Source organism: Alligator mississippiensis, chromosome 13 (genome assembly GCF_030867095.1).
Source record: "Alligator mississippiensis isolate rAllMis1 chromosome 13, rAllMis1, whole genome shotgun sequence".
NCBI classification, from domain to species: Eukaryota; Metazoa; Chordata; order Crocodylia; family Alligatoridae; genus Alligator; species Alligator mississippiensis.
The window spans coordinates 57,598,426-57,714,458 of NC_081836.1; the positions used below are offsets into that span (position 1 = coordinate 57,598,426).

A 116,033-nucleotide genomic window follows, 5' to 3' on the forward strand; every position below is an offset into this window, starting at 1 on the left:
TACGGGACTTTCTGCTCCCTAGAGTGACCACGCTAATAGCTTCCATTCAAATGACCCCATTCAAGGCTGGGGGGGGGGAGGGGGGGGTAACCTATTGTAGTGAGCCTTGAGAGGCTGAGCCTTGAAGAAAGCGTCTTAATTTTGCTTTTTAACTCACAGCTTCCGTGAGATCGGCCGTTAGCAAGCACATGGGACAGTGCCGTGGCACCCGGTCCCTGTAATCTTGGAGATACTGCTGGCTGACAGGCCTTCATTTCTGAGACTCGTTATTCACCTTACTGTACTACTTTTAACTCTCAAGTGTAAATCCCTGCCCTCTACACCATCTTGATACAACCGTGCCGTTGTATTTGGCCAGCCCAGACAGACCCATTCCCTGCGCAGGGGTGGGATCCCTCCCTAAGTGTTGCCCCGTTTGGCGGGTAAATGGTGTCAGCCGTCCTGGTGCCATAGTGGCCACGAATATTTACAAGCAACGAGGGTGGCTGTCACTGCATCCCGTCCGCCTTGGCCTTTCCAAGCGGTGGCCTCTGGGCTGCACACGTTACCGTTAGCAATGGGGGAGACAGGCCTGGCTTTAACCATCGTGTTTCCCAAACCCACTATCTTCCAGCCTTGCTACCTTCCCAGTGGGAAGAGGGGTGGTCCAGCTGGCAGAGGTTAGGGATGGGGGGTAGGGGGGTGTAACCAAGAGCTTGCAGGGCTTGCAGGGGTTGAAGGGTTGCAGTAGAAGCAAGAGGACACGTCACGCTTGCGTCCTTCACTTGCAGCATCAGGTCGGGGCCGTTGTAAGGAGTCCCGGAGCTGATGCAGTTGGGCTCTAGCACGACAAGTAGTGAAACCCTGCTTGGAAGCCACCCAGCCTCTGTGGGACGCGCTGCGAGGATCCACAGCCTGGCTTGTGCCTCTCCTGCCCGTGACGTGCTCCCACCCTGCCTTTCCAGCTGGCCTCTGTCCCTCTCCACCTGCCATCTCAGACGTCCCGAGGACGTCACTTCTACCGTCAGCTCTGCGAAGAGAGCCTGTGGCAACTATTTCCACTTCCTCCTGTCTGCGCTCTACCTACGTCCATACTTCACATTAAATCAACATAGCCTTTTGGCTAAAGATAGCCACCCTCATCCTCGTCATAACACTGAGGCTTGCCCCCGCCGGCGCCTTCCAAAACCTCTTGCTGGATCCTGCTATCTGCACAACAAGGACAAACTTCAGGGCTTGGCTGCTCGTGAACACCCACGCTTGCTGGGTTTGTGTGTCTGCGGAGAGGGAAGAACAGAGCAAGGGAAGAGAGAGCCTGGGTGTCCCCTGATGGCTGTGCCTTGACCTGCAAGGCATCGGACGCCCGGCATGAAGCACAAAGCGTCAGGAGCTGGTTACTGAGAATAAAGTGCAAAGAGGTGATAAGAGCAAACTGCTCTGGAAGTGTCCTGGGAGGGAAGCCCCTCTCTCTAGCCCCTAAAAGTGCTTGGCTGGAAAGGAGCGTGCAGTTCCCCTGCTGCGGGTGTTCTCCTCCTCTGGGTGGGGGAGCTCTGGCGTGATCCACCGGCGTCCCAAGAGATGCAGCTGGAGAAGCGAGACACGGCCGAGTCCAAGGCGCCACCTGTACCATCGAGAACGGCCCCCGCTGCGATCGGCCTTTCGTTTCCAAGGGCTCTTGTAGCGCGCCGGTGCATTTCGGGAGCATCAAGCGGGGTACGGGGAAGAGACCAGCTAAGTGCATCGTGAGATCCCACCGCCCCTCGGCTCCAGCTGTAGGGCCGGACCTAGTGCCGGACTGGCCTGAGCCTGGCGTGGCCGAGAGCACGCGCACCCCACGCGCTCGGACACCTAATACTTTATATACAACGAACATTCCCGGAAGAAGCACTTCATACATCCTTTAAATAACTCTGACAATAGTGTTCTGTCTCCTATCTACAGGTTTCAAACACGGTACCGATGCTATGAAAATATAGCAAACATACAAAAATATATACATTAAAAACCCCGTATAAATTACTTACAATAATACATAAGGCCAAACAGCAGCGGGGACGTGAACGCAGGCCGGGGGGTGGGCTCTGCCAGGGAAGGTTTGCTGATGTTCTGCACCACTTGGCGCAGCTGGGAAGAATTTGGGGGAAGGATGGGGCTGGCCGGGACCGGCACGTGGGTGTTGCCTGGTCCTGGCAGGAGAAGGGGCCGTGAGCTGCCTGCACGACGTAGGAAGCAGAGCCCAGCTGCTGCTCTACGCCGTGGCCTGCGGTTTAAGCTGGAGGGGTGGGAGAGAGTCGGAGCAGGGAGCCCGACCGTCGTCCCGTCTCAGACGGAGGCAGACGGTCAAGCAAATTGTGCTTGCTTTCCACCGGAGAGGAGCTCCTGCCTTCCCCTCGCGCTTCTGGTTGCTGAATGGAGCCTCTTGGCCTCCTTGCTAAGGGAGGGTCTGGGCTTGGCTCGCTGGCACCCAGGCCCGGGCAGAGGTTGTTTCAGCTGCGGGGCGGAGGGGAGAGGGCTGCGTTCACATCACCCGTTTGCTCGTTCAGCTTACGATTTAAAAAAAAAAATACTGCTTTCGTGATATATTATCCCGTTCTTGTTAAGGTCGCGTGTGTCGTCAGCCAAGGAAAGCATTGTTTAAAGTGCTGGGCAGTACATACGAAAAAGTAAACCGAAAAAATACATATACTTATGTCAATACATTCCTTCAACGACCAAACCAAGCCATCGACGCAACGCGCCCCCCCAAGCCCAGCCGCCGGGCGCGGGGGACGCCGGCGGGGCAGGGTGACCGCAGCGAAGCCAGCGCTCCGGTACCCGTCTCGCTAAGGGACCGATCGAACGAGTCCCCTGGTTGAGCTGGTGCCGTTACCACCTCCACAACGGGCTGGTTTCCATGGGCGGCAGCGTAATGCGGATTTTGTTGGAATTCAGCTTTTTTTTTCCCTCTCTCTCTTTTTTTTTTTTTTTTTAATATCAAATGTCATTAAATACAAATAACATGAATTTCTGGAGGATAAATTCAGCCGATACTGGAAGTTAAGTGATGATGCTGGTGTTAAATACTGTCTATGCATATAAAGTGGGATTAAATATCCTCTTGGAAACTGGTAGCTTTCCTCCACTGTGTGTCTGGTCGGGGAATTCCAGAAGTCAGTAAAAAAACAACCCAAAACAACAACAAATGCTTAAACGTAGCGGGGAGCGCGGCTCCTCTCGCCCCACTTTGGCACAGCCAGTTGAGAACGGGAAGTCCCCTGGAGCCGGCCCTGGCACCAATTCTTGGTAAAGCATCTTAAAAATAATCGGCCTGCCTCGGGTTGAATCCACGTGCTTTGTTTGTGGTTCGGAAACCTGTGCTTTTTGGGTTGATACCATCCGAATCGGAGCTCTTCTCCGCTCTGCTTAGTACCGGCTGCAACGAAGCGAGAGCCTCGCGGCTGCTCGCGCCGCATCTGGGCGAAGACGGGACCCGCTGAGGACGATCCCCAAGGACGCCGTCGCTCGGGAAGCAGGAAACCACGTGCTCGAAGCTGCCTGGCTGGACGATGCCCCGTGGCAGTACCCGCGTGCCCCGATCCTCGCGCTGCAAGCTGGCGCTGAGCTCAGGCAGGGCGCATTAGGCTCCCCTACGGTGCCGGTCTCCCGAGGGTCCCGGCTCGGACCCCAAACGCTGGCGGCTCTCCACGCCGCGAGGATCTCCCTGCCCTCCACCAGGCAGCACCGTGACGTGTCCCCTCGGCGATGCTGCGTGGTCCCGTTACTTCACGCTGGGGTGGACCTTGTTCTTTGCCCGGAGGGGCCTCTTCTTCACGGCTGGCGCCAGGGTGCCGTAGCCTTTGTGCGGGGACGCCACGCCGATGCCCCGGCTGGCTCGAACGAGCCGGCTGGGCACGGCGCCCGGGCCGTCCTGCGGGGCGCCGGGGGACCGGGAGGGCAGCGGGAAATCCACGTCCGAGGCGTTCTCGCCCTGCTCCAGCCCGCCGCAGCCCGGGGCGCACGGGACAGCCTGGGTCCCGCGCAGGCGCCGCGTCCTGGCCCGGCGGCTCTGCGTGCCCTCCAGCTGGTGCTCGATGCGGTACACGTCCTCCGTCACTTGGTTCACGCGGTCGAACTGGGCCAGCAGCATCTCGAAGAGGGAGAGGAGGCGCCGGAGGTCGGCGTCCACCTCCAGGCTGTCCCTGGCGCTCAGCACCAGGCTGAGCCCGTCCAGCTGGCTGGAGGAGGTGGAGGCCCGGGAGCTGTCCGAGGCGGCGCTGGGGGTCGGGCCCCGGAAGGACTTGGAGTCGCTGGAGGAGCGCGAGGGCAATGGCTCCATCCCCTCGAATCGCACCTTGTGCCGGAACTGGAAAGGAAAGCGAGGGGTTGCAGCCGGCCCATGTGGACCCTCGCGTCCCCGCACCGGGGACGGAGCTGGGGGGTGGGTGCTACCTGGGACCCTGGCCAGCCTGGCGGAGGGTCACGTGCCCTCGTCCTGGTGGCAAGCGGTCCTACGTGCTAAATCCCAGGCTGGGCAACCCCGCAGAGAGGAGCCGGCCATCTCCGGGCCTGCCCCAGCCCCTCCCAGAAAACCCCGTGCGCCCTTGCACCGTGCCCACAGGGGGAAGGGGAGCCCGGGCGAGCCGCACTCACTTCCTTGGCTTTGCTGAAGCCCATCCACATCTTGAGCCTGCGGACGAAGAGCTCCACCATCTCGTAGTCCTGCGGCTCGAAGGCCGGCCGGTACAGCTCGAAGTGCATCTCCCGGTAGCGGTGGAGGAGCACGGCGGCGAAGAGCCGCAGCACCACCCACAGCTCCAGCACCACGTAGCTGGCGCAGAACAAGCCGTGCCAGCCCGAGGGCTCGGGCGGGCTGGGACGCAGGGTCGCGCTGCCCCGGACCAGGGCGAAGAGGAGCAGGAGGCTGCTGCCGAAGCTGCGGAAGGACTCGGAGCAGGAGGAGAAGAGCTGCGAGGGAACGGGCGGCGAGCAGTGAGATGGGGGCTGTCCCTGGGGGTCGGCCTGGAGGCACCTGCCTTCCAGGACCCTGGCTGACGATGCCAGTGGGGGACCAGGCTTTGGGGCACCTCCTGTCCTCACTGAGGATGCTTACCAGGAAGCCGAGCTGGGCGTACGCCAGGGCGAGGATGCCAAACGCCAGCCCCGCTGCGGCCAGCTCCTTCGCGGACTTCTGCAGCGTCTTGCCGAACACGGACCACTGCCGCACGAAGCGCAGCTGCTGGGCGGCCTGCGGGCGAGCAAGAGGAGCGCGGTTCGTACGCCGCCTCGCACGTCCCCGCTCTGGGATTCTGCTGCCACTTCTGTCACCGACGTCACGACAGCGGGACGTGCCCGTTGCCGAACCGAGCCGGCGGCCTTACCTTGATGGTCAGCAGGAAGAGGAGGGAGGCGGCCAGGCTGCTGAAGACGCTGTTGAGGAAGGCCACCTGGTAGAAGCTGGTGAAGCCCCTGCGGTTCTTCAGGTACTTGGCCCACTGCTGGTCGGCGATGGTGGCCTGGCTCAGGTGCACCACCACGGAGCAGGTGGTCAGCAGGATGAGCAGCCACTGGGCGTAGCTCCCCAGCCGGACGAAGTAAGCCCGGCCTTCCTTCTTGATGGCCAGGGACTCGGAGACCACGAAGTACACGACAAACATCATGAGGAAGACCTAGGCGGGGGAGAGGGAGGCGCTTGGAGCAAGGCCGCTCTTGGCAAGCACGCCGGCCACCGGAGACCTCCTCACGTAGCAGCCCGGAGCAGGATGATCTGCCTGCACGTGGCACGGCCTTGCACCCTGCGCCCTTCTCCCGCTGCTGGCGCTTGGCACCCCTCCCTCCCTCCTGGGACTGCACTGAGCTCCCAGGCAAACGGGAGAGCGGGAAGCAATGCAAGGCTCATCCTCTCGCTGCATCCCCCAGCGATCCCAGCACTGGACTGACCATCATGACGAGCTGCAGCGTGACTCCCCCGCTGAGCCGCCGCAGCGGGAAGGGCTGGATGTTGACGGCCGTCACCGCGTGCCCCGCCACGGGGAACTCCAGCCGCAGGGTGATGGCCACGTGCAGGTCCACGCCGGGGTTGTACTGCGTCAGCTCCACAAAGACCGCTCGGCTCCTGGGAGAGCAGAGGGGTCAGGGCACGGGGACAAGTGCGGGCTCTGTCTTCGGTGCCCCCACGTTCGTAGGGTCCCGGGAGCTGCTAGAGCAGCCCAGGCCTTGCATCTGTCTTGCTTAGGATGATGCTTTTCTAGTTCAGCCCCAAGCAGCACCTCCCTCCTGGGGCTGGATGGGTAGGTTGGCTTGAGAGGGGAGTCTCAGCGTAAGGCTCCTCCTTCCCCTTTCCCTCATCTGCGACCCCCGCAGCCTAACCCTAACCCTGCCGACCCCAGCCACCACGCACCCCACACGTGGTGCCCCGGAGCGTGGCTTACATGTTGTCGATCCAGCCGTGGTGCTGAAGAAAGTCCAGGCGGGCCCTGCTGTCCTCCAAGGTGGTGCCCAGCTCCTGGGTGTAACCTCCGCTGTCGTAGACAGAGAAGTAGCCCCAGTACCAGACCCTGCAAGGGAAGGGTGGCCAAGCGGTGAGTTTGCAGGGAGGGCTGCCAGAGAGCTCGACCCCCCAGGACAGGAGCAGCCCCTGATGTCTGTGCAAGAGCAAACCCTGATCCAACACCCGAGGGCTACGCCCCGCACCCCCATCTCCCTGCAGAGCCGGGCTCCACTTGCTCCTAACTCACGCCAAGAGTTAGAAAACCTCTAGGCTTTGCACGCCACCAACTCTGCTGGAGTCGAGGGACAGCACCTGGCTTGGCTGACGTGACAGCTGGAGACCGAGGGATCCCCCCAAATTGTCTGCAAGAACCCGGCCATGGGGTGCACTTTGTGGACGGAGCAGACACCGTGCCTCCCTGCCCTTACCCAGCCAGGTCGGGCGGTGAGTAGGACCACGTGGCTGTCCGGTTCCCAGGCCCGCTGTCCCAGCCCACGGTGTGATCGCTGGCATCGAAACTGCCAGAGCGGTACATGCATCTCTTCCTCACCGCCGCTGTGTCTGTGCCACTGAGGAACTCCTGAATGGGGTCCAGGCATTTGTCTGGAAGAGACGGTGCAGCGTGAGCCCGGGGCTTGGCACGACCCGGGACAACCACCCCGCCACGTGGTGGTGATGGCGGTTTCTTCCCCATCGTCTTCCTCGAGTCAAACCCGCCTTCTGCTCCCATCCTCGCCGCTTAGCCCTTTACCAGCATTTATGAGTAAATATGGCATTTAGACTGCCAGTGCGAGCCCCATCTTTGGGGCCCTGTGGCTCGTCAGGAAGGACCTGCTACAGCAGCCTCCGAAGCCACGAGCTGGGAGGAAGTCTGGGATGCTCGGAGATGGGAGATGTCATTTATCTAGGGGCACCGGGGCATTGGCCCCCCCCAAATGACCGGGGCATTGTCCCCCCCCCAAATGACCGGGGCATTGTCCCCCCCAGATGACAGCGCCAGGCAGTGGGACCCGACCGAAAAGCCTCCTTGTCCAGTTTCAGAGTTCCCTGTGCTGCGGCATGAGCTATGTGGGGCAGGAGATGGGACAGCGCGGATGGGGCTTGTCCCCACGTACCTTCCTGCGAGCGGAGCTGGCGCAGCCGCGGCACCCCCAGCGTCAGGCTGTGGCTCTCCCGGCCCGACTGGTTGTTGTAGAGATACGGCAACAGCACCTGGGACATCCAGACCCAGAACTCGTCGGACCTGCGCACGCGGGGACGGGAACAGAGAGGGAAAACCCGTAGGGTGGATGCAATATGTGGTGTCGCCCTGCAGCCCGGTGCGCCCGCTTGGAAGAGCCGCCTGCCTTTCCGATGCCCGTACAAAAGGGACGAGCGCTGGAGAGGTGATCTCTGCGGCCTCTGAGCACAGCTGAGAGTTATCACCGAGGTCACGGGACTCTGCTCATTAGGGGGGCAAAGGCCCAAGGGGGGCGAGTCAGCCCAGACAGTGCTGGCTGGACCCTGTCAGGCCTGTCTCATAGATGTTCACCAGGGAAAGGACCCGCTGGACCCTCCCGTGGGTCTGACAACAGGAGAGGGAATAAAGAGGCATCCAGGATACGGGAGAAGGGACAGTCTCTGTCCGGCCATGTGACGTGGGCCATGGCAGAGCCCTTCCCCTTCGAGGCGAAGGAGCTGGGGCAGATCCACCTGCCCTGAAACGTCCAATTCAGGACAGCCCAGGGGGAGAAGTCCGCTCGGCGATATCCAGCATGAAACCCCTGCCCAAGGCTGCATGGGACACAGTCCGCACCGCACGCCGCCGTTACCTCTTAATGCAGAGGAAGTCCTCGCTGCCCAGCTGCTGCTTGATGGAGCTCTGCAGCAGGAAGGCCTGGCTGTTGCGGGACGCGTCGCCGTAGCTGGTGAGCAGGTTTACCAGCAGGAAGAGCATGTAGATGAGGAAGTTCTGGGGAGCAGAGGTGCGGGGTCAAGCTGAACGGCGTGGGGACAGCCTTCCCCCAACTAGGCTGACCCAGGTCCTGTTCCCGTGGGGTGACGGTGGCAGGACCCCTCCTTGGCTCCACTGCAGCAGGATCGGGCCCTGCCCATGGGTCTTCCTCCCATATGGGAAGCAGCTTCTCAACGAAGCCCAGGCCCAGGATGCGGGAGCTGCTACGGATAGCGCAGCACCCACCCCTGGCTTCCCTACATCAGCCAGGGCAGCCTCTCCTTTGTTAGGGGTGCCGCTCTTCAAAGCGACGTTGCTCTGCTAGAAATAACTTCCTTTCCTTTCTTTTAAAGCTGGGGCATTAGCACGCACGGGTTTGCACCGAATGGGCAGCCCTTTCTGGACGCTGAGCTGGGAGGGGGCACGCGGACGGGTCTGCGAGGCGCTCCCCAGTGCCCGTGTGCAGTAGCTGCTCTCCGCAGCGAGGAGGGAGCGCTCCCATCTCCTCCGCGGCACTTCACACGGAGCAGCGCAGGTCCTTGGGTGGGCTCTGGGGGTGCCCTGGAGCCCAGCACGGTGCAGGGAGTGTCTGGGGCCCTTTGGAGGGGCCTGGGAGCCAGCCCTGGGCTGCACGGGGGGTCAGCAGACAGCCAGCCTCGCCAGCTCTTACCTTCAGCATCTTGTGCAGCAGCTTGACCTTCCTGGCCTCCTCCTTGGCCTGGAAAAGGGCAAAGCCCTGAGGAGGCCTCACCTTGTTGATCTTCTCCGAGACGTGCTCCACAAACGGGTTCTCCACCAAGGTGTCGTCCTCCTCCGGGTGCAGGCGCTTGGCGACCAGCGAGAAGTAGAGGGCTTCCACCAGCACCTGCCACGGAGGACACGGCACATCAGCCGTCTGTGGTGTCGCTGGTCCTGGACCTCTGGACATCCCCCCTCCCCTCCCCTCCCAGCAGGTGGGAGTCTGAGCTGTGTTCTCATCTTTTCAAGGCTTTAGCAGAGGAAGGGGAATCCACTTGGCTCGGACCCTTGCACCTCCACACCTGCAGACCTCCGCAGGCATGTGGCGAGCACCGAAACTCAGCTCAGCCTTGAAATGGGTGGACTAATCCAAAGGACAAGCCTCTGCATCGGTGGTTCTCCTGTGCTGGGCTCCAGGGCACCCCCAGGGAACGATTAGATAGGTCCCACCCCATTTAATAGAGGCAACAGATGGAGGAAGTGTGCAATGCAGTGTGCAGTGCATGTCCTCCTTCATTGTGGAGGAAGCGTGCAATGCAGTGTGCAGTGCAATGTAGTGTCCTCCTTCATCGTGGAAGATGTGTGCAATGCAGTGTGCAGTGCAAGTCCTTCATTGTGGAGGAAGCGTGCAATGCAGTGTGCAGTGTAAGTCCTCCATTGTGGAGGAAGCATGCAATTCAGTGTGCAGTGCAAGTCCTTCATCGTGGAGGAAGCGTGCAATGCAGTGTGCAGTGCAATGTAGTGTCCTCCTTCATCGTGGAAGATGTGTGCAATGCAATACATGCAGACAGGTACACGCACAGCCCCAGGTTCCTGTCTAGCTTTCAGGGGTGGGTACTGATTGCCCCGCGACGTTCAGCCTTTTGAGAGAGGTGGGGAAGGAGCAACACACGCGTGCACACAGGCTTGCCCTCTCTCTGCTCTCACCTTGAGAGGTTCCCAGATCAAGAAGGAGGCCAGGAAGCTGAATATCCCTGAGATGAGCCACATGAGAGCGACGCTGGAGGTGAAGCCCAAGCCGATCCACACGGAGACCCCGAAGCAGGCGGCGACGAGGAGGAGGCTGATGGCGTGAGCCAGGTACGAGCACCAGGAGGGCAGCAGGCGTTTCTGGAACGCACGGTCTGTGGCTGCGGGGAGCAAAGCACGTGACCAGCGGAGAACAGTCGCCCCGGGCACCCCAGACACCTGAGCAGGCAGCAGCAGTCTGGCACATCTCCCACTAGCTATAGGAGTGCATGCACCTATATTACAGTCATTGCTCAAATGCAGCTGCCCCCAGGTAGGAGGCGGCATCACCAGATTGCAGTGTCGTGTGCGTGTGTGCACGCATGCAAGAGCGGGGCTTGTCTGCCCAAGACCCTGGGACAAATCTAACTAGAGTCCCAGACAGATAGTGCTGCGGGTGTCACTCGAAGCCTGGGTGGCCCTGTCCACTCGGGCAGCGTGGAGGGCCTGCCGAGCTGTCCAGCATCTCAGTGCGTATGTCCCCAGGAGCCTTGGCCTTTCCTGCTTGCTGCTGAGACCTCCAGGATGGGGTGGCTTGCATGGTCTGCTCAGACATGGATCCTTCCCCTCCACCCCTTGGGATTAAATAACCGTGCCGAACAAATAGGCCGGTAGTGCAGTGAGCAAGATGAGCTGCTTGTCTCGTGGGCGATCGTGTTTCCAGCCTTATGGGGGCCAGACCGATTAGCTCACGGTCATCCTGGAACCAGGATAGGAGCAGCGAGGGGTGGGTTTGTTGCAATGCCTTGGAGCAAGACGTGCAGTGCTAGGGCTTCAGCTGGGAAGGTTTTGGAGGATTTGGATGGGATCCGGGGATGAAAAGACAAGCGAGCGTGAAATGGTAGGAGGTGGGGATATACCCCGTGTGTCCCTCTCTGCCCCTGGCCACCTGCGTGTCTGTCTACCTGCCCTTCCTATCCTTTCTGGCTGCAGGATTTCTCCCTCACCGGCTGCAGGGAGGACACCCGCCGCGCTGGCCGCTGGCAGCAGAGAGGGCCTGGCCACCCGCGTACCTGTCCATATAGGCTTGGCCGACCTGCTCACTTCCCTGGGAGGAGGTGCCACGCTCTGCCCTTTCTCATTCAGCTTCTGCAGCACGATGGTCTCGGTCTTCTCCCCAAACACGCTGGATCTACCCCGGAAAAGCAATGACATCAGCAAACGACGGGGTCTCGTTAGCAGGGGTTTGCCTTCAGGCACAGGGCGTGAGGGCAGCATGCCAGGCTCAGCCCCACCGCCTCCCCGCGTACTCACAGCCCTGAGATCAGGTCGGTCTCGGCTCTGCCGTAGTGCCCCACGTCCTGGGAGTGGGAGATGCCGCTGGCTCCATCGGCGAGGATCTGCCGGATCAGGTCTTCGTCTGGGGGAACAGATGGGCCCTTAGGGGAGCAGTGGGACCGCAAGGTCCGGGTCCCGTGGAGGACGGGGTAGAGACCCTGTCTCCCACATCCCGCTCGGGCAAAGGCATGAAGAGGGGAAGGTGCTGTTCTCCCCCGGTGCCCCATGCACGGGGATCTGCATTTCCCTGGGGGCACCGCTGGTTTCTATGCAGCAGCTCCTGATCCACGGCAGTGGGAAGGGGCCGGCTGGTGGGTGCTCCTGTTGGGAAAAGCTAAGCCCTCCTCCGCCATCTGCACCGCAGCCTCCCCCAGACGGGCTGGAGGGCAAGGAGCAGGAGCACGATGGTGGGCGTCTCCCCCAGGCTGCAGCAAGGGGTGCCAGGGACCTTCCCCCCCACCCTGTGTGGTCTCTGCATGTGTCTGTCGCTGCTCTGGGAGCAAGTCCTAGCCCCAAAAGCCCCGGTGCTAAGGCTCGCTGCCAACAAGTCTATTCCCAGCGCCAGCAGGGTCAAGCGCTGGCCCGGTCCAGGCTGGGCTGCTTGCACACTCACCGGAGGCAGAGATGTATCTGGCCTGGCCCTGGTGCAAGCCCAGCGACAAGCCGTCCTCCGCCGCCAGCGGTGTCTCGAGGCCCAGGTGGCGGCTCGTCCGGCCGCGCTTCAGCTTCTGGATGGTGTTGCCCATGATGGAGGGGTCGCTGAGGAGGTCCGGCCAGGTGAGCAGGGCCTCGCTGGAGGGCCACTGGATCAGGCTACGGGAGAGGAAGCAGAGCCGCGTGGGTCCGAGCACGAGCTGCTTGGAAAAGACGTCGGCAGAAACTCCTCGCCCCCCACCCGCGGAAACGACCCGGCTAGGAGAGCCCCCAGCCCAGCAGCGCCCCTCGTTATCCGGCGCCCAGCGCCCCAAAAGGCTCCGCGGTGCCTCGTCTGCAGCTGAGGGGTCTCGAGGGCGACAGAGACCCGCTGCCTCGCGCTCACCTTTTTGAGTCGTCCGGGAGCAGGTCGGTTTTGGTTTGCTCGGAAACGGCCTGCGGGGAGAAACAGAAGGAGCTCCAGCCCCGCGGCGCTGGCCGGTTCTGGGTCCGATCCCAGCGGGCGGATGCCGCCAGGTCAGGATGGGGCTCAGGCAGGGGGTGGACCAGATGAGACCTCTGCAGCTCCCTCCCAGGGTTTCTATGAGGTCCTGCCTGGCTCTGTCCCTGCACCCCAGTCGTTTTCTGCTCGGCTCGGGGCGGGGGGAGCGACACGGCGGCGCCCGCTTACCTCGGCCCGCAGCCCGGGGAAGGTGAGGAAGGAGCTCTCCAGGAGCGAGGAGTCCAGGTAGTTATCGATCTCCAGGGACTGCTGGTCCGAGTGCGTCAGCGTGTGGCTGACGGACGCCTGCACGACGGGGGGAGCTTGAAGGTGCTCGAAGGGGCTCCACTGCATCCCCAGCTCCTACCTATGCAGCACCCCAGGTCCTAACTGCTCCCTCCCGCGGGACCGGCTGCCCTGGCTTACACGGGCGTGGGAAATCGGGGCCAGCTGGGCACCCACATGCCTTTAGGCGCTTGGGCTACGCCAGCACCGTGCAGAGCCTCCGAAGGGACAGGTGTTTGGTAGCAGGGCTCATCAGAGCTGCCGAGGAGGGGCCAGGTCATTGCTATAAGAGCCTTGGGAAGCTGCTTGGTGCAACCTTTGGTAAGCCACGGTGCTCGGGCAAGGCTGGCAGCCCCCGCCGAGACCTGGGCAGCTGCAGGCAGGCGGTGAGCACCAGCCTGGGGGGCCGAGCGGTTTGCAGCATTGCAATGTCTTTGCAGCGTTGAGTCCAGCCCTTGGCGAGTTCTGCGTGTGCAATAAAACCAGGCCCCGCAGGAAGAGACCTGGGGCCTGGTGTGAGTGCCTCCCGGGCTGGGCAGCCAGAGAAGCAGGGATGTGGGTCTAGCTCCTGGGGAAGCTCGTTCTGGACTTGCAGACAGACAAGACTCAGGGCTGCAATTTATAGGGTCGCTAAGTATTTAGGGAGCCTTGCTGTAGGGTGGACGCTGCGTCTCCCATCCGTGGTGCTGCTCGTGGCAGGAACGCCGTCCAGCATGACAGACCCCGGCCCTGTCTAAACGCACCGGGGATCGGCGCAAACCAGCCAGCCATTTCCACCCCCGCCAAGCTCACTTTACCTTGCTACGAGCCATCCTGAAGAGGAACAAAATGACCAGGTAGAGCGGGTAGATGACCACGCTGGACACCAGCCCGACAGCCAGCGTGTCCACGCTGACCGGGATCAGGCTGGAAACAGCCACGTTACTGAAGACGGCGGAGAGAGAAAGGCGAGGGGGTCAGAGCTGACCTTGCCAGCACACGGCCTTGCCCTCATCTGTGTTTCAACCACCCCGGGGGTTTTCCTTCAGTCTAAGACGGGGAAGAGGGGGTGATGCCTTGGGATGCAAAACCCAGCTATTGCTGGCTGCGTTTGCCACTCAATTTTTTTCTTTTCTACTGGCAGATTCCCTTGAAAAGAGTTCACTCTGCTCAGCCCCTCCCAGTGCCCTCCTTTCAGGGGGATTTATGACTTAGTCTCTCAACTGGCTATAAAAGGACTCTGAGACCCCCAAGCTGCAGGACGAAGCAGTGCCAGGGCGTTTGCAATGCCCTCCCGTGAGCCTGGCGCCTCCGCAGCTGATGCCGGGGGTCCCCACGGTGCCTGCTCCATCCTGTGACACTTGGTTTCTGAGCGTGCTGGACTCCCGCAGGGTCCTTGTCACTGGTTGGTGATGGTGAGGGTAGAGGCAGGTGTGAAACATGGGTGCAGGGGGGAAATGGAGGTGGGAGCTGAGGCTGGGGAGCAGGGATCTGGCTCTCCTGCGGTCCCCTGCCTTTACGCTGACGGAGCTGATGGGGAGAGGGCCACCGCGTGAGCAAGCCCCACGTGCCGTGCAGCCCGCGTGATTGCCCCTGCAGCTGCCACGGAGCCGGGGGGAGCCGCACCGAGGCACCGGATCGCCGCACGGCGGCACGGCCCACCTGAGATGGACGTCTCCCACGACGCCGTACCACACGGCGTTGGCGCAGAGGAAGAGGAAGACGAGGCCGGAGCAGCAGGTGGCCCGCTGGACCCGGGTGAAGCGGCTGCGCGGGGGCCGGTCCCACATGGACAGCCAGACGTGCTTCTCGAAGAAACCCCGCTGCAGCTCGGCCACGAAGATCCGGGAGAAGCTCTGCAGCTCGTTCTCGCCTGCGCACGGAGCAGCCGCCTGAGAAACGCCGGCCAGGTCCACGCCACCCAGCCAGGGCCGGGGCTGCCCCTGACCTGTGCCGGCTCCGGGGCACGGGACGGGCACCAAGGAGCGGCTCGTCCCTTAGCCGGGGACCGTGCGCCCTCCCAGACCCCCGTGCGAGCAGCCAAGCACTCACTGGCGGCGTAAACCTCCTTCTCCACCATGCCGTCGTTCTCCTCGCTCTCCACCGACAGCCAGTCGTTCACCAGGAAGAAGTAGCTCTTGCTGCTCTGCAGGTCCCGCACGATGATGTGCTGCAGATACCAGGAGGGGCTGAGCCCTAAAAACCGGGGAACAAAGAGAGGCGCCTCGTGGCAGACATCCCCTCCGCGTGCGGGCAGGAGGGCGGGGGTCATTGCGCAGAATTGGCACCCGCAGGGATGGGCAGGCGGGGGGACAGCGAGCTCCGCAGCACCCCTGCCAACCTCCCCTGCCGTGGTGCGTTGGGCAGGGCCAGGGGCTCGGGTCTGTCTCTGCTCGAGGCTTTTCAGTGCCCCCAGACCAGCCCGGTTCCCCGAGGCGTGCGGGTCGGCGGCAGCCTGGCCCCGCGGCAGGTCTGCAGCCCAGAGCAGCAGAAGCCTTGCAAGATGGCAAGCTCTGCCCCCGTGCAAACACCTCCCCGTCTCGCGGGCCGGAGGCTGCCCTGCCCTCACCTTTGTTGTCGTGCCAGACGCGGATCTTCCAGACGCTGCCCAGGCTGCGCTCGGTGGCGATCTGGAAGACGTCGAGGCCGTTGCGGTGGAACGTGTTCTCCCCGTCCAGGTGCCTGTGGCCGCTCTTGTTGTCCGCGCCGTACAGCGTGATCCCCACGTGGGCCGTCGTGCCTGGTGGGAAGCAGTTGGAAGCTCGGTGACGGGGGGTCCCGTCCACTGCAGGGTCCGTCCTGCCCCTCCCGCCCGCGACCGAACGAAACGGCCCGTGGAGGGGCCACGCGACGGCTCGCAGGCAATGAGCGTGCCTCTCTACAGCGCTTCCCCTAGGCCTCCCCACACCCACAGACAGTGTTACGCCCAGCTCGGAAAGGGCAGCCGGTGGACAGGGGTGCGTGTTTTCTTTCCCGATGGGATGGGATGGGATCTCCCGTTCTCGCTTGCTGGCACCCTGCCGGGATGAGATGTTTGCTCTGGATGTCCTTGCAGGACGGCTTGTTTGCTCTGACTCTGATACCCGCTGCCAGACGCTTCCTCTCCCACCTGGTCCACCCAGGTGTGCCCCAGACCTGCTCCCAGCGCAGGAGCCTGTTCCCAGGGATGACCGAGAAGGGCCTCGAGAGCCGGGAGATGCTCACGCCGCGCTCCCAGGTAGCATCTGCTCCGGTTTCAAAGCCCGGGGAAGACATTTCTGGCATTGGCGGCTGCAATCCCAGCCCCACGGCTGAAAGCGCAGCTCGCTGCTCAGATGCATTTGGGAACCGGACCAGACCTAAGCGATCATCGCGCTGGCAATGTGCATGACGGCCTCGCCGTCCCATAACAGGGAAGCACAAAGCTCTTTCCCGGGAAATGGGGGAAGTGAGGGGAAAAATGGAAAGCTGCATCTCGTCTCTGGAGACAGGAGGGAGGTGGCCGTGTGTGATGCGGCGTTCGCCGGCCAACGGGCGCGGGGGCACGGAGACTCATCCCGCAGACCCCCGCGGGTTACCGTAAAGCAACGCCTGCTCCAGACTCACCTGATCCCCTGCCCCAGCCGGTCTTCACCAGGATCTCGTACTTATACTGCCCGTTCTTCCCGCAGAAGGGGATCACCCCCACCCGGTTAACGTCGATGAGGTCCAGCTTGTGCACGATGAGGGCGGCCACGGAGTACGTCACGAAGCAGACCGCGCAGGTCAGCAGCACGATGTAGTTGAGGCCCGGGCCGGGTGCCTGAGCGGGAGGGAACAGGGTGAGAGATGCTCTCCCCACCCGCGGGGCCGTGGCTCGCTCTGGGGGTCTCCCTGCCTCGGGGTCTGCAGCCACTGCGGGGCACAACTAGTGCCTTCGGGGTGTCCACACGCTGGGATATGCAGCTCCGTGCAGGTGGCTCGTTGCCTGTATGCTACCTGCTCTGCAGTGAGCTTCCCGTGGCTACGTGCTTTGCTGCTGTTCACTTCCATGCCAGAGACCCCTAAACCCCTCGGGAAGCACTGAGCGCTGGCCAGGAGGGGAGGGCAACCACACGCCCCAGCAGTCAGCAAAGATACTGCCCCAGCTTCAAGCAGCCGCGTACATGTACGGGGTAAGGCAAAATGCAACCAGGATTTGACCACCCCCCGACGAGCACTGGCTCGGAAAGGCTATTCGCTGCCTGCAGGCGGGCAGGCGTCAGGATCTGGGCATGCACCTCCTGCAAGAGGGTGCAACCAGACGACACCTGCCCGGGCTGATGCAGGGGGAGACCCACCAGCCTTGGCTCTCCTATCCACGCGCTGACCGGGGCTGCTCTTGCTTAGCTCGTGATATGCAATGGCAACTTGTTTTTTGCAGGGAGCTCTTCTCACTCACAGGAAATATGAACCGGACGGAGTTTGGGGGAACGAACAGGCTGGCTCCGAAAGCCGTCAGGTGCTGGGTGAGGCACACCGCCTGGTCCGGCCTGGTGTCCTCCAGGGGGACGATGCCCTCCGTCTTCCACCTCCTCTCCTGCTCGCAGAAGTACTGGCACAAGGAGGTGTACAGGCCCAGCGTCACCTCCACCGCGGACCAGCTGAAGTGGTTCGTGATGTTGAGGTAGTAATCCTTGGTGGTGTCGTCGGTGCTAAAACGGAGAAGGGAAAAGCATGGCGCTGCAAAGCGGTAGCACCAGTCTCCGCCTGGAGCAACCTTGTCTGGAAACCCTCGGACGCTGCTAGTTATTATTTATTAATTGGGTGCATTACCCTAGTCCTGATTACCCTACGCCAGGACCAAGGGAGCTAGACCCACTACATATCTAGCACTTTCTCCTCTCTTTTTAAGGTCAGTTATCAGACTCGCCCAGCTCTTCCCCAAACGTTAACCATGTACCCAGTTTCCCTGGCCACTTCCACAGACTGCTATGATTCCTGGCCCAGGGGAAGATGTCCTCATTAGCATCATTAATCAATGGCAGTCTCATTACCAGAAGCTAGAGGGGCCATGCTACCTTGCTCAACGATGGCTCCATCGTGGCCAGACCCACTCCCAACCCACCGGACCCTCTTCTCCGACAACACCGCAGCGGGGTTCGCAGGCAGCGAGAGACGTCCCCTCCTGCAGCCGTCTCAGGACGGGTTTTAGCAGCGAACGTTGCATTAATGATTGCCACGATGGGAAAGAAAGCTGAGAGCCAAATGCCCCATGGCCCAGTGACACCCCCATTTAGCAGACCCCAGGGCAGGTGTGCGCTGGACTGCTGCACAGGTGAGCAGAGCAGGAGGTTGGGCATCCCCTTCTGCACATGGGGCCAGAAATGAGCCATGCAGAGGCAAGGGGGCTTTACTGGAGGTTGAAGCACTAGGATTAAAATGGGACTACCCCCCTGGCCTGCTGGGCTCTGCCAGACGGCGCAGTGGGGTCTGTGCTGAGCAAGTCCCAGGTCTGCCGCAGCCCAGGGAAACTCCAAGACTGGGCCCTTTAAAAACAGGCCTTCTGGGAAGTGTAGTTCCCTGGGGGTGAGCCGGCCGGGCAGGTGAGTCAGGTCACTGGGTCTATAAGGCAAGGCTGGAGCGTAGCCAGTCAAGGGAACAGGTGAGCTTGGGACCTGCTCGATAGCTGTGCCCGAGACAGCGGGATCGAGCTCCCCGGTGGGAGGTCAGACTGGGAAAAGCTGGGAAGGTGGAAGGGAAGGACCTGGCTGGTTCATTGCTCGCACTGCTCTGCCCCAGGTGGGAAACAGCCTCCAGGCTGCAACCAAGCAGTGCAAAGGGAGACCGTGGCCATGGATTTGCAAACGAGGTAAGCCGTCGGGGCGGGCAGGGGTCTGCAAATGGTGGAGACTGGAGGAAGCAATGCAGGAGGAGGAGGAGGCACGCTCTCGGAGGACGTGGGGTAGCTCCGGTAGCTCGGGTGCATCTTGCAAAGCCCAGCAAGCCTCATGCTCCTGCGCATAAGCTGCTCTGCTAGCTGGGCCCCGCTCCTTGCTTGCTCCAGGTACACCGGTGCCCATCCTACTGCATGCACCTCCTGCAAGGACGGTCTGGCTGCACTCGGCCAGGATGCCGGCTAGGGACACAACCATGCTGCCGGGCAGGTTTGCTAAGGGAATGAGCCCTGCTCAGTCCTAAGAGCTGCTCCAGGCTGTGGCCCTTGCATGCGGGGTGGCATCTTACACGGGGGAGATGAAGAAGGTGTACTGCTTGTGGTCCTTTCTGGCCAGGGCCTCCAGGCCGATCTTCTTGGCGGCGCTGCAGTTGTGCTCGCTGGGCGCGGGCGCATCGTGGAGGTAGGCTGCGACGAATGGCTCTGGCTCACTCGAGAGGTAGCGGTCTGGGCAGCACGGGGAAGAGAAGGGGCAGGGTGTTACCGAGCGGGCTCGGGCCCAGAGCCCTTCCTGGCTGATGCTGCAGGCTGGCAGGCAACCAGGAGCAGCGGGAACCTGCTGTAAGGCAATTGTCAGGGCTCGTGGGGTCCCTTGGTGGTGTCCCGTCAAGGGACAGCTGCTCATTCACAGCAGGCTCGGGCCCATGCTCTGGTGAGCAGGAGAGGATGGGCTTTAGGGAACGTGCCACCCACCTCTGGGCCACCCTCAGCTCCAGAAAACGGGAGCCATGTCCACCCCTGGGGACGTGGTCACGGGTGCCTCGTGAACCCACACGGGTCCCATTTGGGGGGCAACACGCAGAAGGAGAGAAGGCACAGGCAGAAGCAACACGGCTGCCTTAGCATGGTGCGGGGCATGCACAGAGACAGCAACGTTGCTTCCACGCTGGGAGGTAGCGTGTCTGCCATGCCGTGCTCCCCAGCACAGCAATCACAGCTTGGTAAAGCATCCCCCTTGCACGGTGGAAAAGGCCCCGTGTCTGTCCTGTTAGATGTGCCCGTGGAGCGGTCCTTACGGGCAGCATCCACCCTCTCCTCCTCTCCCCACCCTTCGGGGACAAGCAACACCGAGAGCTGGCGCTGTCCCGGGCCGCTCTGTACCTACCGTTTAAGATGCGGTAAGTCAGCTGGAAGTGCAGCCCTGCTTCGCGGTGGTTGTTCTCCGTTGTAACCACGAGGTTGACCGAAGTCCTTTCCGGGATGACCTCCGTGCCGGCAGAGATATTCATTGCCTCGGTGTTGTTGGAGACCATCACGGTGATGGCTTTCTCGGAGTCCAGGCTCCCAATAGGAATCTGGGTCCCGTTGTTAGTTTGAAACTCCATGGAGGCCACTTCCGTGGACACGGTGTAGTTGCTGATGTAGCCGAAGGGGAAGGGATTGGAGTCCACCCGGAACATGACTTGGATGACGTCGGTCAGGTCGGAGAAGGTGGTGTTGAAGGCCTGGGGGATGGAGAACTGGCAGTCGGGCGTGTTTTCATAGCAGAGCAAGTTGAAGGGGTCAGACCTCTTGCCTTTGGCCACGATTTCTCCTCCCGCCAGCTCGAGGGGCTCCTCATTCAGCACCCGGGACTTCATCAGGATGCGCATGAGGCTGGAGGACAGGCTGTAGGCTTTGGAAGCCACCAGGACGTGGTGGTGATCATTGAACAACTCCTGGGGCTTCAGCTCCGGTGACGCCGCGTTGACGAGGTGTATCAAGTCCCCTGTCCGGTGAAAGCACAAATGGAGAAGCGGTGACTACCACGGTCCAGAGCACAACCGGCTCCTTCCCAAAGCGAGGAAGAAAGGGCTGCCCTTTGGGGCTCAGCAGGGCACACCTGACCTGGCACAGGGATTGCTCTGCAAAAATACCGCACCTCCTCTTGCCCCCTTGATCTGTCCTGTGCTGCAGCCAAGAGCTAAAGCTGCCAGGGCCTGAAGTGGGTTTGTTTCCCTTTCGTGGAAGGGGTGAGACGCGCGGACGGGGAAAAACAGACCAACAGAAGCCCCCAACCTCCCGAGAGTAGCTGTGTTAGGGCGCGGGGAGCCAGCACCTGCACGGGCACATCTGCACGGGGTGCCCAGTGCATCTGTCACACTAGACTGCGCTGCCAATTTTATATCCCATCCCCAGGTATAAACCAGGATGACACTGAGGGGGTAAACTGAGCAGTGCAGGGAAGATGTGGGGGGCACCTGCATATTCTGGATGCAGCTGTGAAATCCCCCAGGCCTGGCTAACGGGGTGTCAAGGTGCTGGGTTCGGTGCAGGCCCATCTCCTTGATGAAACACTAGCTGCCGTGTGCTTCTCTAGCCTGGCGCTTTCCTCGCTGCCTCCTAGACTCTGCAGGGGCAATCACCTCCCACCAAATCCACCGCCGCTGGGGCCGGGGAAGCGGGACGCACCTGTGATGTTGAGGATGTTGTCTGCGATGGCGGTCGGCGTCATGGTGCCCTGGGTGGTCTCTCCCTGGAGGATCGCCATCATGCTCTCCAGCTTGTTCAAGGTCCTCGTCAGGCAGGACCTGCAGACAAACTCCTTGCTCGCCACCTGCAACGGGAAGCACTGGCTGAGCCCACTTGTGCAGATCTGCCTTCTCCTTGCCACTGTCTGCACTGTATAGATTAACCAACGTATGGGGCGCGTGCGCGTTTGTATGTGCATGTGCATGTGCAAGCACACGTTTTGGTGGACTGGATCTCACTTCATGAGTCGCTGTAGTGAGCTTCAGACTATGAAAGCTGCTGTCTGTTTATAAAGTGCAAATCTACCCTCTACTTGACTTCAGACGAATGCAGCAAACTGCGTCTCTCTCAACGTTATTTATCGCGCCCCCGACACCCTGCGTCGCCATCCATCCACCCGCTGCAGGGGGGAGGCAGCGGCACGACGGTCCTACCTAATAGCCGAAGGCTTGGGAGCCCTGTGGCTCCTGCCCGTGGGGCCCACGCTGCCTCCGCCCAGCACAGGGCTTGCAGGGCTGTTGCATGCCCTCCACAGTGACCGCGCAGAGGGCTGCAGCAGGCTGCGATGGCGCAGTGGTCTGCGTCTCCGTGCCCCAGCAAGGGAGACCCTTGCGCCCGCCGTCAAACCGGAGCGTGGCACGCTTCTCTGAATCTGCAGCTGCGATGGGGTGGGGGCAACCGGGACAGCGATGACTGCTCCTCGAGGGATGCTCATCACGTACCAGGTGACGGAGAGAACCGATCTCTACCCGGCACCTTCCCCGTGAGCCTTGAGCGCTGCTTGCAAAGGCGCGTTGCTGACGGGCTCTCCAAAGCAAGAGCTCTCTGGCTTTTTCTTCGTGTGGGGAGTAAGTCGACCGCCTCCCAGCAGTTTGCAAACCCCAGTTGCTACTGGGCGGAGGCCGTGTTTGGAAAGACCTCTTAACCACAGCCCTTTTTTATCCCCCAAGGGAAAATTTTTGCATCTGAGCTCAGAGCGAAGCCACGTGCATCTGCAGCAGCACCCACGGCTAACCTTCCCCGGGCCTCCTGACAGCAGGACTCGGTCTCCTCTGCCTGCTGGGTGGAGGGGAGGTACGGGCCAGCTCTGCGGCTGTCGGCCTTTGCCACGCTCGGTTTTCGTCTGATGCAACAGCAGCGTTGGCTGGAGCGCGGCTCCCAGAATGAGGGGCACCGCTGCAGCCCCCTTCGATCTCCCCAGGAGCCTCCTGTGCTCCTTCACTTGTGCCAGGAGACTCCAGGAGCTCCTTGTTGGCTCTCTCTGCGGGGTCCCACCGCCTACCCACCTCTCAGGTGCCTCGGTTTCTGTCAGCAAGGTTATTTGGGTAGATGCAATATCTCTAAATAGTCAGAAAAAAGTTCTTTGCAAGCGTTCGGGCACAAACGCCCTTCATCGAGCATGAGGAGATTCTGCTGCATAACGCAGCGGTATCTCCTACGGCAATAGCCTGGCTTTGCTCTTGGAGAGGGACTAAGGTAGGGAACGTGTCTGCACGGCAGAGGTGCCCAAGCCAGCACGGGTAGCAGACGCAGAAGAGCTGCGTTAGCTCCGCGGCAGGGCGAAGCCACCAGACGCAGCAATGCCACGTCCCACGCTGGAGCGAGCTGGGGGATCCGCTTGGTCTCTGTGCCACGGGGATGTCCAGCCCGTTCCCCCTCATGCACCCGGGGCAGCGGGGTCTCCTTGGTCTTCTCTGCGCTGTTTGAAGCCAGCCAAAAGCAGCCGGTGTTGCTCCCGCACCGCTTTCAACAGGAGCAGGATTGGACCGTTGCTGGGTCTGCCTCCAGCACCCGAGTCCATCCCAGGCCCGTGGGCAGGGAGATGCCACCCCGTGGCCACCTTCCCTTCCAAACCGAGCCGTGCTGTGCCAAGAAAACGGCGTCCTCGACCTGCCGGAGCCCCCCGGGCAGAAGGGAGCAGTTGGCAGCACACGTGGAAGCTGTTAATGGGGCCCAGCTTGGATTTTCTCTCTCTCTCCTTTTTTTAATCACCCCAGGACTCAGCTGGGATTCACCATGTGCTTGGGGACAGATGGCAAAACAGCTTCCAAGGGGCTGCCAGCCGCCCAGCGCTTTGATGTGCGCGTTATTGGGGAGGAGGCTTGTCTGCGCCCTGGGGAGCTTGCTGTCTGCGTTGGCCAACTCCAGACGGCCAAGAGCGATGGGGGTGAGGAGAGGAAAGGAGTTGTGGGGTGGGGGGCAAGGAGCTAGCTGCGAACTAAACCCAGCATGCACAGGCTTTCTACTCGAAAAGGCATGTGCACCCCCCGGCAAGGGAAATTCTCTGCAGAAAAGTATCAGATGTGACCTTTTTTTTTCCCTGTCCACTTGGGAGAATCAAAGGGGAATTTCTTCTTTGATGGGACACACAGTCATCTGGTTGGGAAACGGCAATGCCTTCCCCATTTCCAGCTGTTTGGGAAGTTCATGCCTTGCAAGCCGCCGTGGCGGTTCTGGCTCATGGCCAGGACTCCCGCAATGCCAGCTTTTCCCCGGGGCCGGGCCGTGTTCCCAGCCGGCCGTATGAGGTGGATGTCAGGTGCTGGGGTGCCGAGCCTTGCAGGGGCAGCGTGGCGGGGGTGTTTCCAGTGCAAGCTGCCAGAGGAAATGCAGGTGGGTGCTGGACGTAGCATAGAGGCGAGTACGGAGGAGAGGAGCCGCGGGGACCGGGACTGCTCGTACAGCCGGGGGAGCCGACAGGCTGACCGCCAGAAGACAAGCATGCTCACGAATGTATTTTAATGATCTTGGCCACAGCAGAGCATTGGCCCCGGTGGTCCCCTGCTTGACCTGTGGCAGGTTTGGGTGTCACGTCTTGAGGGGTCACCGTGTAGCTTTGCTAAGAGGTTGGACACTGGGTTTGTCTGGGCTGGTTTGGACAGGGCTGGTCCTGCCCTAGGCAGGGGGTCGGACTAGATGTGACCTGATGGAGGAGAGGAAAATGGGACCTGCAGTTAGGGATGGATGGATGGAGACGCACGCTGCCTAACAAGGCCGACACATGAGAGCTGTGCTGCCCGCTGGGTGAAGCCGAAGGAGGCACGGACATCTGCGTGTCCCTGCCTACCTCCCAGCTGCAGCCAGGGTCCCGCGGGGCTGCGCGTTCGCCTACCGTGCACTGAGCCAGGGCTGCCGAGATCTGCTGGATGTCATCCACTGTGTTCACGCTCAGGGAGATGAGGGTCTCGGTGATGTTGGTGCGGGTCCAGATCCGCAGCGCTCGCTCGTGGCTGGCCTCGGCTTCCGAGTACAGTGCGTGCTCGTACTGCGGGGCACAGGACCGGGGGCAGGGATCAGGCTCTTGCAACACTTCCCGAAAGCAGTGGCCCAAAGGGCTCCTTTAGTGGTCCACAGCTGCAGCTTGCATGTATAACATGGGCCTCTCCATAGCTAGGCACCAAGAGGAGTGCCAGCATGCTGAGCAGGATGCCCTGGGAGGGGCACGTGAACCCTCTCCAGGGCTTGGGGACTGTCCTGTCCCATGCAACTTGGGCTGGACCTATTCGAGGGCCAGCTCAGATGCTTCTGCCCACTGTGCTCCCAAAGAACAGCCCAAGGATGGAGTTCAGAGGCTCTTCTTTCCTCCTCTCATCCTGAGCCTGAGATGGCCAAGAGAGAGGGACTTCCTGAATGCTGAAAGGGTCCCGGGATGGGATAACGCTCCTCTTGGGGAAGATGCACTAACACCCCGGGAGCTGAGCACCTCTGGCCAGCTGCTGACTATGTGGCAGGCCTGAGCCGTGCCATAGCCACGAGCGACAATGAGCTCACAGCAGGGGATGGGGTCACGCCGCCACGAACGGGAGATCGCGGGATGTATTTTGCGTGCGGAGGTGTAGGGCGCGAGCGCTGGCAGCTGGGTCAGGGAGGTCTCACGGGCATCAACTTGGGGTATAAGAAGCTAGAGGAAGATGCCACTTCCGCAGGAAGAGTATAGGGACCGGCAGCTCCAGGTGGGCGCTTGGGCTATGCTTTGCGTGTGCAAGCCTAGCGTGCAAGCCTGCTTTCTGAGGCCCTGCTTTACCTCGTTCAGGATGGTGATGAGGGCCAAGGAGTACTCGATGACTTGCTGCGGGTCCCCCTGTTTCACCAAGCCCTGGAGCACCGTGTCGGTCCGATTGCAGAGCCACCGAGAGAGGCTCTGGTGTCCGTCCGGCAGGGTCGGCAGGGTGATGGTCATGGAGCTGCCGAGGGAAGAAAATGGGTGTCACTGGCTGCTCTTAGACCCAAGACCCACTGGATATTTCAGGGAAGAGGCCAACTTCCACCCTGACGTGAGACACAGGGTACATGTGACGCAGGGAGGATGGTCTGGATTAACTTGTTTCGTGCTTTTAGCTGACTCCTGGCAGGTCTAAGAGCTACCCAGGAGCGAGACTTGATCCTCCACGACGTGAGGAGCACTGGCAACCCCGACTTAGCACCGCTGGCCCCTTGTGACAAAGGATTAATGCCTGGGTGACTCAAGGCCACGGAGGTTTGACCGCTGCTGAATGAAAAGGACATTGCAAGACTGCAGGGAGCCGAGCCGGTGGCTCCCGGGACCCCAACCCAGCAGCCGGCCTGCCCGAGGGGATGCAACCCTTCCTCCCCTGCTGCCACCGCCTCCCTTTCGAGCTCCTTGGATGCTGGGGCAAAGCAGGACACGGCTAACACGTGCAGCGCAAGGCGGGGGCTCTCGAGACACGCGGCCAGGCTTCCTCTACCCCACGGGCTCTCGCAGGCACCCGCTCATCGTGATGCAGCCCCGATCTGCGGCAGGGTCTGGAGCAGCTTCCCCTGCTTTGATTTATTGACCGGGAAGCCTGTTGCTTTTAACAAGGCTACGCAACCGCCCACAAACATGACCGGGGATTCGGGTCCATAAATTGGGACGGGCGGCTGTGGAAGCAGCGAGTCCGGGGAGAGACGCCACACAGTTGTTTCTAATGAAGCGATTGCCTTCAGGCTTTAAGGGGCCAGTGGCAGTGTCTGTTAAGTGGGAATTAAAAGAGAAGGGTTTTTCAGGGCTCTGGGGGGCAGCTCCTAAATGCTGCGTGTTGGACCCTGTTCGCTGGGGCAGGGAACCCGAGTGAAATGAGCCTCGTGACGTGCGTGGCCCTTTGAAACCCTTCGCTGCTCCAGCGACCACCGGGAAGCAAAGCCACCCCGCTTGACCCGCGTCCTGGAGAGACCCCGGGCAGGACTGGGCTGCGGTGTCCAGCACCGAGCCCGCCGTGCGGGTGTGGGACGCGGGGACCTTACCGGTTGAGGGCGACCGCGGTGGCTCCCAGCTGGTCCTGCACAAGCACCGAAACGTGCACGAGGAAGCTGCTGGCCTGGAAGCCAGGGGGGAGGAAGGCGCTGTGCTCGGAGTGGCTGCCTTTGTACACGCAGAACTGCTCGCAGTGTCCCGCTTTGCAGCGCGTGGCCAGGAGGATGTACACCAGAGGGGCCTCTTCATCCTCCGTGTCTCTCCAGTCTGCAAGATGAGCATGGGGGCGATGGAAGAGGGGCCGGAGAGCAGCCCTCCGCACCGCGCCTGGAGCTGCAGCTACTGTCCCGACGGCGAAGAGCGAGCATTTAACGCCCTCCGTTTCATGCTCCCGTGTGCTGCTCGGAGCATGCTTTGTGGTCTATCACCCGTGCCCCTTGAATTGCCCTGCCCCATCCGCAGGCAGCTCGGGGGTAGGTAGGGCAGGATGGTCTCATCCCTCCCATTGACCAACATCCTTCCTCCCAAAGCATCCTTATCAAGGACCGCTCATCGTAGGGATGGTACAGCTCCCGAGCAGGGAGTGGCAACACCAAGCTCTGCCCTTCATCTGTTCCCTTAGGGGTTTTCTGACTCAGAGTCAGGGCCTGTATCCCCTGGGGAGGTCCTAGAGAAATCGGGGCAGCTCCACAGGGCAAGGTTACCCTGTCTGGGCTGCAAAATAAACGGCGCGATGCTGCTGGGCTGCAGGATTATTCCCTGGGCACAACCTGGTGTCAGACCAAGGGTTCGGTGGGGTCAGGATGCGTCTCCTGGGCTATGGTGCCGTGGCATAAATGGTGACCGCTGCTGGTGCTCAGCCCCAGGCCCCCGTGTCTCGTGTCCAGTACAAATATCACCAATAGCCGAAACCCCCTCCATGCCTGCAGCATCGGGTTTCAGGATTTGTTCCTGGGAGGTCAACAACCTCCTTCTGATTTCACTCCCGCGACTTCAGCGGCCGCCATCGCAAGGGCCACGCGAGAGAGGAACCAATTCGTCACCTCTCTGCAATTCCCAGCATTTGTGTGTAATAAAGCATTAATCCCTAATGCTAATCATGTGGGGAAATAGCAATTTCAGAGGCACTTAGTCCTTGGCCCAGGGCTGTGCTCTGTCAGCCAGCCAGGCTTTTCCAAATGTTGGGCTGGATATTTTTGTCTCGGTGACGGCTGGAGAAATAGCTCCCAAGCAGCTAGAGCGAGAGCACGGAGGCCACATTTTCAAAGGAGCCTTGTCCTCCTGGGTGGCTGCCGCGGTCCACGACCGCAGCCAGGTGGAGGGGCCTGGAAATGATTTACGCCCGCCAGCGGGGTAGACGGGCACTGAGCTCCCCCAGACAGGTTTGAAGAAGGTGGGTTTTGGAAAGCAGCACGCTGCGGACGCACAGTCGCGCAGGGCTGGAGGTTTGGGGTGCGTGAAGCTAAGACCTGAGCCTGCCCCATGCAAAGGCGCGTTGCAAACGGACCCCAGCGGCCTTGTGGGGGGCTCTGCCGGAAGAAAAAAGAGGGGGTCGCTGGCTTGCTCTCACCTTTGCACTCAAAGTGCACCTTCGCCATCAGCGCCTCGAGCGGTTTGTGCGGAAACAGCCGGCAGGTCCCTCCGAAGGGCGGGCGGTTCGGGAGCAGGTCGATGGAGGCATAGCCTTCCTCCCCCGTCGTGAGGTCGGTGATGTGCAGGGTGAAGGTGTACCCCTCCCCATCCTTCAGCACCCCTTGCCGCAGCACCAGGTTCATGCCCGCGTTGCCGGTGGAGGTCGTGCGCTTGTCCAGCACGAGGGACTTGTTCTTGAAGCTCTGCGCTGCCCACCTCTGCGGGGAAGAAGAGGGAGAAGCTCTGGGTGGAAGGTTTTCACACAGCATCTGTGAATACCAAGCGAGTCCCGGGGGCAGCGGCTGCCAGCTTTGCAGCTGATAACTCGCAGCCGTTCTCGCGCGTGAGAACTGGACGGCTTCCCGAGCGGCTGGTGGGAATATCTGTGCGGCGGGCTCGGATCTCATCTCGGGGATGACATCACCCCCCGGCAGGATCATTCATCACGTGCGAGTCGATCCAGCGGCCGCGCGGCCTCCCCCGGATGCCACGGGCGATTGCGTCTCGCACGTTTGCACGATGCACGACCGCGGAAAGCAAAGTTGTTGGCTCCCAGGGGACAGAGCCTGGCGCTTGCAATGGGGCTCTTGCTGACACTGTTAGCTGCGGCCGGCCTGGGCTGGCCCTGTAGCATGGGACTAGGAGGGGGGAGAGGGGTGAAGAGAACGGACTGTGGCATGAAGGCCACGTAGCAGAGAGGAAAAATCCCACTGAAACCTGTAGGAAAGGGCACAGCTCTGGTGAGCAGGTGGCATGGGATCACTGTGCCGTGACATTGTTAGCAGGGCTGCTGCGGGCACGGCCGGGAAGGCTCCCGCAGCTGCTGCAGCCAGCGGCTAGTTGCACGGGAGCTGCAGCGAGCTCGGGGCCTTGCATGGCATGGGGCACGTGCCCCCACCCACGTGACTACAGGTGGTGACTGAGGCATTGCCCCGTGGAAACCAGTCCTCTTCCAGGGTTGCAATGGAAGTCAAATCCTCCCCAAGTGCCCAGTGGGACCCAGCCTTGTGCCCTTTCCTTCCCCCTAGCACCTATTCCTTCGCCGGCCGGCCTCCCCCGGCCCCAGCAGCGAGAGCCCCTGCCCGTACCCCGAGCTTGGAGTCGTTCTGGCAGTTCTGGCAGGTCCCCTCCAGGTAGATGTAGGAGCTCTTGCTGACTTCGTAGACGGACTGGGCTTTGCAGGACACGCACTCCAGGGAGACGATGGGCACGCCGCCCTTCTTGATTAGCACCTGCAAAGAAAGCAGGAGACGCCTGTTTAGTGCTTGGGTTGGTCTCGGGCGGGCAGCTGCTACTGGGCTTGCAAATGCCTTGATCCCTAGCTGTGCGACCTTGCCTGTCTCCCATGCAGAGTGATTAACACCAGACATGTATGTGATTTATGCCTGCGCGCTTCCCCGAGAGCGTAGGCCTTGCACTGGCCCTTCTCAGTGCAGCTACCTAGACACGATGCTGCTGGGATCCCTGGGAACCCACAGCATCAAGCCGGGCTAGTCGGGATAGTCTGTTTTGCCGGGTACAGTTGCTTCAGAGGCCAAGTTGGGCCCCACTTGTACGTCACTAAGTGCACGGGACGCTGAGCCAAGGGTTTTTGCAAAACGGGGTATCCTTTCAATTCTGTTGCTGTTCGTATTGGCCCCGTTGAGATTTCGGAGGCAAGGGGAAGGTCTGATCCTAGCCCAGATGAAGCATCCAGCATGCACCTGCCCTTGGGAACTCCTCCTGGATGCTCTTCTTGACCTTTACTTGTAGTTGCAAAACCCCCGCCGTAGTGAAACTGGTGTGATTCTGCAGGACTGTGGGTCTCTGCCCTGGGCCGGTGCCCGTAGGTCTGCTGCACCGGGGAATGCAGTGACATGCCCAGTGCCGCTCCTGGGCCTCAGTGTTGGGCGCCAGGACCCGGCCCTCAGCCTCCGCAGCTCTGCTGAGTGCCTTCCTTGCAAAAAGGGCAAAAGAGTCTGCATTGCAAAGATCTTTCTACATCTTTGAAAGAAACCAGGGATGGGAAGGGGAGCTGGACTAGCAGCTCCTGCCGTGCATCCCATGCCTGCGCTCTGCAGAGCAAGACGTGCAGCTTTTCCATCTCGCTCTCATCTCAACATCTCCTCCAGCACCTCATCTCATCCTAGACCCCCTCACCTCTCTGAGGTGCCCCTGCTACCAAGCACACTGCAGGTTACGTGCTTGCAAACCGCGGGTCTTTCAGCTGTGCTGGCGATTGTGACATTAGCTCTGCTAATCCCCTATGAAGCGGTGCGGTCTGGAGAGCGACAGCGCCCGGTGCCCTGGTGCAATGAATATTGGGAACGTAAGGAAAGGCAGGAATAACAAGTGCTGAATATGGCAGGCGGCTGGAGGAGAGTTTCCACGGAGCTGAGCGGAGAGCACTGATGCTTTGTTCATTCCTACAACATGTGCAAACTTCCTCGGACACTGGAGCCATTGTTTTGTGCTCACGCATGGCAACGAGATAGTACAGAATGTCCTTGAAAGACTCTCAATTTAAGGTTTTTTCCCTCCCCCTTATCCTCTGGGTTTGGTTTGAAAATCCAGGCCGTAAGACTTTCCACTCTCAGCCCGACTACGGCTCTGATTGCCAAGCGCACCAGGATGAATGTCTCTGACATAAGCCATGAGCGCTGCCGGCCTGCAGAAGCATTTGGTGTTGGGTTAAATCTGACAAACAACATGCGCTTGGGGACTCTCCCTTTTCTTTTTGTAAATAAATGGGGGAAAGGGCAGGGCTTAGCAACAGCGAAAGCCAGCGCGGGCTGCCGGAAAGCTCGCGGAAATCGGGGAAGGGCTCGGTGCTCTGGAGTGCAAGCAGGGCTGGGGCTGGGCGACGGGCTGGTGGGCTGCTAGAGCCGTGGGCTCCAGCCAACACTCCTAACTCTGATTACTCATTTAAATAGGAGCGGGTCGTTAGCATGCGTAGGCAGGGAGACAGTGGGAGCTTAATGAAAGACTTATGGGAGGAAACGAACCCAACGGCTGGCAGACGCTGCCAGATGTGCTGCCCTCGGGATGTCTGCAGGATGCGTGCTCCTGTAAGGGTCATGCCCAGGGCTTTGGGGGCATCCCAGGCAGGTAATACCCTCTTCTGCCCTTGCAAGGGTTGTGTCCAGGGCATTGGGGGCATCTCAGGCAGGTAATACCCTCTTTTGCCCTTGCAAGGGTCGTGCCCAGGGCACTGAGGGCATCCCAGGCAGGTAATACCCTCTTTTGCCCTTGCAAGGGTCATGCCCAGGGCATTGGGGGCATCCCAGGCAGGTAGTACCCTCTTCTGCCCTTCCAAGGGTCATGCCCAGGGCATTGCAGGCATCCCAGGCAGGTAATACCCTCTTCTGCCCTTGCAAGGGTCGTGCCCAGGGCTTTGGGGGCATCCCAGGCAGGTAATACCCTCTTTTGCCCTTGCAAGGGTCGTGCCCAGGGCATTGGGGGCATCCCATGCAGGTAATACCCTCTTTTGCCCTTGCAAGGGTCATGCCCAGGGCATTGGGGGCATCCCAGGCAGGTAATACCCTCTTCTGCCCTTCCAAGGGTCATGCCCAGGGCATTGCGGGCATCCCAGGCAGGTAATACCCTCTTCTGCCCTTGCAAGGGTTGTGCCCAGGGCATTGGGGGCCTTCCAGGTAGGTAATACCCTCTTTTGCCCTTGCAAGGGTTGTGCCCAGGGCACTGAGGGCATTCCAGGCAGGTAATACCCTCTTTTGCCCTTGCAAGGGTCGTGCCCAGGGCTTTGGGGGCATCCCATGCAGGTAATACCCTCTTTTGCCCTTGCAAGGGTCGTGCCCAGGGCTTTGGGGGCATCCCATGCAGGTAATACCCTCTTTTGCCCTTGCAAGGTTCGTGCCCAGGTCTTTGGGGGCATCCCAAGCAGGTAATACCCTCTTCTGCCCTTGCAAGGGTTGTGCCCAGGGCATTGGGGGCCGTCCAGGTAGGTAATACCCTCTTTTGCCCTTGCAAGGGTCGTGCCCAGGTCATTGGGGGCCGTCCAGGCAGGTAATACCCTCTTTTGCCCTTGCAAGGGTCGTGCCCAGGGCTTTGGGGGCATCCCATGCAGGTAATACCTTCTTTTGCCCTTGCAAGGTTCATGCCCAGGGCACTGGGGGCATCCCATGCAGGTAATACCCTCTTCTGCCCTTGCAAGGGTTGTGCCCAGGGCATTGGGGGCCGTCCAGGTAGGTAATACCCTCTTTTGCCCTTGCAAGGGTCGTGCCCAGGGCATTGGGGGCCGTCCAGGCAGGTAATACCCTCTTTTGCCCTTGCAAGGGTCGTGCCCAGGGCACTGAGGGCATCCCAACGTCCCTTGGAAAGAGGAGCAGGACCTGCAGGCTCTCTAGTGCCCCGCCATGGGCGCGTAAGCAGAGGGAAGCGGGGGGCTCGAGGCGGTACGTACGGTCTGATTGGTGGCCTCGGGACTCATCCCCTCCTTCGAGACTGTGAGATCGAACGTATACTCCACATTTGCTTCCAACGTGGCTTTGGAAATGGTGACGGTTCCTTCCAGGGCACTGAAATTCAGAGAGCACCCTGCAGCCGAGCTCTGCTTGCAAGGAGAAAAGAACTTTCAATCCCTCCTTCGAACTGATGCGCATCGTATCAGTCTGCAGGCGGTACAGGCAGCTTCACGCGCAAGCTGTTATTGCTAGAAATGACCTCTTTTGGCTTCACTGCTGGGTGCTGGAGAGCCCGGGGTGGGGGTGAACTACCCGCTGTGGTGTTCAGCCAGTTAGCAAATGCTCTTGAAATACCTAGGTTTTGGCTGGCCTCCAGATCCTTGTACTATTGCAATGACACCCTTTGGGAATGTTGCTCCAGACACATCTGAATGCTTTATATTAATACCAAGCCTGAGCCACATGCTCTATACCCTTTGCCCTGAAAAAGCAGCAAGTGCAGAATAAAAGGGCTTTCCTTAATCTACTAGACGGTTCACACCAACAAGGCAATGGTACTGGTACAACATTTCCAACTGGTACCAAGACAATGGTACAACATTTTGCCAGGAGCATCTGATGGGTAGGGCTGAGCCTGGTTAGATGGGTGGCTACATCTAGTGGTGACTTGGGCTTTCCTTTGAAAGCCTCACTTTTTGCTCCTGCAGAACTGAAAGGCTTTTAATAAACTTTCCTGGGAGCAGGATCTGAACATAAGTCACACATCTGGCCTGCCAGACTGCAAACTGGCGCCAGTCTTTGCCACTCCTTCGGACAGTGAAGGAAGCGGATGCACTGCAAAAGGGGCCCGACGAGAAGGCCGTGGGGGTCAGAGCCCCTCTACTCAGTGGGGCAGAGGAAGAGGAAGAGCAGGCAGGCACCGCTTGCCATCTGCATGTGATTTCAGACAGCCCGGTGCCAGGCTTCCCTCCTCGCCTTAACGCTGCAGAGAGCTGCTCACAAAATCCTTCCTCTGCCCCATTGCAGCTCAGCTACAAAGACACGCCGGTGCACGGGCATATAGATACCACGAAACCCTGCACATCACCTGGGGTGCCCGGTGCTCCCACAGCGCAAATCCCTTGCCCGGACTCTTCAGTATGGGTTTCTTACCTTAGAGGAAGAGGCGCAGGACCACTGGTAATGCAGCGGGGTCTGTTCGCTGTCGTCCAAGTTAGGGTCGTAGGATTTCTCGCCATCCAGGATGAGATCCTGGGTGTTGGACCACACGCGGTAAGATCCCCCATCGATGATTGGGACCAGTTTGCTCGGTATGACGGTCACGTTGGCGAAGATGCTCTTGGACAGCGGGGTGTCCCCGAAGGAGACGATGAAGACGAAGCAGTAGTGCCCGACTTTCAGAGCCAGCTTGGGGATGACCAGCTGGGGCCTGTTCACGTCCACGCCGGGCAGGCGGATCTGGCTGGCCTCGCCGAGGTGCCGGCAGCTGGGCGCTCGGTAAATCTCCCACAGGTACTCCGTCTGGTACTTGATGCAGCCGCGGAGGTCGATCTGGGCCTCCAGGTAGCTCCTCTGGGATCGCTTCATGACCACCTGCGGAGGCAGCGCCAGCTCCACCTCCGGCTCCTCGCACTCCAGGACCCGCACGGTGACCGTGACCTGCGCTATGAAGAAGCTAACGAGGTTGGTGGCGTTCACCTGCACCAGGAAGTCCCCGGGGCTCAGGTAGGAGTAGTTGGCGGCCGCCACCTCGGTTACCCGGGCGGGGGAGCCGTCGCCGAAACTCCACCAAAACACGACCTGCCTCGCGCTCGGCACCACGGAGGCTTCGAACACCGCCGTCCTGTTCACAAAGGAGCTGCTGGGACGAAGGGTGACCTGGATGATCTGGTCCTGGACCTGGATGACTCTGGTGAGGTTCACGCTCCCCAAGCCGTTAAAAGCGCTGAGGTGTATTTCGAGCAAGCCGGCGGCCGCGGGAGTGTAGGGGACGCTGTCGCCTGCCGAAGTGGCCACGTAGCGGCGCGTGTCCGTCTGCAAGGAGAACTGCCAGGAGTATCCCACCTGGGAGCCGCGTCCCACCTGGGCGGTGAAGCGCTGCTCCGTTCCCGTCGGGATGCCCGGCTCGCAGCAGTGCAGCAGCCTCAGGTCGCGGATGGCGTCCAGGACCGAGATCAGCACGTGGGTGTGGGCGCTGCTGACTTGGTTCTGCACCGTCGCCGTCACCAGGTAGTCGCCGATGTTGGTGAAGGCGTGGGTGTACTTGGAGCCGTTGAGCACCACGGAGTAGTCTCTGCTGATGCTCACCATGTAGGTCACGGACGAGCCGGAGATCATGTTGATCACGAACGAGACCTCTTCTCCCGGCTCCACCACCTTCTTGCTCACAAAGAGCTCCAGCCCTCGGACTTCGTCTTGCACCGTGATGTTCCTGCTGACCACCAGCCAGCTGACGTCGTTGGACGCGTTGAGGAAGACCGAGAAGGTGCCGGCCACGGGGAACGGCATGGGCACCATCTGGCCGTTTATCGTGCTGTTGTCCAGCTCCCACAGCCACGTCACGTTGGTCCCCTTTTGCAATTTGCCATCGAAGACCACCGTGCAGCCTGATGCGATGTAGTCCAGCTTCGGCGTCTCAATCCTCAGCCCCACGACGGGCTCCTGTACAAAGACCAGAATCGTTGCATTCGTGGCACCAAGCTTGTTTTCGGCCCTGATGGTGACCTCTACAGCTCCCGGGCTTTGGAAGGAGTGCACGACGAAGGGCTCGACGGTCCGAGGAGAGAAACCATCCCCCAGGTGCCAAAAGTAGGCGACGCCAGTGCCGCTGGTGATGCTAGTGCTTATGTTCACGGTGGTGTTGACAGCCGTGGGATTGGGGAAAGCAGACGGCTTCAGAAGGCCAATGCTTTCAATGAACTCCACCGTCCTGTTCACGGCTGCGCTTCCCAGCATGTTGGTGGCTTTCAGGTGGATGGTGTAGTTCCCGGCTTCCAGGATGCTCAAAGAGAAAGTCTTCCCGCCGAACGTCTGCATGGGGCAGCCGTCCCTCAGGGCAGCCCAGCTGTACGAGATGTTCGTCCCCTCTCTCACCACGGCCTGCAAGTGCAACGTTTTGTTGGTTGGGAAGAAGGCATCCTCCACAAGGTCGCCGCTGGCGATCTGCAGGCCTTTGATTTGCTCCAGGACGAAGACGTAGATGCTGTCCTGCAGGGAGCTGATCTCGTTCTCTGCCGTCACGATGACGTTGAAGGTCCCCACGGACCGGAAGGTGTAGGAGATGGTGGAGGAGCCTTGGATGGGCGTGCAGTAATCGCACAGGATCCAGGAGTGCCGGACGGCACGGCCCGCTAGGAGTATGGCCACAAAGCTCACGGAGCCATTCAGCGGCACCACGGTCCTGCTGGCGTTGATGGTGAGCCCCTGGAGCCGCCTTTTCACGGTGACGTTGACCCGCGTCTCGTTGAAGCTCACGTTGTTCCAGCCCGTCATGCTGACGGCGTAGCTGCCGGTGGTGTTGTAGGTGTGGGTGACGGCCTGTCCGCGCTGGCTGCTGCCATCGCCAAAGTCCCAGCGATAGCTCACCTTGGTCCCATTCGCGCTGGCAGAGAACAGGTAGATCTGGTTTAGCTCCAAAACCCGGGTCCCGTTATACTCGATCTTGGCTACCCCGACCGGCTCTTGGACTTCCACAAAGGCCGTGTCGTTGTTGAACGAGACGTTGTTGGAGACGGTTACAGTGACCAGGTAGATCCCCGTGCTCTTGTAGGAGTAGCTGACCTCAGTGCCGCTGGACCTGGTGGACTCGTTGGTCCCGAAATCCCAGCGGTACCTGTACTGGTACAAGGGCACGGCGCTGACCTGGAACCAGCTCTCCTCGCCCAGTCTCGCGAACTGCTTGGGGGGCAAGAGCGTGACGTTGATGATCTCGGGCTCCACGCACACGCTAGTGAAGTAGTGCGCCTTGTTCGCGCTGCTTGAGAGGACCAGGGAGAGGGGGAAGATGCCGCTGCGGGTGAAGTTGTGCATGACCGTGGGGTCCCCGTAGACGGTGACGTTGGATGAGCCATCTCCAAAGGTCCAGTCGAAGACGTAGTCGTCGGGGTTCCCCGAGACGTAGGCAGTGATCTGCACGTCTGGGTGCTCCAGGATGCACGAGGAAGGCTCGATTTTGAGCACCTCCAGGACAAAGATTCGGAGAGGCACCGACTGAGAAACGGAGCTGACGGGATTGGCCGCGGTCACGTTCACGGTGCAGTTGATGTCCTTCTCGTAGATATGTTCTACCGCTGGCAAGGGGCCCTGCTGAACGGTCCCGTCCCCCATGTCAAATATCCAGGTGATATTGTCCCCCGCCTCCACCGAGGCGTTGATTGTGATGGACATGCCTACCTCCACGGCCTCCTCGAAGGAAACGTGCAGCCCCGCTATCTCCTCGAACACCCGGTAAAGTCTGAATGTCTCCACGCTGCTCACGGTGTTGTTGGCTTTCAGGCTCACGTTGTAGACCCCCTTGGTTTGGTAGCTGTGGACAGCTGTCGGCTGGCTCTCCGTCAGCAGCGAGGAGCCATCGCCAAAGTCCCAGGTGTACAGGACGCCGTAGGGAGAGGGCACGGGGTAAGCTGTGAAGTTGACGGGCCGGTTCACGGCCAGGACGTCCGTGTCGGTGTCTACCTTCACGTCGATTAGGTACACGTGGACGTAAACCGGGATCTGGTGCGTGAGGTTCTCAAATGGGTTGGACGCTAAAACCACCAAGGTGTACTCGCCTGCATGCGGAGAGAGCAGAGGTGTTTGTGAACCCACAAGAGGCTTTAAAAAGTGCTGCCACGGCCTCCTGGAAAATGCAAAACGCTTTCCAGTGAGACGGCGTCCTGCTTTTATACCTGCCCGGCGTTTCTCTCCCTTTCCTCTTGCGCCTGACGGGAACTGGAGGCAGGTTGTGCATGCGTCCACCCGTTCTGCAGGCGGCCTGACAATCCCACACCTTTATCGGCTTCTATCTATCCACACCATAGCTACGGGGCGATTGGGGCTGTTTCTTTCTTGAGCAGGGGGTTGCACTAGATGTCACCTCCTGAGCTCCCTTCCCACCCTCATTCTTTTATGAATCTATGACTCTGTTTTCAAGCATGGGGTAGACCCATGCTGGAACCAGCGACCCTGGTGGAAACAAGTTCCCGTGGTCACAGACGATCTCTGCTTGTTCAATCGGGATGCCCCTTTGCACCACTTGTTTCTATGTTTTATTATTGCCCCGTACTGGGACAGACTGCTCAGGAGACGGCCTAACCGCTGCAGACCTCTGAGTTAATCTCTCGTGGGCGGCGCTTGGGAACGTCTTGCAGCCCTTGGCACTGAAACCTCCAAGCAACGAAAAAGAAAGCACTTCTTTTCCCCCAGGAGACCGGACAGGACTTACCTGGCTCCTCATAGGTGTGTGATGCACTCTGCTCGATCACCACCTCGTGAACGCTGGGGTCAGGAATGAGGAAGGACCCATTATAGGGAGGTTTAAATTGGTACGTCTCATGGGTGCCATCACCAAAGTCCCACCTGGAAAGAGACACAGGCCATGAGCCAGGCAGCGCGCTGGCCTTGGTGCCACGCTGCTCGGGTTTCTTCCCCAGCCTTTCTTGGACACGCTCCATTTAACCATCCCTGTTAAAACCTTCCTGTTTTAAACACTGGGCAACAAAAATACCAGTCGGTCTGAAATGCACCCAAGCCAGTGGATTCCCATCTCGATTCCCAGGAGGTGACTCCTCTCCTAGGTGCACGAGGAATGAAGAGTCAGACCCCGACGAAGCACCCCATGCTGAAATCCTGACCTGCTTCAGCTCCTAGCGAGGGCAACGGGGGTTTTCCTCGAGTAAGCACGAGGAAAAGAACAAGCCAGCCCCCAAAAACTGGGCAAAACCAATGGGCCCGAAAGTGAGGAATGCACCGAAAAATCCCACCCAGCGAACCGGCGCCTCTGGGGAACTTGCCCAGGACTCACACAAAGGCGGCATCCACGGCCGTGTCGATCACGACGCTGGCGGTCAGCTCCACCGTCGCGTTCTGCGGGAGCACCGCCGGGATCCCGGACACGCTCAGGTTCTTCATCTTGTTCATCTTCTCCACCGTGACGTTGTAGTCGACCGTGACGTTGCTGACGTGATTGGAGGCGGTGAGCTGCGAGGGACAAACAGAGCCGCTGTCGGGGCAGGCGTGTGAACCGCACCACGGTGCCGGGCAAGGGGCTGGGCTTCGGCGTGCGAAAGAGCCGTGGGGGACCGTTCCCGGAGCAGGGGCACCCTCACCCGGGGTCGGCAACCTCCTCTCCCGGCAGCTGCGCCCTTTCGGCTCCGAACAGCATGGAAACCCGGACGAGCAAGGGAGCCGCGGGAGAGGCCGGGGCTTACCGAGAGCTTGTACACGGCCGCGCTCTGGTAGATCACGTTGAAGACCACGTTGTAAAAGGTGAAGGACGGTTTATCGTCCACCGTCCACCGGAAGGTCACATCTGACCCGGCCTCCAACATGGGCACATAGCTCTGCCAACAACAGGAGGGCGCGTGACTCGGGGGCTAGCGAAAGGCCCGCACAGCGCTTCCCGGGGTGCTTTGGGAGAACAGACTTGTGCCGGGAGTGACTCGCAGCAGGGACAGGAGAGGCTCTAATGTCCTCTGGGCGCTGCTTTGTAGCTAAAGTATTTTTGGAAGGAGGGGAATTCAGTTTATGATCCAAATGCAAAGCAACCCATGGGTCTTGCCTGCAGCCCTCAACCCCTCCGTCATGTTATTTCCGCTACCCCACTCGCCAGACGCCTTTTCCTCTTTGCTGCTGTCGGGCCCACCAGATCTGCAGGTCTCTAGGAACAGAGAAGGCTGCAACTGAACTCCAACTAGCTTCGAGTAGCAAGGACAATTTTTCAGATATGTGGGGAGCCGGAGGAAAAGTAAGGGCAACACTGGACCCCTGCTGAACCAGATGGGACAACTACTGCCCAGGAAAAAGCCAACCTATTAAATGGGCACTTTGCGTCAGTCTTTCATCAATCCCACAGGATGCCCATGCCCACTACGGGACAGGGAGGTCCGGGTGAGGGAGATCCCTTGCTCTCCATCAATGCTAACCTTGTGAAGGAACACCTTGAGAGGCTGGACACCTTCAAGTCAGCCGGCCCTGACAATCTGCACCCCAGGGTGCTCGAGGAGCTGGTATCCCATGATCACCTCTTGGCGAAAATGGCCAATTGTGGCCTCGGGTCCACCACGACCCCGACTGGGAACTGGCTCCGTGGTCAGACCCAGAGGGTGGTTGATGGAAATCAATTGTCGTGGTGCGCTGTGACCAGTGGGGTCCCCCAGGGCTCTGTCCTGGGACCCATACTGTTCAACATCTTCATCAGTGATGTGGACACTGGTGTCAGAAGCGGACTGGCCAAGTTCACCGATGACACCAAACTTTGGGGCAAAGCATCCACACCTGAGGACAGGAGGGCAATCCAGGCTGACCTGGACAGGCTCAGCAAATGGACGGATGAGAACCTGATGGTGTTTAACACCAAAAAAATGCAAGGAGGAAAACCCACCTTGGGAGGAAAACCCGCAGCATCCTTATAGGCTCGGCAGTGCTGCGCTGGCTAGCACTACAGAAGAAAGGGACTTGGGGGTCATCATTGGCCACGAGATGAACATGAGCCTTCAGTGCGATGCTGCGGCAAGTAAAGCGACCAAAACGCTGGCTTGCATCCATAGATGCTTCTCAAGCAAATCCCAGGACGTCATTCTCCCCCTGTACTCGGCCTTGGTGAGGCCGCAGCTGGAGTACTGCGTCCAGTTTTGGGCTCCACAATTCAAAAAGGATGTGGAGAAGCTTGAGAGAGTCCAGAGAAGAGCCACGCGCATGATCAGAGGTCAGGGAAGCAGACCCTACGATGACAGGCTGAGAGCCCTGGGGCTCTTTAGCCTGGAAATGCGCAGGCTCAGGGGTGACCTGATGGCCACCTACAAGTTTATCAGGGGTGACCACCAGTATCTGGGGAACGTCTGTTCACCAGAGCGCCCCAAGGGATGACGAGGTTGAACAGTCATAAACTACTACAAGACCGTTTCAGGCTGGACATAAGGAAGAATTTCTTTCCTGTCCGAGCCCCCAAGGTCTGGAACAGCCTGCCACCGGAGGTGGTTCAAGCACCTACATTGAACACCTTCAAGAGAAAATGGGATGCTTGTCTTGCTGGGATCCTGTGACCCCAGCTGACGTCCTGCCCCTGGGGCAGAGGGCTGGACTCGATGATCTCCCGAGGTCCCTTCCAGCCCGAATGTCTGTGACATCTATGACATCTGTGAAATCTATGAAGACGCTCCAAGAGACTACTGGAGGGGAGAGGGGCAAGGCTGTGTCTGCTGCCTAGGCTTCTTTGCAAGGTCGTTTCCAAGTGTTGTTTTTTTATTCTTACCCCAAAATCAGTTGGCATTTTCAAAGGGCGTCCCAACAGGCAAAGAGAACCGGGGACTCGACACTGCTGGAATCCCAATGCACGTCTGCTAGGACAACCTACCTCTCGAGCCCCGTGTGCAGCTTTCGAGACAGCCCAGAGGACAGACAAGGGCAGACGACCCAGAGGACAGATGGAGGGCACAAACCAGCATCCTTTCTGCCGCACGCAGACGAGGATGTCAATGGAGCCCTTGACGGATCCAACAGGTAGCTACCAAGCAGCCGTTCCTCGACCGCTGCTGGGGCAGTTACCGCTGCTGGGGCAGTTTCTAACTTGGCAATGGGGAGGGAGGGACGCGCACCAAGGACCGAAGACACCAGAAGGGTCACCGGGCCCAACCGCGAGGCGCGAACGTTGTTGTGACTCACCACCCGCGTGTTGAGCAAGACTCTGCTCTCCGGGTCCGGGGTGGCCCGAAGCCCTCGAATGGGCTCCTCCACTTTGACGCTGATGGTGATGTTCTGGGCGCTCGCCGCGTTCTCTGCAACGAGCACCAGCATGTTCACGCCGTCCCCGAGGCCGCCGAGCCCGACCACCGAGAACCAGGTGTCGTTGGTGTCTCTGGCGCAGTCTGTGGTCGGCGGCACCACGGCGGGCGGGCATGCCCCTTCGAAGGGGAAGCTCCAGTTCCCACCCAGCCAGCTGGCTGTGGCGTTCACCCCGGAGGAGATCTTCACCACCAGCGAGGAGTGGTTCGTCGGCACGTAGACTATGCCTCCTTGAGCCGGCGGGTAGATGACGCGCAGGCCCGTCACCGGGGAAATGACCCAGAAACTGCAAGATAAGTTGGCACTGAAGACCCCGTTGTCCACGGTGGCTTTCACGGTGTAGCGGCCTCGATGCTCCAGCCCCGGGTTGGGTTGGCCGAGCATAGGCACGACCTGCTCGGCGGCGTAGAGGACCCTGAGAGAGCACACGGTGTCGTTCTGCCAGCTGGCGCGGGTGAGGCTGGCAGGCAGGTGGGGCGACCAGTCGGAAGAGTTGGTGCTTAGGTAGCGGTGTCTGTACGGAGAAGTCCCGCTGGGCTGGCACTGGAGGAACAAGCCCGGACCGGCGTCATGCTGGAGGCTAAAGACGTCCTTAGACCTCACCAAGGTGCTTTCATCGCCGAACAAGACCTGGGAAGGTAGGAAATGCTTTAGAGCCAGCGGCTTAAATGCTCAGCAGCCCGTGCTGGCCTCTTCTTTGGGCAGGGGAAGAAGTTTGCCAACATAATGACCGCGGCCAACGTAACACCAAGCACTTTCCTAACACGCCGCCCTTTGCCAAGAGGAGTTGTGTGGTCCGTGCTAAGGTGGACACCAGTTCTATGCTAGGGTGTCGCTTCCTTTTTCAATGACCCTGTAAAATCCCGCGCAAAGCTTTCAACCCTGACCCCTCTGCCCATGTCGTTGCTGCAACAAGTTACTGGGAGAGGTTTTGTGGTTATATGGCGAGAGGAGGGAGGCTCCTGGGGTCTGTGCTACGTTCTGCTATTTATTCATGGTGTTATCTCGGGCAAGACCCTTAGCTTCACCGTGCCTCAGTTTCCCTGTTGGTAGGATGGGAATGGCACCTGAAGCAGGTTGGGGCCCACAGTGCCCAAGGGGAATCGCCCTACCCACAGGTTGGCCACGTGCATTAACAGCCACTCACCAGATACTGAGTCGCGGTGCCGGCGGGTACAGCGAACAGGAACTCTCTGAGGAGTTCGTAGCGGAGCGGGCCGCCGTCGTGCCCAGGAGCGGCGGGGGCAGTCGTGGCGGTGAGATTGTCGGCACACTCTGTTGTGTTGCAGCCACTGCTTTGTGACACACACGTATTAGTCAAGTGACACCACTGGAAACCAGCAGGACATTCAAGTAGTGTCCAGTTCCCATTGTCCTGAGAAGTGTTGAATGGCTGCGCAGCACTCGCTTCCTCTTCGTAACCTGTGAGCAGGCAAGAGAGCAAACCCGTCGGTTCAGGCCACCACTGGCACGGCCTTGAGCTTGGGCTATTGCACACGGGAGGGAAGCAACGGATGAAAAGCCAGTGGATGAACTGCCTGCCAAACAGTGAGTTACTTAAATGACAAAAATCCACGTTTCAGGGATGTACTCGGTAGCCGCGTTCGTCTGAGACAAAAAGAAATGCAAAGAACTAGAACTCTTGGTTCAGAAACGCTACCTTTTATTAGACCCACTATTATTATTCCCACTTGGTCTAGTAAAAGGTAGCATTTCCGAACCAAGGGTTTTAGATTTTTGCATTTGTTAAATGACAAATGTACATTTTTGCTGGACAAGGGTTTCACTTGGCTAAACCGAACCAACCGGCGCTGAGCAGAGGGGGAGTGCATCCAGATCCCTGCACGCGGCAACCTGGCTGGTGCCGGGCCAGAAACGACGTCTCTCCTTTAACTTGCATGATTCCCTGCGCAAGCAAGCGGTGAAATCGTTGTCTTCCACGTGGGAGACACGGATATAACTACAGCCATCGAGACACCAAATGTCTGGACTCGGTCTGCCCCTTGGATTCGGTCTCAATGGTCTGAAGGGGGGACGGAAAGTCTGGGCAGCCTCCGCTCCTCCGTACTCCTTCCTAGGCAGATGTGCCGAGGGTCCTGGCGACCTCTCACACATACACTAAACCTTCCCGGGATACTTGCAACCAAGCTACCAGCTGTCGTGCATGCACGGCTTTCGCTGTCTGCAATACGTGTTATCAAACAAAACCCCTCAATCCCCAGCAAATCGAGATTTTTCTCGTGCTTCACTGGGTAATAAAATATTTCAGGCCAGGGCATTGTGCTATGGGAGAAGAGACTGACCTATTTCCATGGAAAACTGCATCAAGGTACAAAGATCATTAAGAAAGCAAGAGAGTCCTTTTTCCAAAAGAAACGGAGCAGTTTTTGAGCTAAACCAGACCTATTTCCAAGCGAAAGCTGGCTCATTTCTTGAGCAGGGCTGGCCTGGACGCTGAAAACACATTAATTGATTTTTTGCTCGTTAGTGTTTCAATGCCAAAAATACTTTTAAAAAGCCCGCAGGCGGCGTGGCCGTAGCAAGCTGCCTGCAGCGGTCCCTGTCACTGGTCACTGCTTACGCTCTCTCAGTGGTACAGAGGTGCCTGGAAAAGGCCTCATCCATCCATCCCTCCTCCACCAAAATGACAAGGATGATCTGTGGTCGTGTTTCGTGGTCAGGAAGTTTTCTCCTGTGACGCTATGGACTGCAATTCACTCTGACACAACCCTGCTGCCATCCCCGGGGAAAACACCAAGGGGTTGAACTCATTTCTCCACAAGCTCCTCTGCTCCGGCCCTCCTTTATCCTCCAGGACACGTGGCAAAACTAAAGGAAAACTTTGCCAGGATTATCCCTGTCCCCCTACGTCACCCGTGGTTGTCTCGTGGTCATGCCAGGGCTGACTGCAGCTTTGCTAAGTGCTGGACAACGGATTTGTCTGGGATGGTTTGCATGGGGTTGGACTAGATGTGACCTCCAGAGGTCCCTTCCTGCCCCAGTTCTCTAGGGTGCTGTGGCTGCAATTGCCAGCCCCCCTCACACCCCATGGAGAGGTGGTGAAAGTGGGGACAACTTCCAGACTTTGGTGGGACAGCCGCGGTGACTGTGCCATCAGCTTTGCATCTGGGCTTCTACTTTGCAGCACCTCTCTCCTACCGGCAAGCTCGCCCGGAGCCGTCCCAGCCTGAGCGAGCACGAGCCTTACAGACACCTCTTGTCTGCACAGAGCCGACGGGGAGGAGGGCAGGCGCGGAGCAGGCAGCATCTCGGCCGTGCCCAGCTCTGCTGGGAGATTTAAAGACTGGTTTGACACCAGAGCAGGGTTGACGGTAGTCTTATGTAGAGTTTAAATTATGGATTATATAGGATGGGTTGGGTAGGAATGATCCTGCCTCGGCGCTGCACTAGGTGACGTCTGGAGGTCCCTTCCAGCCACACTTCTCGATGAATCTGTGGAGCAGTTCCTCTGCCGGGCTTGTGACCTGTTCAGCTCTCAAAAGACCATGCCAGACTTGTTCGGGAGCAGGGGAAGCATCTGTTCGATTCCCACCTGCCCGTGAAGCTCGGCGGGGATCGATCAGAGCATGCCAGCGGCACAGGAGCCCGGAGGCAGAAAGCCCCAGCCACGGGGGAAAGATGGTTTTTTGCTGAGTACCACTCTAACTCCAACACCCACCACACATCTTGGGGAAAGGGCATCTGGGTTAAAGAGGTGACCCTCGAATCTACATGCTGGAGCCTAAGAGGCTTGCGCGGAGACAGCCCCGGGATGTCGCTCCAGCCCAACCAGGGAGGGGAACACTTCAGGCTGGCGATTCCTCCAGAGGGAAAAAAAAATGCTTAAAGTCGTTCTGAAGAAAAGACCCCTGGGGCAGTGCTTTAAGCCCCCCGTTACACCCAAACCTAGTCGGGGAGGGAGGGGGGATGAGACGCTACCTTCTCCGCCGGCCGGTCTGTGCACCTGAAGCCTCACTTGAGCAGGCTGCTGCAGCTCTTGAGTCACAAACTCAAAGGCCGTTAAAAATCCCTCGTGCTCAAACTCCCAAGTGGGGAACATCAGCATCTGGAAAACAAAACCCCGGGGCATCACACGGCTGCCCCTGGGCAGGGCCAGCGCCGAGAGGCCGGGGCGCGCGCCCGCCTTACCTCCACCGCGTCCCGCGGGGCCGAGAGCGAATCTTCCCTGGTCACGTTCCTCATGGGCGCGTGCGTGTCGAACGCCGGGTTGCCCACGTAAAAGTTGTCGGCGTTTAAGAGAATCCCTGCGGATGAAGGAGGCGTTGCGTGACGCCGGGGAGATGCAGGAAACCCAGTAAGGCAGAGCAAAAGCACGCCGCGGCTCACGGCAGCAACGCCCGGAGCAGGGGGATTATAAAGTGCATCTTGGATGAGCTGCATTCACGTGACACCTCCATCTCGTAGGAGAGGCAGCTGCTCTTGTGCTTCGTTTTCCACCCCCACCACCTCTCCTTCCCGTCCTGTGTCTGGGGCTTGCTCCTCGGGTGAACAGACCCCCCTCGCACACCTGCAGAAACTTGGCCGAGGCCGCCTGGTTTCCCTCAAAAGCAGAAGCCAGCTCGAGCTGCTCCAAACCAGGCTGGTTTTTAAGGGCTGAAGGTACCAGCAGCTGTTGGTGCCACATCCCCTGGGGTCCATCATCTCTTGTCTTTCCCCCTTACCTGTATCACCTCCCATCATTGCTCTCCGTCTCCCTGTCATGCCTTGTGCGTCCTCCCATCCCCATCTGCCTTCCTCGTTTGCCTTTAGGGATGGGGAATTTGTCTCCTGGCCAGTCTGTTCGGGCTATGGGGAAGGAGAGGGGTCCCCCAGGTGCAGTCTGTCCTGGCCAGGTGGCTTCCCCCTCAATAGATTCTGCCCCAAGTCATTCAGATGGAGCAAACATTTGCACCTCCAGCCCTTGGGCTGCACCGAGCGGAGATAAATCAGCTAACTGCAATGCCCGCAAAGATGGGAGGAGGTGACCCAGCTCACTGGAAGGCAAGGTAAGCTCAGGCACCTGAGTCCTTGGCATCCTGTGGGCACTGTCTCCTCTCACCCAGAGAGCGGGCACGGGAGAGTTCATGTCCATTAAAATGGGGACATGTTTGCACTATTGGGAGAAGAGGTTGAGGTTACTCCTGACCTTCTCCGCGCGGGAGATGCTACTTAACACCCTTCAACCTCAACTTAACTGCTCCGATCCCAGCCCAGATCTCCCCTCCACATCTTTTCCTTTTCTAGCAAATCCCTCAGTGGGCGACACGCAAGGGAAATTTGGGGGAGCTGAAGCAATATTGCTCATGATGATCAGGCAAAGCATAAGACAGACTCCACCAGCTTATGCATGGCCTGATCATCATGAGCAATATTGCTTCAGCTCCCCCAAATTTCCCTTGCATGTCGTCCCTGGTGGGTAGAGGACTGGGTTGCTGCACAAGCAGCCCAAATAGGAAAAGGACAAATACTACAGTAATTCGGGCACTGGTTTTAATGCCTGTCTCCAGCGTCCCCGCAGAGGGCCGTTACATACGGGGACTGTGCACTTCCAACCCTGCTGCCTTGCACAGACCCGATCGGCTGTATGCAACCAGTGCTCGGTGTTTCTACCCATGCTCCCAAACCAGCCCTTTCTCAAACCTCGTGGGGGGCGGTAAAGCAGAGTGAGAAGCCATCTGCATCTGCCCATCCCGCGGTCTCTACCCTTTTACTGCCCAATCGAAGTTTCCAGCTTCCATCCAGCAAAGACGACGATTACCAGGGGGGTGAAGGAAGGCCCTTCCCTCCCCTTCCCCCTGGACTGACTCACGCCAGGATGTGAAAAGCCCACGTGCTTCCAGCAGAACCCACCTTCCGGCTTGTATTGGCACACGTAGCTGTGCTTGGCCATGCACAGGTCGGTGTTGCACTGGCCCGTCGGGCCCATGCGGACGCAGTGGTCGGCGTTGGAGGGATGGGGCTCCCCGGGCAGCCAGTTCTGACAGCTCTCCAGATTGAAGCCTTCGCCACGCTGCTGTGCTCCGGCGCTTGCGAAATCGTTGAATCCGATCCAGACGTCCAAGCTCCTACAGAAATAACCCAGAAAATAAGTCGAGCTAGGCTCCGTCAGGAAATCACAAGCACGAGGACAATCTGGGACCGATGCCATCTCTGGTTCTCAATGAAAATAAGAACCAGAACAACAGCCGCTTCCACCCGGGGGTCTCGGACCCCTTTTAATGACGACCTGATGGCAACGCTCCTCTCCTTCCACCACCGGGATCCAGTTCTTTAATGGCAAATCTCATTGCAGCCTGCTAGTCGGTTAAAGCTACTGTCCAGAAAGCGCCCTGCCTGCGGGACAGAGCTGGGGCCCTGTTGATTCAACAGCCCAGGAAGGTCGGGAAGCATTGCCTTTAGTAATACACTATAGTCTAGCGATCCCATAGCTCCTACGACCCACAGTTCAGCACAGGGAGGTGCTAGGCGGCTTGCTACGATGACGTGCACAGCACACCTGATAAGCAAACCAACCCCAAGAGATGGAAGGAAGACCCACGGTGTCCAAAGGAAGGAAAGGTGCCGGAGCTGCGGTGGTTTGCAAAACTGATTCAAATTGTCCTTGGCTCTTCCTGTCCCCTCCTCTCCGAACAGTGTCGTTCACAACCCAGTCCGGCCTGGGAACGCCGCACCCACGGTCAGCACCCGGGCACCCATCCGTGCCGAGACAGATGTAGGGACCGGCACGTTTTAACACTGCAATGTCGAGGGCAGGAGCGGCGGGTTCAGAAGTGGCAAAGAGGGGTTGAACCCCGGTTACCTGGCGAGGCTGCCCCAGGCCCAACTCAAACGCATGTTGAAATGATACCCTGGCACACCTGCATTACCTTATGATACCCTGTATTACCTTAACCCCTGCCCTTTAGCTCTGAAACGACTCAATGTCAAAGGCGCAAGGGTTGTTGCGGCTGATTTCTTTTACTAGACCAACTGCACGGCCGGGATAGACCCCAACCAGCTTTGGGGCATCACAGAGCCCTTCCCTGGGGCTCTCAAGCGGTGTAAGGCCACGCCGCGTTTTCAGATGGATCTGTCTCTTCAACAAACCGAGCTCTTTGCCTCCGGGGACTTCTGAAGAAACCCGGCTGCCACGAGCCCTGCGCTGCAGGTGGCAATAGCAGCAGGGCAGAGCTGAATGCAAGGCAGGACGGGGCCCTGAGGGTCTCCTGCAAGTCAAGGAGTGGGACTGCATAATTCGCCCCTGAAACATCGCAACATCTGGAGTCGGAAACGGCAGGCTCTCGGCACCAGCACATCAAAGCCTCTTGGGGCAGGAAGCGAAGCACGCCACGTACAGAGGAAGCTGCTCGGATCGTTTTAAGCAAGTGGACTGTGACTTCCCAATTAGGAAACTGGCTGAGCCTCAAGGCTGATGTGCGGAAAGCAATGGCAGGGCTTTAACAGCCACAAGAGGCTTTTCTCTCTCGCCCCCAAGATGCTGCTTAAGCCTGGACGCTGGTTCCCTGCGCCCGCGGGGGAAGCCGTAGCCTGGCACGTCCCGCAGCCTTTGGCCCCCTCTCCAAGTTGCGCTCCAGCCCCTCTCCGCTTTCCGGTGAGAGCAGCCACGCTCGGAGGATGGCACGGCAGCTTTGCAGAAAGCAGACGGAGGAGATAATTGGTGTCTCTCGCTCCGTGCCAGACGGGATGATTAATGAGGTCACGTTGAAAAGGGACGACCAAAATAACTGCTTTGTGAATCAGTAGCTTTCATGACAAATAAGATTAAAAAATAAATAAGTGCGGTGTTCAGCTCCCGAACCGCTGGGAGAGGTTTGGGAGAGCGGGCGGTAAAACCCGATGGAGTTTTTCCTTTTCAGATTCCAGCTATGACCTAATGGCAAGTCCTCAAAGAGACAGGCAGAGACGCTAGCAGAGTTGTTCCCTGCCTCTTGGCTCCAGGGACTTGAAAGGAGCAAGCGCCGGATTCAATTCTCCCTTGACCAAAGTAAGATCTCGTCCGCACCTTACGAGAGCGGCAGCATTGCTAGACAGCTACAGAAGGACCTGACTTGGCGGAGTGAAACCCCGGGAGGTTCGGACGAAGTGTGTAGGTCATGATGGACCGGTTTGGGGAGGGACCCGGTCCAGGGCACAGTGAAGGGTCTCGGAGGGAGGATGAGCAGCCAGAGCGGGTCCAAGGGCCGTGCACTTAAAGCAAGCAGGTTTCTGCGCCGGTCGCTTCCCGGGAAGCTGCATGTTGCAGCCCAGCTCACGTGGGCTTTATCACCAGGGAAATCGCCTCCTGGAGCTGTCTCATTCATGTTTATCTGAATGGATTAATGAAAGGAGCCGGACGGGGAACGGCGAGCCGCAGCAGCTGGGAAGTCGGCTCGCTCCTTCCCAGGCCTGATGATTTCACCGCCCCTGCAGCCTGTCAACCGCCCCGCACGCAACCCGTGATAAATCAGCGCGCCCAGTGACCCTTTGGCTCGGACGGGCTCCTCCGGCCCGGCCATGCCAGGGACCACATGTGCGCGATCTCGGGACGAATCCCCGGGCGAGGGGAACGGAGCAGGAAAACAAGCTTGGGAGAAGGGGCGCCGGGCCCAGCGCAGGCTACGTCACACGCAGCTGTGCGGCTCGTGGGCTGGCTGGGACGTGTTTATCAAGAAGCCCCTGCCAGCATCTGCATCTGCAAGCTGACCAGTGCGGCCAGTCCCCTTGAAAGGCATCCCTGCCATTTGCCCCCTTAGGTGGCTGACTGCACGAGGGGCATTTATCGGGTGGGTTTAATCCCCGGTTGTCTGGTTAGCGAGCCCTGGCATTGGGATAGGATGGATGCCATCACAATCTGACACGTATCTGTTCTCAAGAGGGCTGAGAGCGAGCGGAGGGGACGACGTGGCTGAGACCCTGCAACCCAAGCACCTACCTTCCTTGTCACTGAGGCTCCCAAAGCCCTTTGCTAGCACCGGTGAAATGCAGCCACCTCTGGGGTGGGGCAGCAGCCATCGGTACACAAGCTTAGAGGGGAATTTTGCAGGCAGAAGCGCCTCGAATGACCTCTGATGAGCCCTGAGGTCTGTCTCGAGCACCCAACCCGCAGCAAAGGAGACTCAAACGCCGCCTCCGCCCCCTGCAAACTCAGCAGGCACTCGCGCCTCGCAGCCAGGGATGTGGCCATGCCCCTCTGCCCACTGAGGACCTCCCGCCTTTGCCCCACACGCAGCCCGGGGCATCGGGCTCCTCCCAACTGAGTGCAGCCTGCCCTCTCCGGGGCTCGCGTGCCGGATGCTGGGCTTCCCACCACTGCCGACACAGCCTGCTGCAGGGCTCTGCTTCTCCGCAGCCGTCCCCTACCTGCAAGCATGTGCGGAGGCTGGCAGCGGGGTCAGCAATGCCCTGCAAAACCTCGCTTGGCTGCTGATCCCCGTTGAGCACAGAGGACCGGACACTTTGCAGGAGAGGGAGATGAAATGCCCGGCCCTCTGAGCTGGGACTCTGCCATCTGCCCCCCAGTCCCGCTCACCTGATGACCCGGGAGACCAAGAAGCTCTGGATCTCGGGAGTGCTCACAAAGGCCAGCTCGCCGCTGCCGTGCTCCTGGCATTGCTGCTGGGCCTCCAGCCACTCGGCCTTCTCCACCACCAGCCGGTAGCAATAGCCATTGCCAGGGAAGACCAAGCCGTCCGAGGGGCACATGGGGTGAACCGCTGCGAAAGAAAAACCGGAGCGTGAACAGGTTTCCATAGACATGCCCAGGGCTCCCTGTGCTGGAAGGGCTTTGGAAGCAAGGGATGTAGAGGGACCTCCCAGCCAAGCCTGGCCTCGTCCCCTCCGCCGGCTCACCTTTGCCCAGCTCCTCGGACTCTGCAGTGATGCTGTACGCTGCCGACAGGCCGGTGCCGCCCCTGTTCCTGATCCTCAGGTCCAGGCTCTCGCTCGTCCTGACCAGCGAAGGACACTGCAGCTCCACTTCGTCCGGGGGAGCCACCACCTCGACCTCCGTCTGCACGGAGCTGACCCTGCTGCCCACGAGGAGGGTGGCGGTGACGTTGTACCGCCCAGGCAGCGCGTACTTGTGGAGAGCGGCATGCCTGGTGGTGCTGAAGACCCCCGACAGGTCCCCGAAGTCCCACCGTAAAGTGCTGACGGCAGCTGGCACGCTGAGGTGGAAGGCCACGGCACGGTGAAGGCTGGACGGCCGGCGGTGCCCCGTGAAGGAGGCTTGCAGCCGTGCCGGGAAGATGGAGGGAACGAGCGCCGGGCTGCGGCAGGCCGGCTCGGGCGCAGGCTCGGTGCAAAAGGACCAGCAGGCAGAGGAGGTGTTTGGCTGGAGGGCGGCACCGCACAGGCACCAGCCCTGGTCGCTGAAGCCGCCGTAGTCCTGGTCCTCCGCGTAGCACAGGGCACTGCAGGCTTCCTCGGTGAGGTTTTCGCGGCGGCCGGGCATGAAGAGGACGACGGCGTCCGCCTCCCCCGTGCGGTTGTCGATCACGCATGCCAGGTACTCGGCGTCTGGAGGGGAGAGACCGGAGGACTCAGCTGCAAGCGGATCAGGCAAAAGCAGAGCTTTGAGCCCCAAAACACTGCACCGCACCCCTGCGAAGGGGACGGGAGCGGCAGGAGGGGGCTCCTGGGCTGAGCTGTCCTACCTGGCAAGCCTGTCCCCCGTCAGGGGGCTTTCCTGCCCCTTTAGACGAGTGGGGATGGGAACACGCGGCTGCAAGCCCAGGGCTGGCTCAGCAGTGACGGGATGCAGAGCTGCTCCCTGGGCGCGGAGCTGGTCGGTCTGAGCCCCTGCACGTCTGTGCGGCTGGGGCACGGGTGTGCGAGACACCCTGGCTGTCTCCCTGCCTGGCCTGGTGCACGCTGCTCCCTCGTGCCTCCCGTTTCCAAGTGAAAAGCCCACACGTGCAAGGTAGTGGAGGGGGTGGAGAAGATGCCTACACCCCTGTGCCCTGCTCTCCCGTGTCCTCTGGTGCAGCTGGGACCTCCCTCGGTTGTCACTGACTGTGCAAGGCAGCACGTGGGACCACATGCATACTGCACACAGGTACATGGCTGCACGTAGGCATGTGAGTAAGGGTGCACACGCACGCACACACAAAATACACATGGAGGAGCACGGGGGCAGAGACATACTCGTATGTGCACCAGCACTGGCGCATGTGCGCACACACAATACACACATGCAGGCTCACACAGACGTGCACACACTGGTACCAACAGGGTCTCTCCCGCTTGAGTTTTCCATCCTCCGACCTGCCTAAGAGGGGTGGATTTTTTCGGCCACAAACACGTGCTCCCTTCGCAGCGTACACAGCCGCAGCCCAGCTGGGACTTCCTTGCCTCGCGTCCAGGCCTGCCCACGCAATCCAGGCATGTTTTGCTGCTCTGTTTCTAACTGTTGCTACAACACGTCCCCCCAAACATCTCGACAGCGCTGTCCTTCCGTGAGCTTTCCCTGACCGCCTCCCTCTGAAACCACGCTAGAGCCATTGAGACGCGCCACCACTGATGCAGAAATACCGGGGGCAAGACCCAGGCTAAGACTGTAGATGTCTGGAGAAGTACCTTGGACTTTTTTCCCCTGCCATATCAGCCTGATTACTTTCTGTATGCCCCATGTAATCAGTGGTAATCAGGAGTCATTGCTGGCATTTCCTAAAGCCATTCAACAACTTCCCCTTGACTTAAAGATGTCATTAAACTCCACCAGGCCCGCTACACTGCAGTTTCCATAGTAACTAGCATATTTTTAAAAAAAGTTTTAAAAAAAGAAATATAGACTTAGATAAAGAGGGTGGAAGGGAGCTCAGGAGGTCACGTCTAGTCCAACCCCTGCTCCAAGCAGGACCAGCCCCAGCTACATCATCCCAGCCAAGCCTTTGTGTGCCCAGGTCTTAAATATCTCCAAGGATGGAGAGTCCAGCACTTCTCTGGGGAGCCTGCTCCAGTGTTTCACCACCCTCCTGGTGAAAGTTTTTCCTAATATCCAACCTCAACTTCCCTTGCTGCAGCTTGAGCCCATTGCTCCTTCTGCCATCTGCCCCCACTGAGCCCAGCCCAGCTCCATCCTCTTTGCAGCCCCCCGGCAGGGAGGTGAAGGCTGCTGTTCAATCCCCCTCGGTCTTCTCTTCTCCAGACTCAATCAGCCCAGTTCCCTCAGCCTCGCCTCACCAGACCTGTCCCCCAGGCCCACACCAGTTTTACTGCCCTTGGCTGGACTCTCTCCAATGTGTCCACATTGTGGGGGGCCCAAAACTGGACACGAGACTCCAGATGTAGCCTATGTGCATCAGTGCCTTAATACCTGTAGTCCATTCAGTCCTGAACCTCTCTGTTGATGTCAACTGGGAAACTGGTCTTACTAACATATCTACTGGGAGCTTGGCTCAGCTTCACCAAGGACCCATCTGATGAGACTGGCAAGTCGTTGCATGGGCTGGGTTGGCGCTCGTGTCTCAAGGCCGGGAAGGGTCCACCACTGAGCATGATCATTTGCAGCGGCTTCGCCACCACTGCGAGCCAGAGCCCTTCCTTACCACAAGTCACGTTGGTGAATGAAATGTTGAAAAGAGAAAGGTTGGCCACTTCAGGAGGATGGGCACATTTTGTCTCGGCCGCCTGGATCACTTTAACTTTTCTTTCTTCCGCCCAGCGGGGCAGCCATGAAAGTTTGCAGTCGCAAAGAAACGGATTCAGACTTAAGTTTCTATAAGAGAGGGATTACAGGGAGATTATGCATTAACTTGACAACGGGAAGCATGCGATAAGTGTTCATTACACCAACGTACGGGTCCCCTCTGTTGCCATCTGCACCGCTCCAGCACGATGCCTCATAAAAAAATCGCTAGGGGAGTTAAAGAATGGAGAATCAAGCGGTGATTAACAGGATTTTTCTAAAGGCTGGAATTAGACAAGCGCTGCAAGCACTTTTTGCACGCCACCAATAATTGGTGCAATTAGGAGTAAATTACAGGCATAATCTTATATTCAAAATAGCCTGCCATTTAACATCGGTTGGGTGCAGGGGCGACCTCTGTAGCGGAGGGAGACTTTTTGCACCAAAAACAAAAAAGAAATCTAAAGGAACAAAACGGGCCTGTCAGAAAAGAAATGCAAACTCAGTGGCAATCTTTCCCTCTGACAGTTTAATGAAAAGATGGAAACTTTAATTGCTGTCAAGCCCAGCCTAAATTACAGCCTTTGGCTGTCAGCTGCAAACAGGACTGAGCAGGGAAAGATGTTTGTGCAACCAGCGCCGGCTGTGCTGCCCACAGGATTTGAACCCGGGACTCGAGGTACAAGCGTGGGTCGCTGTGCCCGGCACTGAGAGGGCGAGTTGCTTTGCTCTTCGAGGAGCAAACGCATTGATTTCTAGACCCACGGCCCAGCGCCTCCCTAGGAGACGGAGCCACGTGCTCCGAGTATAGGTTTACTCTCAAACCCTGAGGGTCGAGCCCGGTGTGGGTGAATATTGAGCTGAAAAATTATTCTTGCTCCTTTGCATACTCCCTTTTGAGAGCATAATGGGAAACAATCACGGCACTCTAGTCTCACGGTCTGTTTGTGCGGGCTCACACGAGAGCGACTGTAAACGGGAGGTTTTCATCCCTGGGACTGATCTGACTCGGGGTAAATGTTTGCCGAAACACCTCAAGGATTGAGGCACTTCGGTCCGAGGCTTTTGGGTCCCGGGTCGGTGCCCTTTCCTGCAGACCATCCTCCTTACTGAAGCTGGGCAAAGCCTCCCCACCCCCAGCAAAACTCCCCCCACCCTCCCCAAGTCTCGGGGTTGCACGCTCTCCTTCAAATGAGGATGCCAGCATTGAATGAGATGCTTTGTGCTGTCCCCAGATCCCCGAGCAGGCGGAGGAGCAGGTGGAGGCATGGGAAGGGCGGTCTCGGACACCGCGGCATGCAGGGGGTGGAAGAGCCAGAACTTACATTTCAGTTAAATTAAATAAATTATCAAATATTCCATCTTCTAATGTAGAAATCTGGTTGTGGCTTATATCTCTGCAATACAAGGAGAAGGGGAAAGTAAGGTTTCATGAGAACGTGCAGCGATTGCAAGAAAGCCCCGCTGTGCTGGAGAGTGCAAGGCCACCCCAGGGCACTGGCTAGCGGAGGGCTGGGCTCGGGGAATGGGTTCTGCCTTCAGCAATGTTTGGTTATTCACACAGTCCTCCCTAGAGCCCAGCTCCTCCTTCTGCTCTTAGGAGCCGAGAGACCCAAGACATGACTAGCAAGGAGCTGCCCCTTAGGGCCCTGGGCAGCCTGTGCTGCAAGGAGGATGCCCCTTTAAGGCTGGGATTTTTCTGCAAGAGGCAGTCTCCAGGTGAGGTGGGTGATTGGGGTGGGTGTGTGACTCCAGCAGAGAAGCCAAACCTGCTATAAAAGAGGCAACTTTCTGCTGGCAAGAGAGAGCTTATGGATGGGCTATGGAGGAGGGAAGCTGGGCTGGCGTGGCGTGGCAAGAGGCTTGGGTGGGGAAAGGCTGATGTGGAAGAGCTGCTCAGGTGGGGTGGGAAGAAACCCGGAGACAATGTGTGTGCACCCTGGTGAGAGTACACAGTTAGCAGGGGCTTGAGGCTAGGGAGAGGCTGGAGCCTCACATGAGAGCCAGGGAGCATGCACCCCCCAAGAGGAGAGAGCGAGGGTCCTGCACCGAGGGCTGAAGGACTAGCCGAACCTCCGAGGAGCTAAGAGCCGGCTCCGAGCCCCACACAGGTGCTTTGGAAGGGGAGGCCGCTACCTTCTGGTTGCAGCACTGCCAGTCCACAGACAGCCCTGGCCAAGGGGAAACCGAGGCAGAGAGCACCCAAAGACTGAGCCCACCATCTCGCTCTGGGGCTGCTGGCTTGGCTCGTGCAGACAATAGCCCTGGGGTGCCCGGTGTTGGGGCAAAAGAGGTGCAAGGACCCATGAGCCATCCTGCCCTCGGCGTCTGCGATGGGGTGGCGGGGAAGGCAGCCTGGCCGCCGTGTCTCTGCAGGAGCTGGGTGTCAGGCTCCTTTCCTAGCAGGCAGCGAGAGGCTACCAGGTGGTTGCCATTCTGGGTTACCTCGCCGGTGCAATCGGCTGCAGCTGGGGTGGAGCCGCCTGGCTAACCACCTCCCTCCCCTGGGCTTGCAGGGCTTGCAAAAGCCCTTGATTTAGACAGCAGGGTCTTAAAGCCCTTTGACACAGCTGTCCTCAGGGCCTTTTCTGTGCCCGCCTTGGCTACACGGGATTGCAGTTTGAGTCCGATGCGCTGCCTGATATCTGTGCGAAGGACGTGAACCCCGGGCACGGGAGCCTGGGATGAGGGAGTGACTTGCCAGACAGGGAAAAAGGGATTTTAGATCATGGCTCATGCATGCCTTCAGTTTGCCATGAGACGAAAAGGGTGCGACATGTACTTACAGTTTTGCCAGGGAAGTCAGGCTTTCGAACATCTGAGCGTCTAAACTGCTGATTTTGTTATTGGAAAGATCCCTAGAGAAAGGAAAACACAGGCAGCTTGTTATCATTCACGTTCATTTTGTCCTTCTTCCATCACCCAGGCTTAGAGGAGACGCTGTCTCCAAACCCATCCAGGCTCCAGACAGAAAGTCAGCTCTTGGTGCATTAAAACAGAACAATTTTCCCAGCCAAGAAAAACACCTTTCCCAGATATAAAGCATTCGCTGCTCCAAGCTTTGCTTCTATACGCATAGGAATTAGGCTTATGGCTCCATACATGCAACCCTGCAAAATGTCTTTAAAGTGAAATAATGACAGACACGACCAACTTCTTGCTAGTTCTGAGGCACAGGCTTTAACCAGAAAAAACCAAGGGAGGCCTGAGAGAGGCCTCCAAGAAATAATTAATTTAAGAAATAATTGTGACTGAAGCTGTTATTAGCTCATAAGCAGAATTTTTTCGTGGTGGGACCTTCCAGCCGTGTTGCTGGTGCCAAAGCGCTGGTTATTAATTACTGGAGTGACACGTTCAGCTTTTCAAATTAAAAAATACCTGTGATAAAAGGCAGAGCTGAGGGGGAGCAAGAACCAAGAACCTGACTTTGTAAAGCACTGGGGGGGGTTGAGGAATTCATTATGCAAAGGATCCCTATAAAATCACCATTTAAAATCCTTCCCCACGATACCAATAATTTCAGCTTGGCTGAGCTCCAAGTCATGTTTAAACTTCCTTCCATTCGGAAATGCCACTCAACCAGGCCCGTGAGAGTCAGGCTCCTATAGCTCTTCCTCGTCCTGGATCCGGGTGGCTCCTCCACCCCTGCAAAAACCCCCAACTTTTTTCCAGCAACATAGAGGACACACGCTGGCCTAAGCCCTCCGGTGTGGGCCCGCTGTACCGCTCTGAAATCCCGGAGATGCCACTTCATCCTGCAGCTTCCACCCTGAAGAGCATCTCCTGTCCTCTCCCGCTGCCTCCTCCCTGCTTTCCCCCCGCAACAAAGGACCGTTGCCTTGCTCGGTCCCAAATAACCGGCAGAAAAACTGCTTGTGGCTCCAGAGGTGTTGCTTTAGGGAGTTTGGAGCAGGGTCTCTGCCCCGATCTTATTACACGGGGGACTTCTCCAAGCCAACAGCACGTTCAGATGCCATTTTGAGCACCCTGTTAATGAGAACATGAATCGAGCAAAATAGGAAACAAGTGCAACACAGGAGGAAGCCAGCTAGGCTGTTTGCAAAGCAACGTGCATTTTTTTTTTGCACCTAAGCTAGCTGAATAGCAAAAATGAAGCCTCTTTCATGCAGCGCTCCCAGGCAGACATGTGGGCGATGCACGGAGGAGGAGGTATTCAACTCCCAGGCATCGAGGTTACCTCCAAAATCATTTCCATCTCCTGCTTGCAAGGCAAAAGTATTAGACAGCTATGGGTTGGGATCACAGCTGCTGCCACCGAGATGGACTGTGTCCCCTCCCCAGGCAGACGGCTCTTCCAGATCTCTAGTCTGGATGTGCCTCGCGTCTCAGCTTTGCACCTACGTCTCCGCTCAGCCTACAACTGCGGTGGCACCGTGCATCTCAGCCTGCGCTTCAGCACAGCGAGGATGCTGTTGCATCAGCGATAAAGACATTTAGCTTCTGAAGTTTTGCAAAGCCTGCTAGGGACAGACAGTCCGGTGCGAGTTGGGAAAGGGAAGGCTTATGGGAAAACCGCCTGTTTGCTGCTGGAAAGCCCAAACCAGCAGCTTCAAGCGGTAAGAACGGCCAGTTGTCCCCCGATGAAGAAGACGGACTTAAATATCATGAGAGGGTGAGGGCTGGGCGATGCATGGTCCCCTGTGCCTAGGGAGAAGGTGCCTTCGCTGGTCCCCCGAGACAAGCAGGATTTCTCCCGGGGCCTGCGCCAAGAGCACCGAGGAGCTGCACGGGCAGGGCGGGGAGGCTGGAAACCAAACTCAGCTACCGCAGCACATCGAAAGCCCCAGCCCGGCCTGCTGCAAGCCCTGCACCGAGGGTTCGTCATCCCAGGCTTGCCTACCTGCAGGGATATACGAAAGGCTGGCAAATGAACTTGATAATGAAACTTTAAAAACTAACTGAACTAAACTTTAAAAATGGGTTCTCACACTGGGGTCGGGCATGAGGGGCACTGGGCTGGGACGGACCACACGCGTTCAGAAACGGGTCCTGGTACAAAAAAAGGTGGAGGACCGCTGTCCTGGTGCAGGCAGAAAGGCAGCCCCAGGGCTCAGGGGATACCCAGCCTGCCCGGTATTTGTTTTTTTGCACCGACTGGCTGTAAAAGGCAGACGATGGGTACCGCGTTAAGGCACTCGAATACCTGCGGAGGCTCCCGGCACTGCAGACGCAGGCCTTAAACACGGCGCGGTTATCCTGACGCGGCCCTCCCAGAACGCGCCGCCCGGGGCCCCTAGCACTCGGCTGTTTAAACGCCGCCGGCTTATCCCCGAGCCGGGCGAGCGGGAGGCTGGCTGCCTGCCACCCCGGCACTTTCCCCAACGCCCTCCCAGACTATCCAGTTGATTTCCCTTTGGCCCCCAGCCAAGCCCATTGCTCGCGCTGGAGATCCCCCCTCGCCCCCACCGAGCCGCTTGCTGCTACTGGACACCTCCAGCAGAAGACAGCCAGACGAGTGGGGATTTTGGTGCATAAACACTGCATACCTCCGAGGAAGCCGGGGGCTGTCAGCGGGCCAGGTCTTTAGCGAGCCGCGCGTACCTTGGGCGAGGGTGCGCGCACGGCGGGGAAGTCATTTCCTTGCAATAACAAGGAGGCACCTAGAGCAGGTCTCTCTGACTTCTCCCCTCCAAGGTGTCTGGAAAGAGCCGGGCAAGGCCTCCGACCCGGGGCTGAGGGCAGCTCTGACGTCTCGTGCGTGTGCGTTGACCCCGCAGAGGACGGAGATCCCCCCCACCCCGATCGCGCTGATTTGCCGCTGCAACGACAGGCTCTGGGGCGCGTGCATCGCAGCCAAGGAGCGTTGCAGAGGGCCGAGGAGCAGCGTTATCCCCCGCCACGTGCCCTCCTCCATCCCAGCCCGACTTGAACCTGGGGCCTCTGCTGTTTGCACTGGCCGACCCATTTGGAGGCGGCATCAAGCCTCCAAGCCGAAGCCCGGTGTCATTGTCCCAACCCCGTCAAGGGAGCGTGCAGAGGATGCTCCTCTCCCGACAGCAGCGGTCCGGGCTGGCCTTGCCCGCGGGGGCTGTCTGGCACACCGAGGTGATGGAGCCCAAGGGGTCCGTGCACCCGGCTGGGTTGTTCCCCCTGGAAGTTGCCTAACCTGCATCTCTCCCAGTGGGTTGAGGGCGTCCTTGGAGCCATCCCCTGCACCCAGCGGGGTCAGCACGTGGCTTTCGACCCGTGCGTTTCCCCAACCCGATTGGTGCCCCATGCATGGGTGTCTCACCAAAATATAACCTTGCACCCAACGCCCCTCCAGCCCGCTGAGCCCAGCAGGCTACGAGAGCCACGGCAGGAAGGAATGATCCATGCCCTTCAAGGGGCATCGCCTGCTTGGAGGGGCTGGCAAGGGAAACCAGGGCCCGGTTCCCAGCCTGCTCAGAGAACTTCTCCACTCACTGATGTGATAACGACCCCAGGACGGCTCCTAAAAACAGCTGGTTTGGGGACTACCCTGCAGCACTGGCCGTAGAGGTGCAAGACCCTCCCGTAGGAAGGCTTTTATCTTCTCCATGAGCTACTGCTAGAGGGCAACCCCATGGCACTGCTTCCCCGAGCCAGCAGCCCAGCGGGTCTCTCCTCCGCAATGCCAGGGACAGGAGGGCAGGGTGATACCGGGGGACGAGGGCAGATGAGATCAGCTGCAGCACCACCTACGCGCCGGGTCACTCCCGGTCACGTCCGCGCGGCCCATCGCCTTTTCCCACTGCTCCCTCTCCGACTCGGCTCGCACGGAAAATAAGATCCCGCCCGCCTGGCACGGCCAGGCTGCAGGATGAAAAACCAGATGTCAGGAAAGAGCGGCTGAGCCCCCAGCCCCGAGCACAGGCTGCAGGACAGGAGCGGCGCGTGGCCTCCTGGTGCCACGAGCTGCCACGATGCTGTTTTCCCGTCCCGCCGGAGGAAACGCGGACCGGGTTCAAAGCCCAGCAGGAGCCGGGGGGGAAACAAGGCTCCTCTTTGAGAGCGCAGGCCGCCGCGCTCGCTCATAAACACGCAGAGGAGGGAGGTCGGCGGGCGAGCGGATGGCCGAGGGCACTGGGAAAGCAGGGCATTGTTGCCGTGTCTGCCTCAGTTGCCCCGGCTGTAAAATGGACAAAGGAGCAATTTGAGTTTGGCATGGCACGTGCAGCCCCCAAGCAAAGAGAGACCCGTGCGGCTAGAGCCGAGCCCTCTTCCCCTGGCAGCGGGTGCGCATAGTGACTGGGAGAAGCAGGATGGTTTGGAGGGAGGGGGCCAGGTCCCTACGACCTTGGGCAAGACCCTCAATTGCTCTGTGCCTCAATTTCCCACACCATACCCTGCTCATGGGGGATTGCAAGATGCCCAGATGCTCTGAGCACTGCCGCCACGGGGCCCGCGCGGCTCCAGGAGGTGGGACGAGGGGTCCCTGCACCAGAACCCGTTTGCCCTTGTGCCCTCTAGTCGTCCCGGGAGCCGAACGAGACAGAAACCAGCTCCCTCCCCGCGCGGGGTTTGGTGCCAGCTGCTTGCTTTGCTCATGCACCAAAGTCCGGCCAGGCAGAGGCTCTGCAGGGGTAATGGCGCGCGGTCCGTGCAGCCATTGCGTTGACTTCTGCCGTGTGTGTGTGTGTGTGTGTGTGTGTGTGTGTGTGAGTCCAAGGAACACATAATGTTAAACAGAGTATAGCCACGTCTCCCTGCCAAGCCTGATGTCATGCTCCCATTATGTCATTCCCGGCCTATTCTGCCTTCGTTTCATGGGGAAGAAGGGGAGGGGGGAGAAAGCGCAGCCTTGGCTCGCTCCTTCCCCGGGCCCATTTGGTGCGTGGAGCGTGGCCAGAACGGTAATGGGAAAAGCATCTACAGACAGAGCCGTGTCTGCACCGCGAGGAGGCGGCCGGAGGGCTGCAGCGTCCCGGGGCCGAGGCGCTTGGGGCCGTCACCTGGGAGCAGAAACTGGGACTCACGGAGCTCAGCAGAGTCCTGAAAGCTTTGGGGAGGGGGTGGTGTGCGTGTGCACGTGCATGTGAGTGTGCACCCTCCTTCAGAGGGTGTGAAGGGGATCTGTCACCCAACCAGCTGTTCTGGCCTGCTCCATGTGTCCACACATGTGCACACACACCCCCATGTACACACACGTGCACACAGATGCAACCGAACCCTGTGGCCGGAGCAGCGTGAACCACCTCGGCAAGGCCTGGGCAGAGGGGTGGGCAATGCCCGCGAGATCGGCATCACTGCAGAGCAAGGAAAATAATGGAGGGAGGAAATGGGGAGGCGCGGGAGGGTGGGGGTCAGGGAGGACAGCAATCCGAGCCCCCCACCCCGTGTGTGGGGTCCTGTGCTGGGAGCTGCACTGATGCACCCGGGCCCTGCAACCTCTGCCCTCCCACCCCTCGTAGTCTCCATTTGCCAGCCAGGGAAGGGTGACATGAATTTAATTTGCTTGCTTAAGTCAGGGGAGACGGGCCAAGTGACACCTCACGGCATTGCGGCGGGGGGCTGGCAAAGCGAGGAGAAAACCCCAGGACTCCTGACGCTTGGTCCCTTGCTCCCTTAGGTCACATTCCCTCCCAGTGCCGGCTGCACCTACACAGTTACACTGCCCCCGGCGGGGTGAGGGCCCGAGGAGGAGGGGCGGCGGGGCAGGAGGGAGCAGGGAACGGTCCCTGGCAGTGAAATGACGGGGCAGCAGGTTGCACGCAGGCAAAAGGGAGACGTGTTTTCCACGGTGCATCGTTACCAGGTGGGAGTCGCTGCGTCAGGACACTGCGGAGGCCAGCGGGCTGGGACAGGGGTGAGACGGATGGAGGACGGCACTAGCCAGGGAAGGGCAGGGTCTGACCGGTGGGCTGCACTACCCGTGCCCTGCCTTCACTACAGCATCCGCCCCTTGGTGCTGCGGGGAATGATGCTGGGCAGGACATGACCCCGCGGGACGGCTCCGATGCTCTTGTTCACCGGCACAACACGTCCCGAGACGCGCCGAGGAGGAACGCTGCCCGCGGGCGCGGGGAGGGCAGGCGTCGCGGGGGAACGAGGCTGCGCGCTGATGCAGCCCTGCTTCCCTAATGGCCTTTCCAGAGAACGGGGCTTGCGGGGGGGAAAAAGAAACCGAGGTGTTTTTTGCAAGCGGAGCCAGGAAAATATGGTTTTAGCTGACTCGGTGCCTTTTTTCTGGCTTGCACCTCTCCTCGGACGCAGGGAGAAAGCAGTGGCACTTGGAGGGCAGCGGCCGTGGTAATTAAAAGGAAGCCCCTGCTCAGAGCTGGGGCAGCAGTGGCTCCCAACCAGGGGGCTGGGGCACCCTGGGGTGCCTTGGGATCCTTTTGAGGGTGCTGTGGGGTGCCAGGCAGTGTCAGCACTGCGAGGTGTGAAACAGGATTCACAAGACAAATCCAGAGGATTACGTGCCGTGGGCTTTCTGAGCGCTTTGCAACGGGAGACTTGCTCTAGCATTGTGCTGTAGCCCAGGAATGAGTGAGAACTAAGAGCCGGCATTTTCCAAGCGGGGCTTGAGTTTGATGAGAGGTGCCCAGGGTCTAAAAAGGTTGAGAACCACCTGCCTAGAGATGCACACTGGACGCAGGGATGCACGGCATAGTCCGGGGCCCGGCGGCGGAGCACGGGACCGAACTGGACCCTGGGGAGCATTTACACGACGCCTGGGATTTTCCACTTAACGTCCTGGTTTAAGTGCATAAATCCTGCTTATGTCAAGGCAGAGAACATGACACCCCAGGCCTGGCCCTGTCCTCTATGTGGGGGTGAAGTTCCCCCACTTCTGCCCTCAGCCTTTGTATAAGCTCGTTGTGCACTGCTGAACTGCTGCATGTCACCCCAGAGGTGGTCGCATTTTCCTCTGCTGACTGGCACTTGAAAACTGGGGGTCCGAGCTCTGGCCCCAGGTTTAGTTCTTGTGCAGGGACCTGCCCAAGAAGACCGAAAAGCTATCCTGCTCGAGGAATGCTTCTTCCAAGGGAAAAGCAAAGCTCTCGGGATGAAAAGCAGAGGCCAAGCCGGAGCCGTCTCTGCGGCGCTGCACGCTCCGTACTCTCCCAGCACCTGTCAGTGCGAGACTGGAAGAAACCCGCCACATCGCTGCGGGGAGCTGTTACCCCCGAGATGAGGAAGGGCTGGGTCCGATGACAGCTCTGGGCTCAGAGTGCCATTCCCAGCTCCGCCACAGACTCCCCGTGTCCCCATGGGCAAGTCACTTAATCCCTCAGTCGGACCTCTGGAAAACAGCGATAATGTTCCTTCCTTTCTCCTTCCTCCGGACGGGGCAGTCTGCCGGGGTGCGAGCAGGACCGACGGCCCTGCTGATGGGAAACAAGGGCCAACAGGGAAGGGCAATGTGCCCCTTCCCGCCGCAGGGACACATTGGCACCGGGATGCCACAAAACCTGCTCCTGAGATGGCTTGCTCTGCCCGGCAGCTCCTGGCACCCATCTGCTTCCAGGTGGGAGCTGTCTGAAGCGCGTCGGAGCTTGCAGGGGCAGCCAGGAGCCTCCCTCCAGCCACAGACGACTCCTCAGACTTTCCCAAATATGGTGAGGAGAAGGTCCGAGCGGCCCCGGCCCCGCTCGAGGGGGACGTGTGACCTCATGGAGCGACGTCACGTCCTGGCAAGGCCCGCTCCCGGCGGTGGCATCATGCGATCCGTCCTCCCCTCCCTGCTCGGGCGGGCTGGGTGGGCGCTCCCAGGAGCTGGAGAGATGCTCGCTGCTGCGGGACCCGCGGCACAGCTGGCTTTTCAGGCTATTTTTAGACAGTGGCTGACCTCACCCTCTGGTTCCCAACGTTTAAACATCGGAAGAAAATGCAACCGGGCGCTGGTGACTCATGCAGGGCCTCGTGCCTCCGAGGAGGTCACTGGGATTCATGCGAATGGCCTCAATGCCTGGAGGAGCAGGGTGGAGGGCTGGGGGTGCCCCGCTCGGGACAATTTCCCACCCCGTTGCCAACCGTCTGGCCCCTCGTGCAGCCCAAACCGTGGGCCCGGTCCAGGGCTCATCTTGCCCTGGGCACGTGCATCTATCAAGGTGACCCTGCCGGTAAAAAGCAAGAGAGACCTATGCCCGTAGCAGCGGGCAGGCTGGCCCATGTGCCCCGAACTGCCAGCTTGACTCCTTGTTTGTAAATCCCGTTAAAAACGACGGCGGGGAGGGCCTCCGAGTCTGCAGTACCAGCAACCCGAACATTTCAACAGCGCTAGCAGCCGCCTGCAAACAAGCGGGTCGGGGACTGCAGCCAGATACATGTCAGCCTTGCAAATATGCCGTTGTTCCATGGAAAGTTTGCAAAGAAACCGAAGATGCATCAAAACAAAGTGTCTTCTCAGCACACGTGGCACAAGCAAAAGCAGGGGCGGGGGTGCGGAGAGGGATGGCGCGGAGGAAAGGAGTCAGGCGGCGGCGCCGTGAAACCGGCCTTCTTCCGTGCAGGTCTCCACCTCTCTCCCCAAATAGTTCCCCTTGGGCGCGTCTACACGTGCGCATTCACTGCTCAGTAACCGAAATGACTGCGCAGTACGGGCGCCCATCTACACGTGCACGCCCATAGTGCGCAGTAAATGTGGCGACTTACACCGACTGGAGTGTAAATTCGATACCTGTATCACGCAGGTAAATTTACGCCTGATTAGTTACTGCGCAGCCATGCACATGTCGATGCCTTCCTGCGCAGTAGCACTGTGTGTGTGGGCTGGCTTGGGACTAACTTTCCTCCCCCAAGTCGGTCCACACACAGTGTTAATGGACTTGAATGCCTGCACGTGTAGACGCTGACCTATTCCCGCTTACTGCGCAGTAACTTATTGTGCAGTAAATTTAAGCCGGCATAAACGCACGTGTAGACATGTCCCTTTGGGAGAACACCCCACAGTATCACATGCAAAAAAGTTCTCTTCTCCTGGGGCCAGAGTGTGCTATCTCTTGTTACTTTATTGGATCCTTCTGGCCACCTTGGGAGCTGCACAGCTCCGAAATTGCATGACGTCTTCCTTGGCTGACAACGAACTGTCTGCAACGTGTACGTCTCTGCGCAAAGCTTTGGCTACAGGGGCATCTTCTAGGCTCCAGAAGCAAGCAAGGTCCCTGGGGAGAAATAACACGGACTGTCTTCCCCAATACCAGGGGCACAGATGTGCATTGCGAATGAGAGGCACCGACAGTGTTGTTCTGGATGGAAGAAGCTCCAAGCATATTTAAATGATATAAAAAACGCACCCGTCAGCTGAGCTGGAAGAAGCTGGAGCCAGAAGATGAAGAAAGATCACAGTAAATCTTCTCAGAAAGCATGCAGGAGTTGGCAAACCCTGCCATGTGATATGATATAAATATTTGCATAGTCTGTTATCTTAGAAACCTCTCAGGACGCCCGTGCTTCGTTTCGCTGAGGGCGGAGGAAGACGGGTTAGATAGCGATATGCAGCCAGGAGAACTTTGAAGCGTGAAAGGCTGCAGTTGCCCTGATCTGAGATCGTCCAAAATGCTAAATTAAATTAGCCGACTTTAAAACCAGTGGGGTCTAGTTCACTTTGAGTTACAGACGGCAGACAGATGGGAGCGCGGCCGACTGCAAAATGCCGAGGTGGGAACATGTCAGAGGTCACTTCTGCAAACGGCTTGGCTCTGGGAAACCAGTCGGCTTAGCCGGTCGTGCAGCCTGCCGTTAACAGCATTTAACATCGTCGTCACAACATCTGACCAAGCGAGCGTCCACCCACAGAAGCTTGCGATCTCTCTTATGGTCGCATCTACACGTGCGCTAACACGCTTTCACTAATTGCGCCTACGTTTGATACCTGCATGTGCAGGTATCAAATTTAAGTGCAATTAGCCTAAATTTTGCCATTTTTAACGTGCACTAAGGGCACACATGTGTAGGCGTGTGCCCTTAATGCGCATTAAATTAAGTGAATGCGCATCGATGCATCTCATGTAGACGTGTCCCATATATCTTAGTTAATTCGTCTGTAGAGGTGCACATCTACGCTGCCTTGTCTAGAAAGGTGCAGGATTTACGACAGAGCAAAACCACATCCACAAAGCAGCGAGCTGACACCTTTCCTAGGGGTTCACGAAGGGCTGAGACGTTGCTAATAATGGCAAATGCTAGCAAAATAGCCTGCTCGTAACGGAGAGAACTGATTCGAAAACACAGGGAGGAGGCAAAATACAGCCGTGCTTGCACTGGGAACGGGGTACCCGACCCTCACGTACCCAAAGGACATCCTAAACTACCGTGTAGTTGTGTCAAGAGGTTTCAAATGGGTATAAGTACAACGTACTCCCATCTTGGGACTCTGTACACAGCCAGAGGGGTGGAAAGGAGCCCTAGGCTGCAGGAAAAGCCAGCCCAGAGTACTGGTTTTGTGCCAATTTATTCGTCGGCCCTTCTGCGCCCCGCGCGTCGCCTGGACAGCATGCGATCAGCTCCAGCATCCCAAACCTGCAGCAGCCCAGCCCTGGCACCTGGTAGCAGAGGATCTGCTTTGCCTTTACTTCTGTTAGTGCTTTACAGTCTCAGCAGGCTTCGAAGCCCGGTCTGATGTCCTATCCATCGCACATAGGACAGAAGGCGCTGGCTTTGCAGCCCAAGCCCCATCTCAGTCCCTCTCACCCACCCTCCTGGGGGGTTCAGGAGGAATTTATTTAACCTTTAGCAAACGGCAGCTGGGCACGTGGGGCTTTCCCTCTGCAAGGCATGGCTGCGATCCTGCCTCGGGCTGCCAGCGACCAAGAAGGATACCGTGCAGTGCAGATGTGACACTTGTGCGCACTGCGCTGCTCGGAGGACAGGAGGCTTTGGCCTTCGCGGGGGTTGGGACGGGACTCAAACAGACTCGAGCCAACGGCACGCTGCTCCATGCAAGCGGCGGGGCTGAGGATAAACAGAGCTTGCCCCCCACTCCTTTCAAATCCAGGCAGAAGAAACCCTTGCCGCGTGCGCCGGTCAGTGCCCGGCCAAACCACGGTCCGGCTTTCGTTTTCCTTGAAGTCATGATGTTATGTTTGCTCCCCGTGGTCTCGTATGCGACGGGCAGGTTCTCCAGATGTTCGAAAACCCTCGGGCCTGCTCGGTGCATTAGCCAGTTCGGGATGGGCTAAGCAAGCAAAGCTAGTAACCCTTTTCATTCCCCCCTTCCTTTGCAGATCCGCTTCCCCTGCCAACGGGGAGCGATGAGGACGATCACAGATAGTAAGAGGCTCTTGTCATCGTCTTGTCTGGCTCCTTGCACGGCGCAGGTTGTAGCACTGCCATGAATGAGGCCGAGCCAAGCGCTGGAGCTCCAGACCAGCGTTTCTAGCGCATCTAGCCTTGATTTCCCAGTTTCCAGAGACGGAGAATCCACCGCTTCAAATCTCCCAGCTGCGCTTGCTAAGCTGCTTAAGTGCATGAATAGCCTCCCTGCTAAAGCTCGGTGCCTGGTTTGGGGCTGAACTGAGCCTCACCAGCCAGCTCTAGGATCCTTGGCCCTTCACCTGCTCAAGCGAAGAGCTGGTGGTCATCCCCGCGGCGGCGCTCAGAAACCCCCATCAACCTTCACCTTCCTTTGCTGAAAGGGACGGATGGAGTGCCTCACCTCCGTCACCCTCGAGCACTTTTCCAGTCCTTTAACCTTTCTGGTGGATCTTTTCTGGGTTCCTTCCGCAGTTGCAACGTCCTTCTGGAAGACGAGCACCAACACTGGGCACCACGTCCCAGTAGCCACCACACTGATCCCAGTACAAGCACAACATTGCCCGCTCAATGTGCCCTTGCTTGCCCATCTGAGGAGCACAGTCACCCATCGTGTTGCACGGGGAGTTCAAGTTCACCTGCAAGCCCCAAGCGGTTTTCAGCGACGCATCCTGCAGGCAGGGCTTGCATTCCTGGCCCCCGGATGTGCAACCCGAAATAAAGTGAAGATGCATGGAAATGCGTGCGGGCTACTTGCACCCAGCTCACCAAGCAACTGGGAGTGCTCAGCCTCTGCCTTCAGCTGTGATTGATTGTGTACGGATAAAAAACCTATTATCTAGGGGACCCTATTTGCAGTGCACCTGCTGGAAGGCAACTGCCACGCATAATTACATTTCAGAATTTATAATTGCTTTTTGAGACCTATCATTAAGCCAGCAACTAATCCCTTTAATGCATGCCATGTTGATTTTGTATAACTCGCGTTCCTTAATTAAAATGTTATGAGGTGCCAAGTCAAATATCTTCCGGAAGTTTATTACAGCAACGTTGTCACCTTCATCCGCCAAACTTGTAACTGCATCAAAGACAATATCGAGACAGCTTAACACGACCAAACCAAGGTTGACTTGTCTTCATTCTGCTCCTCCTCTAAATCTGTATCAGTCAAGTGCCTACCCCTGCTGTCATCATTTGGCCTGGGTTTGATAGCAGATGACAGGCCTATAATTATCCAGATTCTCCCCATTTGGCCTTTGGGATACTTGCACATTACCTTTCTTTTAGCCCTCTGAACCATTCCAGGGATTACTGAAAACCGACATTAATAACACACTGAGCCCCTCGGCCAACTCTTTCGACATTCTTGGGGACAAGTTATTATCCGGACCTGCTGATTTAAAAATGTCTCACTATAGTAGTTGTTGCTTAATATCATTCTTAATTACTGGTGGAAAGGGAAGTATTGCATTACCTTCATATGAGAAGAACGTGCCTTTTTCCTGAATACAAAACAGAACCATTTACTGCAAACTTCTGATCTACCGACCGTTTTCCCATCTCGGTCTAATGATAAACCGATGCTATGGTTAGCATCCTTTTTGTTCCCAAAATGACAGAGGGCCCCGTATTGCCCTCAGCGCTGCTTTCTATAGACCTTTTGCTTCCCTTCTCCAGCTCCTCCAATTCCAAACTTCTGATTTATATTTTTGCTATTAACTTCCTCCTATTACCACTGGTCATTATTCATTTTTTTTAATTCATTTTAATTTTGTAACTGCTTTCGCTCCCTGTCTCAGCGAGGCAGGGGACATCAAAGGCAGGTCTGGGGTGTTGATCATACCCGGCCTGTGCAAAAAGAACAAAATATCCCCGTGGCAAAAACAACCCCAACATCCCAAATGAGCCTTTCCCTAGAGAGACCCCAAACCTGCTTTGAAGTGAGTCACTTCGAGGCTGGCTCCAAGCAGTAGCTTGCCTTTTGTTGCCCCCTGACTTTTTTAAATATCCCTCTGGTGCCTTCCAGCGTTGCTAAAGGAATTGCAAACTATGTAGGCAAAGAGGGGGCGACCCTGGGAGGGGAGCTCTGCAGCCGTCAAGGTTTAAATCAGTTGAAGCAAGATCACTCCAAGCTGCAGGGCTGTGCCGCGGCCCGCCGGGGAAGGCGAGACTTTCCCCACCTCGTTGCAGATGTGAATGCAGCTGTGCAAAAGGCACAAGGGCTCGAGGTGGTGGGGAGCGGAGGGTGGCGTGGGGGAAGGATTCCTACAGCATTAGCAACTTGCTGGTGCAGCAGATCCGGGTCTGAGCTTCCCTGGGGCCGGCCCTGAGACAGAGCTGCCGGGCTGATCCCTGGCATTAGAGACACGACTGAACCGGAGAGTCCCAGGCAGGAAGGATGGGGCAACCTCTCCGGTCCCCAAGCCCAACCCGGCCTCCAGTCTCCCAGGGGAGAGGGCTCACGTCCCCCTGCGGGGACAGACCGCTCTCCACACACATGGACCTCAGTGCTCTCCATCTCCAGCCCAAATCTCCCCTTATTCCTTCATCCCCTGATCAAATGAGGGAGGAGACTGGACAGACAGCTTGCTGGGATCAGTATTCCTGCCCAGAGCAGGGGGTTGGGCGCAATGATCTTTCGAGGTCTCTTCATTTCTATGCTTTCTAGACAGGCCTGTTCCTTCCAGCAACACTCCTGCCTTACGCCGCCGGCGGTACAGCGCCTCTCCTAAGCCATCGCCCGGCTCCCGCCTCCCAGCCGACGCCAAAGCCGCGGCGTTCTGCGGCTCTGGCGGAGACGCCGGGCTTCGCGCGGGGCTGGGAGCGCCCTTCCCGGCAGCCCTGCCGGGCTCGGCGTGCGGGCGCTTGTTTGGGATTTTGTGAATAGGGCCGTTGAGCACGTTGAGTCGCCCCAGAAGGGCTGATGTGCTGCAGCGGATTGGCCGGCGAGTCCCCGAAGGAAACATCTGCACATTCCAGACACATTTTGTAACGGGAGTGAAACCCATCCTTGAAGTGAAATTTTACAGCCTCCCCGGCGCAACATAACGAGCGCTGGCAGGCAGCAGTGGAAAAGTAATGTTTAAAATATTATTACAGGGAAGCCTCTGCCAGAGCCTCAAATTAATCATTAGAATGTGTCTTCGGAGCGGCGCGGGGCGTTATGTAACATCCAGCCACCTCCGGCTTCGAGAGAGGCTCCTCTCGCACGGGACTGAAGGGCTCTCGGCCGATCCAGCACCGCTCCCGATCGCCCCTGCGCACGGAGGCACGGCCCGGGAGGAACGTGCACCCCCCTGGATCAGGTCCGGTTTGGGCGATTTTGGCCAATGTTTCATGCAGCTGCACTTTCTCTCTTCTCGAAGGAACAAAAATCCCAGGGAGAGGCAGGGGGAAGGGCTCAGATTCCCACTGCGAGCACCTCGGATAAGAAGGGTGGACGCCGCTCGCCCCAGCAATGCCAGAGCCGGGCTGCAGGCTTCCTGAGTTCACGCGGCCAGAGCCTTGCACCGTGGTCCCACCCCTGAGCAGACGTCCTGATAAAACGCCCCTTTCGTTCACCAGCACGCATCGCACGTGTCCTGAGCGTCTTCTCCTGAGGATAGCCCTCGGCTTGTTTGCAAAGCCCGTTTCCTTCCCTTCCCGGCTCACTCCCACGCTCCGCAGATCCTTGCGCCTTGAGAGAGTCTCCCCCCGAAACGAGATACGGAGCGACGTTTTGCCCCCAGCTGCAATTTCACGTCCATCGGACACAGAAACAGTCGGATCTCCGGCTGTTGCTGCAAATGCCTAAATGTGCGATTCATTAAGAGCCCGGGCAGCAGGTCTACAGGCGTTGCTGCACTGGCGAAATCTAATGCGTTTGGAGATACCGTCTAATGACGAAGGTAGCACCGAGGGCACCCAAGCCAAGGGTGCAGATCTAGGATTGAGCCGCGGTGCTTTCTCCATCTTTCTCGTGTAAAATCATATTAAAAATTTGACAAAGGAAGCGTGCCCACTTATGCTGGTCATGAACTTGAACCCCCCTGCTCTTGGCCAAGTCTAGCAGGGCTCTCTCACCAGTGTAAGCCACCGTTGAGGAACATGTGTCCTTGAAGGGAGGATGGCTCTTCTCACCCATCTCCCACCTCATTTAAAAAAGCCCAGACCCCCTTGTCCTTTTTCAAGACAAGCCCTAGCCTCAGGCCACTAAACTCCTTGCTACAGCCAAGCAGCTGGTGTGTGGTCGTCCCTACCCGTAAGGCCATTTGTCATCCTCACCCTGTCTGCTTCCTTCTTCCCCCCGCTGTCTCGTGGTATGGAGACTTTTTGGGAAGAAGACTGGCTTCTTGTTCTGCCCCCGTCACGACGCCAGCGTTGCACATGGATCCCACAATGAGACCCCAGCGCATCACCAAAACCTGGCGGCACACCCAGAATAGAAATGCGAAGCAAGGACACCTCTGGCCCAAGCGATGGGTCCGAGACGGGAGGACTGGAAGGCAGGGCTCCTCTATCCCAGCTCTGCTCTTGAACCAGGAGCCCAGGCTAAGGGGGAAGAAAGCCATCTAGGCACAGCCCTTCCCTTTCATGCACTCGGTGACGTGACCTCCCCTGCGCTGTGGCTGCTCGGCCCAGAAGCCTCTTTAGCACTGGGAACCGCAGTGGAGGCTGAAGCACCTTCCCTCTAAAGACAAAAGCAGCCAGAATCCAGGCCGGAGCCTCTGGATCAGGATGCTTGCATTTCTGGCACTGACAACCTGTGCGGCAGGGCACGAGGAAGCATCTCAGAAGCAAGCATGAGAAAGCATCTCCAGTCCTTATCCCCCCACCAGCATTTGCCAAGGAAGGCTGCTGACCGCGTCATGGCAAAGGGGTTGGCTGGTACGGGGCCCCCGGCCTGCACGTGCGTGATACTGCAATGTTGCAAATCTGCACAGCATGCTTCCTTTGCCCCCCATGCTGGAGTGCTTCTTGCTGCTCCGTGCACCCCATTCATCCCTGCTAGTCCCTGCAGTCTTCTTTATCGCACCCCCTCGATGCAGGGAGCCCCAAGCTGGCATTTGCTAGCTGCACAGGTCACTTCCGCCACGCGCTGACTGCCTTTAGCTCCTGTCTGCAGTCGGCAAAGGCTGAGAAAGCTCTGTACCTGGCAGGATCAGGCCCGTGGTGAAGCCTCCTGGGCGGAAAGCAGCCTTGAAAGCATTTGCAGACCCCCCCACCCTGTCAAGTAAAAGCACTGGCTGAACCTGACCCTGAACCAGTCCCTCCTGGGTATGTGAACTTGATCTGTAGAGATGAGTTAGATGCCACAAGAAGAAAGATTAGGATTAGGTTTAGGGGAAACCAGGAGAAAAATTGTTAGGATGCCAGGTACTGAATGGGATACAGACCCTGTCAGAGGAAAAGGAAGTGAGGCAGAGATTTTTCTTTCATACTGGGGAGACAGTGCAAAAGGGCAAGCCTAGGGCTGCTAGCACGTGACAGCTATCCAGTAGCCAAGGCAATGTGAGTTTAGGGTGCTTCGTTGGAGTTCCCACCAGACAGACGTGCAACCCTGGCCAAGCAGAGCTCTTCCTCCCGACAGTGCAAGGGGAAATGGAGACAGGACTCCCCTCTGCACGAGGATGCTCCTCCACCCTGGCAGCGACGGGACGAGGCTGGTTCTGCGGCTGAGCCTGCCTGGATCCCCTGCGGTGGGCCGAGGGCTTCAGCCCGTTGCTGCCAGATGTGGCAATGCGGTCCCCCAGGCATGGCATGAAAGGTCTCGAGCCCCATCCCGGGGTAGGTGAGAAAAGCCGGTTCCTTTAAACACAGTCCCCGCAGCCTTCTCAGGGTCCTGGGCTTGCTGACCCAACCTCCATCACCCTCCTGCTGATGGTCCATCCCGTTTCCCTGCTCACCAAGGACACGCTGCATTTGCCCATGCTTCCTTCGTCTGATGGGGCCAGGCCCCTTCCAGCTTGCAAAGCCTCCTGGCAGAAAACCGCCAAGGGGAAGAGGAGCAGGAAGCACGGGGGATCTAGCGCGAAGCCCTGCGATGGGCCAGGCTCAGCCCTGGGGCGGAAAGCTTTACAGCAGGGCGATGCCACCTGTGCTGCAAGGTGCCAGGGGCTGCACAGCCCCGCTAGCGCGTCAGCGGTCATGGGGGGAAAGGGGTCTCCATGGGGGGGATACGACCCTCGTGGGTTAATGGGGAGTTGCATATCCGTGCTACCCGTGGCTTGGAAAGCACCAGGTCCTGATAGGAGAGAGCCAAGAGTTTTAACATGATCTGCCTGGGAAGAATAACGGGCTGCGAGCATGCCAAATATCAGCGCTGATAAATCCAGAGCGGAGCAGGCCAGCGAGCGTCTGGGGACGGGGGTGGAGAGGGGCGGGCAGGTCCCTGGGAAGGGCTCTGGCAGCGCAGACCGGCAGTCATCCGCTGACCCTCCAAACCGCGCCGCTGACCCCAAGATAGCCTGCTCCACTGCCCCTCCGCCCCGGCTGTCCCCCCGGGCCCTCTGCCCAGAAACGCCTCGCCCCTCGCTCGGCCACTGACCCCAGACAGCATCTGTGCTGCCCCCCCGGGGACCCTGCGGTCACCTCTTGCTCCGTGCCGTGGGCAGGACGGGGCTGGGCCTGAGCAGGATGGAGCATACTCCTCTTCACAAGCTGGATTCCCACCTTAGCAGGTCCTCGGCGGCCTCGGCGTTGACAGCGGGTATAGAAACACTGGCCCCAGGACCGGGGGCTTTGAGCACCTACAATGGCGCACACCGTAGTGATGCTCGCACGCCATCCCCTTGGGGACCCCTGCTCCCGAGCCCCCCGACATTTGCTACGATGCCGCCACGGAGGCTTGAGTGGCGAGGGATGGGAATCCCCCTCTTCTCCTCCGAGGGGGGAGCTCTGCAAACTGCCTGCTCCGTGCCCTTTCCCCTCCCCAAATTCACCAGCCCACCAAGATCCCGCAGCTCTGAGCCCTTCGCCGGCGGATCAAGAGGATTGTTTCGTGCACGGGAGATGCCAAAGCCCGCGAGAGAGCGTCTTGGGGAAAGGTCACGACGACGTCCTGGTTCTTTCCCACTTGGACTGAAACCTGTAACCCATCCTTTTATCATCCGAACACGGATTAATCCTCCTCGGGGCAAAAAGAAAATAGCCTTGTAGCTAATCTTCTTAATGATTTAATACCTGGGAGCCCGGCGGGGAGATAGCCCTCCTGATCCGGTTAGGAGCTGTCACGCTAAACAGCTTACTATACCAGAGTATCCTATGGTGGATTTCTTTTTTTTCTTTTTTTAAACAGAGCCGATTTCTCCCGAGACTTGGTGGTTTTCTCTTTTTTTCCTTTGGTTCGTTAAAGACCTTCTAAATGCCTGTCTGGGGGATTCCAATAAGTCCTGGCACAGATTCTCCAAATAGTAGCAAAGCTAAACAGGGTACGGCTGTTATTGTAGTGATCATTTATTGCCAGCATAAATACACAGAACAGACCATTCAACCTTTTACAGCAGGAAAGTCATGGACAGATGATGATTCACAACCCGTGTTTCTCTTCCCCCCCACCCCCCACCCTCCGGTCCCACTCCTTTTTTTAATTATTCTTCATTTCTGGCAAATCTCCCCTCCCTGCGGCTTTTCAAATGCATTTTGTTTTCTGATTCACTCACGGTTTTAGCAAGAACCGTGACGAAGGACAGGCACGGGGGAGCTGCAGAGCCTTGCACACGCTGTGCACCAGCCTTGCACACGCTGTGCACCAGCCTTGCACATGCTGTGCACAGACAGGGGTGCAAAGCAGTCAGTCCCTCTGCCCCAAGGAGACCAGCACGAGGCGTGTGAACTGCTTAGGAGTGCAACAGGGCACTGCCCAGCTCACGGCGAGTGACTCTCGCGCATGCGACGCTTTTCTGGGCACTTTTACACGTGAATCCAATGGGGGTTTCTCTCCCGGATCAATATGTATAGGGAGGTCCATCTGTGGGCTTAAATTGCTGTCCAAAGCCAAGACAGAGCTCCGCGGGAGTTGGCATTAAAGTTTGAAGGGGTGAGCTCTGCCCTCAGCGGTTTGCGCACAGCCTCCGCTGCCTCGTTTCATCCAAAAGCAGCAGAGACGGCCATGGTACAGGGTATGCAGCGGGACCCAGGAGGGATCGGCAAGCACCGAGAGACCCACATATGCTGCCAGAGAGACTGGCACTGGTGCCCCTTTGGCTGCAAAAGCCTCAGGAGGAAGCTTCACACTTCGCTTCGGGCCCTGCCATCTCCTCGCAACTCTCCAGAAAGCCTGAGCTGGCAAGCTGCATCCTTACCATGCTGGAAGGAAAGCAGAGGGCGGGCTGCTCACGTGGCCTTGGGTGGTACCCACGTGGCATTACAGCCTGCCGGCTCGGGCTGAAAGAGAGGGAAGGGTTAAAAGGCAGAAGTGCTTGCAAGGCCCTGGAAATGCAAAGGAAAGCTCCCTGGCAATGAGGAAGGAGCGGATGGGTCTGCGCGTCTCCCAAGCCCGGGCTGCGTCAATACAGCATCCGCGCCCCACTCTGGGGGGGCTTGTAGGGAAGTGCCCTGGGCGTTTATCAGCCCCCCGGGACGAGACCTCGAGGCTGGCTGGAGGGACCGGATGTCTGCCCAGGCTCTCTGGGAGCACGATGTCCTCCTCTCCCCAGATTGACGGGAGATGCTTGGACCAGCCTAACCATCGGGCGTCTTCGGTTAAGTCGTCTCCCTGCCAAAGCTAAAAATGACGTGGTGGCAAAACCGCAGCTCGAGCCAGGCCAGGGAAATAACAGAGTCCTTCCCCGGATAATAACAGCAACTTGTGTTTCCATAGTGCCGCTCGGCCTCACCCCTCCGAGAGGCCGCGGCACACTCGGCTGCGCTCACCGCGCTTATGTAACCCGCCACGAGCGCCGCTCCACGGCACACACCAGCATCCCACGCCCGCTCGAGACGGCCCTGCTGCTCTGCTCAAATCGAAGCAAGATGTTCGGAGCCGCCGTGCCAGGTCCTGACTCCCTTCATCGCCAGCCCGGCCGGTGCAAGCCAAAAGCCAAGCCAGCCCGGTGCCCACGGCGTCTGAGATGCTCTTTGCAAAGCTGCCTAATGAACGATGCTCTTTTAACGATCAGGTGGATGCTCTCCACAAACCATGTCTGCACAGAGGGGCAGAAAGCAGCTTGCTGTTGTTATGGCACGATAACATCTCTTATGTTAGAAATGCTGTCTTGCTAGATTATAAACCCATTGAGTTTCTGTTACTCTGGACAAAGATCAAGGGGCTTCCCGTCATGAGCTGGCCCCGCCGCGTCCTTGCATTAGAGCCGTTCTGCTTGCCCAGTCGCTCCAGTGAGACACATCTATTGCCTCTGCAGCCTGCTCTCCCCTCTGGGAGGGCTGTCTGAGAGCAGAGGGATTGCTCCTTTCCAACATTTTCCACGCCGCCCTGCCAAGAGAGCTGTGCGCGCTGCCTGCCATGTCTGGCGTGGCAGCAGAGCCCTCTCCTCTGCGCACACACACCGGGGAGACCCGCGCCAGGGCTGCCGGCTGCCGCCAGGAGCTTGGCAAAGCTCTGCTCTGCCTCCAGCCAGCCCAGCAGAAACACTGGGGGGTGATGGGCCGGATGGACCCCGACTTCTCTGCACCTGGGGTCCCCCTCCCAAAGCTCCCCACGGCACACACAGGCTTACGGCAGGATGAAGCAAACAGCCGAGGCGATTTGCTATAAGCGGCGCACAAAAGTGCTCGCGCCCCATCAGCACCCCGGGTTGTAAGCGAGACGGGGGTGAGCTGAGGCTGCGTTACAGCCCTCTGGATGGGAAGGATCTCTCTGCAGCCCGTTGCCCCTTGCCGTGATGCCATCTGGGCCAGCCTTCCACACACCCTCCGTCCCCAGGCAGGCAGAGGTATCAGGCCCAGATCCTACACGATTTGAAGTGCCTTGCAACTCTGGGTTAAACTGGGGTGTTGCTCCATGCTGGGGCCAGGCAGGGTCCATCCCCACCAGCTTCCAGCGCTGCTGAGCCGGGACGGGGAGGGCAAGCAGGAGCCATCAGACACGAAACGTGGGCTGGTCTATTTGCGGCAGGGGAGAACGTGCCAGGCGAGCACGCGAGTCAGAGGAGAGAGGCGGCAGCCGCGGGCATCGCGGTCCAGCCGTTGCCCCCAGCCCGGAGGGTGTGCATCCGCCCCGCTGCCCGGGAGCAAACGGCACAGCCAGGCAGGCTTCCCTGCAGGGACCGGCCTCACTCCCACAGCAGCCAGCTCTTCCTCCCGGATGCCAGGCTGCATCCAAGGGGGGAAGCAGCCCGGGGGGCTGCAGCGGAGCAAGGCGAAAGCCCGGCAGACCTCACCAACGAGATGGGTCATGCTGCAGCCGTCTCCCCGAGGAAGGAGCCTTTCCAAGCAGACCCTACCCGGCCCCCAAGGGCAGGCTGGGCCCTCCCGTCTGCTCCCAGCGAGGACAGCAGCGTTTCACCGCACGTCTTCTCGTCTATGATAGTTTTATGTCTATCCGTTATGACTCTGCTGTGCGTGTTTGGCCATCGGGCCTTGCAAATTCGCAAGGAGCATCGGGGGCTTTTATAAAAAAGGACTTTCCTGTTGTGCACAAGCATAAAGCGATAAAACAGGAACGCTGTCCGGTGGGGCGCAGCCCAGCCCCCCTCCGGCCTGGCTCGGCTGCAGGTGCCACGGGCTCGGCCTCAGCCAGGCCCCGGGGTGGAGGATCAGGCGCCAGCTCCGGACGTCCGCTATGTTATGGGCTGGAGCTGGATCCCCTCAAGGTGTTTAACGGCACGGCGTAATTGCGGACACGCTAGGCGGCGTGACTCACTCCCACCGGGCCATTTCTCACTCCTGCTGGGCTTGTTTTGGCTCCGGGTTGCATTGGAGCAGGGAGCGGACCAAAGCGGGGCGGCAGCCCCACCGGCGAGCGATGCCCGTGGAGCGGCGCTGAGCGTGTGCGCAGGAGGATGGGGACCTGCAGGCTGCCTGTGGCTCTCGGGGGGAAGCAGAGACAAGCCTAACGCCCTGCCCGCGTCACACTCGACCCCGGCGTCTCCTGCGTGAAAGCCGTTTGGAGAGACGAGCGAGAAGGCAGAGGCGGAGGGTGGAAGGGCAGCGATGGGGAGGAGGCACTCCTCGGCACCCGTGTGACCACGAGCGGGTTTTTGTCTTTTAACAATTCTCATTCCTCGTGGGCAAGACAAAGAGAGCGAGGGAGACAGCCGCGGGCAGAGACGCAGCCAGCGCCGGACTGACGTCATCCCCTCTGCAACCAGCGCTCCCCTCCCCGGGGACGAGGCCTTGGCAATCGCCGGGCACGGAGCGGCAGCACACGGCCGCTTTCCAACTGATCCGCGGGACTCTCCCGCTTTCTCTCCTTTCCCTGCTTGCCAGGCTGTGGCTTCGTCTCGCTGCTGGAGACAAATTGGACCGGGCACATCACTGACGGCATGGAAAGGAGCGGCAGAGACTTCTTGAGGCCGGCAACCGCAGAGCAGCTGCCAGTAGACCCTCCCAACGCCTGGGCCGCCGCGCGAGGATGCTGGAGACAGGCAGCACATTCATTCGAACCGGGCTCGGGCTGGTGCGTCCCCGACGGGAGGAGGTGGCTGCCGGGCAGGACAGGAGCTGCAGGGAATGTCCTCGCCTCCTGGGTCCGACCCGATGCTCTTCAGAGCGGCTAAGCACCAAGGTTGTGGTGCCCACCTTGCAGCAACACAACTGCAAACCCCGAGAGCCTGAAGCCAGGACCTGGGGGCGTCCTCTCATCCGCCCCCAGAAGGCAGCTGCTGTCAGCACGTGCCCGGTGCCACTCAAGCACTTCAGCTCGGCCCTGCCGCTTGGCACGTGCTCAGGGATGCTCCAAAGCAGCTCTACCACGATGCTCCTGGGAGCAGGAGTGTGCGGGCACGGCAGTGCTCTCGGACCCAGCACCAAGGCAGTGCCCGCCAGAGCCAAACCCCAGCTTTTCAGGCCCCAGAAACACACACGGGGAAGCAGCTGACGGCTCAGCCCTTTGTGTTCTCGGCCCGTCCAACTCCTGCCCCCTGCAAAAACAGGGCCAGGAGGCTCAGCAGTCGAATTGGAGGGCGTCTGTCTCAGATCAGTGTCCAGCACGCTGCGAGATGCCCCCATCCACTCCGCCGGCCGTTCAGGTGCTGCCTGGGGAACCGTCAGCGAGGCAAGAGGGGTGGCAGTTTCGGACTGGAAGGGACAGACTGCATCTGCAGCCGGGTGGTGTCCATTAGATGGGCACAGCCATCAGATGGCCACACCTGTTTGTCCACGTGCATTAGATGGACATACCTGTGAGGGCGGCTGATGCCAGCAGACACGAATGGATCCACAAAATGGATAGAGGGGTGGGGGGCAGAGAGCTGCAGCTGGACAGGCCAGAATCAGGCCCTGCCTAATGAACTATCGCAGCAGACTTGCAAGGCCTGGATGTAAGTCGTGGTAAAGGCATTCTCCCATTTTAGAGGTGGGGAAGCTGAGGCTGAATAGGGGAAGGGACTTGCGTGACATCGCCCAGCGATGTGGGGTCCCAGGCTGGTGCAGAAACGGGCCAAAATCTGCCGCTGTGCCCCAAACATCTTCACCTGGAGCCAGAGCTGGTTTGCACAGGACGTTACAGGGGTGTGGAGAGAGGTGTAGACTCAAATCCTTGAACCCAAGCCAAGCTCCGTCTGAACCCATGTCTGGTCCAGACACTGCTGAGATATCCGCCCTCCGCGGGGTCGAAGTTTCACAAGACCCAGCTGGTCACGTGGGGAACCAGGTGTGTGGCCCTATGAGGTTTTGGTCCCGATGTATCTGAGCTCAAACCAAGCGCTGACTTGGTCTCACACCTGGAAGCCCGTCTACACTGGAACAAGCTACCCAGAGAGGTGGTGGACTCTCCATCCTTGGAGGTGTTGAAGCCCCGGGTAGACAAAACCCTGGCTGGGATGATGTAGTTGGGGCTGGTCCTGCTTGGAGCAGGGGTTGGACTGGATGTGACCTCCTGAGCTCCCCGCCAACCTGATCAGCAGCAAAGCCTGGCTCTCAGCACCCCCTCGCTGGCCCACTTGTGCCTGGGAGACTCACCTGGCCACAACATGGTCTCAGCTTTGCTACTGCTTGATATTGGGTGACTGCTTCCCTTCAAAGCCCCAGCTCCCGGAGTCCTGTGATCCCATGAGACCCTCCATTCCCATTGCTTTCAGGAGTGAGAAGCCTGAGCACGTGACCCAAATGTGACCTAATGGCTCAGAAACCAGAGGCCAATAAAAATACCTCGTGTCTTTATTACTGTTTTTTCCAAACGGCATGATTCTGGGGAACGGGCTGACATCAGACTGCCGAATATTTTGGAGGGTAGGACCGCACAGTCTTTTAAGCAACCATATTCTCTCCATCGTGCTCGTTAAGACCAGCCCTCCCTCAATGGCTTTAGGTACTAATGATGCCTCTGGATGCTGAAAGAGAAACATCAGTCCTTGAGCTTGGATCTTGGCAGAGAAATGGCCTTTAATTCTTCTCGTCAGCCATCGCTGCTCGGATGCTCTTGTGAGCAAGTGCAGCCAGGTTTCCAGGGACAGGAGTGGTCTCATCAGCCCGAGAAGATCGCTCCAGCACCTTCTCCTACACAGGGGTCACAGCCTAAAGGAAGCCCCCGACCCAGCAATGGACCGCAAGCCCCACGCCACCCAGGCTATGACTTGTTCAGTTCCAAAACAGGAGCCGTAGATGCGAGCGAGGGGTAGACGCATCCCGTCTGGTGGCCAAAGCCAGCGCTCACCTGCTTTTCTAGCAGCACGCAGCTGGGGAGAGCTGGTCACTACGGAGTCCAATGAATGATTAACTCGCCTCGACATATTAACCATTGCTCTCCGCTCTCTCCCGCCGTGCAGCGCGCCAGGCCCTATTTCCGGGTGGTGCCGTCACGCCAACATCTGATATCACGTCGGCGCTGCCGGCAGGACGGTCAAGTGCTGGGGACAGCCGTGGGTCTGAGCCAGGTGCCCATTAAGATGCAGTAATGATTAATCCACTGCTCCAGCCCCAGGAGTTAATGATGAAATGCTGCTCCTCTGGTCACAGCGAATACGCCTCTGCTAGGCCTGCGTCCCAGAAGTCAGCACAGACTTTTCTTAGTGTAAGGAACATCAGTGCAGCTTCAATCCGGTGTGGGCAGAGCCCTGCACCGCCCAGGGTGAGGGTCTGAGCTGCAAGGCAGGATGGATGGGCTTCACTTATTGCTACTCAGACACAGAGAGATCGGGTTATTTAGGGTGGTGCTGGGTGCAGGACGGGGCCACGGTCTGCACACCCGGGGACGTCTGCCAGTCTGCACGCCCGGGGACATCGCTGCATGCCGTGCCTGGGAAAGCAGGTCCTATTCAGCACAATCGGTGCACAAGCGGGTGCCTCCATCTGCTTGCAGCAGACGTCGTCTCCGCAGGGCAGCATCCGACACTCCTAACGCCACGGCTGCTTGTCTGGCGCTTGCGGACTGTGTGGCGAGGGATTAGGGCACGCTGCCGCTTTCTGTAACGGGGCTTGGATCTGCCAGGCAGGTGCCTGCGTGCTGCGTGTTAGCCAAACGTCGCGCATCTGAGCGGGAGTGCCCCGGGGAGGTTTTTCCTTCCCAAATGTCTGTGTGCAATGGCTGAGATGTGTTTGCTGGAAGCTTTTCGGTACCAGCCTCCCAGCCGGGGGTTGGATGTGTGGCTCTGCCCTCGGACAGGCGTTCCTATCTTCTGTTTCCAGCTCAGCATCCTACACAGATGGCAATGGCCATCAGGCATGGAAACAGAGGGAGAAAGAGTGCACGGGAGGCAAAGAGCTCTGCAGGTGTGAGTGAAGGGTAGACGGCTTTGTTGTGCCCTCACTGAGCGTATCGGGACAGGTGCAATCCGCCTCGCAGGGCAGAGGCCTCATGCTGCCCGCTCTCCACGCGTCCCACTCACAAACCGTCCGTCTTGGGCAACCCGTGTTGGCATCCCATTCAAGACGAGCTCCGTCCGCAGGCTGCAGACGTGTTTCCTTTCCCCGTTCTTCCTAACGAACCACAATAAAGCAGAAACAATGAGGGTTGAAGAGGGATGAAATGCAGCAGCAGGCCTGGTTGCCTCCTCCACGGGGAGCCGCGCAGAACTAGCCCTTGGAGCCTGAGCTGAATCCACAGACAAAGGATCCTTGGGATCATCTGGTTGAAGACAGGCTGCTGCTCTCAGAGGAGCAAACGCTGGGGTAACTTAGCTGAGACCCGGGAAGTTACTAGACACCACTTGCCCAGGTGAGCAACCTGAGCGCACAGAGCCCAGCGACTCTGCCAGCTTCACGTGCAAATCCTGGGGAGCCCATTTCAGTGCGGACACACGTGTATGAGAGAGATGCAGTTAGCCGGGTTCGGCTGAAGTCAGGAAGATTTGCACCTGATAGCCTAACCAAAGACGCATACATATTGCATTGTGTATGTTAGCTAGTTGGACGTGGTACTGGAGTCCTGCGTCCACTTTTGGGCCCCCTATTATAAAAAGGATGTGGACAAGTTGGAGGGAGTCCAGTGGAAGGCAAAGAAAATGCTTGGGGGCTGGGGGACAGGACTGGTGAGAAGAGGCTGAGGGAACCGGGCTGATTGAGTCTGGAGAAGAGAAGACCGAGGGGGATTGAATAGCAGCCTTCACCTCCCTGCCGGGGGCTGCAAGGAGGATGGAGCTGGGCTGGTCTCAGTGGGGGCAGGTGGCAGGACAAGGAGCAATGGGCTCCGGTGGCAGCAAGGGAGGTTTAGGTTGGATATTAGAAGAAACTTTCTCACGAGGAGGATGGTGAAGCCCTGGAACAAGCTACCCAGAGAGGTGGTGGACTCTCCATCCTTGGAAGTTTTGAAGACCCGGCTGGGATGATGTCGTTGGGGCTGGTCCTGCTTGGAGCAGGGGGTCGGACTACATGTGACCTCCTGAGGTCCCTTCCCACCTGAATTTTCTCTGATTCTTGGTGCTAATAGCAGAAGCGCTCTTGCCTTCGGGCGCAGCACGGGCTCTTTTCTGCAGCAGGGTGCTGGGCACCGTGGTGGGAGGTGCCACCCCTCCGATGGGATGCTCTGTGTAGGATCATGACCCTGGGCCAGGCCCCTTCGGGGAACTGGACTCTGATTGTTTTTAGAGACTTGTGAAGCAACTCCTGCCCTGCCCCGTGCAGCAGGAGCTGCAAATCCGTGCCGCCCATAAAGGCTGCTGCCTTCACATTTTCCCTCCGGAGGAGTGCAATCACGTTCCCACACTCGGACAGGAACCTTTGATCCTCCCAGATTTAATGCATCACTTATGAAACTCAGGCCGACGTCCCTCCGCCGGGTTCGGTGGGTCTCAGCGCGCCGTCGCCTCCTGTCCGTGGGGACGGGAAGGCTCGTGCCTTTCTCAGGGCCTGGAAGCACAGAGGAGGGAGGCGGTCGAAAGGACTCCCCCACCAGCCGTTTATGTAACAGTCCCTTTGCAGAAAACCACGGCGGTAGCAACGGCGAGCCGCTCTCCACAACAGCTTTTGCAGAGGGCTGGGATGGCGCCAGGACATTTCCAAATGGAAACTGTTCTCCCTGGGAATCGTTTCACCACGCTGCAGCCATTGCAAGTCTCCTTGTTTCAGGGACCCAATGAAGCAGGGTGGGGGTTGGGGTTGGGGGGCCATCGCGAGCCGCGCCGGCGCTGGAAGCACGCGGGTGCACGGAGAACCACGAGACAGCGCCGGTGAGAGGGGCGCTGCGCCGGCGCTGGCGGGATCTGAACGGCGAGGCTGCCTGGGCTCAGATTGTCTGCCTATCTGTTCGGGTGCTTTCAGGCAGGGCTGGTCCGTCTGTCCCAGGCCCGGCACGTGCTACCTGCAGTGTGACATGCCAAATGGCCACGCGTGACCTCCCTTCCCTTAGTCAAGCTCTGATTTTAAAGACAATAAAAGCCTCTCGTTTCTGCCCTGCCTTCAGACGCCACGTCCCAGGGGGATGTGCACCCTGTCACACGCAAGCGGGTGTTTCTCAAGTGCGTTAGGAGCCACAAACTCTGGTTTCAAAGAAAGCGGCACAGGTCACTCGCCCCATCCGCACCCAACAGCCCCGCCAGAGTTTGGGGGCAGAAAGGGGCGCAACGCAGGGCCGCGTAGCATCCTTCCTATGCAGCCTAGCACCGGGGTCCTGCTGCTGCAGAGGCAGAGCCCGAGCGCGTTAGCAGCCAGGCAGGCACTGAAACATCTGTTTTATTTAAGCTGCACTCAGGAAGGCGACGCTGGATCCCGCCCTCAAACGCAAGCAGCCCAGCGAGCAGAGAAGCACCAAAATAGCCGCGGCGCTGTTCCTGCTGCACGAAAATAGGACAAAAAAAAAAAAGCACTCGCTGGCTCCGCCGGCTCCGAGAGGGGCCCACGAGTCCACGTCACTGCAGCAACTCCTGCTGCGTCCCCGCCGGCCAGCCCAGCGCGCCGCGGCTCTCGAGATGCAGGACATCGTGTTCCCATCACCTCGGCGCTGCGACGCCCCATCCGGCTCCGCTCGCGGGTCGCAGCCATGCTCCTGGAAGGAGCCGCTGGGCAGATGCCTTTAACCAACCTCCTCTACAGCAAAAACCCGCATGCCGCGGGGTCCCATTCACTCCACCCCTTTCCGGGGTGTGGCTTGAACGGAACGGAGCAACTGGCCAACATAAGAATCCAGCTCAAACTTTCCCAGGCTTGGCTGCTCCTCTAGTTTCTCCCCTAGGACAGCTCGGCCCACACCCTAGATCCCCTCTTTGACAACCGCTCCCACTGCCAAGGGGGGAGGAGGTGGGTAATGAACCATTTGCCTCCGCACAACTCAGTTAACCCCTTCCCAGCATGGCTGACCTCTTCCACCCGGGCAGGGGGAGCGCTTTATGCACCCCCAGCACGCATCCTTCAGCCCCCGGACAGCAGGTGCAAGCTGCTGCGTTCGCAGCCTGCTGCAGAGGATGCTGTTATCCCCTCCGTGGCTGCTCGGGGCCACCCCACCCCAACCTGAGCCCTGCAAAGGGCAGGCCTGGAGCAGCAGCCAGACGCATCCCCGTCACCACTGCAACTCCATCCCGTCACAGGACAAGGAGCAATGGGCTCAAGTTGCAGCAAGGGAAGTTGAGGTTAGATGGCAGGAAAAACTTTCTCGTAGCAAAGCACTGGACGAGGTTACCTAGAGAGGTTGAGGCATCTCCATCCTTGGAGGTTTTGAAGACCTGGCCCAACAAAGCCTTGTCTGGGATGATGTAGTTGGGGCTGGTCCTGCTTGGAGCAGGGGGTTGGACTGGATGTGACCTCCTGAGCTCCCTTCCACCCTGAATTTTCTGCAAGTCGAAGATTCATGGCATGTGCCTGCTGCCGGGAGCCCTGGGTCTCATCGGGGCTGCCTGCTCCTGCCTGGGTCTAAGCAGAAACAAAGCCAGCCCCTTGCTATCCGTGACGCTCCAGGTGCAGGGAAACTGGGTGGTGGAGCAGGAAGGTGCCAGTGGGTGATGGCAGAGTCCGGCCCCAATGCCTCGGTGTTGGTCTGTGTGTCGATGTCAGGATTCCCACGAAACGGCAGTGAGGACACGAGCCCGCACCAGTGTGAACATGGACGTGCTCCTGCCATACAGAACAGCCTCGGCGGGCCGGGGGTTTCTGCACCCGCTCTCGGCGTTACCCGCTCCAGGACCTCAGCCTGCAGACTCCAGACTAGGGAGGTGTCCAGGAGGTTCCCCAAATACAAAACTGTTCCTGAAAGCAAGGCTGGCTGATAACTGATGGACGACCCTACCTGGAAGGAGCAGAGCAGAGCACGGTGGCCGAGCCCAGTCTCGCCTGGGTAGGAAGAGAGCTGCAAAGTACGGCCCTGGGTTTCAGCGCCTGGCACCCTGCAGCGTGCAAGGATCTGCTCAGCAGATTGCGACAATAATGCCGAGTAGTCCAGGCTCCCGTTTGATCCCACGTGCACGCACGCAAGTGCGACCACTTGGTGTGCAGGCTGTTCCTGTTCCCATTCAGGGCTCCATGTTGCCCAGCCAGATGTTCCCAGCCTTCCTTGGCATGGCAAATGCTTTTGTTTAAAGCACATGGTGAGAACAGGAAAGATTAAGGCAATTTTCTACAGTGCCTTTCATCTCCAGAGGGTCCCAAAACTGCTGCTCCGGTCCTGCGATCGCCTCCGCTCAGACGCGTTCTTTGCCACCTGCGGGGACCCTGTCCCGCCCCGACAGGGCTGGTCCCGTTCTCATGTAGCTGCATCACACCTCGTGGAAGTGGAGGTTACTCTCATCTCGGGCCGGGCTCCAGGGAGGAACGACAGCTGGATTTCCTGGCAGTGGGATTGTTAGCTACTGCAAAATCAAGAGCTTCATTATTTCCCCCCCATCTTTGTGCAAAGAACAGTATGGGCACAATCCCGTCCCCTACAACGCTACGCCCTGCTGTGCCTGGGGGCTTTCCCCGGGACCTCGCTCTGGGAGCCCGGGCTGCTTCTAGGATAGGGTGAGCTCAGCCCCCGAGCTGTCCCGTCTTCTCTGTCCATGCAGTCCAGTCCTCACAGGGTTAAGAGGCAGCTTGGGAGGAGAATCGCCCGACTTCTGCAAATCTTGGGGTTTTAGTTGCTTCTATTTTTCAAGCCAGTTGCATGACTTTAAAATGATCTGGTGCAAACTTGGGGAAGGGACTGAAACCCTGGGGCCTGGTCGTGCAATCGCGCTGCTGATGCCCGAGTTGCTGGCCACGACACTTCTATGGATGTCAGTGGACACGGGAGTTTTTATCCTGTACCCTCTGAAAGACCAGCGGCCCCTGAGTGCGGGGCGTCTCTTCCTCACAGGGATGCTTGCTGAAGCGAAATGCTCGGACAGCGCACCTCTGCTCCTGCCCCTGCTTCTCCTTCAGTCCTTTTCCCCTTCAACTGCGACCCGAGCTCTGCTTTGGGACATGCAGTGGAAAGAAAAGAGCAGGGCCCAAGTGAAAATGAACTGGACTGAGAAGCTTACTACAGAAATTAAAGAAGGACGAGACAAACGCAGTGCAGAAACCATGGGCAGGGAGGGAGGAAGGATGCAGGACAAGATACAACCGGGATTTCCATTAAACTCATTTGTTCACCCCGTGCCCGGGTGTGCCCTGGGTAAGAGCAAGCCTGACCGCACAAACCCAGCTTGCCTTACGCCCAAGGAGGCTTCCTGCAGGCCGGTGGGCCTCAGTGGGCAGGCAGGATTGGGCCCGTGCCCTTATTTCAGCAGGCAAAGGGGAAAAAGGAAGACCCATCTCCAAGGAAGGAAGTAAATGGGGGGGAGACCACCCGCAGCAGGGGAAGGGGAAGACTTGAAAACGCCCATGTGAAAGCAGGACTAACACAGACACGGGGACCGAGCAAAGACCCGCCACTTGTTGGCGTTAACGGGACACAGCAGCAGGTCCCTGCAATCTCAATGGCTAGCAATGCAGGGGCACTTCAGGAAAAATCTTATTTTCTTTAAACACAAGCCTCGACAAGGCCTGGAGATCACAGGCGACGTCCCACAGATGGATTTTTTTAGGGGGAGAGTTAATTTCTTGATCCGAACAAAAGGCGCCATCCATGAGGTCCAGATGCAGAGTCCTGACCAAACAGGGTTGAAAGAGACCTCAAGAGGTGGAGGCCAACCCCTCGCTCGGGCAGGATCAGCCCCGTCTAGCCCATCCCAGGCCAGTGTTTGCCTTGCTGCACACCTGAAATCTTCCAACAACTGCAAAAGCCAAAAGGGTAACCTGCTCCAGTGCTGCACCGCCTTAAAGGGTTCGAGTTGTTTTAACCGAAATCTCCCTTGCTGCAATTTAAGCCCATCTGGCCAACGGGATACTTTGGGTCTAATCCTGCAACTGGATACTTAGGGTCTGATCCTGTATCACAGACATTTGGGACCTGAATGGGGAGCATGGATGGGTTTCTAGACAGCAGAGCCTTTGTCCTGCCCAGCTGAGATGTGTAGCTGCCGCTTCTGCGTTTGCCACCTCTGGTCTGATCTGCAAAATGGGGTTGCAATGAATTACCGAGCACAAACCCTTAAAAGGCCACTCCGGAGACAGCTTAGCAGGCAAGATGCCTCGATATTGCTCCTGGTTCTTCTGCACAACCACTTGGCCAGTTCTGCAAGCAGACATGCGCAACACTTTGTCACGTCCGCTCCCCGATACACAGTGTCCTCAGTGACTGTGTTTGTGTTACTGAAATGCTGAACACTAGCAGCCGAAAAAGCCCCAAATTAGACTTCAAAATGAAAAAGGATAACCACCGAAAAGAGGGCTGTACCTGGAACGGGTCTGGAACAGCTGGAAACAGGGCCGTAAACAATGCCGTCCAGCTGTGGGGAGCGATCGCCTCCAGCCGCACAGGCACTAGTGACGCTCCCTGCTAGGGGTTAATAGCACCATCTACATCCCCACCTTGCTCACTGCATTAATTAACTCAGGCTATATTGGGCTCAAAAACACAGTTTATTCTGTCCTTGCAACCTCGAGAGTGAATGTGTTTGCACTGAGTCCTCTCTGGCCCTCGACTTGTGCCCTCGCTCATAAAAGTTTTTTGAACACGAGATCCTGGGCCTGCAGCGCGGGTGGAGATGAGGACTCTTACTGGAGAAAGACTCCCACTTTTTTTAGGAGCTGAAGCGGAGATATTTAGGATCTGCGGGCTGGCGGCTTGCTGCTGTTTTTCCCTTTAATTGGATTTTAGTTTTCATTCTCTTTCGGACACCTTCGAGCCCGGAATAAGGGGGTTTTCTTTATTTCTGTTTCAAGACACAAATGCTGTCTCATGGAGACCTGCTGTAAATGGCAGAGGCTTGCAAATAAATGGGTGAGAAAATAAATGTGACAAAACACATGCTCTGCTCTTGCAAAATATATTTATCCTGACACGGTTTGCTGAGCTCAAGTTGTTTGCTAGGCTGCCCGTTGGCAGAGGTGACCCAGACAACAGGCACCGCAGTCCCCCCAAAATAACGTGGCGATAGACCGTACTCAGCACCCAATCCTGGCCCGATTTTGCACAGTTACCCTACTCACCTAAGCAGTCTTATGGGCGCTAAAGGACTGAGTGTGCAAAGTGCTGAGTGTGCAAAGTGAGCGTGTTCACAGGATGGAGCTGTTTGTAAGTGCTACGAGTCCCTGCTAGCGTTCTGGTGCTGTCTCTGCTGCAAACTAACACCACCTTTTTGGACCCCCCTGAAAAATGTCAGGATTGTGGAAGGGAAAAGAAGTGACGTTTCCACAGTACGTGCGTTTTATACAAACGGATACTAATCCTGTGTCAAAAGTCACCAAAAGTGTCCAGAAGTGTTGGAAATCAACTACCTCACCAAGTCCCCACCGACCGCAGCACAAAGGGGTGAAGGAAACCCGCAGGAGCGCGCTTTAAGGTCGTCTGAAAACACTTTTCCAATCGGTGCGAGCGCAGACCTGCCAGAACCGACGCCTTAAACGCGACACGTTTCAAGCGCACACTCAGACTGGAGCGTGCTTCGCCTTTCCTTTTAAATCTCAATTAGGCGTGTCTGCAGAACAGCGTCAGTGCCCCTGCAAGCCACATTTCCTGATGTCCTGTTCAACAGAGCAGGCCCCCGCTTTCATCTAGGTATGCAGACTGGATGTCTGGCAGGGCTGGTTTTTTCCCCCTTGATTTCTTTTGGATGTGGCATTCCCTTTGTGTTCACAGCAACCGCTCCGTCAACGCTGGCAACTCCGAACGCGAAAATGCAGGGCTGTTCTGCTCGATACCGGAGGAATTTGTTCCGTAGACTTTGAATCTAGAGCTCCCCATACGTAATCGCATTTTCCTTCAGCGGAGCAATTACCACGCGCCCGACCGCAGACCCGGCCGAGTTCGCTGCACGGCGTGTATCATCCCTTTTGGTGTTAATACTGTGCCCAACATCACTGCTTTCATAAAAGGCCATTTTCATTTGGTCTCAAGTTATCCATAGAGCTCTGACGCTTTTATTACAATATGCTCCCTCGAGCAAATGTGCAAGCGTAAGTAGCTGAATATTAAGACCACCTGCTTTATGAGTCGGGATTCAATAAAAGGAACGTCAGACTGGGGAGGCTGTATATGTGGTCTAGTTTCCCTCCCTCCTAGCTTGTGGATGTGCAAATATAGGGGGTCAAACATATATCCTGAGAGCCACCCGTAGGCAAGTATATCTCCTGCTCCCAAGAGACACAGAGTAGCAAGCTTGCTACATGGTTTATTTACATGGCTACACTGTACATCCCAATGCGGATCCGGGAGCTATAGGGCACAAACATCTGGGCAGGCAAAACAGGAAAAGTGCATCTTTTCATAGCCTTCATGGCGCACGCTGGACGACCGGTCCAATTATGACAACTCCTTACCGGAGCAACGCTATGCGTGCAAACCGTCCTTCTCAACAAGTGTCCAAACACATCTTGCTTATTCATCCATGAAGGAGAATTTGATAATAACACCATGAAGTCTCAGTCGCCTGACTCCAGAAGAAGTCTTCCTGCAGGTTGGGGGGTTTATCTAGCTGGCCCTTAGCGTGCAACTTGGATTTGCAATGACATCAGAACGGCCCACCCAACTCCTCACCTCCACACCCAGCGTAAACAGTTACCAGCAACACTACCGCTCCGGATAAAGCCACTGCAATAAGCCAAAACCTTTCCAAAAACCAGACCAGAGGTTCCCGGGATGCTCCCTGTTCCCACCGCTCTCCTTGCAAGGGTTTTTCAAGATCCTCGCGCAGCCAGGTCCGGCTGTAGTCTGGAGGAACGCTAAGCTTGCAGGGCCTCCACCAGGAATGTCTAGCTCCAAACATACGCAGTCTGGGCAACCAAACTGATCTCACCCAACTAAGGAATTTTTGCAAAAGCCTTTGCTTAGGTTTTTGTAAGAACATTAAAAACTCAGCCACCAGCACAAGGCTCGGCTACGGCCTTTGCAGCAACCGGCGCAAGGCTAGGCTAAGTCTCCTTTCAAAGGTCACAAAACATCTCGTTCTCCAACTTGTATCTCCCTACACAAACACTGAATACTCCGGTATTTTCCTCTAGGAAAGTACCGAGAACGCCCCAGTCTCAACTTCAGGGAAAAACACCGGCCCTCTCCATCTGGCCCCCACATTAGGGAGCTGGAGCTGAGCTCAGCATCTCCAAGGGCGTTGTGGAAGGTCCGATTCGAACGGGATTGTCAAGCTTTGGAAACGCGGGCGTTTGCCTCACTGCTGCGTCCGTCGCGGGCAGGCAACCGGAGGTGTTCCAGCTGCGCGGGGAACGGCTCTCGGGAGCTTTAAGTTTGCTTTTGGGCCTGAATCACTTTGTCTCCTGAAGTGCAGAAAAGCTTTCCCCTCAAGTGACGGACCCGGGGCGACCACATGCCAGCTACAAGACAGAAGAGCAGTTCTCGCAGCTCGACCCTAGCCTGGCTCCCAAATCAGGGACTTGGCTTGGTGGACCCGTGGTAGACGGGTCGTTGCGTCTCTAGACACCCTGAGTGCGCACAGCTGAGATGTCCCTGGACCTCAGGGACATCTCGGGAGTTTCTCTGCACACCCCCGAGGCCGGAGGGATAAGGAAGAGTTTGCAAAGAACATCACCCGCCCTACAAGTGCCCACGGCTCAGCACGGGCAGGAGGCTTGGCAGGGCCATGAGATGCCACAGACCAGGGCTCACGGGGGAAAGGCCCTTCTGCAAGGCAGGGGCACAAGGGCACCTCACTGGCCCCTGCCCGGGCAAAGCTGCCTCCCCTCGCCCTGGGCTGGGCCCGGCCTCCGTTCCTGCCCTGCACCGCTGCCCTCCTGCTGCAGGACAGGGCTGGAGGGTGCCTGGGACCCAGTGCTGGGGCAACACAGCGGGCTGCCCGGGGGCACCCCCCAGCCAGGGCAGGGTAGGGCAGGGGGTCTTTGACAGCCCCCAGCAGCCTCCTGCCCGTGTGTGAGCACAGAAGGGGAGAGGACATCTCCCAGCCCTGTGCACCCTGGTGCACCCCAGCTCCATGTCCCCAGCCTTGTGCACCCTGGCTCTGTGTGCCCCATCCCTATGCACCCTAGTACACCCCAGCTCTGTGCCCCCCCAGCCCTGTGCACCCCCATGCGCCCCAGCTCCATGTGCCCCAGTGTGTCCTGGCTCCGTGGCCCCCATCCCCATGCACCCTAATACATCCTAGCTCTGTGTCCCCATCCCCATGCACCCTAGTACACCCCAGCTCCATGTCCCCATCCCCATGCACCCTAGTGCACCCCAGCTCCGTATCCTCATCCCCGTACACCCTAGTGCACCCCAGCTCCGTGTCCCCATCCCCGTGCACCCTAGTACACCCCAGCTCCGTGTCCCCATCCCCGTGCACCCTAGTACACCCCAGCTCCATGTCCCCATCCCCATGCACCCTAGTGCATCTCAGCTCCGTGTCCTCATCCCCATGCACCCTAGTACACCCCAGCTCCGTGTCCCCATCCCCGTGCACCCTAGTACACCCCAGCTCCATGTCCCCATCCCCATGCACCCTAGTGCACCTCAGCTCCGTATCCTCATCCCCGTACACCCTAGTGCACCCCAGCTCCGTGTCCCCATCCCCGTGCACCCTAGTACACCCCAGCTCCATGTCTCCATCCCCATGCACCCCAGCTCCATGTCCCCATTCCCATGCACCCTAGTGCATCTCAGCTCCGTGTCCTCATCCCCATGCACCCTAGTACACCCCAGCTCCGTGTCCCCATCCCCGTGCACCCTAGTACACCCCAGCTCCATGTCCCCATCCCCATGCACCCTAGTGCATCTCAGCTCCGTATCCTCATCCCCGTACACCCTAGTACACCCCAGCTCCATGTCCCCATCCCCATGCACCCTAGTGCACCCCAGCTCCGTATCCTCATCCCCGTGCACCCTAGTACACCCCAGCTCCATGTCCCCATCCCCGTGCACCCTAGTACACTCCAGCTCCATGTCCCCATCCCCATGCACCCTAGTACACTCCAGCTCCATGTCCCCATCCCCGTGCACCCTAGTACACCCCAGCTCCATGTTCCCATCCCCATGCACCCTAGTACACTCCAGCTCCATGTCCCCATCCCCATGCACCCTACTGCACTCCAGCTCCGTGTCCCCATCCCCGTGCACCCTAGTACTTCTCAGCTCCGTGCCCCCATCCCCATACACCCCAGTACGTCCCACCTCTGTGCCCCCATCCCTGTGCACCTTAGTACACCCCAGCTCCGTGCCCCATGCCCGTGCCCCCTAGTACACCCGAGGTCCATGTCCCCATCCCCGTGCCCCGCAGGACCGCGGCGCCGGGCGGGCCGTACTCACAGCGCGGCGGCGGGCGCGGGGCCGCGGGCGGGCGGGGGCTGGCGCAGGCCGCGGGACGAGCAGTTGAGCAGGCAGGAGCCGGCGGCGCAGGAGCGGGCGCAGGCCCCGGTGGCGGTGGCGGTGGCGGCGGTGGCGGTGGCCCGGGCCGGGCGGGCGGCGGCCAGGAGCAGCAGCGGCAGCAGCGGGAGGAGGCGGCGGCAGAGCGGGCTCCAGGCGGGGCGCGGGGCTGCCGTGGGGCCATTTCCCAAAGGCATCGCTCACTGCGGGCACGGCATGGCCTCGGCCCCGGCCCGCCCGGCCCGGCCCGCTCGGCTCGGCTCGGCTCGCTCCTGCCCCTGCCTGCCCCGTGCTGCGCGGCGCCGCGGGCCCGGGACGCTGCAGCTCCGCCCGCCCCGCGCCGCCCCCGCCCGCCAGCCTGCTCCGCCCGCCCCGCGCCGCTCCAGCTCCAGCTCCAGCTCCCGGCCGCTGCCCCTTCCTGCTCCGGCCAGGACCGGCCCGGCCTCCGCCCCCGGGCCGAGCTCCCTGCTGCGCCGCGGCGACGGCCAGACAGTCCGCGTCCGGCCTCGACCAGCCCGTCCCATCGCCCGCGGCCGGGCAGCACCCTGCGGCGCCGGGGCCCCGGGGCCAGCTGTGCCCGCTCACATGCAGCGCACCCCCCGGAGCACCCCACTTATACGCACGCACGCACACACGCTCTGAGCACCCCGGTCACACGCATGCACACACACTGAGCACCCCGGTCACATGCATGCACACACACTCTGAGCACCCCGGTCACATGCACGCACACACACTGAGCACCCTGGTCACATGCATGCACACACCCCGGTCACATGCATGCACACATGCTCTGAGCACCCCGGTCACATGCATGCACACACACTGAGCACCCCGGTCACATGCATGCACACACGTTCTGAGCATCCCGGTCACATGCACACACACACGCTCTGAGCACCCCAGTCACATGCACGCACACACGCTCTGAGCACCCCGGTCACATGCACGCACACACACTCTGAGCACCCTGGTCACATGCATGCACACATGCTGTGAGCACCCCAGGGAGCTGAGCTGCCCTCCTGCCCCTGCATGCCGGGGTTCACGTTCTCCTCAGCTCTCAGAGCGCTAAAGCGAACCCGTCCCCATCAGTGACATGGTTGCAAGGCCTGAATTACATGGGCCCAGATCCCAGACAGCTCACCTACCTCCTCTTTCAGCACCTGAGCTTTCCCACTTGCCCTTTTGGGTCTAATTCGATTTAATTTGCTATTTAAGCCTAGCACGTCAAGGACTGCTGCCAGGCCAGGTCCCAGCCAGAGGCTCAGACCAACCAAATAAGGAAGGGTTTCCCCGTCCCCCAGTCCGGACTGGGGGTTTGTTATCCTGGCTGAATCAGGGCCACATGAAGCCCATTGTCTGTTTCTAGCGGGAAGAGGGAGCTACCAGCCAAAGTGAGGAGACTTGTGGGGCTGCCCTTCTTGCTCAGTGCCTGAGCGCTTGGTTTGCAAGCAGGAAAACTTGGGCAGCGTCCAGGGCTTTCTCACCATACCCAGCAAATACGGGTGTTTGTAGGGCTGAAAGAGGGGTGAGCCCATGGCACCGGACCGCAAGCAGAAAAAGGAGCTGTGGGCATCTCAGACGGTGCCGGCGCTGGTGCAGAGAGCGCTGTGCAAGGTGGGCACAGACAGCAGCAGGGAGCTTGCAGGCAGGTCTGACCTGAAGCAGGCGGAAGGGGGAGTCTCGAGAGACGCAGGCCCAGCGTGTTCATTTGCAGACCCAAGGTCAAGTCCAAACGTGCCCCAGCAGGAAGGGACTGCTCTAGACCGGGGGTCTGGTTCAGCATCTCACCAGAGAGGCAGCCCTGGAAAGGGGTGAAGCCAGGGGAGGGAAGGTGAGGCTGAGCTGGGAAGGGAGAAGGAGGTGGGAGCAGCAGTTAGAGACCCAAACAGCCTCCAAATCAGCCTTGGTTTGAGGCCAGCTTCTGCTCAGGAACCAGCCGCCCATCTCTGGCCCTGCACGCGCAGCCACAAAGCTCTCCTGAAGGCTGGACCTGGGGTTGCTGGCTAGGACAGGGCTCGTAGCCCCCGCAGGGGTCCTGCCAGCCCCACGCAGGCACGGGCCAGCCTGAGCTTTGCTGCAGGCTCCCAGTGAGGTGGGTGCAGCTCTCCCGCGATTGCAGCGCAAGCCCCCGCTCTGCGAAGCTTGCTCAGGGGGTTTTGACTAAATAAGGCCTGCAGGCTCCAGTCTGCGATCTTTGTTGATGAGATTCCAGGGATTTTTGCTATCCTCCACAATGTCTGGCCCTTCCTAAGCAGCAACGCTTCACGGCGAAGCCCCCGTGGTTGCAAGTCACTGGAGCAGTGGGTCAGTGCTGGGCCCAGAGCGTTCCCGGGGAAGTTGGCCGGGGTGTGCTGGTGCTTGGGGTTCAGCACACGGCGCCTGGACAGAGCACGTCCGGTCAGCAAAGCCTTGGATGGGGATTCACCTGAGGGACCCTCCTCATCCCCCCGGGAGGCAGCACGGAGGATGTGCCTGGCAGCTTTCAACTGAAAGCCCCGACAAAAGTAGGGCTGGGAGGCTGGGGAGATGCAGGTGCAAGCAGCAGGGAGACGAGACAGTGTTCAGGGTGGGATTGGGGTGTTGGGGGGTGAATTCAGGGGCTCCAGGCTTTGCCTTTCACCACAGCTAACCTCACCCGCTGTGGGGGTGATGTGCCACAACTGACCCGGACAGCAGGTTTGTCGTGCATGTGCCGTGACTTTTACCCCCGGCCTGGGCAGAACCGATGCTGTCCTTGAAGCATCAGCTCCCAGAGTCAGGTGAGTGTGTCGGGATCCCAGATTTCCCTAGAAAAGAGGGTTTCCAGCCCCTCCTCCACGTGGGAGGAAAAAAGCTGCACGTTCAAACCTTCAAAACTGCAACCGGATGGCGAAGAAAGACGAGCTCTACATGTGCCTAGGTCTGACCTCGCGATGCTCTTCGAGCACGGGCAGCTCCTGTGTTTGCAGCCCTGGATATGCAGTCAATATTGCGTGTGCATTCACTTAGCCCTGTATATCTGTATACTAGAGGTGTCACTCCTGTATGCCTCTGTTAGCCCTCTCCTCTGCTTGCTAGGCTGCCTGCTCCGTGGTGCTGAATCCCTTGGTCCAGCAAAGCATCCAAGCACCTACTCAGCTACCTCTGAGCATGCGTGTTGCGCCGTGGACGCTGCTAGAGCAATGTCAGTCCTCGTCCACCACGTCCAGAGCACTGTGGAAGCATTAGAAAATCTCATGGCATCTAGTTTCCCTCCTTGGCAGGGTTTTTGTGTCTGTGCGAGCTGCATTTGTGAAAACATCCGTGCTTTTTGGGCTGGAAATCCCCCCCGAAAGACACAGCATCCCTTGCTCGATGAATTAGGCCAGAAATAGCGCCGTGTTTACTACTTTCTGAGTTGATTGCGAAACATTTATTTCTGCTTTCCCCAGTTGTAAATATTTCTTTTTTTTCTCTAACCCTCTGGCATTAACATTCACATCCGCTACAAATTCGGCTTTCAGATAACAGCAAGGAAAATCTATCCATCCATCTGTCCACCCATGCATCCGTTCATCCATCCATCAATCCCCCCATCCATCCATCCATCCATCCATCCATCCATCCATCCAGCTGGAGATTTGAGTGTAATCAACAGCGTCAATCATTCCTGTGACCGAGCAAATGAAGACCCGATGGGGTTGTACTTCCCACCCCCAAACGGTAGAACGGACAAGCTGTTTGGAGGACTAAACAAAGACATCATGGGTGGGCTGGGAAACCGTGCAGTGAGTCTTGATAACGCTGCGAGAGGACGCGTGGTTTGCATTGACTCATGCCTGATCTAGCAGGAAGGTCTCGTCACTGGGATGCATTGTGCAATGCAAACTGCACACGGCCACGGAGGACGTCGTTAGATCCAGGACTGTCTCCACAGGGGGATTCGTCTGCATCTCACCCGTGGTGCATGAGTTGCACATTTCTCAAACGCGGTTTACATGAAATCAAAAAGAAATACAAGAAATCAGCTGAGCAGACATGCGTTTCTGCCCGGCCCACTGCCCTGCCTTAGAGATGCCTTAGAGACCCCACCATTGATTGCCCACCGTCTAGGCTGTAGGCAGGCATAATAATGTATCACGGGGGATACGACGTCACATAACAAGCTGGAGAACGTGGTGGTTGAGCTGGAGCATCCAGAGCCCGAGACCCGGGCTGCAGATGGACGTAACACTTGCCCTGCGACAGCGCGACTCTTACTGCTACAGGCCCCCATAGCCATCCACATGCAGCAAAAACCTGGTTCAGAGATGATCCCTCTTATTAGCCCAACTGAGAAATTGCAAAGAAAAAAAAAGCTTTTCCTGCAAGCTTTCAGGCTCACACACCCTTTGTCCGGCTCAGGGAAAGTTAAAGATGGTAAAAAGTCCCCATATGTAGGAAATATCCAGCCTCTGCTTCCTCTGTGCAAAAATGAAGTGCATTTCCTATATGCAAGATCTTTTTACCATCTTTAACTTTCCCTGAGCCTGATGAAAGGTGTGTGAGCCCAAAAGCTTGCAGAAAAAGGTTAAAAAGCCCTTTTTTCCCCAATTTCTCAGTTGATCTAATAAAAAGTATCATCTCTAAACCAAGAGTTCTAGATTTTTGCATTTCTTTTTGTCTCGGACCAACACAGCTGCCAAATCCATCCGCAAAACCCAGGTTCATTCACTGCTCAAGTGACCGCCATTTAGCTCAATGGCATCGCTATGGGAATGAGAGGTCAGACCCCAAGACTCCCAGGCAAGCACCCTAAGCACTAGGCTACAGCACCACTCCTGTCTGCTCTCCCGAAGACCCTTTAATCCCCATGTGTGCAGTGATCCCAGTGGGTGGAGGGTGCTTTAACCTCCGGCTGCTGTACCCAGAGGGCACCACGCGTCCTCGTCCCCTTTCGGTCCCTGGGAGGAGCAGAGGAATCCCATCCGCAGGCTTCCAAGGGACCTGGAAGATCCCAGCCCCACTGTTCATTTTTCCCTCTCCACAGTTTCCCGTGGTTTTGCATTACCGTGTATTGCATCTCGCCCCTTCCCCATGAGATGAAATCACAGGGTCCCTCTGAGCAGATGTCTCTTGTTTTAGAGGGAGAGAGGGAGCCCTGCTCTGGCTTTCGAAGGGAGCCTGCAGGTGCCTGCCTTGCAGAGTGGGTCTGGGCTCTGGACCCCAGGTAAGGGAGGTGCCGCAGAGCCAGAGATGGAAGAGACACCCCTGTCCTGAGTCTTCTCCTTGGCAGGTGCCTCTGGACCCCGTCCTGGGGTACCCAGTCTCCCCAGGCACTGCAGAAGGCCCAGCACCCCCAATAAGTGGGCACTGCATCTCTCACTCTGACTGCACCTTTTCCCCACTTTAGGTCCAGGCCGTCAAGCCCGCCCCGAACATTGCAGCTCAGCTGGAGCCCAGAGCTCCCTGTTTCCCACCCCCCAGCACACAGACTCACCCCATCAGTGTTGGCAGGTGAGGGCTTATGACACACAGTAGGGTGGTTTGGCTTCCACCCCACAGAAGGCAGCCACGGACTTGCCCTGCCGGTTCGTGCTATGCATGTTGCCGAAACCATTTCGCCGGCACTCCACGCCGTCCTCCATTAGCAACGAATGCCTCGACAGAGGGCAATTTGCCCTGAATTCAATACCCCATCGATCACCACTGCAGAGAGATGAAATGCAAAACACCATCGCTTTTATTGCCTGCACAACGCACATTTTATGCATCACCCTTCCCAGGCTTGGAGAGGGGGGATATCTGAGGAGGGACGCGTGGCTGGAAATTTCCAATACTGCTTTTATCACAGGCCTCGGGGTATTTGTTGGTAAAAGCTGGACTCCACTTACTAGGCAGGAAGGTTTGCGCTTTTTGAACAACGGTCCCTGGCTATCGTGGCTGCAGGGGAAGCGGCAATGTGCAGCTCTTAAATGTTTCCATCATCAGGGGCAGATGAAAGCGGGCGGCGTATGTGGTGTTTTTAAAAGCAAATGCCTTTTAACTCCATCGATTTCTGGAGGGGACGGTTTGAGTCATGATTTTTGTTTTTTGGCAATAGGCAATACTGAGGCTTTGATCCAAAGGGAACCAAGAAACCTAGCTCCTGCCTGCCCTCTCCCTGCAACCAGGCAGAAAGCAGGGCTGCCGGGGTGTGACGGGGCCTGCTGAGGTGGCTCTTCGGGCAGGGTCGCCAGCGTGGCTGGTGGGCTTTTTGGGGACTGTCTTCCCCCAAAAGGAGATAAGGGGGCAAATAACTGCCAGGTTGGGAAGCATCCCGCGTGGTGCTGCCGGAGTGGCCGCAGCTGTCTCCCTCTCCTGTCTCTTCTGGCTGCAGGATGGAAACGAGCCCTGGACAAAGTCACCGAACCAGCGTTTGTCTCGTTCCCTGATCCATTTGCTTGGAGCAACCTTGTCTTGCTGGAGAAACGGAGCCTGGCGCTCTCCCATCAGCTCTGCCCCACGGCGGCCTGCGTACCCGGGTGCATTCAGCGCATCCCCGGGCTCAGGGTTGGGACCGAGTCGGCGGGGCAGCCCCAGACCGAACATGATTAGCTGCTGCTGCTTAAGGGGCCTGAAGGGCTGTGCCATCCTGGCCCTGGGCCATCACTCCCCTTTGCATCTTTACAGAGCACTTTAGCTCTGGCAGCGCTGCAGGCAATGAGTGTGAGCCTCTGCGTGCACGCACGGCAGGACCTGCCGTGGACGTGTCGATGCCCCTCCATGCTTTTTCTTCCTTGCAACAGCAGTGTTGGAAGGCGACCAGCTGGCAGGGAGCAGGAGCTCGTTCTGCTGGTCCGTCTCCTGGGCCGAGGCGCTGCTAGCTGGCTTTATTTTGAAGTTCCTATAAATACAGTGGTCACGGTGGGCCAGGAAATCGTCGTCTCTCCCCAGTCCGTGCGCTGGGACGAAGCATCCATATTTCACGCCGTCACACCGCACAGCAAGCAGGGCAGGAGGTGAAGAGCTCCCCATGCAGCGGGCATGGTGCGGGGAGGGGATGCCATCGAGTGGGCTAAAATTAAGCAAGGCTACCCGGGTTGACAGCCCCGGGGCAGCTGCAGAGTGCATTGTGTGCGTGTGCCCTAAGGCCTACCAAGGCCTCCTCTGAGCAACCTGCAGGGGCACGGATTCATAAGGGAAGTCTGGCTCCTGGACTGACAAGGTGAGGGATCTGCCTGGAGCTGTACCCGTGTCTTTGGCTACAAACTGACATTGCATTTGTCCAGGGGTAAACCATTTTATCCTGGGACAAAGTGAGATTGTTCAGACGTCCATGTCTGTTGTCCCCGGCTAAATCCTAAGAAGGATTTATCACGGGATAAGGAGGACTAATGATTTATCCTGGGGCATGGCAAAGTGCATCTGAACAGTTATCCTGGGGCTGCATCATCAAATCCGTGGCAGAAAAGCAGCGGTGTTGCTCAGCCCCTCACTGCAACCTGATGAGAAGGGTGACATGTGTGCACGCTTGTATTTCTGTTCCGGACAGATGTGGGCACAACGTGTCCAGGGATAAATGCCACGTGTGGTCCTAAAAGAAATGCAAAAAGCTAGAACTCTGGGTTCAGAGATGATACCTTTGATTAGACCAGCTGAGGAAGTGCCAAACAATTATCTTTGTCTGCAAGCTTTCGGGCTTGCACACCCTTCCTCAGGCTCAGGGAAAGTTAAAGGTGGTAAAAAGTCCCCATAGGTAGGAAATAAACTTCATTTTTGTACAGAGGAAGCTGAAGCTGGAAATCTCTTCCTCTGGGGCGTTCCTAGACTTTTTAAGCCTGAGATGGTGGAGAGCGAAGGGTCGACTGCTGCAGGTGCTCCGCGGGTGGGAATCGGTGGAGCTCCGCTGGGCACCGAAGACCTGCTGCAAAGTCGTCTCTACCGAGATGTCCCGTCCTTTTTGCTGGCAAACTCCCCGAGGGCGAAGCTGGCTTGTGAGCCATGGAGAAGAAGAATGGCATTGCCTGTGCAGGCAGAGACGGTCTATTCCTCCCAGCAGCGTGGCATGCGGCGATGCCCAGCCTGAGCGAAGGTGCCAACACCTGGCCTGGTTTAAGGATGATTTCTGTGTGGACTGGAACCGGTGCAACGTGTGTTGGTTGATGATGATGAGGACAGCCCCGACAGCGCAGACATGGCAAGGCCTGGGGACGGGACAGAGCCCTCACCCATCAATCAGCCAAGGGGCCTCATGCTGCTCTGCCCTCGTGGTGCTCAGCAGAACCAGCTCTGCACTGGAGGGGACCGGGAAGGCCGGAGGGACCCCAGCTGGGGCATTTCCCGCAGCGTGAAGGAGAGATGGCATTTGAGAACAACCGTGGGAGTCGGTATTTTTTATTTTCCCAGAGCAGAGCAGTTCTGTGCCTTCCTCTCCTTCGACGCTGGGTCTCCATTTTCAACCAAGCGGTTATTTTTGCATTAAAAACAGTGATTTGTCATTGTCTTCACTTGAAAAGCTGCTTCGGCTTCATCAGAGCTGGGGCTGCTTTTATGGAGCGGTAGAAAAACATTCCCTGTACGCAGTGCTCCCAGCTGGGTTTGCCCTCAGCCTTGCAGCAAAGTTTTACGTCCTGCTTTGCACACTTGGTGTCCTCTGATGGATGCCATCTCCCCAGGCCTGCCCCGCCGTGTTAGTACAGCCTGCTACAGCATTGCTGCCCTGTGTCCAGCCAGACACAGGACTAGGACATGGGCAGTGGGTGCTGGACACGAAGTCCGTGCCAGGGGAAGCAGCAGCTGGATGCATCTCTGGAACAGCAATTCAGTAAAACATTGGAAGAAGCGACCCAGAGAGGTTGGGGAACCTCCATCCCTGGAGGTTTTTAAGACCTGGGTAGACAAATCCTTGGCTGGAATGATGTAGTTGGGGCTGGTCCTGCTTGGAGCAGGGGTTGGACTAGATGTGACCTCCTGAGCTCCCTTCAACCTGAATTTTCTATGATTGTATGGGTGGATCTAGGATGTTGAACAGAGGGGTGCAGTCGATGGGGCACATCACATAATAGCACAACACTCCAGTTACTAGAAGCTTTCCTAATATCCTAGGGAGTTAGTGCTATGTTATTCAGTTGAAGATTGAAGCAAACACAAATCTAGCTATTGGAATGTGCGCTAATTTGCTAGATTATATATAACGCGATAAAAACACAACACGCCAGGCAAAACATAGTCAAAATAGTCAAAAAATATTGTGTCATCAGTCCTGCAATCGTTCGAGTTAAATGTATGTCTCTCATTCAGATTTATAAAACACAGTCTAGCCTTCTTGAGCATCTTGACAGTGCCTCCAAAACTTCACTGTCAGTCATTTCTGCACCTGAGTTAATATTCCCACACTAGCGCTGGAGCTAAAAGCAGTCTGCAGGGCAGTGAAATAGAGGAGAGGCCGTATCAGGAAGGACTTAGGGACAACACTGCAGAGGAAAGGATATTTGAATGGTGGAGCATCAAGGCCATTAAAAAGAAGAGAGGGTCGTTCACACCTGTGAAGTGGAGAGAGATTAGCAGGAATGGGGGTGGGGGCACCCATTTGCTTTGCTGGGGCAGGAGGGGAGGTTTCCAGCAACACCTGCAGGGAGAAATGCATAAAAGGCTGGGAAATATTTACTTGTAAAACCCCAGAGGGACACACAAGCTGGAGCAGAACCCAAAGCAGCTTTGCACTCATTTATCAAAGCCAATTCACCACGAGGTCGGTGGCATCTCGAATCCTGTGTGACTCTGGGGCTAAGCAGGCAGTTAATGAACTGTCCCGCAAACTTCCCAACAATTTGTTGCTGCGCTTGGGAGGGTTTTGCCAATAGGAAGCATTAGACCTGCCCTGCACAACCTTAACGAGGGCTGTGCAAACCCCCAGCATCATCTTCAAACTCTTGGACTCTTCATTAAATGAAATGAGGCCATCTGCCAGCCATCCCACTCCAGCGGGAGGGTGCCACTCGGTGAGCAGGAAAAGGAGGAGCGATTGATCTCCAGGCTCATAAATATTGTTAGGAGAGGAGCTGCCAGCACCTAATCAGTGACCTGTCACCAGTAATTTGGCCGGCGCGCTGATGAATCACTGAGCGAGCTGAGCACTTCGATACCGGGTCTCCCCCATCACTCATCCCTTTGCCACTTCAAAGGGTGGCAGAGAAGCAGTGCAGATGACGGTGGGCGTGCGCCTTACTGTGCCGGTTTCTGGGCCTGGTGCTGGCAGGAGTCGCCAGCAGAGCAGGGCTTTGCAGTGCCCTGGAGCCTTCCTCTACCGGGCCCCAGCCCGCACGGCATATAAGCACCCACACTGCACAGGGGTGCTCGACGCGCCCTTCACGGGACTTTCACCCTCACCCCAGCCGCCGGCCTGGGCTCTGAAGCATCATCTCCACCCCTTCATCAGCGCTCGCTCTCTCTTTTTAGCATCATGCTTGATTTTGCAGGGTCCCAAAGCCCAGCACGCTGCAGCTTTCTGGCAGGTCCCTGCTCAGCCCTGGAAGTCTTGATTCTGCAAAGCCCGCACTCGACTTTAAACACATGCTGTGCCGAGCGGCACCATAATCTCTGAGCCAAGCAGCTGTCCCCGTCTTCACACTCGCTCCCCCTCCAGGGCTCCGAGCACGGCCGCATCGCCCTCCAGCCCGCCTTGGTGCCTGCTCTGTCTTCTTGAGATTGGATGCCAGACCTGCGGTGAAGTAGATTAGTTCTCACCGACTTGCCTGGTATTATTCTCTCTCCAATTCTTTATACATCTCTGGCTGGTTTTTTCCCTTACTGTCTCAGGGCATTAAAAGCTGTCTGCGCTGAGCTCTTTGCAGTGATTCATAGTTGTTTTTTCCCCTGAGTGGCTCTCAGTTACTTCAAGCCAGTCTCATCCCTATTTTTATAGCTCAGGTCTGCACAGGAAGGTTAGCTCAGTGGTCGGCTTGCCAGCCGGAGACTTGAGCAACCCTGGCTTGACGGCCTCTGCCGCAGACTGTCTGGGAGACCCTGGGGTCTGCGTGTGCCTCGGTTTCCCACCTGCACAATGGGGATAATAGCCCTGGCCTACTGCAAAGGGAAGGTCAAGCTACTTCTTCTGCAAAGGGAAGGTCAAGCTAGTAAGGGATGTGGGGTGCCTAGATTTTTTTTTTTTTTGGTAAAATATATATATATACACACACAAACACACAGCTTTTAGTCACTGAACATTGCCTCCTTAACCCGCCATAGGAACCTGTGCCCAGAAGCTATAGTAGTCTGCGTCTCAGTGGTTACCAGGTTATAATGTCCATGATTTTGGTGCTGCTCTTCAACCCGAGACTCTTCCCGGGGAGGCGAGGAGGCCACGTGTTTATTCTCACGTTGCTCCGAGCCGAGCCCAGCCGCGCAGCGTAGAGCATTGCAATGCACCGCGTATCCTGGACCTGCCTCCGGGCCTTGCAGCTGGGAAGCTGAATATCATTTTTCCACTCCCCCGGCCCATATGGGAAAGGACACGGCTTAAAGGGCTCGAGGATCTGCGACTCCAAAGCTCTTCCTCGTAGGGCACCAGGCGGCTGCCCAGCTCAGCGAAGCAGGGGCGGGTTGGAATAAAGCAGGTCGGGAAGCTCCAGGCAGGAGAGCTTTTATGCACCGGCTCCTGGCTTGATGAAATCTGCCTTATTTTGGCCTGGGAAAGGAGTCGGCAGCCTCAGCCAAATCCAGGCCTTGTCTCCATCAGGCACGGCTAAGAGAGAGAACAAGGAGCAGGGGGCGGGGGACCTGGCCGGGGTGCTCGTGCCGGGGCACCTTGCACCGTGATGTCTCGCCCATGAGAGGCTGCCTTAAAACATGGTGAGACTGCGTAGGAACACCCCTGAGTCTTCAAAAACAAAACGGGAGTGATTTGAACCTGGGAGGGCTGTTTGCAGCTTCCTAGGGCATGCATACCATACCTGTCCTTCCCTGGCTCGGGGGTGCTGGCTGTAGCCGTGCTGGTCTAAGCCAGGTCCTTTCCTGGCTCTGACACTGCACTGCTGGATGCTCCTGGGCAATCCTCGTGACCTCTCTGCTCAGTTTGCTGAGCTATAAGGCAGATGTAGGCCTGCCGTACGTGCCTTGTGGGGTGCTGTGAAGGTTAAGAGACACATCCTTTGCTTGGTATCACAGCAGGAGGTCCCAGCCGAAATCACGGCCTCCGTGTGCTAGGTGCTGTACGTGCACAGTGAGACAGCACGCAGCCCAAGCAGACAAGGCAAATCATTGAGGGGTGAAGGACAAGTTGTTGTGCCCATTTCACCCTGAAGAAGTGAGCCAGAGATAGAAGGGACTTGCCTAAGGTGACTCCGTGAATCGGTGGCAGGGAGGGGAATGGACCTCCCCACTCTCTAGCCTCTCAGTGCTTGAACTTCTTCCAGACCTCCTCCAAGTGCTGTTGCTGGAAGGTGCCCCCACAGACCCGATCCTGCTGGGTGCTGTGTTAGCTATTCGGGTCCAGGAACGATGCCTCTGGCACACGTTGCTGATCACCGGGAGTGGGGCTCGGTGATGCTCTACGAGTGATCTCTAGCAGCGATGCATGAGCCTTGGCAGCCGTCTGGTGCAAACCTTTCTGGCCCTCTGGGGTGAACAGCAGGAGAAAGAGCCTGGCACAGCCTCCGTTAAGGGGCCTGTGTTTGGAAACAGGCTCTCCTGGGGACGTTGAAGGCCTGGAGGTATCAGTCCTAAGGCGGCAGAACTAGCTCCCACAGCAAAGCATGTTGCAATCAGCCACTTCTAATTAAGTGCTGAGTGGATAAAACTGTTTATCTCTGACCCTGGTTTTAACGCGGAAGCTCAATGACCCCTCAGCCCGGCAGCTCCAACGACGGTGGAGTTGCTCAGCTGTTCTTGCAGAGAGCTGATGCATCCCCACGCTTGGCACAGCCCAGCAGCTGGTCTGGCAGGCGACTGTCGCGGAGCTGCAGATCGATCCGTGGCATCTGCCTTTGCTTGCAGGAGCACCCTCCCCTTGCGGTGCCAGGCACCTATGTACCAGGGTGCCAGGTGGGCGGAGGAGATGGCAGCGTAGGGTCCTGGATCGACCTGCAAGGCCTTGCAGCTGTGTGGTGCTGCCAGGGAAGGGGCGAGACCACAGTACCGCCAGGGAGGGCACAGTACTGACAGAGGGGGAAACTGAGGCAGGCCTGGTGGCTCTTCCCCTTCCCCTGTCGGGGGGATCGGCATTGTGGTCTCCCTCCCTCCCTGACGTTTCCACAGTCAGGCTGCATGGCCCCCCCACGTGCCTGATGACTAGCCGGGGATGGCAGATGGAGACAGATGCCTCATGGGTCCCTGGGGACACATTAATGATGAAGAGCTAGACCCAAATCTTCCCCCGATCTATAACCCCATGCAGGCAAGAGACAAATGTGATGGAGGCGGGAGGCGCCAGCCTGCAGCCTGGGCATTCGGGGCAGGAGATGCAACCCCCCGCAGGGAGCCGAGCCAGGCAGTCATTTCCAGCCGGTCCCCGGACTCACGACATGGTAGTTAATGAGCAGCAGCAGGTGCGGCGCTAGCAGGGCAGCAAACAGGACTGCGTATCCCAGGCTCTGGGCTGCAGATGGATGGCACAAGCCATCCCGTGCCCAGGGGCTGGGGGGTCTGTCCTCTCACTTATGGTCAGTCAGCTGCGACTCTTCTCTCGCCCATGCCAGGGTCAGTTCAGAGCGACTCCTCCTCTGAAGCCAGGGAAGGGAAGGGAGAAACAGGCTCCTGGGGCTTGTCTATAGCTGCATGAAAGGTCTGACTTAGAGGAGAGAAATCCTGTCAAGGAGCCGGACCGGCGCCTACGACCCCAGTGCGGCAGTCTGCCAATGAAGAAGTACCCATGGGCGATTTGAGCTTGCACCCATGCAAGGGGAATACTGATCAGCCAGAGGGGAAAAGCAAAGCAAAGGGAAGGAGGAGAGCAGGGCAGGGCACAGGTAGCAGAGCCCGCTGCCTTTATCCCCACCAGCCACCTGCATCAGCTGAGCCGCGGGGTGGGTTGGGCCATGGCCTAGCTCACGAGGAGGATGAGCTCTGCAGCTCCAGGCTAAGGTGGCAGGAGCAGCAGAGGCCCAGCAACACCCGACATCCCTTCGCTAGCCAGAAGGAGACACACTGCTGCTTTTCAAGTGGATTTTGCCTTGCAAATTTGTTCTGGCTCCATATCAAAGGCTTAGCAAGAGTCTGCACTCACGGAGCCGCTAGCTTCCTCCGTCCTTCGGACCTGTGCTCCAGGGAGAGGACGACAGATGTCATTCAGGAGCTCAAAGGAGCAAGTGGCGGCTGTCCTATGCGACACGTGATAGAAAGAAACCCAGATGCCCAAGCTCTGAAACACAGGAGCCGCAGGGCTGCGAGAGGCAGAGGAAAGAAGCCGGCAAAATCCAAGAGGGACCAGACCAAAAAAGTCTTCCAGCAAAGTGGTGGATTTAAACATGCGTGGCTGCAAAACAAGAAAAGCAGGCAACTCCTGAGTGACAATAATTGATGGGCTGCGTTTGACGAGATGCTGCCTGAGGAATTTCAATGACAAACCGGAGTGAGGCTGACAAAGGAAATGAGACTGAAGTGGGAAAGGTACGGGAGCGATGGAAAGGGAGGAACAATCAATGGTAAGGGGAAGGTGCGACAGCTCGGGCTGTGTGGGCTGCTCCATTTCCAAGGAGAAAGAACTTGGTGTATTCGAGGCGGCTCCGTGCTGGAGAGCTCACCCCACGCACTGCCTGCCAGAGGCTTGCAAAGGCACCTCCATATATACCTGCCTTCCTGCAGCCGCGCGGCCCCACACGCTGCCCACAGCGACAAGCGCGCACAGCTTGGCCCGTCTCCATGCCGAGCCATCGGCTCACATTCGGCAGGGCTTAATGCAGCACTGCTCCCAGGCCTGCCTCGGTTGCTGCAACCTGGGCGGCTGCTCCCATCGGGACCTCTCCTGACACCCTTGTGTCCAGGCTGCATCTCAGTCTCACGCTCTCTTCGCCCGATACTGTTTAGGTCGAGTCTTTCCGACCTGCAGCTCTTCTCCAGCTTCTGATCGCACACTTGCCCTCCTCATCTCCACCCCGGCTCCTGCTGCAGAGGCAGTGCCCCTTGCCTGGCCCTCAGACGGCCCCAGGGCTCTCTGGGCATCCTTTGGTGGCCCCCCACGCAGCATCGCATCAGACATGCGCTGCCTGGCATCATTGTCAAGGCGCTTCCTGGCTGGTGCCCACTGTCCATCAATAGTGAGAGGCTGATGCCCGCCTCTGATGAGCTTGTCTCATCAGCCTCTGTCATTAAGTCTTCAAACAAGCATCTTTGGTGCTTTCTCCTCTGCTGCCCCTCATGCCTGTGTCTGCAAAGCTCTCCCCCGCCGCCCTCCTTAAAGAAGCTCTTCTCCACCAGGTAGCCTACAAAGCCCTGGGGATGGTTAGGCCACTGCTGTGCTGCGACCATTGCACATCCCACCGACCAGACTGCTCCAGTGCCCTCCCACCTCTCCATATCCAACCACCGTCTGTTGATGAGCTCCCTGGAGCATCTTTCTGCCCTGCTGTTGTACAGGACCCCGCTCTGCTGGGCTGTTGTCCGTGACCGGGCTTCCACACTGCAAATAACAGGCACCAAAGCCTTTTGCATCCACAGACAGACGCTGCATGGAAAGACCGCTCTCTCTGTTGTGGCTCGGAGCTGCCTTCCTCCCCCTGGCAGATGCACGCAACCAGCGGCCGTTTCATGTTGGTTTATGAAACCTGCTTTCAATTAATCTGAATTGCAACATGTTAATAGGCAAAGCTTTAGTTAGACCCTTGAGTTGACTTGCTTTGTTGCTGTGTAAGTCAGGGACTGCGGGAGCGGCGCTATATCTGGGATTTAGCTGGATGCATGAACCCTTTCTTTACGTGGGGAAGTCCAGGCTAAGTACGCTGGGTCTCCTACTTGCATGGACTTTCAGTGGCTTCCTTTGACAAGTCCAGCCTAAGGGCCAGGTTCACAAAAGGACATAGGTGTCCAAAGATACAGAAGTGCCGAGGTGAGTTAGGCACCAAACTCCTATTGTTTCCTAGGACTTCAAATCCTGCAGCCCCAGGCAGCCTCCAGGTCCCCTCTCCCAGCTCAGGCCGGAAAGCTTTGATCGACTGCTGACAATCACGTGAAGGAAAAGGGGCTCTTTGCTATGGAGCAGCCCAAAGCAATGCATGCCCAGAGTGCTTCTCTGCTGCTTTCATTCGGAGATCTCGAAGCATGTCCCAAGGGTGGGGAAATCACATTATCCTCTCTCTTTTCTGCAGTTAGGGGAAGGTAATTGGCTTTGCTTAATAAGCCCCGTGGCAGAGCTGAGCACACAGCCCAAGCGCCCTCTCTCTATGCCTTGTCCATGCTTCGTGAGGTTTCACAGCTATCCTTAGGGAGACAGAGACCAACAGGGCCCGTGGGAGGGAATCAAGGGAAGGGCATTACAGGAGGCTTAGCCAGAAGGTAATGGACCATATTTATCCCCACGAGAGCTGGGGTGTGTTTGCCTCGGGGACGGTAGCGATGGAAGGGGAGCACGGTGACAAGCTGGTTGGAGTATAACAGATTGGAGGGCCGATCTCTTCTTGTCTGGGGGAAAGGCCTGGGGGGATTCCCTTCCAGCTCCAACTTCCCTGCTCCCAGAGTCTAGTTACTTCACCCACATAATGAAAGGGAAACCAGGCCCTCTGTTGCAACGGGGCCTCTCCGCAGGACTTAAATTCCCCTTCCACATGCACGTGTCCAATAGAGGCATTCAAGCGCCCTCCCTGGTGCAGGCATCCCCTTGCAATAATGGGAAAGGACATGAAGGTTTCAGGCGTCCCCAGCAAATTAGCAAGTAGTTGCATTAGCAGCTTGCTGCTTCTGGTGCCCAGTTCAGTGTTGTACGAGGGGGCTCTGAGGTTTCCCCCAGTTGCAAAGGGTTTCATAGGACGGAGGCTGTACAAGCCACCAAATCCCTCCCAGCTGGTAACGGCGCGACACCAAGGTGGGAAAACCTCATCGATGGATGAGAAGTGGCTGTCAATCCAGCACCAGACCGTGGGGTCCAAGAAGAGCGGGGAAGCAGCCGGGGTAAACCTGGAGTCAGGAGTCACGGCTGGGGCGCCCCAGGGAAATGCTTGGGGCACGTTGAAGGGAGGTGGGTGCATGGTGAATCACCGAGCGAGCGAGCGAGCGAGCGAGCGAGCAAGCTCCACAGGGAGTTCAAATGTTCAGTGCCGAGGGGGCATCGGGCTTGTTTCCAGCCAGCAAAGAAATGACTGTGCTGGAAAAGGCCCGGCTTTGGATGAAACGTGTGCTCAAGGGCAGCGTGGCTTGTCCTCTGCTGGGACCGCTCTCGTTGCCGTCATGCATACAAGCGCCCATTGAGGTCCTTCCTGAGAGTAAAGGCTTCGGCAACCTCGGCGGGTTTGGTGCAGGCTTTAAGAGCCCAGTGCTCACCTAGGAGTCAGGCCCTGCAAGACTGGGCCCAGGGTGAATTGCTAGGAGAGCAAGCAGAAACACTGGGGAATGGGCCTCGTGGAGGTGAGCAAGTGGCTGGGTCGAAGCAGGAACCCATCCCTTGGAGAGGGACCAACACGGCTCGCATGGGCGCAGCCTTTCATCCTTTCCTCCCCTGGGACGAGCCCCGTGAGACTGGGGTGGGGGGCTGGATGCAGATGCTCTGCCCTGCGGGTCGCCAGATCCCAGTGAGGGCAGAGGATCCTCATTGCATTGTAGGGAAGGGCCAAGGCTGCCATAACCTGCGAGCTACACCTGAAGGCAGGGCTGCGAGCAGGCCCCTAGCAAAGTAGGATGAGAACTAAAGGCAAGAATAGCACGAGTCTATCCAGAATCACACCGGCCTCCATGCAGAAAGGAAACGACTGTCGTTCAAATCCCGGGACCCCGGTTGGCTTCTGCAAGGCAGCATAGCTCAGCACAACTCTCTGCCTTCTCCGGGCCCTGTGCAGGCCCCATCTACAACAGGCCAGGGCCGGCTGCCCCTCTGCGTGGCTGGGGCTGGGGTGCCAGGCACAGAGCAAGGGCACTTGCAAACTAACCAGCCATAAAGGATCCGACCCACGTCTTAGCCAGGCAGGAGGCTCAGCCTCGCCGCGGGTTTGCGATGCGCCGCTGGCCTCAAGAGGGCACCCTCATAATGCAGTATGTGTCCGAGCCCGGAGGAGACGGGGGAGAAGGGGTGTGCTTGCAAACCGGACCGTTACCTTGGGAGCTCTGCACCCTCACACCCGTATGCAGAGCACCCTGCTGATCCCCAAGACGCTTGGGACGGGCTGTGCCAGGACTTCAGGGGGACTTCACGTGCAGCTCTGCCTGGGCGAAGCGAACATAGCAAGTGTATGAAATGCCCTGGCAATGAAAGGGAAAGCCCCTAACGCAGCCCATCTGCAGCTCCAGCTGCTCTCCCCTTGGAGAGCCAGATCCCAAACCTGGGAACTGCAGTCAGGACCTTAGATGCGCTTTGGAAACAACTTCATTTCCATCACTCGGTGCCACTGTTGTCAGCAAATGCTTCACCGGTGGGAGGAATGTGATAGCCTCAGCTCTGCAGAAGGATAGTGGGCAACCTGGGGATGCAGACAGAGGGAGCGGGATAATTAAGAAGCAGTTCAGGCAGCCGGCACAACCCAGTGAGACTCCGCTCTGCTGCGAAGGAGCACATGCCACGCTTAGTTGGCATCATGTGCTAACAAAGAGAACAAGTCCCATTCCTCAGTTGCTCTTTTGTTCGGAAGCCCGACATTCAATTAGGCGCTGCCGTTCTGCATGTAAGAGCCTTGCTCTAGCACTCGTTTGATACGGCCACCCTTTAAATAAAGGGCCCATTGCAGAATAGCAGGAGAGGTGCTTCATGAATCTCTCCTCTCTCGTGCAGGCCTTTGGATAACCCAAAAAGGGACTTCGCCCGTATGTCTGGCACTGACTCGGTGCCTTTCAGGGCAGGGCTTTGGGAGGTCAGTTAGCCTTGGGGGGATAGGACGGTAGTGCCGATAGCAATTTGCTCATCGTCGTGTGCTGAGCCTTCGTGCGACACTCTCCAGAGCTCTCAGCCACTTGGGATGTGCAAGGTGATGTCTGATCAACCATCAGGAGAAGAGGCCAAAAAAAGTTCTCGTTTAAGAAATCTGCTTGTGTGAGTGTCCGACCTGCGTTAGTAATAACCAATGCAACACTCAGCCTTGACTCATGGAGGGACTTGTGCACACAGCAACCTCAAACACACGTGGTCCCCTTAGTCTGTTTTAGTCCCTGCATCTCCTTCGGAACAGCTTTCATTTATACCAATCTCAGTCATTACACTTAATTATTCCAGGTGCAACATTTCCAGGAGTCGCTGTGAGTTTTAAGTTGACTCTGGCCCTTTGAACATGCTTCCCGAGTCCTTCCCGAAGGACGGGCAAGCTTGCGGCCCAAAGACACTTCTTCGTAGAAACGCATTTGCTAATGAATGACTCCACTCTTCTGCACTGAGGAGGTGACATGTCTCTTCTTAGCAAAGCTGGACTCCTGGAATCACAAACGTAGAAGTGAAGGTACCGTAAAATGTTACCTTATGGCACAGCTCTACCACCAAAGCCAAGCCACGTATCTTCTGGGTTGGAAAAGCAAGAATCCCCACTTCCCCCCTCCCCGCTTCCCTCTCCTCCCAGGATTATAAACTGCACAGAAGGCTTTGCTTTTGTGCAAAGAATGCACTGTTTACTATACACCTTACTAGTTCATTAACAACAGTTAATTAGCCCATAGGTCTTTGTCATACTGCAAAGCAAAGCTCATTTTTGAGCTCCCAGCAATCTGCTCTCCTGTCCTTGAAATCTTCGCCTTCTCCCTCCCTGTTCAGTATCGGCTTGGGAGGCAGTTTCTAGGAAGACTGCCAGGTGATCTGTTCTCCATGGGGAAAATCCAATAAGGCAGGCAGCTTTCCCCAGGTCCCCAGGCTTGGCTTGGAGGGAATGAGAAGGGCAGCTTGGATCGCACCACCCCGAGCACTGAAGATCATCAGCTTCTATAGGAGAGAGGAACAGATGGGGTTTGTGTTTCTACCCCTGCTGCTCCTGGTAACTCGCCACCCCCGTGCTGAAGTGCTCTGCTGTGATGGTGATAAGCCGCTATCTTTGTGTGCTTAGGATCAGGAAGGCAGTCAAGCAGATCTGCATTGCTTGGCTCAGGGAAGGGGGAAGCAAGCTTTCTGGGCTGTGAACACACAGGTGAGGTGCTGGGCCAGGTTTCTCCAGTGGCTCTGTCCAGGGGGCTACACCTGCATTGCAGACAGGAGAGGCACGGGTCCCCTTGGTCCTAAAAGGCTCGTCCCGGTCCTGCTACAAACACCCACGTGGCCTTAAGTTAACGGCCTCGACTTATAGGCGCAGGCTGAAAAGGGGAGAAGCCTTCAGATGGCTCCAGCGCTGCACTTGACCTTACGACTGCCTCCATCAAACGCAGCCGTCATCTACACCGAGCCAGAGCCAACGGTGCGTTGTTCAGACACCCAGCCTAGTCCGACAACCTGCCCCTCCGCCCTCGCCTCCTGCTTCCATAATCACCCCCCAAGCTCAGGCCTTGGGTGTGCAAGGGCTGCAGAGCGGATGTCAAGCATCATGGTGCTCAGACCCTGCTGGCTCGAAGTCTCTCTCCGAGCAGAGGCGGCTGTTGCACAGGCATGCAGCACCGCCGGGCTCAGCACTGCCCTTCCCAGCTTGTTTTCCTCGTTTATCATAAATAATTGCAATAGCAATTAGTGGTCGGCTTTCCATTAATAATTCTCCAATCGCCGCCTTCTAAGAACCAGTTAAACAGAATGTGGTGGATGGTAATGGTCCCTGAATGAGCTGTTTCGGGGAGGAAAGGCTTGCTACGACAACTTGTTATGCTTTTATCTGCAAGCAAATCTCAGCCTTAGCCGAAGGGAACATGGAGGAGTTGGAGATCGGGGCGATACAGGGTTTGCCGTCCAGCCCAGCTCAGTGCCCTTGCTGTTGTCATTCCCGGCCCTGTTTCCAGCAGCTGGCCGATACCCAGTGCTTTGGAAGAAGGCAAAAAGCCTCCCGCAAGCAGTTGGCAGATCCACGTGATGCCCTCACGGCAAAGAGAAACAACTGCTTCTTGGCCCTTGCCCACCTTCGCCGGCCCCGACGTAGGGGATCTGGTCTCAGCCGGCCATAATGAAGCTCTCTCTGTGCTGAAGTTATGCAGCCCTTTAAAAAAAGAAAAAACCCAACCGCAGCAATTCTGCCTCTCGGAAATCCTGGCACGGCTCTTGGCTGTAGGTTTAATAAGTCTTTGTTCCAGGCAAAATTCCCCGGGGAAGCAAGACTTGGTCTAATAATAATTTAAAAAAATAGATCAGCCCTGGATCTCTGGAGTGGGCCGGTCTCCTTGCGCGGGGGTCCCGGGCCAGGCCGCGCCAGCGCCTGGGAGCGCTCCCGTGCACCGACACCCGCCGAGGCGTTGGGGACCCCCGGGGAAGGGCCTGGGAAGCGGTTCGGGCTCTTCTTGCAGAAGGGTGGGCTTATCAAGAGAAATGGTTTCCCAGGTCTGCACCCAGGGGCCGAGGGGACGAGGGGCCAGCCTGGCCCCTGCTCGAGGGCAGCGGCTTTCCCAGCCCGGCCTCT

The 116,033-nt window shown here is 58.2% G+C and overlaps 1 protein-coding gene across 2 annotated transcripts; it reads right to left on the bottom strand.

Moving 5' to 3' along the window:
• Positions 1–3,654: 3,654 nt before the first annotated feature.
• Positions 3,655–94,784, bottom strand: PKD1 (polycystin 1, transient receptor potential channel interacting). Of its 2 annotated transcripts, none has more exons than XM_059716463.1 (46): positions 94,411–94,784; positions 56,744–56,815; positions 55,283–55,354; positions 53,878–54,047; positions 51,179–51,847; positions 50,859–51,042; positions 47,201–47,415; positions 45,500–45,615; positions 45,290–45,416; positions 42,498–42,772; positions 41,231–41,980; positions 38,779–38,910; positions 38,373–38,548; positions 37,794–37,927; positions 33,524–37,140; positions 32,371–32,517; positions 29,060–29,203; positions 27,910–28,189; positions 26,390–26,606; positions 25,170–25,329; positions 24,258–24,410; positions 21,086–21,230; positions 19,800–20,402; positions 18,985–19,141; positions 17,201–17,453; positions 16,387–16,582; positions 15,371–15,541; positions 14,854–14,997; positions 14,464–14,674; positions 13,620–13,746; positions 12,727–12,843; positions 12,442–12,491; positions 12,016–12,215; positions 11,379–11,484; positions 11,138–11,256; positions 10,044–10,246; positions 9,049–9,243; positions 8,257–8,396; positions 7,561–7,688; positions 6,874–7,048; positions 6,387–6,512; positions 5,896–6,070; positions 5,337–5,624; positions 5,069–5,203; positions 4,609–4,923; positions 3,655–4,321 (listed from the first exon to the last, which is right to left on the bottom strand). In XM_059716463.1, the coding sequence occupies exons 1-46, from the start codon at positions 94,662–94,664 to the stop codon at positions 3,737–3,739; spliced, it is 13,128 nt and encodes a 4,375-aa protein (XP_059572446.1). In that variant the 5' UTR covers positions 94,665–94,784; the 3' UTR covers positions 3,655–3,736. The 2 variants fall into 2 exon arrangements, with proteins under 2 accessions (XP_059572446.1, XP_059572445.1); XM_059716462.1 differs by having other exon boundaries at positions 32,371–32,520.
• Between the last annotated feature and the right edge of the window lie 21,249 nt (positions 94,785–116,033).

Bases quoted from the DNA above. Each gene is read 5' to 3' on its own strand.
- PKD1 (XM_059716462.1), bottom strand. From the start codon at position 94,664: ATGCCTTTGGGAAATGGCCCCACGGCAGCCCCGCGCCCCGCCTGGAGC. The intron at 56,816-94,410 runs GTGAGTACGGCC...TCCTTTCTCTAG, and splicing joins CCCGCGCCCGCCGCCGCGCT to GGATCTTTCCAATAACAAAA. The intron at 7,689-8,256 runs GTAACGGCGGCG...CCGCGTGCGCAG, and splicing joins GACTTCCTCTGCATTAAGAG to GTCCGACGAGTTCTGGGTCT.